The following is a 144,179-nucleotide window of genomic DNA, read 5'->3' on the forward strand; positions in this document are numbered from 1 at the left end:
TGGAGAGGCTACAATGTCGTGGGATGATTCCCTTGCTTCTGCCACTGTAGGTGATGTGTTGTAGATTGACCTTTTCAAATGGGTTAGAAGGTCGACGACTCTAGTTCTCAATTATCGGGAAGAAAAATAACAGCATTTATAAGGGTGAAATAGACATTTTGAAAAAAGTAAATACATTTGATTGGCATTTTTATTTATGAAGGGAGGTAGTTGCATATTTTCTAAAAAGTATAGGGAAAGTTTATGTTAAAGTGAAAATACGGAGAAGGTTTTTATGATTGTGAAAAAACTCGGGAGATTTTTATATTTTACCCCCAAAAAAAACTGTCATCTTCGTAATCATAGATGCCCAGTATAATTGGGTTTATTCGAGTTCGACCAGATTATCCCAATTAGTATTTAGTTCCATTTTGACCCTGTCCTGGCCCTGGCCCTGGCCCAACCCATTGGCTCAAATTGGAATGGAATTACAATTGGATATTGATATTTTCATGCAAACGATTGGATATTAATTAGCATTAATAAATTAAATTCAAAATGATAAAATATATTGTATACTATTAAAAAAATTAAAATAACTTTGATGTTGCATATCATAAATCAAACCAATTAAAATTAACTTGTTTCTGGAACTTAAAAAAAAAAAATAACTTGAACCAACTTCTAATAAAACAACGTTCACGTCATCTTATTTCACCAAGAGCAAAGAAAAAAACAAATGAAATCCATTGTTTGGCGAACACACAATTAATGCCGTTTAATATTATTTTGATATTATTTTTGTGCTAATGAGTTCATAATATTATTTTGATAAATTGAATTCACATCAATCTAAATTAAAAAAAAAATATGTATCAAGCTGTTGTGTGTGTTTTGTTGCATTTTTTCAATATTACTTAACGAGCTCGAATCTCCTGTACACAAACTCTTCCTGCATCCTTACCCACAGAACACTACCAGCGTGCATAGGGAACATCTCCCATAAGTGTGGGAAAGAAATCCCAAGTAATTACATAACGAGGTTTCAAGGAGACTATTGGAGTGGGGATATAGCAACTTAGCAAGGCTGTAGGGCCAAAGGGTGCATGTGATGTTCCTATTTGTGACTGCAATGTTTTGTGGGTAGACGTGAAGGATTCTTATGGACAAGAGATCTGAACTCTAGTATAAGATTTATTTACATATTTAACTTCAGCAAATTTAAAAGTAGAGAGATAATTTTGTCCACCAAAATCAAACATTGCCACGGAAGATTTGAGCAATCAGTAAATAATGTCGCCACCAACACAGAACTATCCAATGTAACCACAAATAAAAAGCCTCGAGCCTTCCAAATAGTCTACAATTCCACTTCCGGCCAACCTGTGTAAAACATTCTCCTGAAGCAGCCAAAATCTTACCATTAGAATCATAACAAACAAACCCAAAAGATCCCTTAGGCTATGTTTGGTTTGATGGAAAATGCAAGGAAGGGAAATATCTCCCAATTAGTATTTAGTTCCATCTAAGTCTGCCGAGATGAAGCCAAATTTGATTCAGTCTTAGCTTCTGCGACAGAATTATGGCTTTCTTCTTCTTCTTTGCTCCATCGCAACCTTCCCTAGAATTCTCCATGCCTTTGAAAACTGAAACCTAAAAGCGAATAGAAATAATATAAAACAAAACAGTCAAAATCGAGGGATCGAAAGATTCGATCGTATCAGATTTACCAAAGGATTAGAGAACGAGGAAGAAAACTACGAAGAGAATGAAAATAAGTTCGACAATTGTCGTATCACAAGGGTAAGTTGGATATTTTTAAAAATTATAACAGTCACGTGATGCATATTTGAATGGTTTATGATAGAATGTTAAAGGTAAGGGAAGTATTTCAAACAGTAAGGGTACACTTGGTCAATATGGACATAAATCCAAATATGGACAAACCTGATCTAAATATGAACCAAGTCCGGACCAGCTCAACTTGGTCTAAATATGAACAGATCACCTCAGTTCAATTCGTTTGATTTGGCAGCCTAGTCCAAACCCGATCCGACCCAGGCCAGAACGATCTAGGTTGACCCGAATTCAAAACAGATCTGGCGCGGGAGAGGTCCGACCCTAATTGTATATGCACAACTCGACCCGAATTCGGACAAGTCCGATTTACTTATCTTGACCCATTTTGAGACAGTCAGTTTGGTCCCAAATCCATGCACAAACATGATATGGACCGGTCCAAGTCGATCTACCATTGATTGAACCGGTCTAGTCTGGTCCAACTAGACTAATCCAAATCTAAACAGTTCAACCACCCTTGATGTGATTAGTTCGAAGACAATCCAATTAGATAGTTCAAGTTGGTCTGACCGGTTTGAACCTAAGTGGTTTGGTCAAACCCAAAACCCAAACATAGTCAAATGGCTTTGCTGCTTGTGTAAAAATAACATGCATATAATGTGATTTGAACCTTCACCACTTGTGTAAATAGCAACTACTATTACCACCAAGCTATAACCAACTTATTTATTAAGAAAGAGTGGTTTTTTTTTTTGTTTTAAGAACATAAATATAAGATTAATGGGTTTGGGCGGGTTGAATTGTCACGCACATACCCTTCTTTACGTCCTTAGCACCAGCCCCAAGCAAGGTGGTGACATTTGGGAAGAATGATCAGGAGGTCGAAGTTAAACAGGATGTGATTGAATATTTCTTTGTTGTTTGCTCGCCACTCCCATTCTCCATCGTGGGGTATCTTTTCGATAGGTATTTAGATCCTCTTCAAAAGCAAGAGAAGGCAAGGCGGTGAACCATCCTCTCTTACCAGAAAAACCGTGTGGATCTCGCTCCCGGTCTACAGGATGCCCTGAGTTGTGATAAAAGGGTATTTTAGGATTTTTCTTTTCAAATATATCAGTCACATTTTGTCACATGTGAACAATTTAATGACGGTAGGGGAGGTTTTAGACAATTGTCAAAAACAATAGAAGTACTTTTAAGACAATATGTAAACAATAAGGTTAGATTTAGTCAATCAATAAGGGTAGTTTAAGAAAATTGCTCTTTACTTTTAAGACAATATGTAAACAATAAGGTTAGATTTAGTCAATCAATAAGGGTAGTTTAAGAAAATTGCTCTTTTCTTTATGACATGTTTTGACCCATCACATTATTTTGAAGATACATATATAATGAAATAAGTGCCTTTTCATCTAGGGATAAGTAGACTATACTCCTCAGAAATCTGAAATTAAAGCCACCTCCTAGTCTACTAATAGCCCCCCCTATAAACCACATTCTGCCTGTGAATTTGGCTTCAATCCACGGTCAGGATTCATTCCACCCCTAGGGTGGAGCTAAGATTTCTAGGGGTGGACTAAACAGTTAAAACCCCTTTCATCTATCAAAAAATAATGACTTTTTGAGGCTCCTAGGCCATAGACCATCTTTGGTTCAATTCTCATTCCGTCTCATTCTTATCCAATATGAAATTCTAAAATGGACAATAATGGGTAAAAATGGGTAGAATGAGAAAATATTGCTATGAACCAAACACTTTTATCTTAAAAATGAATTATTTTCGAACCAGATAGTGCCCTATGTTGCCTATTTTTATTTTTAAACAAATCTGTGTTAGTGGTCATAGACCGCCAACCTAAGTCTCCAAAATCATCACATAGATGTTTACTAGTGGATGGTTGGTGATCAATGCCCCTTGGCATAAGTTTTCACAACAACCCACCAATAAACACAAATGGTGGTGGTTTGGTAGACCTAGGACAGTGATTAATGGTTGTTGGCATAGAGTTTCTTTAGGGGATGTTTGGAAGCGTGTCCATTTGTTGAAAAACGACACCACATCAGATCCATGTAGGCAATTCAACAAACACCCACATGCATCATTGTTTGGTTCAAGCGTTTTTTAGAAAAACGTGCATGCCTCATAAATTTGGCATTTCATGCTTCGGTGAACCATTGCCCCCAACGGTTGACTGATATGGCAAATACCTGTATCCTATGTGGTGCTTACGTGTAGATGAGTTGTCACTAGTGGGAATGTTCCAGTGCTTCTTGGCCCACTGGAACATTCTAACACGATGAGTGGTAGGGTTTTACCGCTACTCATTTTCTTCTTACCATCGAAAGTTCTCTCCTTTCACAGTTGATGCTCTGTAACCTCTACTCATTTCCTTTGTCATTGTCATCGCTGGAGAGGGTGGTCGCTTAAGCCACGTAACTTGCCATCTGTCTTAAATCTGGATGATCAGAAGCATTTAGGGGATGTTTGGAAGAAATTAAGCTTATTTGGTAGAAAGATTGAAATCATATTCAAAAGAAAAGAAATAAAAGGGAGGAACATATATTAGTTACCAAATAGAGAAATATCTTCGTCTTGAAAGGCTGGGACTTGTCTGAAGGGTTGTTATAGAGAAGAAGGTTCATAATGGAACTAAAATATATAGGGGATAAAAAATGTGTGCAGGTAAGAGCCTGAGAATTGGTATGGTCATATCATTTCATACTTGAAGCTTGAGAAAATCGGGTTTCTTGTGTTTGCCCTTAGACATATTAACATTGATGAGCTGAAACTCAACTTCTTTTTCGAGGAGACATGCTAAGACCCTTAAAATGACAGTGGACATGGGTGGTCCATATACTTTCATAGGCGTCGCCATTATAGGTTCTACAACGGCCATTGGTAGCTTCCTCTCTCTTTCCTGTGTATCAATGTATGTATTGCCAGCCTTCCAAGCTAAAAGAAAAGATGGGACTTTATCCTTAGGTCAGAGAGGGTGGTCACTTAAGCCACGTAACTTGCCATTAGTCTTAAATCTGGACGATCAGAAGCATTTAGGGGATGTTTGGTTACAAACTACTATAGACTTAGCCCACTGAGCAACGGAACATATTTTCTTCTTCGTTCTTCCCACTAGTCACCATTGTACTTTTCTTCTTTGGGTGGGAAGTGATTTACTAAGGGTGTTTACACCTAAAACATATAGCAAGAAGGTGAATTGAGAACCTTCGTATATCAGGTTGGATGATTAGAAGCATTTAGGTGAATTGGATCACGCACAACCGTTGGATATGATGCCATTATTCATGCTGGTGTTGTTGATCTATTCCAACAACATTTTCAACCATTGGATTTAAAATTTTAGGCCAAATATTATAAAACAATCATCCAATTAATCTAGACAATTTGGTAAGTATCGTTATATATTTTGGTATGATATTAGTGCACATCATCTTACGGGGTAATATGTGTACATACATGAAAAACGGCGATGAAAATCACCTTACCAAATAACATTGTGTTGCTCACTGCCCACGTGGCAAAATCACTCTCAAACAAAATCAGTGCATTTTTTTTGTGAAAAACGGGTCTTGGAAGCAAAGGCATTTTTTTATTGAAAATCGGTCCCAAAAAACACCCACGCTTCCAAACATGATCATAAAGAATGAGAATGAGCTAGATTGGGCATGATTATTTTTCATCGTGTAGGATGCCTCAATTTTTGTGCTATGAGCTGATTTTTTCATTTGAAAAGAATATTCCATGGTTAGTAGTTTGTAACCAAACACTCTATTATTATTCATTATTGTCTATTTTTATTCAAAATGATCAAGAATTAAAAAATAGGCGCAAAGCAACAATCAAATATGGCCTCAATAAGCATTTATTTCGCAACATTACAAATGAGAGAATCCGCATAATTGTGGGTTTGATCAGATTTGGTATGTATTTGTAACTGTGGACATTTATTGACTAAACATTTTGTATTTGATTTATTTGAAAAACCGAAAAAAACAATAATGAACCCATTTATTAACACTTAGGTACTATATTAACAAAACAATGAAAAAACAATGATGAACCCGTTTCTCTACTCCAGGAAGATATGCACATAAACCGAAATCTACTTTTGCAAGTCCCTATAAATTCACATAATGAGGAAATATTTAAATGGTGCCTATTTGGTGGCGTTTATCCACAGTTTCACAAACACGATTGATCGTCATAAAATATTAAAACAGTCCTCAGACTGTTTTTCACATCCTTTTGCAGCCGTGCATCAGGAACATCTCCTTACCCGTATGTTTGTATTCAGTGGGAGATATTCTCAATTCACGGCTGCAAGAAGCTGAAGTGCCTCCTATTTTGAAGAGACCCGGAATGACCGTTTGAGGCTCCCGGGCTATAGGTTTTTAGAGCTCTGGACAGCTCTTATATCCCGCCCCCTCTTAGCCTCTGCGGGCTTCCTCCTTGGTTCCCTTAAAATGGAGCTCTAGGGGAAGCAGTTTTATCCTCCCCTCATATTCTTACTCCTCGCTACGTAGTACAGCTTTTCATGGGGTCTATGCTCGGGGATTGGCCTTCGTATAATCCTTACAATTTCAGCCAACTTCGACCATCGGATCCTTCCAATCCTTCTGTAAGGATTTGTTTTATCCCCTTTTCTCACTTTTCCATTTTAATCAACCCGTAGTGCGATCCCATGTTCTTTGTACCTTAATTTGCAAGCTTTGAATTTGATTTAGTTCATCTCATCATCTGTCATTCTGTCTCCTATCACCTCTCTCATTTTCCCACAACTTTGTAAGATCGTAGTAGTTTATTTTTTTTCCAGTTGTTTTATTTTTAATCACTTGGACATTGTAATTGGTTTTCTTTTAGTGCAAAATTAGGGTTTGTAAGTGGACATTTTTAGCTTAAAATTTCTGAAATTACGTAATTGCCTCAGAATTGGAAATCAACTTGACATATTTATGCTAGAAAAACGATCTATGGGTTGGATGTGCAAGTGGAAGCGATCATGTACAATTATAGGAGACCTTTGTACCCTTTGAATGTTTATTTTATTTGGTTGAAAACTTTATCATTTATGGTAAAAGATGTTTGCTATCTTTCATGGAAGAAAGAGCAAGTTTGTATCCATAAAATTAACTGTTAGCTCTGAATTAATTAAGGCCTTTCCTACACAATAATGCCTAAGTATCCAGCCAAGTCCACCTGGCAATTCATAATAATAGTAGTTGAATGAAGAAATAATAAATGCCCATGTTTAATTTGGTACATTATTGTTCAGACACTTGTATTTTAATTCTAAATTACACATTGTCCAACATTACACTTGACATATTCGGATATCATAGGTTAATATGTTGCCAATGTACATTGCTGATCAAAAATGAAAAAAAAAAAGATGTTTCCCATGTATTTCCTCTGTTGGTTACCGAAGTATTGCTTCATAGTAAAAGGAAATGATAGTGGAATATTGAAGTTTGCTTGGTGTCAAAAAATCATTATTGGATTATGGTACTTAGATTTTTTTTAAGTAGGTTAACACAATTGTTTTAGTGAGAAATCCATGAACTAAGTTTAGAATTCACAAAAACCACGATGAGTAAGGATTTAACCATTAGCTTTTTCTGGTTCTAATGTTATTCTAGTGCAGGTATATGTTATCTTTTAATTTTTCAAAATAAAAAAATTCCTGATTATAGAAGTTTGATAGAAAGTGCTCTTTTGTGATGTCATGTAATGATGTAAATACAATATTGAAAAAAGGTTACTGCTATAATACCGGTTTCATTATCTTAATACCTTAACCCACCAATTAAGCACTTCATTTCAGGAGAATAATCTCCAATTGTAAGAGAAAACAAGAAATGGCAGAGCCATCACTAAAAAAACAAAGAAAAAAAGAACAGCTCTCCTCTTAATAGACCCTAGATATTTCCTCTCAAACAAATGAAGAAAAGAAGCCTACAGCACACAGAGGGCTACAGCAAAGGGGTACCATTCTATGAAAATTGGTTCTGTCTGCACTATGTTGAGGCCTGTAGAGAGAAAGGAAACAACAAAATTTTTGAACCCAAGAGACCAAACTTATCAAGAAGATGAATTCATGATGGCATACTGGTGTCGTGTACTGAAGGAGTTTCATGGATGCAGCTTGTCAGATCTTGAACATAGATGGATTGATATAATTTTTGGTTCTTGATTCGGTTTCTCTTGCCTTGGTTCTATCTCATTAACCATTAAGTCTTTTTTAAGTCTCTTTGAGCTGATTTAATCTTAGTATTTCAACAACCATTTATTAGAAAAAGAAAATAAACATATGGCATCCACAAGTAAACTATGAGAATCTACAATCAGAACAGCTTCCCCTTTCTAATCATAATTCCACATTTTCTTTTTCCTCTGTTATGGTATTGATCTCCTTTGTTTAAGTTATCTTGTTGTCTATTTTCAGAAGATTACACCTGCTACTTATCATCCTACTCATAACCGGACTGTTCCACCACCTAACCAAGGTTAGAAACATATTCGCTATATCATCCTATCATTTTATTTGTTATTAATTTTTACACCCTGCTCAAAAATGGTTTTGGACATTTAATGTGCAAAGTCATTCCTGCTGAATGGCTTTAGAATTTGCATATCCTTTGTTGGTATAGTATTGGGAGTTTCATACTAGAACTACATATTTCATGATATGGTGTAGATTTTCTTCTTTTGCATTTGGACTTGGTGTGTCAGTAATCCACAAGTTTTCTTGCTTTTATCAAACGGTGTTGCAAATGCTAATTGGATTTCCAATACATGGACACATACAGTTTAATTGTCATGTCAATATCATTAATAGCATGTTCAAATTATGAAAAGAATGAGAGATAATTGGTTAAATATTAAAATCACACAACTATTTTTTTATTGTTAACATATTGATGATAATTTTACTGATCAGATAATAAATATGAATACATCAGTAAAAGTATGATATAATTAATATTTGCATATGATATCTAATAACTAGAGCATATGAGGTTGTAATGCCACATGAAATGCCACACGCACACGCACACACACCCGAAAATTACAGTCTCTTGGTGTTGTATATAAAACAACTAATAAAAGCTCCAGCTGTCTAAGACCCAAGTATCATTGGTCTTCAGTCTATCCACTTCATGCTTGAGTGTTAGCTAACATGAAAACATTTACCAATGAAAATTTTATCATGTAAAAGGTTTCATAAAAATTTGGAACTTGAAGAATGTTAAGAGTGCTAGGGGATATGGAGAATTTCTCCATGAAAGTTTTCTCTGTGCTTCATTGTATATCCTCTTTGCATGATCTTCCCATTTTCTTGTGCATTGAAATAATCAAATGTGGCTTACATTTATAGATGTCAATTACTGAGGGCTAATCCATTAACCTGCACTCCCTGATATTCTGTGTTCTATTCTCTTAGTGCAAGAAGAAAGTTGCAGAGACAGGTCCTTCGCATTGCATTTGGAATATATTTGTAGCAGGATAGTTTTCTTTTTAGGTTTTGGTTATCCTCAGCATACTGCTGTCTTGCTTTGGAGGCAAGTGCTTGATGTTTTGAACTAGTTTGATGGGGTTAGACATCCTGCATTACTGTTTCGCTCCTGCTTTGAGGGATTTTTTTTTTGTTCTCTGTTTAAATCTGGATGATTGGAAAATGGAAGCTGAACTTAGAATTCTAGAATTTTTCTGCAGCCTATACTTGAATCTTGGATACATATTTCTTTTTGCTAAGTAGCTTTCTTATTGCTTTATTTGCTTTCATTTACTGCATGTTGTCCAAGGAGGAGTTGTATTTTATTATATGAAGATGGATGAGGTGATCAAGTAGCTAGCTTCTAATGGGATCTTATCCTCATTTCTCTGACACAATTATTGAATCTGGATTGGTTAAGCTGATCGAAGTGGAACCCTTAGAAGCTCAGTTGATGAGGGACCCAGGGACCCAAAATCCTCCAAGCAGGCATGATATGGGACTGATAGCTCGTTACTAGATGATGTAGGACTAATGATCCAAGGCTGGACTGGTTACCAATTTGGTGGGAAAATGAAAAGTAAATGGTGATTTTGATGATTGTGTTTGTGGGGCTATGGGCAGGTTTAGGGAAGGTGAGTGAGGGTTTGTCTAAGGCTGAGGTGCAACGAGTTCCTAGATCCTGAGGTGCAAGGTGAGGCGTATGCCCAAACAAAATGAAGTGCTACTTTTGGGGAAAAACAACATTAATTCCTTTATAGATGCACTTTTCAAACAACGGGTGGGGAAAGGTTCAATTGTTTTGGGCTTTATTGTAATCACATACTTTTTTTGTGGGGAGGGTTAAGAGAGCTTACCTCTCCCCTTGACATTCTGTACTTGTCTCGCCTTGTTCATTCAAGACCTACATAGGCTAACCAGTTTAAACCCTAATCATCATAGGTTCAATCTAAAATACAAGAAATTACATATTCACATCTTACTGGTGGTAACTTTACAACAAGGCAGGCGAAAACACCCGGGTTCAGGCAAGGCAAACATAAAGAGCCTCACTTACGTGCCTATCTATGCCCGAGGCATGCCTTTTAAAACACTTGTACATTCCACAATCATCATGAAAAAGAAGATCAAGATCTAAATGTATTTTTAAACAATACTGTTGAATGGTGGTAAGTCTCGCCATATTGGCATAGCAAGTCCCCTTTGTCAGTTAACCTCTAGGACTAGATCTGTGATAATACCAGGTTTTTGCACCTATTTTTTAGTTGAAGCATGTAATCATGTATCCACTTATTTCATCTTGTTTCTTCCATAAGTTTTTTCGTGGAAATCACTAACCTTGTTTACTCTAGCAGTTATATCAACTGAATCTACAAATATTCTTTTGAGACAGTTCTATCAACGTTCGGAGGAAAAGGTTTGACTTCTGCACTTCACATAACCATGTCCACACACACACACACATACATGTGAGAGGCACCCCTTTTACTTAGTTTCTCACTGGTGCATTATTTTCAGTTGAGACTAAAAAGAGCAGCCTCCGATCATCTGGTTCCAGAGCATGGATGCAAACAACCAAGGGGTTCTTTCGTGGATACTTCCAACTGAATCTTTCTCATTATAACGTCCTGAGCTTTCTCTATGTTTCTCTATCAATTCTTACTGGCCATGCCAAGGATGTCTTAGTCTTCCTTGGGTTGCTCATTTGTGTTGTATGCTTATCCAGCCATGTAGATTATGTGTTTATGGTTTATAATGGAATAAATTAAGGGGGAGGGGTGGAGCAAGGCAACACCCACCGGTACAAGCAATTAGATGTTTTTCCTGTCAAAAGTGCCAAAAAGCTTTACCATTGGCTTTGCTGTTGGACTGGATTTTATCACTGTGTATTATGTATCTTGGACATGGTTTTCAAAACCGGACCGGACCGGAAAAACCGGGAACCGGTCAGGTGACTGGTTTTGGTTTTCCCCAAAATCGGAAATTTGCCCAATACCATTGATTTTGGTCAGCAAACCGCTGACCTGGGCAGTTAACCATTCAGACGGTTTTGACCGTTTTTTTAATTTTTTTCAGAATGGGTCGACCATTTGGTTTGAACAGTCGGACCATTCAACCCGATAGCCGGACCCCTGGCCGGTTCAGTCTCCGGGTTGTTTTTAAAAACCATGATCTTGGATGCATTTTGCCCTTGCTGTTGTTGGATTCATCCTGGATTTTATTACCATTGGCTTTACCATAATGCATCTTCGTGCAGACGTGTGACCCAAAATGAACTCTCAATCTCGAGACCTTGGAAGCGTGATCGTGTTTGTATGGAAAGTATGACTATGAAATCTGAATTTGGCAATTCGTATCTCCTACCCACAAGAGACTACAGCTGTACATTGGGAATGGGGAATTCTCATCAGCGCCCCACAGCACATCCCAATAGCCTACCGGAAATATCTTCCAATGACAAGTACGGTAAATGTTTCCAATACACGCTGAGATGTGCATGTGGGGCGCCAATGTGAACTCGGGAATGGGTAGAACTGGATTGGGATTTTGGACAATGAGGAAAAATATATCCATGGTCAGGTCTTGGATCTGCGACCCACTACTTGTTCTCACATCTTTACCCATGGGACATACCAGTTGTGCATTGAGATTATCTCCCTTTTCATTAATAGAGATGTTCTCAATATACAATGGCGGTGTTCAGTGTATATAGATGTGGGAACAAGTAGGATAACAGATCCAGAGGCCCATATTCCATAGTCAGAGGTTGTCAGGTTGAGGATGACTTCCCCCCCTCCCCCCGCCCCAATGATCCGTGTAGTCGAACTATTGACTTGGACAATGGTTTTGGCCTTTTTTTGTTTTTTATTTTTTTAAATTTTTGTTAGAGCGGGCTCTCCATTTGGACTGAATGGTTGAACCGTTTGATCGAGGAACTGGAGCCCATGGGAATGTTCGGTCTGGTTTTAAAAACCTTGGTCAATGGGTTGGGTCTGGGTCAGTTCTAGGTAGTTTCAAAGAACCATTCAACCTAAAAGCTTAAACTGTTAAGTGAAGTCCTTGAATAGGTCGATATTCTCTAGCACACCCCTCACACGAAAGCCCATTGGGCTTAAAGTGGGAACAAGCTCAGGCCTATTCATACCTTGTGCTGAAACTTAATTAATTATAATGGGGGTAATGAGGATCGAATGCTAGACCATTTGGTCAAAGTGACTCTAATACCATCTCAAAGAACGATTCAACCTAAAAGCTTAAGCTATTAGGTGAGGTCCTTGAATAAGTTGATATTCTCTAACAGGTAGAACTGGTCCTAAACCAACAAGAAATATGTAAGACCTGGGACCAACCTAGACTTGATAGGGTCTATAATTTTAGACATAGAACCGAATAGATCGATTCTTGGGATAATCGGATCCAACCTGATGGACCTAATTATAATAAACCTGCTTAGGAAAAAAACATGTAATGGCAAGTTCTTTGATTGTCAATCTATTTTAAGTGATTCAAATGTAGAGATGGAATTTCACTAAATGAAGTAGTAAAATTTTCTTGAACAACATCCTCTGGTTTCCTAACTGTATTGAAATAAAAAACCTAGAAATTATGATTAGTTCATCATTTATTAAGAGCAAATCAGAGCAAAACCGAGTACAAAAAATCAGAAAAATAACTAACATGTTTGAAGTCTATTATCTACATCCTTCAAGAATCAAGTACAAAGGTAAAAGGCATAACCTTTCTGCAAATTTATCAGTTTGATCTGGGCTTCTTGTTACTGAAACCAAAACTGATCTAATCAATTTGGGTCCATCAGGTTGGACCCAACCCATTGACAGCCCTAGCAATCAAGGTTCAAAATATTGATATAGGGCAATATGCCGGTAGGGTGTATCTGTATTATTTTTTTTGTTTTTTTTTTTATATATATATATATTTTTTCAAATCTGATTCTGAGGGACTGGTCTACCTCTGAACCACTCGCCAACTCAAAACACCCGCTATAAAGACATATCAAGAAGGCTCCAATACAATACGTATCAACCGTTATATGATGAAATTTTGAAAACTTGCTAGCAACAGATTCAAGGTCTTTATCTAATACTATCCAGTTCCTACGTTAATGCTTTCCCAGTCACCCACATGGTTGATAGTTCCCACTTCGAATCTAAGGATAACAGTTCTGCCTACCTGACAAAATATGACAGAGCGGAAGGGAGATACTGGCATTTTTTGAATTGGAAAAACTTATGCCAGAAAGACATGATGACAAAAAAGCTTTGACCAATGTTAACGCGTTTATGATACCAGTTCATTGGACAAACTTTTCAGATATCATGTTCATGTCTTTGGGTATTATACTTGAACCCTTTTGAATTTTTCAAGGTACTGTTATTGTCAAAACCGCGTGAAGAGATCAAGTTGGGTAAGTTTGGTGAAACGCATTATAACTGGTTAAATGGACTAACGGATAAACCAACAATAATAACAATAACAACAATACTAATTAATACTAGTAATAGTAGTTCTTTTCTCCAAATAGTTGCGCAATTGCGTTGTTTTTTCCTTCCATCCCAAACTAAATGAGGATATTGCGCAATTCAATAGGAACAAAATAGATGGAATGTTCACCACAATTATATATACATGAAAAAATTTTATTAAATATAACTATACAATCTGCCGCATCATTTTCATCCTTAAGTTTGTTTATACGTAGACCAGGGAGATTTCCTAAGTTAAATGTTGGTCTGGGAAGTCCCACAGCTGGAAACTCTTCAATCAAGGGCAACTCATTTTCTTCCTGATCGTCTGGGGATAAAATTTCAACCTTTGAATCGGATTAAATCTACACATTCTCAAGACCTGCATTATGATTGCAGCATCTTTTCTTTTTCAGCTAGGTAAAGGATGAGATTTTGATGTGTTATCTTCGTGGAAGCTAATGAAGGACCACTTTCATGTAAAGACTAATACCAGTTATCCTTTGGCTCATATGAGATATGAGACCTGATCTTTCTGGCATATTTTGAGCTATCCAAGTCGATTTTGCTGTTAATATACACGAGTTCATACCTGAGCAATAGGTTGAGCTAATCAAGTCCCTCATTGCATGTTGGACCATATTCATGATTTCTATGCATCGAACTTGACATTGTTAGAAGTGCAATATATACTGACTGACCCTTGGATCCTGGTGAGATCACCAAATCAACCTGAAAGAAGGAAATAGTAATCGTCTCAGCGCTGGTGAGAAAGGGTCATCAAACTGACCAACCTTATATTCGTGGAGGAGATGTTGATATACTGCTGCCAAAAAGCAACTCTTCATCTCTTAATCCTTTGCTGCTTTGCTGCTTATTCATTTATCAGCTTATGATGAAATTTCCATTATAATAGTTTCTCAAGGTCAAACTAACGTTGAATTTGTGCTTGTTCAGCCTGGGAGGCAGTCCTTTCCACAGCCATCCACCACTCACTATCATCGTCATCAACTTTCTGCTTGAGTATCAGGTCAGGTATAGAAAACATAAGTGGGAAGAGAAAAAAAAGTAAAATTTCCTTTTATTTTCTGATTATTCAAGTGAAAACTTTTATATGGAATAGTAACTAGTTAAAAGCATTCTGTTATGCGTTCTGACGAAAATTCAAATGCATTAGTGCTAATAAACCAACAAAAAAAATAGACAGACCTGTTGAGATCATTAGCAGAACTATAACTTGACTGAAAGACAAAAACTGATAAATTTGATGGGGTAATCACATGGATTATGGGTCAATTGGATTATGCCACATAGAGTGTGGAATGTATACCTGTTTACCAACTATCTAAAGACTCCGGGTAACCAAGTATTCAGTTTAACCTAATTAACTATTACCTAGGAAGGGGAATTATTTCTTCAATAAGGAAAGTTTAGTCAATATCTAGAACAAACATGTGGCAGTGGGTTCAAGTTTAGAGAATAATAGACACAAGTAAACTTTTTCTAACCTTTTTTTAAGTTGCAAACAATTTCTAACCGGTTGCACAACTTTCCATTACACTCCCGCGTAAGGTAGAACAATATTAGTTTCCACACTTTCCATAGTCTCGTGAAATATCAAAGAGAGTTGGAAATATTGAATTAATAAATCTAATAATTACATCACTATTTATAGACTGACAAACCTAAATCAAATTGAACTCTAACTAATCTATCCCATTCCAACTCAAAAATCTTATCACAACAGTTTCATTTCATCCCTATCATATCTTGTAACATGCCCGCTCAAATACATGTGGATCAAAGATTTTCGTGGTAGATCAAGATTGTTGAAATGTGATGGTGTGTCTAAATCCTCCAATCCAGCTATTATGATGATGATGTGGCAAGTAATAAATGACTGGGCTGATGATGACATGGCATAATGACAAGAACCTGCTACTTCAAGAGAGAGTCTTCATGGGTTGATCAACAAAGCTGTCAATGAGCCAGTATAGGCCAAATAGAAGATAGGCTAAAACAGACCAACAATAGATCTCATGAGGTCATCCAAAATGCCTCTATGGGCTGGCTTCTTTAGCTGATCAGATAATGGGGCACATCAGTACAATACGAAAGTGGACCAATAAGAGGCAATAAAGACTACAATGGGTTAACAGAGATGCATTGAGCCATTGATAGACTAAACCAAAGATGGGCCACTATGGGCCAAAACAAAAAATGCCACAATGGGCTGTTAAGATAGGGGGCATCAATAGGCCAGATTATAGAAGAGCAACAGTCCTTTGAAGACGAACTGATTCAACCAGTTCAACTGATTCATTGATGTGCAATCATGTAAGATGCAATGAGCATGTTGCACCAAAGGTGTCACACAAGACAATTGTAAAAGGGGCACCAGTTGCATGGGAACTTGTTATCAATGCATATAATGGTGAAGAAAAATACTGCCATGTGTCCATGATCAGCATAGCGCGATGGATGGCTTGCATGCATCCATGGTCTCATGGAATTGGGGAACTTACTCAACAAAGCCTGAACCGTCCAAAAGATAGGAATCATCAAAGGTTGGTTGAGAAAACAAATGTTTGAAGCATCCAAACAGGTGTCATAATGAACATATAACAGAACAACTATTTGATTGTTCTATTTCCGACCAATGGTGGTGAACTGATGAAAGATAAACAAGGGAACCAGAGAAATGTCACAGTAGAATCAACAGAAGCCTGGGTATGTTAATAGAAATGGTGGATGGTGTGACTCGTAAATCTGATGGAGAAAAAGACAGAACTCTGTTTAGATGCTTCAGATGTGGATACCCATCTCATTCTGACTTGAGAATGTGCCCCGACAACAGAACCAGTTGTGGTCACAGTAGGGATGTGCCTTGGAAGCACTGGATCAGAGTTCGCCAGATGCTTTGGTCTTGGGAAAGCATAGAGTGAAAGCTCCTTCTCTGTTAGCGATGAAGTCTAGTAGTGAGAGGCTAGGTTAGTGATTGGAGAGATTTCAATGGTGAACTCAGTACAACAAGGGAGTTATACTTGGATGAGATAAGATCAAGGTGAAATTGGTTATTTTGTGGGAGAAGTGATAAAAGTGAAAAATGAGAACAAGAGAAAAGAATAGAATTCTAGAATGACTAAATATAAAACTAGGGAAAAGAAATGAAAGATAGGAAGCATGTTCAGAAATCAGTAAACCATACCTGCTCTGATATCATGTGAAATATCAAAGAAAGTTGGCAATATTGCATTAATAAATCTAAGAATTACATCACTATTTATGGACTGACAAATGCAAATCAAATTGAACTCCAACTAATCTTATCCTATTCCAAGTCAAACACTGTACTCTTATCACAATTTCATCTCGTCCCTATCTTTTCTTCTAACATCTCTGTCCATCATTCAATCTTATAGGTATTTTGTCATTCTCTCTTTTTACTCTATCCAACACTCCAACTGGTTAAGAGAATTTTTTGACAGTTAGGTGACCAGTTAGAAAAGATTTACATGACTCTACTACTTTCCAAAAATGAACTTGCAGCCACGTTTTTAGTTCATCATTTGGAGTTTTAATTTCATTAGGTATTTCACCATGCACAATAGGGAAATTTTGTAAATTTCAATAAGATATTTGAAAAATCTGAGGAAAAAGGAAAAATATTTAAAATATTAGGAAAATATGTAAATGTTAAAAATGGAATAGTTACAAACCTACATCTAAAATATTATGCCAACCATATTTCACAAATGATAAAAGATTAAAAATCTTAAATAAGCATAAATAAGAACAGTTATTAACATACAAGGCAAGCATCCTTAATAACCAAATATAACTACTGCTAACTCCTTCGCTTTGAGAATCTTTAGGATAACATCTATTTTGAATTGTGAGGCTATATTACTTAGTACTATGAATTTTATTATTGTAAAACTATTATAAAGAATAAGTTATTTTTAATAATTATTCAACTAAAATTTTTAAAAGAGCTTTATATTTTGCAGGTATCAATTCAAACGTTTAGAATCAATAAAACCAAATAACCATTTTTAGTTTTAAGCAAAAAAAAGTGGTTTGAGAAATTTCTATGCCTTGCACTCGTTTCCCAATGATTATTGCAAAACTAGTGAAGTTTCCCCATATTCTGCCAATAATTTGAATGTTTGCACTATAACAAATTAAAATTTTTGTTGTTATATCAAGATTTGAAATATCATGGAAATATCAAGAGATATTTGGAAATTTTCATTCCAAGATGTTTTTATTTTGCCTCTAGGGGAAAATGGGGCAATTTTGGTGAAACTTTGCTATGTTTTGGGGAAATTGTGAACCATAGTCGAAATAGAACGGATTGGCGAAATAGGATTCATGTAGTCGACCCATTTGAAATATCATGGAAATATCAAGAGATTTTTGGAAAATTTCATTCCAGGATGTTTTTATTTTGCCTCTAGGGGAAAATGGGACAATTTTGGTGAAACTTTGCTATGTTTTGGGGAAATTGTGAACCATAGTAGAAATAGAACGGATTGGCGAAATAAGATTCATGTAGCCGACCCCATATAGTTGGGACAAGGCATGGATGATGATGATGGTGGTGGTTTAAGCCTCAGGATGCACAGGATCACAGTTATGATGCAAATTTTTTTGTTTATTTTATAGAAATGTCTTAATAGAATTATTTTGTTCTAGCCTGAAGTAATTTTCTGCTACATGAGATGAAACCAAGGTGGTTATTGGCTACCATGCTTAGCACCTATTAGACAAGATGATAACAACAAGTCCTGCCTATCTCAGGAAATAATTAGTATCAGGATGTCCAAAAGGGCACCACTATAAACTCCCTAATTAAACAGTCCAAAAAATGCAAAGTTTAATTTTCAATGACAAGAAAACTTCCAATAACTTGGGGCACCTTCCTATTATTACTAGCTACTTACCCATTGATTGTTTTCTGGCTTTGTGTGTATTATCATAACTATGCATGAACCACCAACCATCAGAATGATTGGAGGAATGTCCTTTATAATAGTTAAGACTTAATAGAAGTTAAAATGACATATTAAGAAATGACACTAGACATTCAAAATAAGAATAAATGAGTTGAGGTTTAAAATAACTTGCAACTCTGGTGCCATAAGACTAACTTGTTACTTTGTTAGGTCTGTAGCAACTGAATGTCTAATGTAGAAGACCTTGAACAGCATATTCAAAATTTTCAAAAGAAAATCAAGAATATGAGAACAGAATTAACATGTATGGATGAATGGAGTGAACTAACCGTGTCAACAAGCTCCTGTGTCCTTATACTTTCAATGTCATCTGCCATTCTTATTGCTTCAAGCCACCACCCATCTTTCATGCAGCTATCTGTAACGTTCTTATTGCTATAAGAACTAAGCTCCAAATTATTTTCATCATAACCTTGGTGAAGGTCATTATATATCATCTCTCCAGGATGCTCCATCTGTAGCGACTTGAGTACAGCCATGGTATCAGGAAAAACATCTCCAGGGATTGGACGCAAGGGAGATCGATATCCTGGCATCATAACTCAGTGAAAAATGACCATTTATGCATTTCAAATGGTCTCAGAATGAAGACAACAAAGGCAGGTAAGGTTGTTTCTTACCTTTGCAATCAGGATCATAACATTTCTGATAATATACAGCCCTTCTTAAGTCAACAATGTACATCACTGAACCAACAAGATGTCAGACAATCATTAGCTTGTTTTAAGATCAGCACATTGAAACAAGGTCTCTGAGAATTTTAACAAAAAAATGCAACCAAATTCATCAACAACAAACAATTTTGAGCAAAATATTTCAGATGAGGCAAAAAATATCATAGAAGTATTAATATTCTAAGAAATGAAAACTATCCAACCTTGGTGGCTAATTTTTTTTGGTGATCTGAAAGTTTTGTCCATTTTTATCCATTATATTCTTTATCCATTTGATCAATTCCAACTGGAGTACAGCTGCCAAGGAAAGTTGACCAGGTTTAGAACAGGCCCTGATTTCAAGCTTGAGCTCTGCATGCAAGTCAAACTCCAAGCTCAGGCTCAAGCCAGCAAGGCTATATACTGGCAGGGGGTAGCAATGGGAAACCAATTACCTATATACCAACATAATCACCATCTCTGGTTAGCATGGTCTGAGTCCTTGCCTGGTTACCTGGTCTTCACTGGTCCAACCCCTAACCCAGTCAGATAAACAGTACGAATCTTGAAATTTATGGGAGATAATAAAGCAAATACATTTTTCTATTTTTAATAAGAATTTGATAACTTCTGCATACCCAAGTAGTTATGATCATTTGGTAAGTCTGGGTCTTCAATAAAGATAACCTCTGACATATCCAGGCCTGAACCTGATAAGACATGGAAATGATGCATACTATAGGATCCAGGTATGGATATACATGGGCACAATCCGCTTACACCACTATAATTGGGAAAGGTTAGGACATATTAGGTCCAAGTTTCAACTACAAAGTACACACGGACAGAAAAATCTTGTTCACTGTAATTTGACTTGGCCCAATGAGACTTTATCCCAGAGGCTGCCCAAATGGACCAACAAGTATAGACAGCTCAGTTCAGGTCCACCTGAAGCAAGTTGGCTATTGGCCACATCATAGGTCAAAATTCAAATTCAAGGCACATAATTTATTGGGACAAGCCAACATTTCTATGCAGCCAATTGACAGTCCAATGCAATATCAAATTAAATCATGATACATGTTTCAATAGCTTCTATTGAAACATACCAAATGTTTTAGTATCATAAAATTCTGATCAACAAAACAAAATAGATGTTAATTATATTTTTTATTTCAAAACCATTTTCCTATCTTTCCCCATTTCGAGAAAGAAGGGTGTATCACTAAATGGGAAAAAATCAAGGCCACAAGAAAAGTAAGGAAGAGGCCCAACATGCTAAAAAAATCAGGAATATTTTTTATGCCCTCTCAAAGGCTTTATTGTGTTGATCACAGCATAAGAAAAAGAGATCCATTATTACTATTCATTGATCTTTGCAGAGGAATTAACTAGATTTATGCAGAAGGCAGTTTTCTGATGCACTATCTTCTTTTCTTATACACACCATGAGATGCTTAGATACTCAAGACATGTACAGGTTTCCATTGAGGCAATCTTAGGTCTTAGGATTAGCCGTGCTAAGAGTTAGGTGTTCAAGGTGATGTTCCAAGCATGGAGAGGCTGGTGGATACTCTAAGATGTTAGCATGGTTCAAAGTATTGATACTCTTGATATGCAAAAGTTGTGTATTGAAAGATCATTTTGATCAAAACACAATGTTTTTTTTTGAACTTTATTGATTTGATAAAGTGACAAAAGGCATGATGCGACAGCTATTAATGATCAAACTAATTTGAAACACCTAATTCCATTAATTCAGTGTATTGGTCACTCTGAAAATTGATATGTATTGGTCAATACTCACTGATAAGTTTTGATATTTTGGACCTTGGGTGTCAGAGAGGATCCCTTCCATGAAGATACTTAAGCCTTCCCTTTAGGGCCAATTACAAGAAGGTTAATATGAGATCCAGTCAGGATGGTTTGGCAAGAAGATGGACGTTAGGAAATGTCTTATCCATTTAAGGCAGGAAAGAATGTAATGCCCTAGCAAATAATCTATTTTACTACACTCTACTCTTTGCTATTCCTATAGTTGTAGCAGAAATGCGTGTGTGTGTGTGTGTTGGGGGGGGGGAGACTTTTTTTTGGAGGATGGTGTCTTGAGTGATTTTTGGAGTGAGGTTTTCATCCCTAAATGTAGAGGTGAAGTAAGACTCGATCCCCACAAATTGATGGAAAAAGTTCTACTAAGCAAATGACAAGTGGAGATTTTGATGCACAGAGGACAAATTACAGTGTTAAGCCATCACAAACAAATATGGCCATAAAGAGCATGGTTAGGAAGCTAGGGGTATCCTAACCAATTTTATATTGTTCAGGAAGTTCATACATTCAATGTTTATTGGGTATGGTTAGAGGGCCCTCACCTATCCCATTGAAAATTTCTTTCTTCATGTGGATCTTGATCTTGGACTAAGATTTTGACAATAGACTCACATAAATGAAACAAATGCTCACAAGAAGCGGTGGATCAATCCTCATTTTTGTTACCTTGTGAGTTCTCTTTACATTTATGGTCCCACTTCATATGTTATTCAGAAAATACCCAGTAACCCCCAACTAACTTACCAGATTCAATTTAATTGTGGCCTATGTGAGGTACAGTAGAGGGGAGTATTTTGCATAACGTGCTATCTTTTGTGGTTGTTAGAGAATAATAAAATCCTTTTGTGGTGGATATTATTAAAGGCTTAAGAAAATGGCCTTGGCACATCAGCCATTGGATCAAGAGGATTTTCTTGTTACTTTCTCAGATGCAGAACATTAAAATTACTCACAATTATTGAAAAGGTAACTAGATGGCCAATAGCTTAGCAAAGCTAGCTTGTATTAACGGTTTTGATTCTTATTTCAATAGTTTTGATGATTTATCTCCAGAAAATCAGAGGCTGGTTTGAGAGGATGGTTTTGGTTTTCCTTTCATATGCTGTAGATAGGTTTTATTTAATTTTCCTATCGAGACCATTAGACATAATTGTATTATATGAGCCTTTGGTCTCCTTGTATAGGTTTTTGCGAGGGGTAAGGTTTTTATGTCCCCCTCATAGGCTTTTTGTGGTTTTAATTAATAAAATTTAACAGTACCCCCCTCCAGGAGTAAAGTTTGGGGCTAAAAAAGGGACCTCTCCTAATAGCTTAAGCTTTTAGGTTGAACAGTTACTTGAGATGGTATTGGAGCCAAGTTTCGATCCTGGGACCTATGGGTTATGGTCCCACCACGCTTGCACCCCTTTGTGAAGCAAACTACCATAAAGGACCTAAAGGTTGCTCTCTCTCTGGTTGTGACTAAAGGCTGGCCTCTTTGTCAGCTTGATGTTGAGTGTGCGTTCTTACATGGTGACCATGAGGAGGTCTAATGGCTCAACCAACTGGGTACATTGATCCTTCTCAACCCAATTATGTTTGCAAGATGCATAAGTCCATCCATAGACTTTACCAAGCACCTAGGGTTTCGTATGAGAGTTTGGGTCAACTCTTGTTGCATTTGGATTTCACATTTCTGATTCGGATCCTTCTCTCTTTATCTATCATCATGGAGGCATCACTAGATTGCTCCTAATTTATGTGGACGATATCATGATTACAGGAACTAGCAGCTCCTTCATTTCGTCTCTAAATTTCTCGGTGGCTCCTTTGAAATGAAAGACACCAGGCCACTTTCCTAATTTCTTGGTGTTCACATGCATCATCATGAACATGTGAACATGGTATCTTCCTTAATCAATCCAAGTACATTATGGATCTTCTAGATCGTAGTGACATGGTTGGTTGCAAGCCCATATTTTCTCTTGGCTTAATCACTAAACTTGACATTGATGATAGTGCCCCACTATCTGATCCATCCATTTATTCTAGGCTTTGTAGCATCAATGGTGCTCTTCAATATGTAACACTTACAAGGCTTGATATCGCCTTGTCAACCAAGCTTGTCAATTCCTTTGGTCACCTATTGAGGTCCATCTCACAGTGGTGAAGCATATTCTCTGCTACTTGAAAGGATCTCTTCATCTTTTCCTTGGTCCTTCCTATTGAACTTACTGTTTATTGTGGTTCTGATTGGGCCTGTTGCCCTTTGGATTGTCACTCTAAAAATGGGTTTTGCATGTTTCTTGGGTCCAATCTTATATCTTGGTCTGCTAAGAAGCAACCCACTGTAGCTCCTTCTACTAAGGCTCAATATCGCTGCCTTGCTCATCCAGCAGTTGAGTTGTCATGGCTATGCACTCTATTCAAGGAGATTTACATTGCTATTACCTCACCACCAGTGATCTAGTAGGGTGATGTCTTTGCTATTGCTCTTACATAGAATCCACTCTTCCATGCATGCACCAAACACATTAAAGTAGACTACCGCTTTATTTGTGAGTAGGTGGTTCACAAACTGTTGGGTGTTCGGTATGTGTTGATTGCAACCAACTAATAGACTTATTCGCCAAGGGCCTCTTGCCTTCTCAACTAGCAATTCTTCTTCCCAAGCTGAATGTTGGTGCACCCCCATCCAGCTTGAAGGGGGCTGATAGAGATATGGCCCATTCACCACACACATTTAGGTTCTAGTAGAATTCCAACTCTTCATGTTACATGTTGTAGTCTGTTTTTTTTCTCCTTTCACTCATGGCAACTGTGAATATTACCTGTATATAAATACCATTTAGATCAACCCATAATACACATGTGATCATTATCTTTTCTTCAAAACTCAATTACTGTTTTATCTAACACTAGACCACTTGGTCAACAGACTCTGATACCATCTCAAGGAATCATTCAACCTAAAAGCTTAAGCTGTGAGGTGAGGTCCCTAAATAGGTTTTTATTCTCTAACAGTGGTTTTCAGAGTTAGAAGACAACGATCATATTTTGAAGACTAGGTAGCTGGGAAGAAGTTTTAGGGAAAGTAGACAGGATGCTCCTTTTGATCTTTGATTTCCAAGGAGTTCAACTGTTCAAGGGTCTTCAATTTGAACACCTTTATAGGGCTTTGAGGTCTTATTTTTTGTTACTTTTTTTTTTATTAATAACTGGAATTCATTAGATTAAAAGAATTTAGTTACAGTGCTCCAGAGAGATATAAACAGGCTTAACTCTCTCCAGGAAGATTACAAAAAAGAATAAGTTACAGAACAACCCAAAACATTTTATCCCTTCCCACCCCCTGCTTTGCCAAAGCATCAGCAAATGCATTTGCTGTTCTCTTGACACACTGAAACTTGATTTCCAGTCCTCAAGTTAGCCATTTAATCTCCCTCCTCTCATTAGCAAATTTCCAAAGTCCACTACCTTCTTGTAACCAACTTAAGACCAGCTTTGAGTCCCCTTCAATGACTGACTTTTGTATATTCAGTTCCTTAGACTTCCATATACCCTCCAGTACTGCATAGACCAAATCTTGTTAATTTATCTTGATATATGACTATGTAGTTTTTATGCGGAATATTTCTCTTTTGTATATTATTAAATATATTAAATGTGGCCTTTTTTACAAAGAAAATATAATAAAATGCAAGCCTTTTGATCAATAGTGATGAAACTACTATTCAAAGGAATAGTTTGGTCATATGAGAGAAGACCATCTACAACACCGGTGAGAAGTGTGGAGACTATAACTTGATGTACCTTATTAGTATAGTCCCTGTTGTATATTACTTTTACATCTTATTCTTCTTTTATCTTTCAGCCCTGTATGGGCATTCTTGTAATTGTACATATCTTTTAATATATAAGAGACTCTCTGATCTATTTTCTCGCTCTCTTGAACCTTACTAGAAGCAGTAAACCTGTCGTATTAGGGCTGTCTTGATCAACCCTTTTCTGCTCTTCTTTGTGCAATCAACAGGAGAGATTTCTTTAGATAGATGGGAGACATTGGTTTGAGGCCAAACTTCAGATCTGGTGTCGCCTAGACCTGATCTATTCTCCCTACAAACAGCATCTGATTTGGTGAAGTTTTCGAAGGAGTTCTGATCTTCTTTTTGGGTAGAAACACTATACAATTTCCTTTTTTGGACTGCAACAGCTTTGGACTTCAAATCTGGTGTAGCCTAGACCTGATTTATTCCACCTACAAACAGCATCTGATTTGGTGAAGTTTTCGAAGGAGTTCTGATCTTCTTCTTGGGGCGGCAGCACTTACAGTTTCCATTTTTCGACTGCAACCTTTTTTGGACTTCAGGCCTTCAACATCAGCCTGCGATTTAAGTTTTTCTCTCCAGATCGAAGGGTTCTCTCAAGCTCTCCTTAACCCTACACTCAGTTTCTGGTTTGGAGTTTTAAAGGACTGCCTCAATCAGCATAAGATACCTTCCTATTCATGAAGAAGACGTCTGATGTGTTGGTAAATCACAGATTTCTCTCAATCGGATAACTCAATCAACCTATAACCCTAGATCTGGTGTTGTCCTAAGGTTTTCTTGCCTCCCATTTATTTGATTCAGACTTCAGATACATATTTGAAAGGCATTAGACTCGACAGCCTTAAAAACTGCCTTTTTTGGATTGTCATCTTCTTGATTGCTGAATTTGGTTGTCTCTGATATCCTTGTGCCTAGACTGCTGTTTTCTTACTGAAATGGCCTCCGATAGTGGCGATTCTTTTGTTAAAGGTGATTCTCTGGCATCTATGGTTGAGCAAAACATTTGACAACTGGTAACGTCTGCTATTCCTTCTGCTCTTTCTGCTATTGGCTTACCTGGTGAGTTTTCCGGTTATTGTGCTTCTCCTTCTCATATTTGGATCATTGACTCTAGAGCTACCAACCACATGACAGGAGCCTACCCTAACCAACCAAGTAACCTTACTAAAACCCATCACAAACATATTGTTACTGCCAATGGTGAAAAGTTAAACATCATTGATAGTAGTGATCTGTCTCTTAAGCTTTCACCCACAGCATCTTTCCCTCTTACCAAGACCCTTCTTGTTTCTAATCTCACTACAAACTTGATTTCTGTTAGCCAATTAATTGATGAAGGTAACATTCTCATTTTCTCTCAGGACGGATGTTTGATTCAAGACTGGAGCACTGGGAAGGTGAAAGGGAAGAAGGGGTGCAGGCTAGGCCGTCTGTTTGCATTGGAGTTCGAGAAGCCTCAAACAGCAGCATCATCAGTTTATTTCAGTTCCTCCACTTCTAGTTCCTTGCTGAATCATAGAAATAATGTTTGGGACTTATGGAATAAGATCTGGGCCATTTACATTTTGAAAAATTAAAATTTTTATTTGATTCTGGCCTTATTAAGAATAAAGTTCCTTCCTTTCACACCTTTGATACATCTTGTGTTTCTTGTTGCTTAAGTAAGAGTTGTACCTTACTTTTTCCTCACACATCTAAACATGCTACCTCTCCCTTCGAGCTTATACATAGTGACGTTTGGACTGCTTCTGTCTCTTCTCGGCTTGGATACAAATATTTTGTGCTGTTCATTGATGATTGTACCAGGTACACATGGATATACTTTCTTCGCCACAAGTCTGAGGTGTTCCCAACATTTAAGTTGTTTCATGCTATGGTGTGGGTTCGGTTTCAATCACAAGTGCATATTCTCCATTTAGATTCAGGAGGAGAATACACTGATGGAGATTTTTTATCCTATTTGAAGGATCATGGAATACAAGTGCAACGAAGTTGTCCAGATACTCCTCAGCAAAATGGTGTAGCCGAGCGCAAGAATGGACATATCCTTAATGTTGTGAGGACATTATTGTAGGAGTCCCATACTCCACCTTCCTTTTGGGTAGAGACAGCCAACACAACTGTGTTTTTGATCAACTACATTCCTTCCTCAATTCTTGGTAATGTGTCTCCCTTTCAAAAGTTATTTGGTCGTTCTCCAGATTTATCTATGCTTCATGTCTTTGGATGTGTGTGCTTTGTTCATCTTCCCTCTCGTGAACATTCTAAATTGTCTGCACAGTTTGTCACGTGTACCTTTGTGGGTTACAGTCCTGACCACAAAGGATTTCTTTGTTATGCTCCCTCTATTCGCCACATTCGTATATCACGTAAAGTTGTTTTCCTTGAGCACATTTCATTTTTTGCTGGAATTGCTAAACTGTCTACACTGTCTGTTTCTATTTTGCCAAACTTTGATTCACAGGATGCTCCACTTCCTTCTGCTGAGGACTTTATCGTCTTCTCTCGCAAGTGGTTACGTGCTCCAGCCCCTATGCCTGCGACTCTCCTTCCTCCTGGTTCAAATCATCATCCTACCACTGCTCCTATAAGTGATATCTCTACTTCAGACACTCTTCATACTTCTGTTCCTCTTCGCCGTTCTATTCGTATATCTAGACCTCCTGATCGCTATGGTTTTCCTTCAAACCATAGCTCTTTGTTTGCTATCCTATCCTCCATAGATGTTCCTCGCTCCTACCAGGAAGCTAATAGTAGCCCTCATTGGAAGGAACCATGGATGCAAAGATTCATGCTTTACATGAGAATGACACTTGGGATCTTGTGCTTGCTCCTCCAGATGCATCCATTGTTGGGAGTCTTTGGGTTTACAACATTAAGCTGAAGTTTGATGGATCTCTTGATCGATACAAGGCACGTTTAGTTGCCCAAGGATATAGTCAAGAGTTTGGTATTGACTACGAAGAAACCTTTGCGCCTATTGCAAAGATCACCACAGTCCGTGTTCTTTTAGCAGTGTCTGCTACTCAGTCTTGGACCGTATGCTAGCTTGGCGTGAAGAATGCCTTTCTTCATGGTCAGTTGAAGGAGACGGTCATGAAGCCGCCTCTTGGATACTACAGTTATCCTTCTTTAGTATGTCGCCTCAAAAAATCTCTATATGGTCTAAAACAAGCTCCCCGGGCATGGTATGAACACTTTCGTGATGTTGTTGCTGCTGGATATAGCCAGAGTTCTTCTGATCACTCTTTATTTGTTAGGTGACGACCTCAGGGTATTACCATTCTCTTACTATATGTTAATGACATGTTGTTGACTAGGAATGATGCTGAAGGAATTCGTGAATTGAAACTATTACTTCATAATTCCTTTCACATGAAGGACTTGGGGCCTCTCACATATTTCCTGGGACTAGAAGTACATCGTAGTGATCGAGGGTATTTTGTTTGTCAGTAGAAGTATGCCTCTAACCTTGTTAAACTTGCTGATCTTAATGATGAAAAGCATGTTGATACACCTATGGAGCTAAATCTTAAGCTATCTAAATCTGAAGGTTCATTACTTCCTGATGCTGCCTTATATCGCCAGCTTGTGGGGTCCCTCATTTATCTCACTATGACTCATTAAAAGGAAAAGGCGCACAAAAAGCGACAGGTTCCAAATGTGCCTGAGGCGCAAGGCGAGGTGCACGCCTTTTTAAAAAAGGCACACAAAATTTAAAAAAAACTAAAAAAATAGAAAAAAATAGAGAAAAACATGTAGAAATTCTAAGAAATCAGGAAAATATCAAAAAACAAAGAAGAAGAAGAAGAAGAAGAAGAAGAAGAAGAAGAGGGCAGGCGGAACCCCTTTTTTCAGTGTAAGAAGGGGGCGGAGCCCCTATTTTACTATAAAAACATTTCAAAAGAAAGACAATGAAAAAAAAAACAAGTAACAAGAGTGGGTGGAGCCCCTGTTTTTCTGTGAACAAGAAGAACTGAAGGAGGAGAAGAAAGAGGAGAAGGAGAAGAAGAAGAAAGGGGCGGGCGGAACCCCTGTTTTCAGTGTAAAAAAAGAAGAAACAGATACTGAAATACCTGATGCTGATTGCTGAAAGCCTGTTGGTCGTCCGACTAAGAGATGGCCTTTGATAGAACGTCAGAGGTGGCTGTTCGATTGAGAGATGGCCTGAACTTGTTGATCCAAGAAGAACGTGGGGGCTGAGGGCTTGAAACTTTGATTGATATTGGGAGTCTGAGAAGCCTTGCATGGCAAGTTTTTTTCTCTCAAGAGGGTCGTGACTTTCTTCTGAATTATAATCTATCTATAAAAGGAAATAATCTATACACATAGCATTATAATCTATCTATAAAAGTCAATATAAAATTCAATTTAAAAACAAATTATAAAACAAAAGGCAACAAATATAGGCGAGCGCCTGGACCGCCTGACGCCTGGTTTGAGGTACACGCCTTAGACGCAGAGGCGAGCGCCTTGACTCATGCGAGGCGCCTACTCTCGAAAACACCTCACCTTGCGCCTCAGGCGTGCCTTTTAAAACACTACTATGACTCAGCCTGATATTTCTCATGCTGTCCAGGTTGTTAGTCAATTTGTTTATGCTCCTCGTCAGCCTCGTATGATTGATGTTCATCACATCATTTGATATGTTAGAAGCACAACTTCCCAGGGACTATTCTTCTCCTCCTCTCCTATTCAGTTGAGAGCATATGCTGATGTGGATTGGGTTGGTTGTCCAGGCACTCGTAGGTCCACGTCTGGGTGGTGTGTTTTTATGGGTGATTCACTCATTTCTTGGAAGTATAAGAAACAACAAACAGTCTCCAAGTCTTCCACTGAAGCAAAGTATAGGGCCATGTCTTCAATTTGCAGTGAGATTGTTTGGTTATAGTCTCTCTTTATGGATCTTGGCATTCAGGTTCCTACTACTATTCCTCTCTATGCAAACAATACAAGTGCTATCAAGATTGCATATAACCCTGTCTTCCATGAGAGGACCAAGCACATCGAGGTGGACTGCCATTTTATCCGAGATCTCTTCACTACTGGGTCTACATCACTTCCTCATGTAGCCTCAGGCATGCAGATTGCTGATATCTTCACCAAAGCTGACTAGAGTTCGACATCTCTTTCTTATTGACAAACTGATGCTTATGTTGAGGCATCGGTTTAAGGGGGATGTGGAGACTCTATAACTTGATGTACCTTATTAGTATAGTCCCTGTTGTATATTACTTTTACATCTTATTCTTCTTTTCTCTTTCAGCCCTGTATGGGCATTCTTGTAATTGTACATATCTTTTAATATATAAGAGACTCTTTGAGGTGGGGGTCATTCATTCTTGACACCTCTAAGATTATTCTTGTTCTTTTCTCTATTCGGCCAAGAGTGTTGACAAGAAGAAGTGATCTGTTACAAGTTGAAGGGTTTAGAAGAGCCAGGGGCAGATAAAAAAGGACATGAGTTAAAATAGTACAAATGATTTAAGGATTCATAATCTAACAATGGGTATGGAACTGAACAGAGTAGAACGGTAGAATAGAATTCAAGGATTAATTGAATTGAGTGATGAACCCACTATAAAATAAAGATAAAAAGGAGAGTACTAACAACAAATATGCATCATGGGCTTGGCTCTTGTGGAACCATTACATTACAAAGGGACAAGTCATAACCTATGATACCTAGATACCTGTACAAGCCTAGCTACTAGTGTTGGACACAATACATACCCAATATCACACTAGATACTACATTGGCACTTCTATATATACTATAGAATTTAAAACTTACCAAATATGTAAAATGATGTTTTAACAAGTGATATTGTAAAAATATCATAAATTTGACAAGACATTTGCCTAGAGAAATGACAGCTAGCTCCAAAAACTTGATACAAAAGCATGATATAGGCAACAATATCCATACCCATGTTTTTTTATAGATAATAGTAACTTTGTTAATTAAAAGCAAAGGATGCATATAACAAAATCCCCACAAAGAGGCATGAGGTGCAGCCTCTAAACTATATCATAAAGCTTACAAATGAGCCCAAAAAGATGATTTCTATGTACCCCTTGTTTGTGCCCAGGGTTTTAGGAAATGAGGAGTCATGTTTTCGCATTCCATATTATTGTCCATGTTGATAGTCATATATGGGCATTATGGGACATGGCACCATGTTACCCCCTCTATTTGCACAAAAATCCATGCTTGTGGTTTGTCTACTTGTGCTTTTAGTTCCCTGTGATGGACAATGCCCATGCTGCTAGCATTACATGTTTACATTTATAGAACCAAAAAGTCGAATATATACATGTTACAAAAAAAAAAAACAAAAAATCCACCAGAACCTCAAATTTCATTATGTGAGTCCAAAGAAAGAAAACCAAACAACCACCGAAGGACAGCAACTATATAGAATACAGAGGGGGGGGGATCAAACTCAATGAAATCAAAGAATCACCATAAATAAAGCTACTCTACTTTGTACAGCAAGAACAGGGGAGCTCATTTTTTCTTCATGAATGAAGGATCAGAAAGAATATCTTTGATGCTCCAAACTAGCAAACTGGTCTGTAGACACCAACCAGGTTTCTGTTCTGTAGCCATACCTTTTTATCAAGTCCCCCAACTCAGCAGTTTGTCAAGAGCACTACGGAATTATTAGACATAACCTAAGAGTCTCCAAATAAGGATAAAAAAAGATAAAACCAAATCTGGTGTTTATACTCAGATTTTAATAATAGATAATTGACCATTTCTCCATTCAGGTGTTGGATTCCAATTCAACAGGTCTGATCTATTTATAACGTTCTGCTTAGAATGATGGATGGAATGGTTTTTTTTTTAATATATGGTTTTAGTTTCTAATGATGCTTGTAGGCAAGGATCAAAGTATCGCTGTTGGGTATGCATTGGACAACTCAGATACGGATACACTTTGGAAACACATGGATACGGACGAAAAAAATGGAAATGTTGGATACACTAGGGAAATGCATACAAATTCCATAAATATATTAATAGCATTAAGTTTAACGTCAAAATAGCTACGAATAATGTATAAATACATAGGAAGTGCATATTTTAATGGTATATATGAAGAAATATATTACAATTAATATAGCGAAATGCATAGATATCCTACAAATTTATTGATAATAAATCAACCAAGAGTCCAAGACACATTATATAGATTTTTACAAAATAATACATGCACAAAGCCATTATTATTTTATTTTCTATTAAAGTCCAAGGCACGAAACATATGCAACTATTGTATTTGAATTATTATATCAAAATTTTCTATTTTACTATTTTTAATTTTTAACACTAACAAAAAAAAATCAACTAAAAAATTAATCTCAAATGTTTGGTAAACAATATTTTCATTTTAACAGTAAATATGTTATTATAAAATGTAAGTTAAAATATCAATTAATAATTTGTAAAAATATATAATCTTAAAATATATCAAATCTATTAAAAATTTAGAAGATATATATCAAATAAAAATTCATAAATTTTAATTAATAAAATAATTATTATTAATATTTGTATTTTATAAATTTTCTAAAATAAAAAAATTAGTTTTTTGATATAAATGTAAATTAGTGGATTTGATAGATTCAATTTATATTATATTCACAAATATTTTGTAAACAATATTTTCATTTTTTTAAATAATAAATGCATTGTTATTTAATGCAAATTAAAATATTAATTAGTAATTTATAAAAATTTTAAGATAGATATAATGTGCAAATTTATAAACGTTAAGTATTAAAATAATTTTAAGATAGATATAATGGTGGCATTTAGGACCGATACACATGACTGACAGGATACACCTCCAATCGTAGTGTATCCTGTGTCAATGTGATCCGATACTAATGTAATATGCCCCATATTGGGCGTATTATATCAATATTTTAATCCTTGCTTGCAAGTATGGTGTTGTTGGTGCTGTTCTATCAAAGACTAAGCTAAACTAGTTATACTTCTCTCCAACTCAACCCCATTTTCATCCATACATTAAGACAATCAGACAGCATACCCATACTTCATCCATTTGATTCTCTCAAGTCTTAACAGTTCAAAAATAACCCTCTCAAGTTCCATTACCTGCATTCTGTCATCATCTATAGCCCCTATTATCTTCATTCAGCTGCCTATTCACCCACCATTAGCTAAATGTAAACTCCCTAATTATTTTAGGCTTATCGGAATTTGATCTTGGAAAGGAATGAACGTATCTGTATTAACTGTTTTATGACTGCAGTTGCTATGTCATTCTCAACAATTAAAGCCCACAACTCTGCCAATGGGCATGGGATAAATAATCAATATAAAACATATAATATGTAGAGATTGGGTATCTATTCAAATTTTCCAGCCAAATCTCAATTTAACAATGCCAAATTAATAACATCCCTTATAAATCACTCAGTTGTCAAGGCATCACCTAGGCAACAAGTTCTCAATTAAATCACTCAATCAAAAGTAGTTATTTCATGGGGAAGTTACAACAGACGTACCCCTTGGACTTTCAGACATGTGATTAGGGAAGTGGAAAAGATTGCAAAGGATGTAGAAGCTGAATTCAAGTGGGTTAGGAGTGCAAATGGGCTAGCTGATTCCATTGCCAAACAAGGGGCCTTGAGGCAGCAACTATTTTGGGCGGCTGTGTAACTTGGGACTGAAAATTGTACTAATTCGAGGTTAAAAGTTGGGAATGACACTCCCATACCAAATTGTACTAATTTCCTGTGGTTCAAAATTTAATAATAAATAAAATATATATTTCTGATAAAAAAACAAGTTCTCAATTAAATATTTATCATATTGCACATGTGTTTTAAATATTGAAAATAATAGACTTAAAAATGCTATTATCCTTTTTTAACCATTAATAATTATTTATATTACAGAAAATAAGGATAATATAAAGATTATTCCTACCCTCCAAAGAGTTAGAGAGGTAGGTAATTCAGGACCACAACAGTCTTATACTGACAAATATCAAGTAATCAAACAACAATTAACTTACAGATGTGTTACCACTGGAACCGGCATTCCCCACTCAAATTCTTTCTTATTGACCTCTGATTTAGCTAAGCTGTCTGCTATCCTATTAGCAGACCTAGGGATCCAACTAAACAAGCAGTTCAGATTGGTAGGTAATGTCAATGGCTCAATGCTTCTCTTATTTGATGTCTACACACCATGGTATTTCAACCTTTGAGTCTTTGACAGCAATCGGCTGATTACAACTTGACAAGCTCCTTCAATTTCTTTTAGATATGATGATTTACCATGTTTTAATATAAAATTCATTAGTATTTTATATCGAACTATTTCAATTTCTGTGCTTGCTGATTGGTTATAAAACTAGGAAATCAACATAAATTTTTAGGTTTTTTCTTTGTCAAATTTCATTGCCTAGGCAGGCCCCTAGGCACTTCATTGTTACCTAAATGCTGACATAAAGTTTTTTTGATCACCATTGAAGCCTTGGTTTTTAAGAAGCATGCCAAGGAGAAACCTCCTACAGGATGCCAATTCAGGTAATACTAAGAATTCTTAGTGTAATTGAAAACCAATAGGCAAATTCCCATTAAAAATACAAAGACCTTCATATAATGTTATCATGAAGAAATATATTTCTCAGAACCCTCCCAAAGGTGGAGACCAAGCTACATTGATCCTGTTAATGGAAGAAACAAGATCTATGTAGCTTAGTCTCCACCTTTGGAAGGGTTTATAAAGTTGAATTTAGATGGAAGCAGATAGGGCAATCCAGGGCTGTCAGGTGTAGGTGGGGTTCTGAGAAATGAGGAAGGCAACATCTTATCTTTGTTCTCAGGTCCAGTGGGAATAGGAGATTCTACGAGAGCTGAATTGTTATCTGATGTACAAGGAATTCAGATTGCAAATCCACTTGGTGTGGACAGCGTAATTGTAGAGGGAGATTCTAAGGTGGTGGTGGGGTGGATGCTGGATCTGATTCTGTTACTTGGCACTATAGGGACCTACTAAAGAAAGTCAAGTGGCTAACAAGGAACATGACAACTAGAATACAATGGGTGAGCAGGTTGGCTAATGCAATGGCAGATTTCTTAGCCAAACAAGGGGATTCTAAGGAAATTCTTTACTGGGCTGTGATGTGATTTCTAGATTTGGAGATGTAATTTGTACAAGGGTGTGGCTGCACCTCGCGTCCCCCTCATGATGTCTGTAACAGTTTCTATCCTTTGATAATAAAATTTATTCAATTATCAAAAAATATATATTTTTTGAGAAAACATAACACATAATTTAAGATAAAGTTGCTTTGATCACCATTGGAACCTACACAACAACCAAAATACTCCTGAAATAAAGGCCCCTGTTATATACCTGTACTCTATTTGTAAATCCACTGTAACTTGAAAAAATCATGTGCAAAATATGTGTTGAAGTTCGACCTGCCCTAGAATTCTGTCTTGTTCGTTGACTGTAAAGTAAAGTAAAGTGAACAGCAAGAAGTAGAAGTAGGAGAGGAAAGAAGAAGAGAGAAAAGAGAGAAGGTCTGGTTCGAATTAGAGAAAAAGTCATACCTAGATTCGGCCAGACCTGTTATTATATTATTAACTTATTGGAAAAGACTTAAGTGCCCTTATTTAAATAAGAGGCACTCGAACTAACATAACAGTACACATCAACATTCTCAACAAGTGCAAGGACCAAAATACCCTTCACTAACACCACTAACACTCCCCCTCAAGCTGGTGAGTATATATCATATAATCCCAGCTTGTTACATATGTAGTCCACTCTCCCCCGACTCAAACCTTTTGTAAACAAGTCTGCCCACTGGTTTCCCGTACTAACATATGCAGTTTCTATCACTCCATTCAGCACCTTCTCTCTCACAAAATGATAGTCAACTTCGATGTGCTTGGTTCTTTCATGAAACACCGGATTGGAAGAGATATGAACCGCTGCCTGATTGTCACAATAGAGCTTCATTGGAGTACTGATGTCATATCCTATCTCCTGTAGAAGGTTCCTTAGCCACACTAATTCACAAGCAGTATGTGCCATGGCCCTATATTCTGCTTCTGCACTGCTTCTTGCCACAACTGTTTGCTTCTTACTTTTCCACGTTACCAGGTTACCCCCCAGAAAGGTGCAATAGCCTGTGGTAGATCGTCTATCGGACATAGAACCTGCCCAATCAGCATCAGTGTACACCCTTCTACTACCAGTTTTCCACCACTCCTGTACAGCAAACCATGACCAGGAGCTCCTTTTAGATACCTCACAATCCTTAGCATTGCATTCCAATGTGGGACCAAAGGTTTCTGCATGAACTGACTCACCACACTAACCGCAAATGAAATATCTGGCTGAATAATGGTTAGATAGTTTAGTTTGCCTACAAGTCGTCGGTATCTGCCAGGGTCTTCAAATTCACCTATATCACTGCTCAGCCTCGTATTTGTTTCCATAGGTGTCTCAGTCGGTTTAGTACCCAGCAACCCTGTTTCTTCCAGTAAATCAAACACATATTTCCTCTGACACAAATTAATGCCATGCTTAGATCTTGCTACCTCTATGCCCAAAAAGTATTTCAACTTGCCAAGGTCCTTTGTCTGAAAGTGTTCCTGTAGGAATGCCTTCAACCTGTCAATGCCCATTTTATCATTCCCAGTCACAACGATATCATCTACATACACCACCAATATTATTTTGCCTACCGAAGAGTCAAGACTGAAGACAGAATGATCAACTTGGCACTGTTTCATACCAAACTTCTTGACCACCTCACTGAACCTACCAAACCATGCTCGAGGGGACTGTTTAAGTCCATATATAGCCTTCTTAAGTCTGCATACCTTACCATCCTCCCCCTGAGCAACAAACCCCGGTGGTTGCTCCATGTAGACCTCCTCGAGCAAATCACCATGCAAAAAGGCATTTTTGACATCTAGCTGATGTAGAGGCCAATCATACATAGCTGCAAGGGAGATGACGACACGAACTGACCCTATCTTAGCAACCGGGGAGAATGTCTCTGTATAGTCAATGCCATAGGTTTGGAAGTACCCTTTGGCAACCAGCCGCGCCTTCAGGAGCTCAACACGACCATCTGGCAAGTACTTAACACTATACACCCACTTACAACCAACAGCCTGCTTCCCAGGAGGGAGCGCGGTGAAGGGTGCAGGTACGTTTACCTTTCCGGAAGGCAATAGGAAGATCTAGGTCGGAAGCTGGTGTCGGAGCTGGAGCTGGATCTGTCGACGGTGATGAAGCCGGAGGAGCTGCAGCCGGTACACGCGAGCGATGTGTATACACGTGACGGATGGGTGGACGGTCAACAGACGGTGGCACCGGAGGCAAGAACGTAGGAATGACTAGAACCAGAGTAGACTCGAAGAATGTAACATCAGCACATACCAAGGAACGACGAGAACTGGGATGATAACACTTGTACCCTTTCTGAGTTCGGGAATAGCCAAGGAAGATACACTTCAGGGAATGTGCATCTAACTTGTCAGTCCCGAGACCCAGATTATGAATGAAGCAGACACACCCAAATACCCAAGGAGGAAGCGGAAACGGAGACATGTTGGGGAATAAGACACTAAAAGGAGAACGACCATCAAGAATAGACGTGGGCATCCGATTAATTAAGAAACAAGAGGTGAGCATTGCATCGCTCCAAAAGGTTTTGGGAACATTCATGTGGTGCATGAGGGAGCGTGCCGTTTCTACAAGATGTCGGTTCTTTCTCTCAGCAACCCCATTTTGTTGCGGAGTGTAGGCACAAGAAGTTTGGTGTATAATGCCATGTTGGTCCAAGTATTCTTGAAAAGATGAAGACAAGTATTCACGACCATTATCAGAACGGAAAATTTTGATGTGAACGCCAAATTGATTGCGGATCTCAACATAAAATTTCTGGAAGATGGCAAATAATTCACTTCTTTCTTTCATTAAATAGAGCCACGTCATTCTTGCATAGTCATCAACAAAAATAACAAAATATCTGTATCCATTATATGACATCACTTTATAAGGACCCCAAACATCTGAATGAATTAAAGAAAAAAAACTCGACACACGGTTATCAACCCTAGAACGAAAGGGAACACGATGGTGTTTCCCAAATTGACATGACTCACAATCTAAAACAGAAAGTTGACTCAATGAAGGGACTAAGGACTGCAACACTTTCAGCGAAGGATGACCAAATCTACAATGCCATTGGAGAGGAGAAATGGATGACTGAAGGGCCGTTGACGTTCTTCCACCACCATCAAGATAATACAGTCCACCGGCTTCATGCCCTCCACCAATCTTCATCCCCGTCTTGAGATCCTGAAAAACACACATAGAGGGGTAAAATGTGATGGAGCACTTAAGGGACTTGGTCAGCTTGCTAACAGACATAAGATTAAATGGAAGCTTAGGTACAAATAAAACAGAGGATAGGGATACAGGGTCTAGGTCAACATTACCAACACCACAGATAGATGATGTGGAGCCATTAGCAAGGGTAACAAATTGTGATGTTGAGCAATGGGTGAGAGATGAAAACACACCTGGAGTTCCCGTCATGTGATCGGAGGCTCTAGAGTCAATAATCCAGGGGTTGGGTGTAGATGCCAAACAAGCCATACCTGAGTGTGCAAAGGTAGTTGTGTTCTGCTGCGACTTGGATTGAACAAACCTTTCATACTCATCCCGAGGAACACTCACCATCTCCTTGCCTGGACCATCTGAGGGAGTAGAAGGCATCGGGTCAACTGACCGGTTCTCCTGTCTAGAGCTGAAACTGGTGTCACTAGTCATGGCATGGTTGGCCCACGTTGAGGGAGGACCATGTAAGTCATAGCAGTAGTTAATAGTATGTCCATCCAAACCACAATGAGTACACTTCCGTGGACCCGAGCCACGTCCTCTACCACGAGCTCCCCCTGAATCTCTGCCTCCAGTACGACCACCACCACGGGTATGTGTAGGTCCACCACTACCACTCCTACCAGGCTGGGCTCCTCGAGCCCCACTTCTGCCACCTCGACCTCTCTATACTGCAAATGCTGATTTATCTAAGACATTAGAATCCATAGATCCAATGGAAGCCCTTCGAAGACGAGCAAACACCTCCTCTAAAGATGGAAGAGCAGATCCCCCTAGTATCTGGGCTCGTACTAGTTCATACTCAGACTTCAGCCCCACCAGAAACCGTGTCACATCAAGCTGCTCTCGCTGTTGCTGTTGAACTTTGACATCAGAAGTGAGAGGATGATAGACGTTTAACTCATTACGGATATTTCTCACACTGGCATAGTACTCCTCAAGGCTCTGATTTCCCTGTTGCAGATTGAAGTATTCCTGATACAGTTGATATACCCTAGTGGTATTATCCTGACCTGAATACAGTTTCTTAGCATGATCCCACACCTCTTTGGCTGTGTCAAGAAACATGAAGTTCACACTGATTTTGGGTTCAATACTGTTCCACAACCATGTGATGATCTGTGCATCTTCCTGTTCCCAGTCTTCATACTCCTGAGAATTAGCGGGGGGTTTCTCCTCTCTTATGTGCTTCACTTTCTTCTTCGCCTTCAGAAAAACCTCTACAGACTTGGCCCAAGGGACATAGTTCTCTCCATTCAGTTTAATGGAGGTCATTTGGACATTCAGGTAGTCAGTAGATATCATGACACTAGGTTTACTATCACTGTTATCTGCCATTGCCGAACTCCCTTATCACTAAATTCTGAGCACTACACACAAACACTTCACCGAAATCTGCACACTGATTTCAACAGTAATAAATGCTGAGAACTGCAACACCACAAACCCTACTCACCGAAATCTGCACACTAATTTCAGCAATATTAAATGCTGAAAAACCACACTTGTAACACCACAAACCCTAATCCACAGCGACCGGAAGTTTCACCATTAAGTAGACACGATTGCCCTCATCGCCTGAAGGCCAACCACATGAAGAACTGAGACACCACTGCACCACACGTACCAGCCCTAATTAGGGCTTAGAAACCACAGCAACCAATCACCAACGACACAATCGGAGGCAATAGGAACCTCCAAGGGAAGAGGGCGATCACTCCTTTTCAGCCCTTTTCCCAGTCTCCAACTCATAGCTGAGAAACCCAAGAGAAACCCTAGTTCGAATGCGCAGAAGACAGAATTCTAGCAAGTCTGATTTGTTCAATGTGACTCTGATACCATGTTGAAGTTTGACCTGCCCTAGAATTCTGTCTTGTTCGTTGACTGTAAAGTAAAGTAAAGAGAACAGCAAGAAGTAGAAGTAGGAGAGGAAAGAAGAAGAGAGAAAAGAGAGAAGGTCTGGTTCGAATTAGAGAAAAAGTCATACCTAGATTCGGCCAGACCTGTTATTATATTATTAACTTATTGGAAAAGACTTAAGTGCCCTTATTTAAATAAGAGGCACTCAAACTAACATAACAGTACACATCAACATTCTCAACAAGTGCAAGGACCAAAATACCCTTCACTAACACCACCAACAATATGCAATGATTGACTTCTAGTGTAGGTAATAGAATAATATTTTTTCAGCAGTAAAATCAAGACATTGAGAAATATTTCGACACAAACAAGAGAATAAAGTAAAGTGATGGGATTGCCACTCATAAAGTTCAATCTAGAACACGCCATGTGTTCTGTTGTTGCTTTCTTTTGCATTTTGACAGTTTTCATCCCCATAATGATCATGATTGATCAGCAACATAAAGAAGTAATACAATTCGTTAGTGTCATAGATAGCATGGAATTCACATTTAATTCCATAAAACCACATCTAAATATATGCCTGACTTTTGAAAGCACTAACAATGTTGCATAGAGATATGTTTGGTAAGTATTTCCCAATGTCAAATATGTGTTACAAAACTTCTTTGGACACAAAAAGGTAAAATGGGCATAAAGCTTCATTGAAAAGATAATAACCAGAAATACCTACCATGGTTGCTTTTATGTTGTCTGCCAATCCGTTCACAATATCTGTTCTTTGACATACTATAAACCATCAAACCATATTCTGAGAACCAATACCAACTTCGGATTCTTCCTGCAATGATAGGAAATAACCAAGAAGACAATAAACATGAATATATGGAAAAATTAGCATGTGAACATCTTAACAGGATCCCTGCGCACAACAAAGGATGAGAAATCAAGTGACAATATTTAATATGGGCATGTACAGTGCCAATGCTGTACTAGATTATGGCAATATTGATTATTCCCTGGTTATCAAAATAGAGTAACCCTCAGCTCTTCTAATATGGGCATGTACAACCCCTCAGCACTGAAACAAGCAACTACTGACTGCTGCTTATTTTTCCAAGAAACTAAATTCCCTCCTACAAAGACACAGAAACCTGAAGTAGACCACCTGTCATCAAGGGAACTTGCCCATATGCAACAGTATACACCTTTATTCTTAAGTGGTTATGCTTAGAGAACAAAATTCCTTTCCCTGGACAACCCTTCAAGTAGGCAAGAACCCTGTACACTGCAGCAAGGTGGGCGATCCGAAATTCTCCTCAACAAAGGTTTATATTGAGTATTTGACAAGTTATGTTGGTATGGACCTACATTCTTTTAGTTTATTGAATCCCTGGAGTTCTATTTAATTGTTTCTAGATTTTATTGTTACACGGAGCAAGCATCATGCTTGCTAGATCCACTGCAGAAACCTGTGTTGTCTACTAGATATGCACTTGGACTAGGCTTTTCCCAAAATATTTGAGGTGGATGCATCATTCCTCTACCACCATTGCTTTTAATCCAATAATGATGTTTGATCAAACCATAATTGTTCATGTGCTTTCCACTGCATCAATCTACATCCTTGCACTTTTAGGGCTCAATTTTCATAGAATCATTTCTTGTTGATACAGTTATTATTCAGGCCTTGGTTGAGCATTTATAAAATTTTCAGAGGGGCCTAGCCTGAAACCAAGGCCCAACACTGTTGAAATTCTTCAATTTGAATACCTTAATTTGCACCCTTTGTTAAAGATCTTAGTCAACTTTACAGCAATTTGCCATCTATTGTTGCTGCACTTAGATTTCCACGAAAGTTCTTATTTCTAATTCTATCCTTCAAAGATTCATACCCATCCATCCCAATATCCTTAATTCCACATCTTACCTACTATTGTTATATGTATGTATTTTTTTACTAAGAGCAAAAATATTTATTGCAAGATGTGTGAAAAACTCCCTACCATTTAAAAGGTAGAAGTAGAAATACAAAGAAAACAGTAAAAAGGATGGTTTATCAGATCACACTCTTTACAATTGACTCCTAGGGTCTGGAGTTGCCATAAAATGATCTCATTATATGTATATATTCCTACTTGTTTCTTTATTGCCAACATTTTGTTCTGTAAAGCACAGTCAACAGTTTTACTAGCACCATCTAATCTGCTCTAAAACCAAACTAAAAACATAAATTCAATCTCTAAAGAAGGAAAACCATTGTATATTATCCTTTGAAAATAAGATATTAATAAATTTGGAAAAAGACAAGCTTGAACAAGGAATTTTATGCAAGACAAAAATATATGGAACCACCTGCTACATTTCCAATGGAAGCAATAGATTCCACAAATGCATCTAGAGTTGGGAATGGTGATTTTCCCATGAAGTAGGTTGTTGGAACATCCTTTGTGCAAGCATGCCATGCAAGTTCATTGGAGGATCCAGAATGTTGTCCAAAGTTACCATTGACCTATAAGGAACAATTCAATGTGTTGTAAAGATCAGAGCGCACAGATTTAGTAGGGTATTCCAAAGAGGGGAAGTAAACTTATTCAAATAGTGAAAGGCTACCTCAGAATCAAAGCACAGGGTCTTCACACAATCAAATTCCATCTTGCAAATAAGGAGCTTCTTGCAATCAGTATCCATGTTGCAAATTAGAGATGCCATGAACATTTCTTCCTCACTCTACAATTCATCAGCACATTTCATTGGAGCATGGAATTTGAAATTGGACATAGTTATTAAATTCAAGTTAGAGAAAACACAATTTAGTCTAGATTTTTCACCTATTGCTGTATGAAGTACTCGAGAAATTACAATTGAACAATGGAATTTTTACTTTCATAGATGCACCAATGCATCCAATAAAAAAAATAAAATAAAGAATCAAAGATATCATGATTGCCATCATTGTTGTTGTCTGCCTTATCCCACTTTGGTGAAGCTGGCAATAGAATCCTTGTCTCTCTATTCTGCTCTATCCATGGAAGGGTCATTGTTTTGGTGCAATGGCAATTGACTGACAAGCATGAGAACATGGGCTCAAATCTGAGAGCAGCCATGTTATGTGCCAAAGGTTAAATCCATATCCAGCCACATTATGGGGTTTGAGTGCCAGTTTTATTGCCTTGGTCCCAAACAAGGTTGGCACTGCTCATCCTAAAGACCTCAGACCAATTAGCCTAGTTAATAGTTTGTATAAAATAATATCCAAGGTTTTGTCTTTGAGGATTAAAAGAGTTCTTCCCTCCATCATATTTTCAAATCGGGATGCCTTTATGCAAGATAGACAAATTATAGATCAAATTTTGGTTGCTAATGAGTGTGTGGAGATGAGAAGAACTGGAAGAAAAGGTTTGGTTTGCAACTTAAACCTAGCAAAAGTCTACAATTTGGTGGATTGGTCCTTGTTGGAAGTAAAAAGAGGCTGTGGATTTGGGGAGATATGGTGCAAGTGGATTCCAAAGACTTGTTTGAGAAGGTTTCCAAAGACTTTATCAAATGAGCCACCCTAATCATAATGCTTTCAATTATAGCTTCTTTGTTTCTTTCTTTTACTGCAGCCCTTGTACGTCTCTACATGAGCCTTCCCCTTTTCTTTGGCCAAGCAGTTGTTGGACCAAAGAGGCTTTGCACATCAACTGGGGGATTCCACCTACATTCAAACAAAGAGAAAAACCATTCCAAATACAAACAACAAAAGCACAGGAGGTTAATAAGTGATGGCAAATCTCATCATTGGCTTTACATAGGACACACTAATTAGGAAATAAGCACCACTTAGGTCTCTTTCTTTGGATCAAGTCACAAGTATTAGTTCTTTCATGAAAAGCTTCCCAACAAAAAGCTCCGGCCATGGGGGGAAAGGGGGATAGGCCTATACCAAACCTCCTTAACAAGAAAAAGGTTGCAAAGTACTAGGAGAGGATTAAGAGTATAAAAAAGGAAGCACAAGAAAAAGGAGCCAAAAGGAAAGAGAGTCCAAATTTGACCATTAGACTTAGATGGATCAAGGAAGACCTCTTCAAGGATTTGAAGTAGAGCAAGACCTCTTCTAAACCCCAAGTCCCAATCAGACCCAGATGTTGAATTAAAGGGAACAAGGCAAGTGGAAATAGGCTTGTTTTTAAGGTAATAAAACACAAATAATGAGGAAAAAATAGAGGAAATCCCCACCCACTCATGTTCCTAGAATTTAATTTGGTCCCCCGCATAAAGGTCGTATTTGACAAAATGAAGGAAGTAGAAATCACTAATTGCAGGTTTAGTCGAGTTTCTTGTGAAAGGAAAGAGGGGAAAGATGAAGATTTCAGCAGTAGAGAAGAAAGGAGAAGAAGAAAAGAGTAAGAAGTCAACCGGGATTATAAAATTAACCATAGCCGCCTACCTCTCATTATATTTATACTTAACTTAAAGGATGAGATATTACAAGGATGCCCTTAGTAGGGTGGCTACTAATATAGCTGAATAGTCACAACTTGAAAAAACATAAACTAATGGGCCTAAAGCCCAACAACTTCCTAGCTAAATAAAAAACAACTTGGACCAACTCAACACTCCCCCTCAAGTTGGGAGTAAATGTCACACATTCCCAACTTGCGTAGATCATGCTCCAGCTTGTTCTTTGCAACACCTTTTGTGAGAACATCAGCGAGCTGCAAATCAGAAGCAGTGTATGGAAGACAAACTTCTCAAGAAGTTACCCTTTCTCTGATAAAATGTCTATCCACTTCAATGTGCTTAGTTCAGTCATGCTGGACTGGGTTATGGGCAATGTTAATTGCTGCCTAGTTATCACAATATAGCATCATAGGTTCTTTTGCCTGTACACCAATTTCTTCTAACAGGGAACGGATCAAAGAAGTTCTAAAACTCCTTGTGCCATGGCCCTGTATTCGGCTTCAGCACTTGATCTTGCCACCACTGTTTGTTTCTTACTCTTCCATGAGACAAGGTTACCCCCAACAAGGGTACACACTCCTGAAGTTGATCTCCGGTCATCAAGGCATCCTGCCCAATCTGCATCTGTATAAAACTCTAGTTTCAACTGTCCATGATCAATAAACAATATGCCTCTGCCCGGGTGTCCCTTCAGATAAGCAAGAATCCTGTCAACTGCCTCCCAATGCTAGATTCGTGGAGCATGCATGTATTGACTTACTACACTTACTGCATAGGAAATGTCTGGTCTTGTCATACACAAGTATAGCAGCCGACCCACAAGTCTCTGATATCTCCCAATGTCCTTTACTAGTTCACCTTCTGATGCATTGATTTTATGGTTCTGATCAATAGGGGTGTTGATTGCCTTTGTTCCAAGCTTCCCTGTCTCTTGAAGAAAATCGAAGACATACTTCCTTTGAGAGATAAAGATTCCATGTTTTGATCTTGCAACTTCAATGCCTAAGAAGTATCTCAGTTCTCCAAGATCCTTAATTTCAAATTCTTTATGTAGGTTCCTTTTCAGACCATCAATCTCACTCAGATCATTCCCGGTGACAACAATATCATCCACATAAACAATTAGGACTGACACCAAAGATCCCCTTCGCTTCACAAATAAGGTGTGATCGGATTGAGTCTGAGTGTAGGATAAGTACTGTGAAATACAATGAGCAGAGTACACTTTCTCTTCCCTTTTCTGAGAGCAATAGGGAGATCAAGGTTATCTGTAACAGTGTTAGTAGGATTAATGGGAACTGAAACAGTAGCCGGACCAAGAGGAATACCTGAATCCATGTCAGCCAAATCTGGAGTCTCCAAGGAATCGACAGGAAGTGATGTGAGTTCTGCTGTAGTGGAATCAACCTCCTTGTGAAGTCTCTGTCGTAAGTAATGCTGAGAGGCAAAACGCAAAGGAGGTGGCAAGGTAGGTGACACAGGGTGGTGGTTAAGCACAATAGTAGACACAGGGACTGGAACTGGGAGAGGAATAGACTGCTGACTCACTTCCCCAAAACACTCCCCCTGAGAAGGATTCTTTGAGAAGAAGTACGTGGATTCAAAAAAGGTGACATCCATGGTAACATACTGGCTCCCAGAGACTGGATCATAGCAGCAGTACCCTTACCGATTCTCTACATATCCAAGGAAGACGCACTTCTTTGCCTTGGTATCAAGCTTCGAGCGGTGAAGACCAAGGATATGTGCAAAGCAGACACACCCAAACACCCTGGGAGGAATATGAAACATCTCCCCCTAAGGAAAAAGGAGACTGAATGGGGTGTTGAATCCAAGTATACAAGAGGGCACCTTGTTAATCAGATATACTGTTGTGAGAACTGCATCACCCCAAAACCGAACTGGATCTGTAGATGTGATCATCATGCTTCTTGCAATCTCAACAATGTGTTTGTTCTTCCTTTCTGCAACCTTCACACTCCAGACTTAACAAACTAACAGACTCAAAAAGTTTTGGAAACAAAAAACTCAGAAGAAAAAGGTAAATGGCTCAAATGGTTATGCCAAAGCATAATTTGACCCACAGACCCTGACTCACTATCCCTGCTGTAACATGATGACTCTGATGAGGAGGAAGTACATCCAAGAGGTAGATTCCATTCACTTCACGACCACTCCCAATCATCCTTTTTGAGTCCAGATCCTGCAAAATACAATGACCAGGAGAAAAAATTACTGAACAGTTCAGGTTCTTAGTCAAACTACTAACAGATAACAAATTAGTGCTCAATCTGGGAACATGAAGGACAGAGGGTAGAGAAATAGAATCACTAATCTTGACAGATCCCTTCCCAGTAATAGGAACATGGGATCCATCAGCTGTGGAGACCCTATCTCTGCCAGAACAGAGCTGGTAAGTTAAAAAAATAGTAGAGCTCTGGGTCATGTGCTCTGAGGCTCCAGAATCTATATTCCAAGGAGGTCCCTCCTTACTTGAAGTAGAAACATAATTTGCCGTGATGTGTGAACTACCTGTGTGAGCAAAGGAAGTAGAGTGGACTCCACCAATGCCACCTGTACCCTGCTGTCCGCTTGCGGCTGAACTGGAATTGGTTGTATCCTGCTGGTTCAGAAATAGCCCATACCTCTCAAGTTCGGCCCTTACTGCAGCAGCTGCAACAGACTCCAGAGTAGCTGTAGTAGGAGGGACCGGAATGTCACCACTAACTGCCATGTGTGCATTTCCCTTCTTATTTTTCAATCTAGTCGGCACAAGATGTAGGTGAAGCTTCCAACAAGTATCTCTTGTGTGTTTAGGCTTCTTACAGTAGTCATAGATCAAATCTCTTTTATCTTCCTTCTTGATTTCACTGCCACCCCAATCTCCACTTTGTTTAGGTTTCACAGCACTTACCATGGCAGACTAATCAGAAATAAGGTTTTTCATCATAACATCTCTCCTGCACTCCTTCCCTGACACAAAGGCATATGCCTGGGAGAGTAACACAGTCCCTAGAAAGAAGGTGTTTTCGTGCAATATCATACTCAGGATTAAGGCCAGCAAGAAATTCAAACACCCTATACTTCTCTAGAAGTTTCTGATAGGTAGTTGCATCCTTAGTGGTTTCCCAAGCAAATGTCTCTAAATGGTCAATCTCCTACCACAGGGTTTTAAAGGCTGAAAAATAGGCTGCAACAGATCTATCTCCCTGCCTTGTAGAAATAATCTGATTTCTCAATTGATAAGCCCTAGCAAAATTCTCCCTCTGTGAATAGGTTTCTGCAACCCCATCCCATATTTCCTTAGTTGTATTTGCCCATAAAAAATTTTTACTTATATGGGGCAACATGGAAATACACAACCAAGTCATCACCATATAATTCTCCTGTACCCACCGGGAGTTGCTAGTTTCGGGTTTCACCTCTTCACCAGTGATATACCCTAATTTCCCACGAGCACCAATGGCCATCTTTGCAGATTGTGACCATTCTAAGTAATTTGCACCATCCAACCTAACTGTAGTAATGGTCCCAACCCTGAAAGGGTCTCCAGCACCTCCTCCCACTGGTCTCATTTCACTCCTGGGCTTATTTTCAACTCCGTGGCCCTCCATGCTTCTCAAAAAATGTAAAGAAAATAACTAAAATTTGCAACAAGATCTAACAAAACACTTTTTGGAACCAACAACACCTTTCTGGTGTCCTAGACTTTCTTCCCACAAAAGATTCCTTTTCTGTGGGACAGAAGAAGAGAGAGAAGAGGCAGCCGCTCTCTCTACAAGCCTCCAAATCAGGCAGGACTTGAATCGCCCCTTACAAAAAACTCCAAGGAACCCTAAAACATTAGGGCGCCACTTCTTAGGTCAAAATTGAAGAGTCCAACAGAAACAGGACTTCCCCTTTCTCCAGTTGTTCCTGATTTTGATGAGAAACCCTAGACCAGCTACAAGGCACACAGATCCACCAAAAAAAATCCAAAAACTGGGCTTACCTAAGAGCTTCGATCAGCCTCTTAAATCACCATGCAGTCAGCCAATCTAGGGCTGCATGAGAGAACAACTTCAAGGAACCTTCGGCCCGCTCTGATACCAAGTAGAAATAACTAATTGCAGATTTAGACGAGTTTCTTGTGAAAGGAAAGAGGGGGAAGATGAAGATTTCAGCAGTAGAGAAGAAAGGAGAAGAAGAAGAAGAAGAGTAGGAAGTCAACCAGGATTCAGAATTAACCCTAGCCGCCTACCTCTCATTATATTTATACTTAACTTAAAGGATGAGATATTACAAGGATGCCCTTAGTAAGGCGGCTACTAATACAGCTGAACAGCCACAACTTAAAAAAAAAAAACATAAACAAATAGGCCTAAAGCCCAACAACTTCCTAACTAAATAAAAAACAACTCGAACCAACTCAACACCCACCAACCGCTTGTACCTTCCAAGATCTTCAAATTCCTCACCCATGCTCAACTTGGTATTTGGTTCCATAGGTGTTTCAGTCGGTTTGGCACCTAACGATCTTGTCTCCTCCAACAAATCAATACCGTGCTTAGGCCTTGTTACTTCTATCCCCAAGAAATATTTTAATTTACCAAGGTCCTTTTTTTGAAAGTGCACCTGCAGAAAGGTCTTCAGCCTATCAATCCCCAATATATCACTACCGATAATGACAATATCATCTGCATGTACCACCAGTAAGATCTTTTCAACATGTGAATCATAGCTGAATACTAAGTGATCAACCTGACACTATTTCATACCAAACTTATTTATTTCTTCATTATATCTACCAAACCACGCACTGGGGGACTGTTTAAGTCCATAAATGGCCTTCTTTAGTCTACACACCTTACCATCCTTCCCCTGAGCAAAAAACCCCAGTGGCTGCTCCATATAGACCTCCTCAAGGAGATCACCATGTAAAAAGGCATTGTTGATGTCAAGTTGAAACAAGGGCCAATCATACATAGCAGCTAGAGATATCAAAACACAAATGGAACCAATTTTAGCAATAGGAGAGAAGGTCTCCGTGTAGTCAATACCATATGTTTGGGAATAGCCTTTGGCAACCAGTCGAGCTTTTAATTGCTCTACACTACCATCAGGTAAATACTTTACAGTGTATACCCACTTACAGCCTACAACATGCTTACCAGGAGGGAGTGTGATGATATCCCATGCGTGATTATGAGCCAAAGCTGAGAGTTCTTCCATTGTATGGTGCCACCCTGGAGAGGCAAGGGCTTCCTAAACATCTGTAGGAACTAAAATAGAAGACAACAAAGAAACAAACTGACGATGGGAAGCAGAAAGGTGAAATACAGAAACATAATTGGAAATGAGATGAAGTGTGCAACTACGCTTACCTTTCTGCAAGGCAATAACAGGAAGATCAAGGTCAGAAATAAGAGGTGGAGCTGGTGGGGGGACAACTACCAAATCTGTCAACAGTGAAAAAGCTGGAGGAGGAGCTGGTACATGTTGTCGACGCGTATACATTTGGCAGATGGGTGGCCGTTCAATAGGAAGTTGCACTGGAGGTGAAGACTTAGTCACAACCAAAACAAGTGGGATGGTGTCCTCAATAGGAACTAGAAGAGGAGGAGGAGAGGAGGAAGAAGAAGAGACATCACCAGACCTAGAAAAAAATGAAACAAACTCAAAGAAAGTAACATCAGGGCAAACAAAGGAACGTCAAGAACAAGGGTTATAAGACATACCCTTTCTAGGTCTGGGAATAGCCAAGGAATATACACTTGGTGGATCATGCATTTAATTTATCTATTCCAAGTCCAAGATTATGAACAAAACATACACACCCAAAAACCTTGGGAGTAAAGGGAAAAGGAGATAAGGTAGGAAACAAAGTGGTGAAAGGAGAATGACCTTCAAGGATGGGTGTGGGAATCCGGTTAATGAGGAAACAAGATGTAAGTACAACATCACTCAAAAAACGTTTGGATACATTCATATGATGCAAAAAGGACCGAGCAATTTCCAAAAGATGGCGGTTCTTTCTCTTAGCCACCCCATTTTGTTGTGGTATGTAGGTACATGAAGTTTGATGGATAATGCCATGTTGTTCCAAATACTCCCGAAACAGTGTATAAAAGTATCTACGGCCATTATCAGAACGAAGAATCTTAATGTGTACACTAAATTGATTGTAAATTTCAGCATAAACTTTTTGGAAAATGGAAAACAATTCACTCCTTTCTTTCATTAGGTAAAGCCATGTCATCCTTGAATAATCATCAAAGGAAAAGGACTCTAGCTTCTATAGACCCCAAATATCTGAATGAATAAAAGAAAAAGGACTCGGCATATGATTATCAACCCTAGGACTGAAGGGAACACGATGTTTCCCCAACTGGCACGACTCACAATCCAAAACAAAAAGACGACCCAACGATAGAATAAGCAACTCCAATGCTTTAAGTGATGGATGACCAAATCTACAGTGCCACTGAAGAGGAGAAAGAGACTTCTAAAGAGCTGTTGGCGAACCACCACCACCATCAAGATAATACAGTCCACTAGCTTCATGCCCTCTACCAATCTTCATCCCCGTCTTGAGATCCTAAAAAACACAAGAAGAGGGGTAAAAGGTGATAGAACAATTAAGAGACTTGGTTAGTTTACTAACAGAGACATAAGATTAAAAGAGAATTTGGGAACATACAAAACTAAGGATAGGGCTAAGGGTCTATGTCAACATTACCAACACCACAAATGGAAGATGTGGAACCATTAGCAAGGGTAACAGAGTGTGGTGTGGAGCACTGTGAAAGCGAGGAAAACACACCTGGAGTCCCAGTCATATGATCGAAAAGCTCTACAGTCGATAATCCAGGAGGTGGGTTTGGATGCCAGACAAGCCATACTTGAATGTGGGAGAGTAGTTGTATTCTGTTGAGAGGTGGCTTGGATAAACCGCTCATACTCATCACATGAGAGACTCATCATCTCCTTCCTGGAGACATCCGTAGATGTAGAGGGCATCTGATCAGCTTGTTAGATATCATGTCTTGAACTACCATCACTGGCCACTACATGATTTGCCCAAGTTGAAGGTAGGCCGTGCAAATCATAGCAAAAATTAATGGTGTGCCCTTCCATACCACAATGTGTACACCTCCTCGGACCATTACTATGTTCTCTGCCACGAGCTCCCCCTGAATCTCGACCTCCAACACATCCACCACCATGACTATACATGGGTCCACCACCACCACTACGACCATACATGGATCCACTGCTACCACAACGACCAAGCTTAACTCCTTGAGCTCCACCTCTAACACCACGGCGTCCCCCTCTCGTCACTACGAAGGCAGACCTGTCAGAGATAGTAGAATTCTTTGTGGGCCCAACAGAAATTCTCCAAAGACGAGCAAATACCTATTCTAGAGATGGAAGAGTTGACCCTCCTAGTACCTGTGCTCTCACTAGTTCATATTCAGATTTCAACCTTACTAAAAATCTAGTCACATCTAGTTGTTCTCTCTGTTGTTGCTGAATCTTAACATCAAAAGTGAGGGGATGGTATACATTCAACTCATTACAAAGGTTCCTCATGCTAACATAGTACTCCTTAAGACTTTGATTACCCTGTTGCAGATTAAAGTATTCTTAATAAAGCTAATACACTCTAATAGTATTGTTTTGTCCCGAGTACAACTTCTTGGCATGGTCCCAAATCTCCTTGGTTGTATCTAGGAACATAAAATTCAGACTGATCTTGGGTTCCATACCATTCCATAACCATGTCATAATCTATGCATCTTCTTGTTCCCAGTCACTAACTCTTGAGAGTCAACAGGAGGTTTTTCTTCTCTTACATCCTTCACTTTCTTCTTAGCTCTAAGAAAGACCTCTACAGATTTCGCCCAATGCACATAATTCCCCCCATTCAATTTGATAGAAGTCATCTAAACATTTAGGTAGTCGATGGGAACCATAACACTAGATTTGTGTTCACTACTGTCTTCCATATCTGAATTCCCTTTTTTTCTTTCGTATATCAAACTTCTAAATCACTTTTCACCACACTGCACACTAGTGAAACCACCTATAGTCACAATTTTCAATAATACCCATCACTGATTTCTTCACTTTCAGCACCACAAAACTATCCCACAACTACCTGAATACACACCATAACACTAGCAACTCACCAACCACTCAATTCACACTAAAACAAAAATATAGCCCACCTATTTGATCACCAAAAACCAACCTGACACTCGACTGTCCACTGCACCACCTGAAACAGCCCTCTTCGTACCATCGATTAGAGGGCTTCCTACAAACCACCACAAACACCCACTAAACCACTGCTTGGAGGCATGAAAACCTCCAAAGGGAAAGGGTGACCACTCTCCTTTTCAGCCCTTTTCCCCTATCTCCAACAGATGATGAAGAAAACTGTAAAACCCTATGCTGAATGGCGATAGAACAGAATTCTGGGCAGATCTGATTTTGTCACAGTGGCTCTGATTAGAGGTGTAAAGTGGGACGGCACGGCCCACGCAAAATTTTGGGGGTCGTGCCACCCTCCCCAATGAAAATTTTGGGGGTCGGCCTGGCACGGCCCATGGCCCGAGCCCGTGCCGTGCCACAGGCCGGGCTGGCCCATGGGCCGAGCCTTGGGCCAGGTCGGGCCAAAGCTATTTATTTAAAAACTTGACAAAAAACTTAAAATTTTAATTTTATATGAATTTTGTGTATAGAATTGCTTATATATGCAATAATTAAATAAATTAGTATAATAAAATTAAAAAATATATTTATTTATTTTATTAATATATTATATACTATATTGTGTTAAACTGATAGGGTTTAGCTATCAGATTCGATTGTCTTCTTCTTCTTCTTCTTCTTCTTCTTCAAACTGTTGAAGCCACTGAGCAAACAATTATTATATAATTATAATTTATATAATATTATATAACTATATACAAAATATCCCGCGGGTGGCACGGCCCGCTCAGTCATGTCGTGTCGTGCTGGCCCGTGGACCTAAAACCCCAAGCCCAGCACGGCCTGCATGGTCGTGCCGAGCTTGGCATGACCCGCGGACCGTCGTGCTGGGCCGGTCCAAGTTCGTGTTGGGTCGCAGGCGGCACGGCCCGATTTACACCTCTAGCTCTGATACCATGATAAAGTTCAAACCTGCACTAGAACTCTATTAGAAATAGTATTAGAGGAAGATTAGAAGAGATAGAAGAGAGAAGAAGAGAAGAGAAGAGAGAAGGAGAACATTGGTTCGAACTAGAGAGAAAAGTATATTTCTCTAGTCAGCCAGGTTATATTTATAGGTTTCTATTAAATAAAACAAATGATTGTTATATTCCTACTTAAGTATGGGACACATCACTTAACATAAACATTACACATCAGCTTAAACATAAATAGAAAGACTAAACTACCCCTATACAGTCGACACTAACATAGTACATATCTCACATTGAGAAATCAGATGGTCTATTTTCAGAATGTGTCAAGAATGTTATCCACATGAAAATAGAGCCTTTCTCAAAAATATGCAGAGACATTCAAGGTAACTTTAGCTTGATCCCTATGTGTTTGAAATAGAGCCATTGCTTGGTGTAATAGTAAAATCTCAGGCTGACAAGCGTGAACATGGGTTTGAGTGTGAGAACTGCCATTTTGTCCAAAAAGAATACCCAAGGTTAGGCCCATATCCAGTTCATATCTCTCAAGACCCCAGATTGCCGGGACCAACATTGAGTAATGGCCTCTGCTCTTGAAATAAAATCGAAGTACAGGAGGAAAATTATTTAAAATTCAAGTCATGCAATGTGCAACTTGAAAGAACGGAGGAAGGAACAGAGTATAGCCCTGCTAAGAAGATACAGAGGAAGGAACAGAGTATAACCAACTCGCTCCTACTAAATTCTTACCTATGTTTTGTGCCCATGTAGCAGAGCCTGCTAAATGTGAACAAGGCAATACAAAATGAAATGCATGACAAAATTATTAAAAAAGAAAATGAAATGAATGGCAAATGCTGAAGGACCCTTCTTTTGTTTTGTGCTATGCTGTTTGGGCTTAGGACACAGATCAGGCATCAGGCAAGTGAATGGAACCATGAAAAGGCTTTTGCACTGTAGAAAGAAGGAATCTACACAATTGGTCTACAGCAGTAGCCCATAGTTGTAGTACTGTGTCACGTATTTCTTTAATTCTTAGCCCAGAAGGGCAACTGTAATTGAACATATTAAGCCCCTCTTCAATAAAGATATGGCTATATAGGGTGGTGGTTGATCATTCTTGACACCCCTTCAGCTTCTCTTGCTTTGGTTTTAGTTTTCTGATTACTTGTTTTCTTGGTTCAGCCTTGAACCCTTGTAGATTTTCAATTTTCCTTGTTCACATGCACAGATTGAAATTAGTGCCAACCGCATTTTAGGTGTGTTGTAGTCAAAGAAAATAATCAAAACAAAAAATGAAGATAGCATATACTGACTTAAATATAAGAGTATGGAACTAGTGATATTTAAACAGGAGTAAGTGTCATACCATGCTTTTACATTTGAAGCGCCCAGTGGGTAGAAGCACTGAATTCTTCCCTGCCTTAGAGGACAGAAATAGACGAAAACAGCGGTTTCGAGAATATACAGCAGTATCAACAAAAAGTTGACAAGGGATTTCATCAGAGCTTGGATCTTTTGAGATAAAAAGTTTATCAAGTCTTCGATCACTCTCCCTTGCACTACAAATCCGTGAGCATATCTGATATCATGGCATCAAACAGTGGCAAACCAACACTGCTTAATCTATCCACAGAGAGGTGAAGAAAAAATATATCTGAGACGGCAGAAATTCCCATCTAGCAAGTTCATGGTTATAAACTGTAGAAGATCCCATCTTACATAGAATGATTTATGGCTGTACAACAAATTGGGTTCAACTAATTTAAGGAATTTGTGCGCTAGGAAGCTTTGCTAGCTAGATTAGTGCAACTTGGGTCAGATTGAATTGCGCATTTTTTAAATTTTGAAGGGGCCTGATCCTGTATCCAGACCCAAGCCCAAAATAGTACAAATTCTTCAAACAAGGCAACCCTATATGCATCCTAGATAAGTAGGTTACATATCTATGTTCGATATTTAACAGGCTCCATATCCACGTTGTATACATGATGCTCCTTTGCCATAACTGAGTATTATAGCTAAGAAGTAATTGGACATCAAGTAAAATTTATCATAGAGAAAATTCTGAGAATCTGTTGGCCACAACATTTAACAGTGGATATGGCATTCAACAGAGTGGAATGAACAACAGGATTCATGTAGTTGACCCTATGTTGGGACAAGGATTTTTTGAGTTAAGTTTAAATACTAAGAATACATCAAGAACTTCAGTAGGATACCAGCATGCATATAGGACTTAATCAGTAAGGAAATAAACAATTAATGCACAAAAATGCTTCCCTAAGGCATACCTCAGCAACAAATGCACCGGCATGTAAGTTGTCCTTGAAGGCAGTTTTTGGTATGCGAATGATCAAATGACGCGAAAATTTTTCTGCCAAAAAAAAATATTATAAATGTGGAGAATTTAATTAGACACGTGAAACCTATGAAATTTCACTCAGCATACTACTTAATTTTGTAGCCATTGTAGAGAAGATAGTTATGTAATTTTATCTTTCTTGTATTTTAGTGTGTGTGTACATTATTGTACAGCTTCTTTAATTCTTTTGTAAGGACAAACTTGTCCATTATATAAATACTCACTTTTTGGGTTGGTTCAATCAAATTGATCAACCCTAACAGATCTGGACTATTGGTTTTCCTCTTGTCTCTTCACTTTCTCACAAACTAACATGGTATTAGAGCAGGCTGTTCTCTGATCCATTACTCCTTTTCTAATCTGTTTGATAGCTGCCCTCATCATCGATTGGTTCTGGACTGTTCTGATCATTCCAGGAACCAGTTTTTTGTGTTTTGCACATCCAGCAAGAGAGATTTCATTGGATCTCTCTCGGAAGACATCCGTTTGCGGTGAAAATTGAAAGGAAGTGTCACCTGGTCCTATATATCATCCTCTGAAAGTTTCATCAAGATCAGAGAAGAAATGAGAGAGATCTATACACCTCTTCTAGGCAGCAGCAACCAGTCTTTCCTTTTTTGGACTGTGTTCTCAGATTTCAACTATTGCTGTATCTTGGATACTCTCTTTCGACTAAAAGAGGTCTCTTCTCTTAGTTTTTTACTCTCTTGAATTTGTTCTCTGCTTATATTGCTTGCTTCAACTAGTTTTTGCCTTGTGTTCTTACTCGACATGGATCTGGAAAAGAATGAAATTATTTCTGCTAAGTTCAATGGAAACAACTATGCTCTCTGGAAGTTTCGCTTTCAGTATTTTGTTGAAGGGAGGGGTATGTGGGGTTATATTGATGGTTCCACACCCATACCCGAAGCTAATGATGTCAAAGGGCTGAAATAGTGGAAAACTGAGAATGCACGGGTTGTTTCGTGGATTCTTGGTTCTAACACTATGGATGTCAATATTCCAATGAGAGGACTCAAATCTAACCATGACATGTTCAACTACCTTGAAAAGGAGTATCAACAATCAAATATGTCTACGCAATATCATATTGAAGTTGATATTTTCTCTTATGTTCAAGGGGAGAAGCAGATTCAGGAATACTATGTTGGGTTTGTGAACCTTTTGACTGAATATGAATTAAATCACTTTGGGGGACCTCTCTATGGACTGTTGTGTGAAAACTATGAAGAAACATCTCAGTAAGAGAAAGACTATTTTTTAATGCATCTCATATCTGATTATGAGACTCTACGCTCTAGTATACTTAACAGAAAGCCTATACCCGATCTTGATGTAATACTTGGTGAGTTATTAAGAGAGGAAACTCATCTCTTCACTCAGTCTGCACTTGATTAAAAGAAGGAACATGGAATAGATATTGTATTCTTAGCTACCAAACAGAAGGGGAAGGATTTCTCAAAGATGCAATGTTATGAATGCAAGGAATACAGACACGTGGCATCCCACTACAAGAAGAAAATTTTCTGCACCTACTGCAAACAGCAGGGACACATTATTGTGGAATGCCTAGTCGAGCCCCCCAAGAAAGGACAAAATAATGCTTATCAAGCCTCAGCTGAACAGACTCCAAATAATATTGCCTCCTCATCAGCTCACAAACCTAATGCACAGGGAAATTTGACTGAAGATAAGATTTGTGAGCTCATGTCCTTGGCTATTTCCTCTGCTTTTTTTGCTATTGGACTGGTTGGTAAGTCTGCTTATTTGTGTTCTCCTTCACACATGTGGATCATTGACTCCAGGGCCTTAAACCATATGCCTAGCGCCTCCTTGGTCAGTCTTCTAAACCTTATACCTTTGTTAACCACATTATTACTGCTAATGGTGATTCACTTCCTGTATGTGGGTGTAATGATTTATTTCTATCCACTTCTGAGTCTACACCCTTACATCTTCCCAAAACCTTCTTTGTGCCTATGTTGACTACTAGCCTTATTTTTGTTGGACAATTTGATAATGGTAATAATGCTTTGTTTACTGGTGATGGTTGTTTTATCCAAGACCAGCACACTGGGGAACTGAAGAGGAAAGAGCGTAGGCTTGGAAAACTGTTTGCTTTGGAATTTGAGAATAAGAAAGCTTCACCATACTCTTGTTTGTTATGTACTACTTCTAGTTTTTCTCCTACCTCTTGTAATAATGTGTGGCATTTATGGCATAGACGTTTGGGTCACACTCATGCTAAAAACTTGGATTATTTATTTTCTTCTGGTTGTTTGTCTATGACTATTACTTCAATTAAGAATGTTGACAAATCTTGTTTAACTTGCTGCTATAGTAAAAGCCATGTTTTGCCTTTTCCATCTTTTACTAAACATGCTTCTACACCTTTTTACCTTATTAACAGTGATGTACGGTCGTTTCCAGTTATTTCACGTTTGGGTTGTAAATATTTTGTATTGTTTATTGATGATTGTACGAAATATACATGGGTTTGCTTCCTTCGAAAGAAATCAGAGGTCTTTCCCATTTTTAAGAACTTCTGTGCTATGATTATGACCCTGTTTAAAAGCACTATAAACATTTTGAGGTCAGATTCAGGGGGAGAACTTTGATGGTGAGAATGGTGAGTTTCAAACCTACCTCAAACGACATAGCGTTCAGTCCCAAAGATCTTGCCCAGGTACACCTCAACAGAATGGGGTATCTGAGCGCAAGAATTGTCACATTGCTAGTATGGTGAGATCGCTGTTACAAGACTCCCATGTTCCCATTACCTTCTAGGTGGAGGCGACCCGCATTGTTGTTCATCTCATCAACATTCTTCCTACTGCTATCTGTAGAGAACATTGATGTGGGCCCCACAGCTGTGGTCCCACTCTGTCCGTAGGGTAGAATGTATCTAGTCATAGCTGTGGTTATTTTGCTGTTCTGTTATTTCTAGTTTCAGTTTTATATTGGTTGTTATTTGTTAGCAGTTATGATGTAAACACCAAGGGCAGATATGTCCTTTCATGTAACTAGCATAACCTATATATATTAACTTAAAGTGGCGGCGGCAGAATATTGACATTCTGTTCTTCTCCTCAAAATCTGTGTTCTATTGCTCTTCCATCACTCTTCCTTCTACATCTTCTTCACCTTCTCTTCTATTCGAACCTGAAATCTCTTAGTGATCAAGACTGAATATCAGTCTTGAAAACCTACATGGTATCAGAGCCAAGTTAGGGTTTTTCATGTGAGTCTAATACCAACCGACCACATGAGAATCTCCTAGGACTGAAAGCTGAAAAGGAGGAGTTCGCAGACTGATTCTTGGAGATCGCCAGAGGTACTAGCAGCTGTTGGAAACTTGCTAGGGTTGCAGAGTGTTGGTGGTCAGGAAGGATCAGAGAAGACTAGGGTTCAGGTAACCCTAGAAGGCAGCGAACTATTTTTACCTTGTAAGTTGTTACTTTTAATAGAAGTTCTTTCAGAGAAGATAGGTTGGACCTATCTGGAGGGGAAGGCCGAACCATTCTAGCTCTTTCTCTCTTCGATTTCCTAGGGTTTTACATCAAACCCTGGACTGAACTGTGTTTCTCTCTACTCTAGGGTTTGAAAGTGATCTGCGGCAAGCCCTAGTGGTTGACTGAACCCTGTGATCTACCTAGAGCTACTCTTAAGTTGATTGGTAGGTCCGATCAGATTCTAGGGTTTCTTATTAACCCTACTGCAAGCTCATCTATACAGTTTGGACTGTGCGACTGAATTGCTTCCTTTCAGGACTGATTAAAACCCTATTGAAAGCTCATCTATATAGTTTGGACTGTGCGACTGAATTGCTTCCTTTCAGGACTGATTAAAACCCTAACTTTCCCTAGCATATCAGTTTTGTTTTAAAGTTGTTCTCAGAGTTCTAAGGGGGTTAGAGATCTACGGACAGCTACTGCTGTGTTGGCTAGTTGGTTTCAGATCAGAATTACTTCGGTTTTGTGCACATACACTGAGAATACAGATCAGGCCTATACTGTTTTGATTGTGATTGGTGATTCAAGTACTGTTTTGAGACTTAACAGAAATGGAGTCTAAAATTCAGGCAGAAGGCAGTCTTGGGAACATCAGTTATGGTGGTATTTCTGAGATGGGTGGTCAGATTACGACGGTAAAGTTTGATGGATCAAACTATTCGGAATGGGCCCAATCAGCCATGATGGCTATTGGTGGAAGAGGTAAATTAGGGTACCTCCTGGGAGATATGAAAGAACCTTCCAAGGGAGACCCGACATATACCAAGTGGATGCAAGAAAACTACTTGGTTATGACATGGCTGTGTAATTCTATGCAGCCTCATATTAGCCGGAATTATTTGTGGGCAAAGACAGCTAAAGAGATATGGGATGTTATGAAAGAAACTTACTCCCAACCCCTTAATGTTGCCAGAGCATATGAATTGAAATGTGAAGTGAACACCCTTAAACAAGGAGAGAAACCGGTATCGGTCTACTTCTCTACCTTGAAGTCCCTGTGGCATGAGATTGATCACTTAGAGACTCTTGATTGGGAGAGTCCCAAAGATGCTCAGACCCATAGAAAGCACATTGAGACAAACAGAGTGTTTGAGTTCCTGGCGGGACTGAACTCAGAATATGATATTGTGAGGCAGCAGATTTTGACTAGAGACAGTGTGACTCTCTCTCAGGCTTACTCATTTGTACACAGTGAAGACACCAGAAGGAAGGCTATGATGCAACCCATATCAGCCTTTGTAGCGGCTACACCCAAATCAGGGGGTGATTCAGAGAAGGACAGGAGGAAGAAAGACAAGAAGGATGTAGTATGTGAACATTGTAAGAAACCCAAACATACAAAAGAGACATGTTGGAAACTGCATCCCCACTTGGTTCCTGCGAAGTTAAGAAACAAGAAGGGCACTGCTCATGTAGCCATGAACACTGATTTAGCATCCTCATCTGGCACAAAAGGAACATCTTTGAAGACTTTAGCTACAGTTCGGGCTGCCCTAATACAGCTAGAAAAGGAGGTTGGAAATTCAGCTCAGCCACCGCAGCCTCCATCAGCCCCTGTCACATCTGCCTTTGCCCATTCAGGTACTCGAGCTTCAGCCTATCATGCCTCAGCTCCAAGTACTACTAAACCTTGTTGGGTAATAGACTCAGGTGCATCTGATCACATGACTAACTTGCCTTCACTGTTTACTACTTACCATTTGTCTTCTAGTAGGGATAAGGTATCTATTGCTGATGGCTCCCTGGTTCCTATTTCTGGGAAGGGTGACATCAAGCTTTCAGATACTATCTCCCTATCATCTGTTTTGCATGTGCCTAAGCTTGATACTAACCTTCTTTCAGTCAGTAGTATTACCAAGCATATGAACTGCTCAGTAACCTTCTTCCTTGACCGATATGTTTTTCAGGACGTGGAGACGCAGAAGGTGATTGGGACTGGCCGTGAGACGAATGGGATCTATCTGCTCGGGGAGCGGTTCCGTCAAGGAGAGTCAGTAGAGAAGTTGTCTTTTGTTTCTAAGAGTGTGAGTCCGGTTATGCTTTGGCATAACCGATTAGGTCATTTGTCTTTTCGATCTTTACAGAGTCTGTTTCCTACTTTATTTGAGTCTATTGAGTTGTCTCAGCTACAGTGTGAAAGTTGTGAGTTTGCTAAGCATTGTAAAAAGCCTTATTTATTGAGTAATAAAATGAGTGATAATTCTTTTGATATTGTGCATACGTTTAGGGGCCTTATCATATCCCTTCCATGGGTGGGTACAGATATTTTTTGTTATTTGTTGATGACCATACCCGCTTTTCTTGGGTTTATCTCATGCGTTCACGAGATGAGGTACCTTCCCTGACCCAAAATCTTCACCAAATGATCCTAACCCAGTTTGATGCCAAGATCAAAGTTCTCCGATCTGATAACGCAAAGGAATACTTTGCTAAATCATTGACATCTTATCTTCTTCATCATGGGGTTATCCACCAGAGCTCTTGCCCTCATACACCTCAGCAGAATGGAGTTGCCGAGAGGAAGAATAGGCACATTTTGGAAGTGGCTAGAAGCCTCATGTTTACTTCCAATGTCCCTATTCACTTCTGGGGGGACGCTATCCTCACGGCGGTATACCTTATCAATCGGGTCCCTTCCAGGGTCCTTGATATGCGATCTCCTTTTTCGCTTCTACACCCACATGAGGACTTGTTTTCTATTCCCCTTAAGACATTCGGTTGCACTTGCTTTGTTCAGCTTCTCGGACCCCATCCCTCCAAGTTCGAACCCAAAGCCTCCAAATGCATCTTCCTTGGTTATGCACAAACTCAAAAGAGTTATTGCTGTTATGATCCTGTCTCCGGGAGGAAGTTTGTCTCCATGGATGTCACTTTCTTTGAGGGGACACCCTATTATCCTCGGGTTGCCCCTCAGGGGGAGAGTAGTGAGAGTGAGGGTTTGAGTTCTTATCTTCAGGGGGAGAGCAGTGAGAGTGGGGCAGTTCCTTTACCTATTCCATTGGGTGATGAGAACTGCAATGGTGAGGGTGGTCAAAGGGATCAGGAGTTGAGGGTTTATCACAGGCGGTGCAGGCAGGTTGATCCTGATCATCAGCAGTCCAGACCAACTCCAATCTCATCTGCAGCTCCAGGTCCAGATACTTCAGTTCCAGAGCCCACAGAGACTTCCCCTACAGATGATCTTCACCTTCCAATTGCAGTCTGTAAAGGGAAACGACATTGTACCACATCCACAGCCCACTGTATTTCCCATTTTTTATCCTATAATCGCCCATCTCCTACCTACAGGTCCTACCTTAGCTCCATTTCCAATGTCCCTATTCCAAGAACAGTGCAAGAAGCCCTATCCGTCCCTGAATGGAAAGATGCAATGCAAGTTGAGATGGATGCTCTGTTGAAGAACAACACCTGGGAGGTAGTTGATTTGCCAAAAGGAAAGAAACCAGTTGGATGCAGATGGGTATTTACGGTGAAGCATAATGGAGATGGATCTATTGAGAGGTATAAAGCTCGGTTAGTTGCAAGAGGGTTTACACAGACTTATGGCATAGATTACTTGGAGACATTTGCACCAGTAGCCAAGATGACTACTATTCGAGTTCTCTTGTCCCTTGCTGCAAATCACACTTGGCCTTTATACCAAATGGACGTGAAAAATGCCTTTCTGAATGGAGATCTGCAGGAAGAAGTTTACATGCGTTTGCCTCCTGGATTGTATGATGCAGAAGTAGGTAAGAAGGTCTGCCGGCTCAACAAGGCTTTGTATGGTTTGAAACAGTCACCTAGGGCTTGGTTCGATAGATTCAGACTAGCACTTGTGAAGTTTGGATATGTACAGGCCCAGTCAGATCATACCCTATTCATCAAGAGGGTGAAGTCCTCTTTGACACTGTTGGCAGTATATGTTGATGATATTGTGGTCACAGGGAATGATAGCCATGAGATTGAGTCTCTTAAACAGCTTCTTCACCAAGAATTTGAGGTGAAGGACCTTGGTGTACTCCGGTATTTTTTGGGTATTGAGGTTGCTAGATCCAAACAGGGGATCTTTATATCTCAGAGGAAATATGTCCTAGACCTGTTGGCAGAAACTAGAAAGTTAGGTGTCAAGCCTGCAGATACACCAATTGAACAGAATCAATGGATTAGTGTCGAGAGTGGGGAGCTTCTTGAAGACAAAGTTATGTTCCAGCAACTGGTAGGAAAGCTCCTATATCTCTGCCTCACTCGGCCAGATATTACTTATGTTGTTAGTGTTGTCAGCCAGTACATGCATTCTCCTAGAACCACACATCTTCTTACGGCAGAAAGAATCTTAGCCTACTTGAAGAGATGCCCAGGTAGGGGTATACTTTTCAAGAACAACAATCACATGAAGGTGGAGGTTTATACTGATGCAGATTGGGCTGGGAGTGTTGACGACAGAAGGTCTACCTCGGGATATTGTGCCCTTGTGGGAGGAAACCTTGTCTCCTGGAGAAGTAAGAAACAAAGCGTGGTCTCCTGGTCAAGTGCTGAAGCAGAATACAGGTCCATGGCCAATGGAGTGGCTGAAATCCTATGGCTAAGATCTCTACTTGAGGAGTTGGGTATTGAGTATGAGAAGCCCTTGATGTTGTACTGTGATGATCAAGCCGCCATTAATATAGCACATAATCCAGTACAGCATGACAGAACCAAATACATTGAAGTTGACCGCCATTTTGTGCGAGAGAGGGTCTCATCTCAAGAAGTATGCCTCCCTTACATCACATCCAGTATGCAACTAGCCGACATTCTTACTAAAGCCGTATCAAGAAAGAAGCTAGAGGCGGATCTATCCAAGTTGGGAATGATGAACATATACTCCCAACTTGAGGGGGAGTGTAGAGAACATTGATGTGGGCCCCACAGCTGTGGTCCCACTCTGTCCGTAGGGTAGAATGTATCTAGTCACAGCTATGGTTATTTTGATGTTTTGTTATTTCTAGTTTCAGTTTTATATTGGTTGTTATTTGTTAGCAGTTATGATGTAAACACCAAGGGCAGATATGTCCTTTCATGTAACTAGCATAACCTATATATATTAACTTAAAGTGGCGGCGGCAGAATATTGACATTTTGTTCTCCTCAAAATCTGTGTTCTATTGCTCTTCCATCACTCTTCCTTCTACATCTTCTTCACCTTCTCTTCTCATCGAACCTGAAATCTCTTAGTGATCAAGACTGAATAGCAGTCTTGAAAACCTACACTATCCTTGAAAATTCTTCTCCCCACCAATCCTTGTTTCACCGTCCACCTAATCTATCCATGCTTCATCTCTTTGGTTGTGTCTATTTTGTCCATCTTCCTCCTCATGAACACACTAAGCTAACAACTTAATCAGCGATGTGTGCATTCATGGGATATAATATGAAACACAAGGGACTTCTTTGTTATGATCCCAAATTCCGAAGACTATGCATTTCTCATAATGTCATTTTTCTTGAGAACTTTTCATTCTTTGAACATATTAGTAAATTGCCTACACCATCCTTTTCTGTTCTACAACATTTTGGCTCTGCAGGTGATTCTCCTCCCACATCTTGGCCACTTCAAGTTTATTCCAAGAAGCATCCAGCTCGCCCATTGCCTATGCCTTCACCTCCAGCACTAGTGACTGGTGATTCCTCTCCATCCATCACTACTGTAAGTTCCTCTTCCCATCCTGTTGATTTGCCTCCATCCGTTCCTTTGCGTCAGTCATCTCGTGTTTCTCGTCCACCTGACCACTATGGCTTCTTTTCTAGTCATAGCTCCTTCTCAGTTGTTCTGTCATCCACAGATATTCCTAAGTCTTACAATTAGGCTATAGAAATTATGCATTGGAAAGATGCAATGGATTCAGAGGTTCAGGCTTTATTGAAGAATGATACTTGGGAGCTTGTTACTCCTCCCCCAAATGCCTCCATCATTGGTACCGATGGGTTTACACAGTGAAACTTAAATCAGACGGCACTCTAGACAGATATAAGGCCCAGCTGATTGCTCAAGGCTACAAGCAAGAATATGGAATTGACTATGATGAGACCTTTGCTCCAATGGCTAAAATGACAACAGTCCATTTACCCTTGGCCATTACTACTCTTAGACAATGGACAATTCACCAGATGGATGTCACGAATGCCTTTCTCCATGGGCATTTACAAGAAACAATTTACATGAAACCACCTCCCAGCTACTGTGATGATCCTCTTATGGTGTGTAAACTGAGGAAATCTTTATATGGTCTTAAACAAGCTCCACAAGCTTGGTTTGACCTCTTCTATACAATGGTGTTGGAGGCTGGTTTTCAACAAAATGTTTCAAATTACTCTCTTTCCACTCTCAAGCGAGCATAAGGGTTGACTCTTGTCTTGGTATATGTTGATGATATACACATCACCAGAGATGATGTAGATGGCATTAACAACTTGAAGCTCCTTCTCAACAACTCCTTCAAAATGAAGAATCTTGGGCCTGTCACCTATTTTCTTGGGCTTGAAATTCAGCAATGTCCTCAAGGTTATTTTGTCAATCAACAGAAATATGCCTCTGATTTGGTGACACTTGCTCGCTTGACTAATTCTAAACAAGTGGATACACCTTTGGAGCTTAATCGTAAACTAAGCAAGGACAAGGGGAGCTTCTCCCCGATGCTATTTTGTATCGACAGCTTGTAGGTAGCCTTATCTACCTAGCCATGACTACATCGAACATTTCCTATGCGGTCCAGTTTGTGAGTCAGTTTGTATCTGCTCAACGTTAGCCCTACTTCTCTGTAGTTCTTTGAATCATCTATTATGTCAAGGGCACTCTATCTCATGGCTTGTTTTTCTCATCTTCATCCTCCACCCAACATCAAGCTTATGCAGATGCAAATTGGGCGGGTTGTCCTGACACTCGTCATTCCACTACTGGTTGGTGTATATTTCTTGGTGATTTTTTGATTTCTTGGAAATGCAAGAAACAACAAACCGTTTCCAAGTCATCTATAGAAGCAGAGTATAGAACAATGTCCTCAGTATGCAATGAAATAGTTTGGCTCAAGGCTCTACTTCATGACTTGGACATTGATTACTCATCTGCCATCCCCATGTTTGTTGATAACATGAGTGCAATCAAGATTGCCTTCAAACCCAGTATTTCATGAGTGCACTAAACATATTGAGGTGGATTGCCACTTCATTCGTGATCTTCTCCTTGCAGGTCACATCTCTCTCCCGCATGTCTCCTCAAGCCTACAGCTTGTAGACCTCTTCACCAAAGCTATGACCAAAGCCTGACATGTATATCTATATAATAAAGAGGAAAGAGAGGAGGCAAGGGTCCTCTCACCATATTGCTCACAGGTAAGCATTGCTTTTCTCAGTTCTTACACGAGTGAGTTTTCTATTTTGAAATTACCAAAATGATCCTTTTGTCAATAAATTACCTCTTCCATCCTTTTGGGGCCCCTCTACGGTTCTAATATAAATTTTTAGCATTTTCTACTATAAATGTTTAATTGGCTTTGATTCACTCTCTCTCTCTCCCACCCCACTCAACCTCTTTAAATATCTTAAGATCTTTCCCAAATACACGTTCTCTTTCTTACACACACACTCCCTAAAAAGTAAACGTATGTTCAATTGCTCTAATTAACAAAAGATTTAATCTATTCAGACATTTCTTTCCTAAACACACTTTCTCTTATACACTCCCTAAAAATTAACGTTCAATTGCTATAATTAACCCAAGATTTAATCTATTCAAACATTTCTTCCATAAACACACTTTCTCTCTCTTGCGCACACTCTCCCTAAAAAGTAATGTATGTTCAATTGCTCTAATTAACCCAAGATTTAATATTTTCAGACCTTATTTCCCTTTGACCTCTTTCATCATCCATGTTATTTTTGAGCTCTCTCTAATCACCATTAAACAATGGAGATTGCACGAAGTGACGATGATAAGTCCATTTCCTTAGCTATCATTTTGTATTTAAAATGATGTTGTAGGCATTATTTGAAATGATTTATTCATGCTATATTATTATTTCATCCTTGATGGCCTTTCTAGAAAAAAAAAGGGAAACTAAATCTTGGTTTCAGAACTTCCAAAACATATAAACGTAAATTCAAAAAGCATTGTTCCAACTATGTAGTTTCGGAATCATGTTCCTATACAATATTCCTAAGATGTCTTCAAATGTTTAGGGAGATTGACCTTAATGTTTAATCTATAGGTAGAGAGCCATAATTTCTATAGTTTTGGCTGATGTATATTGTGTTTTTTGTTGAATCTATAGTTTCTCCCATGTAATTTGAGTTTTTTTTGTCTTCATTCCTCCATTTATATTTACATATCAAAATAAACTGTAATATTCCCATGGATCACTTATTGCTGTCATACCGTTTTTTTTTTTTTTTTTTTTGCACTTGCCTTTTAAAGGTCTCAGACTCTCAATGAAACTACTCAGATTGGATAGAGGTTGAGGCAAACGTAGGTGAAACACCAATCCTAGCATGAGACTTCTGAGTTAAAACTATGTGAGTGAAGGTGGTATTATTGTTTTACTTTTCTTTTAAAGATGTCAGTATACCCTGCATTCAATTTGTAAAGTTGCTTAGCATTTCCCATTTTCACTGTGTGTCTATTAACCTTGTATTTCTAATTAATCTTCATTAGGGAACTTCTTTTCAGAAGCTCAACCAGATGGTTTTATTAAGGTTCTCTTCTTTATTGTAGGAGAAATGAAAAGTTAGGACAAAAAAAAGGTCCCACTACTTTGTATTAGCGCAGAGGTGGAGGAAAAGCATAATTTAGCTTTTATTTCTAGTAAGCATGTAAGCAAGTTAAGCAAGTTTTATTGAAGAAATAGCCACAACATTAATTGAAGTTTTTTGTTAATAGTGGCTTATTACGACTCCATTGATAAGTGACCGCTTGCTCTGGCTGGGATATGCTCACTATCATCCACACCTTGTTGGGAGAGAATTCCTCTCCTCCTTGTCAAGTCCAAACCTTGGTAGCCAATTGTAAGGTGTTAATTGATTTTATTTGCCCCTGCTTTCTTAAGTTTGTACAATGTTCTTGCAATAGAGCTGCGCATATCTTAGCTAGGCATGCTCTTTCTCTGTCTCACCACTACACCTGTTCTTGTGCACCTCTTTTCATTGTACAAGCTTTACAAGTTGATCTTGCTTTGAGTGGTTAATGAATTTTGTTTTTTGGTTTAAAAAATAAAGTTTTATATCTTTTCCATTTTTTAAAAAGACAAGCATTATATTTAAGGTTATTCATATTAGCAAACCTGTAATATATGTTATAATAGAATATATATTAGAAAATGAGGATAGAAGTGAGAATCAGATATTTACGTATGTCACTTTTACACATGGTTTCAAATGTCGCTAATGTCACCCGACATATGTCGATGTCGAGGTTCACCGACATGGAAATGGATGGTAGTATAAAAATTACATTATTTCGGTCAACATTTCCTATATTTCAGAAATGTCGACCAAATCGGTCCAAATAACCAAAGAAGACAGTTTTTCCTATTATGTCGACAGGATGTCAATAATATTGATAGGATGTCGACTAATGTACATTAAAAATATAATATATTAGTATATTATATTATTATAATACAGTATATTAATATAAATTAATCCCATTAATAATTTCTATTTAATATTTCAAATAAAATATTTATAAAAAAGAATTAACAAAATATAAAAACAAAAGAATAAATTAATTACTTTATAATATAAAACATAAAATATTTTTTAAGTAACAAAATATTAATCGGTTAGTACTTTTTAAAATATTTATTAAAATCAGAAAATGTTTATCAAATTTTATAATAAATCATATTCTACATTTAATATAAAAATCAGAATAAATTTATTAAACTTTATACTAAATCATAATTTATTATAAGTTTAGTATTAAAAATCATAATAAATTCATTAAATTTTATAAGAAATCAGAATTTGTCATAACCTTAATACTACAAAAAGGAGAATCAGTTTATTAAATTTATAATAAAACATAATGTATTATAACTTTAATATTTAAAAAATCAGAATAAATGTATTTCTATTTACTGGCATGAAATAAAGATATTAGAATTTATAATAAATCAGAGTTAAAAATAAGAAAAGAAAATATCAGATAACCTTGTAAAAACATCAAAATGTATAATAGATTAGTAAACCATCATTTACTAATTTGTTATTGATCTTAGTTTCTTAGCTTTATATAATGTTGGGAATAAGATAATAGTCTAGAAATATGTATTAATGCTTCTTTTATCATTTTACTAAATATCATTGCATATTTCCACGTCTCTAATTTTTACAATATTTCCCCTCAACATTTCCGACATATGTCCTATATTTTGGTAAGCGACATTTCCATCGACATCGACATTTTAAACCTTGCTTTTACATACATGGAAAACACTCATTTTAATTGCTTAAACCAGCTCTTAACCCTGCAATTTCATTTACATTAATTGCAAACATAAGATGCATCTTCCCCGCATGAACTGACAGGGTTGTTAGGTTGAGATAGAATAAAATTATCATTTTAGCATTATTTGATTGTATTTAAAGAAGGTTTAAAATTTGCTTCTATTAAGGAAATGTTAATTTAATGAAGAGTTTTAGCTTTGAGTGATTGTCTATATGTAGATGTTTGTGCATAATACTATGACTTTTTCCTCTTTCTTTCATTTAGTCTTCTTTATCTTCCTGTGCACCACACGGGTCTGTTGCTAGTAATTTTCTTATAGACAAACTGATGCTTATCCCCCAACATTAGTTTGAGGGGGAGTGTAGAGAAGATGGAAGGTAGTTATGTAATTTTATCTTTCTGTCTTGTATTTTAGTAGGTGCGTGCATTAATGTACAGCTGCTTTAATTCTTTTGTAATGACAAACTTGTCCGTTCATATTTCTTTAATATAAATACTCTCTTTTTGGGTTGGTTCGATCAGATTGATCAACCCTAACAGATCTGGACTATTGGCTTTCCTCTTGTCTCTTCACTTTCTCATGAACTAACACCCATAAGATAGAACAAGAAGGATGCATATTCCAGGACAAAGCTTCGTATATGCCATACAAATTCTACTATAGTATTTTTTTCTGCAGAAAAATGTTGTCATTTCATGATTCACATACCATAATAATAGCAAAGTTATGTTGAGTGAGATCTAGGTCATTTTTTAATGAATTAAAATAGATGCATAGAAATTTTTTTAGAGAAATATTCACTTTACCCCACCTCACATATTTTTATTTGTTTTCTGATTTTATTTTCCAAAACCCCCACCTATGATACAGTACCACCCCCTTGTATTGTGTCAGATTTCCCCACCTGTCACTATCCCCAACTGTACAAACAGGAAAAAAAGGAGAAATTGTGGGGTGGGGGCGAATAATAGATGCATAGAAATTACAGACCACTGGTATTTAAATCATGCAAGTTTCTCCTTTTTGTTCTTTTTTCTTCATTCATTCCTTTCCTCTTTCCATTTTCATAAACAAAATACATATTCTCTTTTTACTCTTACTAAGCTGAGAGAAAATAATTTACGAATCCCATCCCAAGGAAGTTATTCATGTAACTAAAGTCTTCTCTAAACTGAAACTTGGATTGGTGGGGCAGGACCAACAAAAAATTTCAAGAAGGTGTATAAGAGAAATGCGCGAAGAAAGTTGGACCAACCGTTGACGGTGGAGGTGGGTTTGGGCCTCAGGTGGGGAAGGGTTTGCTAGGAAAGCCTTTGAGGAGTTTGAGAGGAAAAGGAGAGAAGAGAGCTTGAAGAAAGTGGTTACTAGGGGAGGGGAAGAGACTTGGAACAAAGAAGACGAAGGTCAAGACAAAGGTCTTGAAGAGGAGGATTGAGGAGAGGGCCAGTGTTTGCTAGTGTTTGCCAGTGTTCGGTTCCAGAATGTCAGGACAAAGGTCTTGAGCAGGTGTGCAGCAGTCTTTTGATTTAGGGGTAAAAGGGTGTTTTTAATGTCCTTTGTTTCAGTCTATTGGATTTTTGGATGTTTGAGGTCTAGTGCATTGTCTGTTTTGATTTCAGTGAGTGTTTTGAGTGTTCAGTGTCTCTCTCGGGTGATTTCTTATTACCTTCGTCTTGTAATCTTTCTTTTTTATGAAATTTATTATTACTTCTCAAAAAAAAAAAAAAAAAAACAAATAGGATGCCATTTGAAATAGAAGCTTCTGTCAGACCGCTCTTCCTTGTCACTTTTGCAATAGCATCTCATGGCTCAAAAATGATATCACTTAAGAAGATCTGAAGGATGAAAACAAATCTATGCAAAGTTATATTTGCCAAGCATGTAATCACAGAAATGGACAAAAACTGAAGAAATTGATTAGCCAAATTTTCAGTTCTCCAGATGGGAGACAACAATAGGAAAGAAAGATAAAACATGTCCATTGTCCAGGTTTCACCCTATCTGTGCTATTTGATCTTAGTTTCTCATTTGATGGATGGCCCTGGACTTAGAAAAAGAAAAAGAAAATAATCCGAGTCTCTAATGTGAGTACATACTCTAACTTGAATTTCTAAATCTACAAAGCCATTCCGCATGGAAAATCCAGTCTCTTACAAGTAGAAGTATCAAAATATAAATCAAAGATTAACCAAGCATTCTTGTCTTTGAACAGAGGAAAATTATAAATTTATACTAGCACTTTCTGTTTCTTTAAAAAACAGCTTAACAGAAATAGGTGGTTGAGCCAACATCTTAGTTGAAATGATACTGTTGGCCCTTTAATGATACTATTTGTCAAGAGGGTGAAGTATGGGAGCTTAACCTATGATACCCAGATACCTCTACAAGGTGCCGGATCATGTTGGGTACTTAAATTTTTAGAGTAAAGTCCATATCCAACAACTTGTCCACCCATGCCCTTGCTGTATTTGGGTAACATCGACAACCCCTACTTCACCCTGATAGCACATGTCCAGAAGATGGGAATGGGAGTAGATAAGGAACTAGCACAAAAATAAACTTGGAACCCAATGGTTCACAAAGTTATGCAGTCAGTAACATATTTAAAGAATTTTCTGCTAAATAACATGAAATTATCAAGCCACCTAGAACAATGAAATACCTTCAGTAGATGAATCAAGTTCTATAATCCACTCTTGGTTCCCTTGTATAGAATATTTGTCAAATAAGGCATCTAAAATGATTGAAATCAAGAGATCAACCATTTCATCTCCATTTTTTCCATCATTTGCTCTCTTATTAAACTCCAAGTCAAAATACAAATGACATGGTAGACCCTGGAAGTAGCAGTTAGTTTGTCAGGATTTACTGAAAGAGAAAACCTTGAAAATGGCTCAAAACAGTGTCAAGATGTCTCCAAATAATGAATTCCAGTGTCAAAATATATTAACTAGTGTTGCTAAGTGACTCAAAGCAATCGATTCCAGTGTCAGAATGTTCCATAAACATCAACTCTTTGGATATGCCAAAAGATTATATCATCTTTGCTGAGGACAGAGGACCCATCCCAACTTACTACTCTACTAGTTAAGGCTATCTCTGAAATGGAATTTTTGAATTTACATGAATAAGATCTCGTGTGGATGATATCCGAGCATACTTTTATTGGTTCATCCCATCATATACAAAATTTATTAAGAGTGAATTAATGCCTCTAAATCTAAAAGCTGCTTCATGAACAAACGTTCAGTTAGTTACATGTTTTGATGCACCATATTTGTATCTAGATGAATGGTCATCCTTCTATCAAGCACAATGATTTAAAAGGCAAACCTAGGTGCACAAGCGAGGTGCATTTTAGGGTAGGCGCCTCGCTCGTGCGCCTAGGCATGCGCCTTTTGAAAACTTGATGCTTTTTCCTTTTTTCAGGTCTAGCGACTGGTCCGGGAGCCCCGGACCCCTGTGCCACACCCCTCTCCAAACAAGCCCATGTTAGGGTCTTAAATTCTTAGTTTTCACACAAAAAATAATAATTTTAAGACCCTAACATGGACTTGTTTGGGCTAGCCTCAAGGGCGTGGCACAAAGGCAGCTCGTAGAATTGGGAATGTAATATGTCACATTAGCTACTTGATGTAATTGCGAAAAAAAGAGATTGTGGGTTTTATATGCTTGAAAATGTTTTATATGTTTGATTTCATTTTTAAATTCTCATTTGAATATGCTTTACACATATTATGTTTATGTTTTATAATTTTTTTGCTTTTTTTGTATTTTTTTTATTTTTTAGATTTTTTTTAATTGTGCGCCTCGCCTTGCGCCTCAGGCGCAAAATAGCCCTTGCGCCTTTTTTGCGTCGTTCGCTTTTAAAACACTGATCAAGCATTATGAACAAAACAAGGAAAAAAAACAAAAATTCCATTAATCATCTTTGATGTCTAACAACCGGTTACTAACCTAATATGCTAATCAAAACAGAAAAGAAAGAAAAGATAACATATGGATATAGGAAAAAGTTCAAAACCACTCCACTTAATGAATTCTTTTCATTAAATGTATTTGTATAAATGCCCTATCAAGAAAAAAAACAACAGATGTCATCACCTCTTGAATCACTTCATAATGATGGCGAAATTTGGGATCCATATTTTTGTACCTGAAACAACTCACTTTCAGTAAGAGACAATAGTTGAAAAGAAAAGAAGACAAAGTATGACTGTTAATGGCTGGGTAAATTGCTGAAACCTCCGCTGAAGTCTCTGACCAATGCTGAAACCTCCCCTGAACTTTCTGACACAGTTACAAGTAAACCCCCTCTGCTAGAATCCTCTAACAAGAGGCACAAAATGTCCAAAATACCCATGCAGTTACTATTGAGACTAGTTTTTACAGAAAAAAAAAATACAAACTTTATAAACAACAAAAAAAAGAGAATTTAAAGATGAAGCTTTACCTTTGGGTGATTGATATGAAGGCAAATTTGGAAAATAAATCAATTTCAGAAAAGAGAACGGAAGGGTTTTGGGCTAGCGATTCACTTGAAGAGAAAAATTGGAAAATAAACAGTTTGGTCAAAAGTATCTGCATGAGTATTTTGGACATTTTCATGCCTCTTTTTGGAGGATTCTAATAAAGGGGGTCTACTTGCGACTATGTCAAAAAGTTCAAGGAAGGTGATTGCAATTACCAAACTTCAGGGGAGGTTTCAGCAATTTATCCCTTAATGGTTAACAATACATAATTATAAAAGAAGAATAATAAAGATAACCTTCTCCAAAACTCAGCATATGTTGAGACAAGAAACCTTCTTTGTCCATTCAGATGATCTTGATAGCTGAAAACATGAGCATAGGCATGGCCCTTTGCAAATTTTATGGCCTCATCTTGCCTGGGGAATGTAGCCCAAACATCCTCCCTATAAAAACAATTGGCATGAGTAAACTCCTAAGAAGAAAAAATCATTTAAATGTGTGTTTACCTTGATTGCAAGCTATTTTGAGTTGTGAGATCTTCACGGATTTCATTTAACAATTTCAACAAACGGTATGGTCTTTTTGCTGGCACACCATACGGAGATCCATAAAAGATGACTGGAGATAGCTGCTTTCCACTGCTAAATGCAATTGCTTTAGCCATTGTTGTACCAGGCTGAAGGGATAATTATTCACATTAATGGGATTATGAGAAATTATAGATATAGTTCATTTGAGATGGACAGTAAACTAAAAGTCTAGATCTAGAACATGAAATGCCAATGGAACAAAGGAAGAAATTCTATCAGATAAATATAGAGATAATAGCAACTTCCAAACATTGATGTCCATCAGAAAGAGGACCATGTGACATGGAAGAAAAACAGAATGCAGTTTTGGCTTCTAAAGTTGAAACAGAGCCATGGTCTGTATCATTGCAGCTGATGTGTTGCCCATGTGTTCACTAGGCGACCAACTAAGCATTTTGGAGGCCTACCACCAAGGCAATGGACCAGATGAGCAATATAAAAATTTTGGTGGGGTAAATAAGCTATTATCCCCTTTTGTATATGGATATAATATAAGTTTGTCCTAGGGGTGAGCACAATTTGGTTAAAACCGAAAAACCAAACCGAAATTTTGGTTTTGGTTTAATTGGTTCAATTTAATCGGTGTTTTGGTCGGTTTCAGTTTTGGAATTCGGTTAATACACAATTCGGTTTTCGGTTTCGGTTCTCATGATTGACAGATCGGTTAACCGAAAAAACCTATTTAGTTTTGAAACTCTACATCATTGGGTCATTCGATGGGACACAATACAATTGTGGTCCCTGTTGCATCTAATGTTTTCCGAAAGCCCAAATTTATTAAACAATTAAATAAATCCAATAAAAGAGGGAATACGAATAGGCAGCCACCGCAGCCCGCAGCCCGCCTCCCTTTTCGTAGAAACCGATCAACAAAATAGTAGTTCTTCTTCACTTCTTCCTTCTAGTTTTACTGTTCTGAACTTTGTGACTTTTGATTTCTGAGTTTACCTTTGGCCTTTGAAACTTAGGATTTCAGAGACCCCAGAGAGACAGAGAGAGAGGCAGCAAGCCAGTGACGAGCTGACGACTTCAGTCCAGAGTTCAAATCCAGACTTTAGTCCTATTGTCCAAGACTCCAAGTGCACAGTGCCCAGCGTGGTAGTGCTAGACTGTTACGTCCAATTGCTTTGGTACATAAGTACTTCATGCTCATGCCCATTATTTCGGTTTTAACCAAAATATCCGAAATAACTGTAAAAAAAATCGGTTCGGTTTAATCGGTTTTAGTACATTTCGGTTTCGGTTTCGGTTTCAGTTTTTCATTTCACTAGATCGGTTCCTAAAATTTCGGTTTTGAACCGAAAAAACCAAATGCTCACCCCTAGTTTGTTCAATCCATTTTGGTCAATTTAAGTGTATGTAACCATAAAAGTTAGAGCTTTTTCCTTCACTTCAAACAAGGGAGACCATTCCAACTTCTGGAAAATTTGTCCTTTATTTCCTAAAAACCATGGGTCCATGCAATTTCTAGCTTTATAGCAGCAACAGCAAGTCTTTAATTATCCCGCTACATAGTTACCTTGTTTGGCCATTCCACTCTATCTAGGGCCACATCCATGGTTAAATTGTAAGCCCTATAATCATTTCTCACTGCTTCAGCTCATGTTCTTTTTAGTCTGCATTTAGCTCTTCTAGACCCTTCAACTTGTGTCAACTCAATTTTTCTTACTAATGTAGTATATAGCATTGCATGAAAAGGCCCACGCATATTAGTCTACTTTCTCTTATTTTATCATACTAGTAAATGTGCACATGCATTGCACGTAACAATTTTAGATGATAATAGTTGTAATAACAATAACACAAAAAACAGATTTATTTTTATGTAAATTTTAAACTTTTTGCTCTGTTTTCATTATCAATAATAACAACTCTTTTTTATATAATGTGATGACTGTATAAGACCTAGGTTATTGAATTTCTGAACCATTCCTTGAATGGAAAACATTTTCCTTTTAAAGACAATTATACATTTTGTATACCATTTCCAACATCAATAAAAATATTCTTATTTGTCAAACTTATTTTCTTTAATATGATGGCTATATAATAGTAGAGATGTGCCAAATTTCTACTATTTTTTGTATTTTTATATTTTTAAATTTTATTATTCAATTATAATTGTTCTCTTACAAGAAAAGAGGAAGAAGAAAGGAGAAGAGAAGAGGAAGAAAAATTATGTGAGAGTCAAAAGAACTATGCTGGTGGCGCCCAGCTTCTACTTTATCTTAATGTGATATAACAAATAAAATATAAAGAAATTACAAGAAGGTCCCTAGCGGCACACCCTAAAATAAAGAAAAGAACATGCTGACAGCAGCCTAGGCTGACAGCATTCTAACAGCAGAAGTAAAAAACTTAAATCTAACAACACTCCCCCTCAAGTTGGGTTGAATATATCTATCATGCCCAACTTGTCACACAACTCATTGTGCCACAGGTGTGGAAGTCCTTTTGTGAGAATATCAGCAAGTTGCTCCTTGGATTTGACATAAGGAGTACAAATTTCTCCATTTTCCAATTTTTCTCTTATGAAGTGCTTGTCCACCTCAATGTGCTTGATCCTATCATATAGAACTGGATTACTAGCAATGTTAATGGCTGCCTTATTGTCATAGTAGAGGGACATAGGATTGTGGACAATAACCCCGAGTTCCCCTAAAAGGTTCTTCAACCAAAGAACTTCAGCCAACCCATGTGCCATAACTCTATACTCTGCTTCAGCACTTGACCTTGCCACTACACCTTGTTTCTTACTTCTCCATGTCACTAGATTTCCTCCTACAAATGTATACCCACTTGTGGACTTTCTATCATCCACAACACCTGCCCAGTCAGCATCTGTTTAGACTTCCACTTTTAGATGATTATGTTTGCTGAATAGCAACCTTATTCCTGGATACTTCTTCAAATACCTAAGAATCCTCTCTGCTACCTCCATGTGTGGTCTCTTAGGATAAGCATGAATTGGCTTAGGACCTCAACTGAGTAAGCAATGTTAGGGCATGTAATGGACAAATAAAACAACCTTCCCACTAATCTTTGAAACTGTTTCACATCTTTTAGTGGCTCACCATCACAATTTCCTAGTTTATGGTCAACATCCATAGGAGTATCTATTGGTTTTGCACCTAACTTGCCTGTATCCTGTAACATATCTAGGATATACTTCCTTTGAGAGATGAAGATGCCCCTTTTTGAGCAAGCAACCTCAATTCCAAGAAAGTACTTTAGGAGACCTAGATCTTTCATTCAAATTGAGAGGCTAGGAATTCCTTCAACTTTTGTATTTCTATGCTCTAGTTTCCTGTAATGGTTATATAATCTACGTACACTATCAGCACAGCCATTTGTTCTTGACATCTCTTCATAAAGAGTGTGATCAGACTGACATTGCTTGAACCCTACTTGTTGAACCACCATATGAAATTTATTGAACCACCTCTAGGAGATTGTTTTAGACCATAGAGGGACTTTCTTAGTTTGCACACCTTACTTTCACTTCCTTTGGCACAAAAACCTAGGGGTTAAACCATGTACACTTCCTATAGATCACCATTTAAAAAGGCATTCTTTATATCCAATTGATGCAATTTCCGATCAAAGTTTGCAGCCAATGATAGAAGAACCCGTATTGAATTCATCTTAGCTACTAGAGCAAATGTCTCATCATAGTCAACACCATAAACTTGGGTGTACCCTTTAGCTACCAGCCTTGCTTTGTATCTTTCAACTGTCCCATCTACCCTGTGTTTCACTGTAAACACCCACTTACACCCCACTAGGTCTTTCCTATTGGAAGATCCACCAACTCCCATGTTTGATTCTTATGGAGGGTAGTGATCTCCTCCTTCATAGCATTTGTCCATTCAGGATATTTTAAAGCCTTTGCCACATTTCTGGGAATGGGAATACTTTCAATTGCAGAAGGGGAAATGTGGTCACAGGACATACTGGGTAATGGGGTGTTTGGTAGTGCATGACCTGACCCCCTTTCTATGAGCAATAGGAATGTCAAGGTCATCCACAACCGAAACGGGAGCTAGGGGATCAACAAGTGTTGGACTTACCTCCTGGGAATCAAACAGTGTTGGTTGCTTAGTGTTTGGTGGCTCCACATCTTTGTCACATTGCTAATCTCTACAGTGTTGACGTTGGAAGACATGAAAACGAGCTAGATCCAGAATAGAAGGAAGGGAGACCTGGACCTGCTTCTCCTCTTCCACATTACTCTCCCCCTGAGGGGAAGCAAGGAAGAACGATTCAAACTCAAAAAAAAAGAGACATCCATGGAGACAAAGAGCTTATGGCCAACGGGATCAAAGCATCGATACCCCTTTTGTGAGGAAGGATACCCCAGAAAGACACATGGAATAGACCGATGACCCAACTTACCATGAGACAGGGATAAGTCACAGACAAAAGCACGACAACCAAACACCCTTATGGGAATGAAAAATAAAGGAAACTGATTGATCAAAAAATAAATAAATAAAGGAAACTGAGGAAACAATAACTAATGAGGGGCCTTGTAGTTTAACACTCTGGAGGGCATGCAGTTTATGACATAAGTAGCAACAAGTACAACATCAGCCCAAAAACATTTGGGAACATTCATATGTAACATCATACCTCGGGCTACCTCAAGGAGGTGTCTATTCTTTCTTTCTGCAACACCGTTTTGTTGTGGTGCTCTTGCACATGAGCTCTTATGAATAGATCCATGGGAAGCAAAGAACTCATTTAGCTCACCATGGAAATATTCCTTCACATTATCGGATTGAAAAATCTTAATTTCAACATGAAACTATGTAAACACCATCCTTTGGAAATCTTTGCTACACATGGGAAATACCCATGTATAGCGGGAGAAATCATCAATCAATGTGATAAGGTACTTATACCCGCCCTCTAAAGTTATGTTAGTAGGTCCCCACACATCAGAATACATAATATGGAAAGGGAAACTTGATCTTTTATTACTTAAAGGAAATACTGTTCTACATTGCTTGCTCAACTGACACGTTTGACAATGGAAATCTGACACTGAACAGGACTTAAATAAAAAAGAAAACAAAGACTTTATTATTTCAAAAGACACAAGACTTAACCAATTATGCCACAAAAAAATTTGACTCTTATTTGACTGACTATGCGACTCTGAGGATGACACCGAGAAACCAGCCTTGTTGTTTAGAGTGTAGAGACCATCCACTAAGCTTCCTCTACCAATCGTCCTCCCAGAAGTTAGATCCTAAAAAATACATGAATCAGGAAAAAAGGTTACACTGAAGTTTAATGAATTTGTGATACTACTAATAGAAAGAAGATTAATGGGAAGTTAAGGGACATGCAAAACATTATTCAGGTTAAGTCCTTGAGCAAGGGATATTGATCCTTGGCCTACAATGGAGGAAAATGATCCATCTGCAATTCTCACCTTATCCCTTCCTGACAAAAGGTTATAACACTTGAATATGTTTGGCATACCAATCATGTGATTAGAAGCCACAGAGTCAATGATCCAGGGGGAATCAGTGGCAATGGAGACACAAGGAAGGAAGAAGTTGCATTACCTGATGTAGAAGCAAATGAAGTAGAAAGGTTACCAGTAGCTGATTTGTCCATCTGGTGCAAGGCCCTAACATAAGATTCCAAGTGACTACGAAAGGAGTTCATAATGTCTTCCTTGGGATCAGAACCAATGAAGTACTCTAGAGTAGTATCAATTGGCACCCAGCAAACTAAGTTTCTTGGGTTACCACATTTGTTGTATTGTGTGTTGTATTAGGCTTCTTCTGACCCTGTACCTTACCCTATTCTTGGTTCTTTACAGCCCACTTTGGTCTTCCATGGAGCTCTCAACATGTGTCACACGTATGTCTTGAACGACGGCAATGGGCGCAGAAGAACTTATCCTTATCATCAGCTTTCCTGGAGTCACTTTTCTTTCCCATATTATTTCCACCCGTTGCAGCTAATGCTACCTATTGCTCCCCCTCAATTGTAACCATCACACTCCGCCTACTTTCCTCAGACTGAACAAGGGCATACACTTCTTGAACTGAAGGCAACTCTTTGCTTCCTAAAATCTGAACTCTAAGGGGTTCATATATGGGGTTTAGTCCCAACAAGAAGGCAAAAACCCGCTGCTGAGAAACTAGCTTCTTATAGGCTCTAGCATTATCATCACATTTCCATTCTATAGCCTGATAGTGGTCCAATTCCTTCCATACTGAGGTAAGGGCTGAATAATAGGCTGATAAGCTACGATTTCCCTGTTTATAAATTGAGGAATCAGCTTGTAACAAGTAAATCTTAGCATAGTGCCTTTGCTCAGAATAGGTGGTTTTGACTTGTTCCCATATCTCATTTGCAATGTTTGCCCACATAAAGTTCTTTTTCACATCAGATCCCATGGCTACAAGAAGTCAGGACATCATCATACTGTTTTCTTGGTCCTATCAATCATGTTCAGCAGTCCCACTCTTGGGTTCTTTCACCCATCCATTTATGTAACCAGTTTTTCCCCTTGCTGTTGCATAAAATTTTACACCGTTGGCCCACTCCAGGTAGTTCAGACCATTTAAAGGAGTAATTGGCATAGGGAACATCATACTTTCAGTCCCCATACCTGCTGTACTATGGGTTGATATAACCCCAGATGAGGCAGAATCATCATTTGCCATTTTCAAAGGCAGCTCTACAAGTCAAAAACAAAACTGCAGGTGCACAAGACCAGTCCTCACACCAGTACTACTTCTAACAATCACAATTAGGGCACAAAACTCCACACTCTGCTTCTGGAAACAGGTACACAATACTGAAGGGCTACTGGCAGCAACTAAACAGTCCAGAAATAAGGAGTATACTGCTCTAATCTCCACACCAGTACTACTTCTAACAATCACAATTAGGGCACAAAACTCCACACTCTGCTTCTGGAAACAGGTACACAATACTGAAGGGCTACTGGCAGCAACTAAACAGTCCAGAAATAAGGAGTATACTGCTCTAATCTCCACACCAGTACTACTTCTAACAATCACAATTAGGGCACAAAACTCCACACTCTGCTTCTGGAAACAGGTACACAATACTGAAGGGCTACTGGCAGCAACTAAACAGTCCAGAAATAAGGAGTATACTGCTATAATCTCCACACTTCACACACCAATTTAAACACAGTACATACTTGTGACAAAGAGGACCACACACCCCTGTACAACACCTGTACGAAGGTGCAAAAATCATGGCTAAGCCTTCATAGCATCCATCTAACGAATTGCTCTACCATAGAGTTCTAAATGGTCACAGAAGAAATTAATAATATCCTCCCTAGGGTCAAAACCAGATGTGTGTGTCTGAGTTACAATAGTAGTAGGGGGCTGATTCTCCTGAGTAGCCATGTTTGCTATAGTGAGTTTTCTTGGACCTTGCTGTCCAGACTTCTTATTCAGATCTGAACCTTGCTTCTTACTCAATTCTTGAGCCCATTTTGGCTTCCCATGAAGTTCACAACATGTATCACGAGTGTGTTAGGAATTCTGGCAATGGGTGCACCATAGTTTGTCTTTGTCATCCACCCTTTTCTGAAAGTCCCCCTTCTTAAAGAGATTTCCCCCATGGCCCCACCTGTAGCAACATTCCCTTTCGCTGCCAACACAACAGCATCCCCCTCATAATTATTCATCAAATTTCTTCTACTTTCCGCTGATTGTACTAATGCATATACCTCTTAGACAAATGAAAGATCCTTGCTTCCTAGGATCTAGACCCTGATGGATTCATACACAAAGTTCAAGCCATGGAAAAATGCAAATACATGTTGTTGAGAAACAAGGGACTTGTACGCTTTTGCATCTTCATCACACTTCCAGTCCACACTTTGATAGTGATCTAACTCCTTCCAGATGGAAGTCAAGTCTGAATAGTACACAAAAATACTCCTCTCCCACTGTTTACAAGTAGATGATTCTGCTTGTAATTGATAGATTTGTACATAATGGCGTAGTTCAGAATAGGTTGACTTTGCATGTTTGCAAATCTCATAAGTCATTTCAGCCCACATAAAGTTCCTTCTCACCTGAGGTTGCATAGACACTAAAAGCCAGGACATAACCGTGTTGTTTCCCTGGTTCCATCTATTATACTTAGCACTCCCAGAATTAGGTTCTTTAATTCTCCCAATTATATGTCCTATCTTTCCCCTTGCAGTAATGTATAACCTAATCCCTTTCGACCATTCTAAATAATTTAAGCCATCCATGGGTATGACAGCCATAGGAAAGGATAAATCCATACCCCATACCGCCACTCGTTCCATTCTGCATTGAGGAAACACCAGATGTGGCAGAATCTTCACCACTCAAGGTAACAACTTTAGGTAACACTCAAAGTAGGCACAAAAAACCTTAAAATAGTGCAGTCTAACACCCAAAAAGATAAATTTTGTCTCCAGTCCACACAATTTCCCCAGACTAGAGACAACCACTTTTTTTTAAACTCAACTCTTCAATCACCAAAGAAATAAATCAATTGTTGTTACGGCACTAACAGGTCATCACTAGCTTATAATAAATCAGAAGGTTGTTGTCACAGCACATACAGGTCATCTCCTGACCTACAAACCCATCATAAGGTTGTTGTCGCAACATATAAAGGTCATCACTGACCTACAATACATCACAAGGATCAGCCAATCCCACAAAAAAGGAAAGAAAGAGGTGATGATCACCTCACATCAAACAAGTGAACCTACTACAGGTTTTGTCCTAGTACACAACTAGGAAAAAAAAAGGAAGGGAGAGAAGATACTTCGGTCCGATGTTGTATTCTGGATCTTCAGTAAAGCAAACTATAGCTGGTGAAGAGAGAAGATAGAAGAAAGGCTAGCTTGATCTCTCCTTTCAGATCTGATAGTCCCGCTCTGATACCGTATTATTCAAAAGAGAGGAAGAAAGGAAGAGAGAGGAGAGAGGAGAGAAAAGAGATTGAGAGCCAAAAGTCAAGCTAGTGACACCAGCTTTTTGTATTTATACTAGGGCAACATAAAACAAAACAAAAGAGGGAGAAAGTACAATAGTACCCTGTGGTACTAAACTTAAAATATTAACATTTTAACAAAATCCTTAAACAAGTCAATTGATTTCAACCAATGTATGACGATAGATATTCTTTAAATAGTTTCCTCCTTAGATTTCTCCACTCCATGTTGCTCTCCACATGACTGTACCACGCCTCTTTTGTTGCCTGAAAATACTTAGGTTATATAGGCTTACCACGTCCAAGGGAGGTATCCACCTGTTTCCAAAGAGAGAGTAGAGAACCAAGTCCAAATAAAGAGTACAAAAGGAAAAGAGATTAAAAGGGGTGTGATGGTCTCACCAGCACTCAAGCAAAGACTAAAAACATGGGGAGAGAGGCAGAAAATTGGCCTCTTTTTTTGCAACACATCTAGAGTATTGATTTTTTTGAAGTATTGCCCCCCAACAAAAAGGCCTAATTTTTGGGAGCACAAGACTACACCACACCTCCTATGATGGAAAAATCCCTGCAATGTTAGAAGGCTGAAGGGCCTAAAAGAAAGAGGCGCAAGTAAAGACTCCGGACGGGGAAGGTTTCCAAATTCTACTATCCAGGCAAGATTGATCCAAATAGGGTGACCCTAAAAGAGTAACAAGTTCATCCAACATTGCCATTTCTAACTCCCTTAGCCCTCTCCTCAGTCCCAAGTCCCATGAATTATTAATATAGACCGAAGAGATTACTTTTCTTTTACTCTTTGAGAGTAGACCTATTCATGGGCCGGGTAGCCCAATGGCTCGGCCCAGCCTATTATTTTTCGGGCTTGGACAAAACTTTAGGCCCACAAGCTCGGACTCGGGTTTTAAATACTAGGCCCGATCATTTTCAAGCCAAGCTCAAGATTTCTCAAATAAGCCTGGCCCGATACTATTACATATAATAAAAAAACATTTATGTTATATATAATAAATATATATAATATATTTATTTCTTAAATTATTAATAAATATTATTTTACTATTAGGAAATACAAATTAGTTTATTAATTTATTAAATTACTAATAAATTAATATAATATTAGTTTATAAAAGTACACTAAAAATAAGACATTTTGTGTACAGGTCGGGCTTTGGGTTCAGGCTCGAACTTTGGGCTTTATATAAGTGTCAAGCTCGAGCTCAAGATCTAGGCCCGATGGTCGGGCCGAGCTCGCGCTCGAACCTGCACATTTTCTATTGATAAAGAGGCAAAGCCTAGCCTGAGCCCAGCCCGGCCCGGCCCATGAACAGGTCTATTTGAAAGTGAATAAATATAGGGGAATCTATCACTAAAGGAACTCTCCCCTACCCAGACATCTTCCCAAAACAACACTTTGTTTCATGCACAGGCATCAAATTTGACGGAACCATAGAAGGCAAGGTACCATGAATTGCTTTCCAAGTAGAGCAACGAGAAGCCCTAGGATTGAGACCCGCATCCCAACCATTGTTTGCCAATCCATGAATGCTCACTATAACTCTATACCACAATCTATCATGTTCCAACGGTAATCTCCATAACCATTTCCCCAACAAGGTTGTATTTCTTAACCTGATATTTCCTATTCCTAAGCCTCCATTATCTTTACACCTAGAGACCATCTCTCACTTCACTAGGTGGTAATGTCCCCTGGTTCCCACAAGAAGTCCCTCATGATCTTCTCTAATTGGTTTTCCACTTTCGCTAGAATTCTGAAGGCGGAAAGGAAGTATATTGGTAAATTGGCTAGTGTTGACTTTATAAGGGCTATCCTACCCCCCAATGAAAAGTAGTTCCGCTTCCAATTTGCCAGTTGTTTTGTGAATCTCTCAATCACTCACTGAGTATCAAAAGCTATTTGAGTTTGGATTCCCTCCCAAAGGTAGCCCCAAATACTGTAACGGCCAATCTCCCACTTCACACCCCAAAAGCCTAGCTAAAATATTCACCTCTTCACTCGTTAGGTTCACTCCCACCACACAACTCTTACCCCAATTCACTTTAGGGTTGGAGATACTCTCAAATTTATTCACAAGCCTCTTTAGGTTCACAAGCTCCTCTGCTTTTCCTTCACAAAATAAAATGATGTCATAACTATAGGTGTGTGACCACCACTTCCTCCCTCCCTACTCTCCAACCTCTAAGCAAATTATCAGCATCTGCCTTTGTAATCAAATCGCTCAAGACACCAGCAACTAGGGTAAATAGAAAGGGGGACACAGGATCTCCTTGTCTAAGGCCCCTCATAGCAAGAAAAAAAAATCCCTAGTTATTCCATTCACCAAAATTGAAAAATGGCCCCTTGCACCATCTTGCTCCAAAACCCCTTAGGTTTTTAATTATCATGTAGCAAGCTTATCTATTTGCTTTGACTTACCGTTAACACTTCACTTTTTGAATATTAACAATGGAGCACATGTAAATCAAAAATAGTTTATTTACATAATTGGAATTTTAATGTTTATCATTCATTGTATGGTGTGTGGATAAATTAGTACCTATTGGTGGGTCAATTTTAGTTGAATCCCTGTATCCCGAGATTCCAAGGTCAGATGGATCCAATTCATAAGCATATAACCACACCCACACCAAATCCAGTGCAACATAGATAACAGGAAATGCCAATTCAACACAAAAACTGCACATATGACCCATGCAACAGGCAATAATCAATCTTAACTTTTTACTGAAATTATCACAGAGGACCTACGTTCTCCATGCAGAGCAGATCTGCTGTTTTCTGCGGTTTTTGTCTAGCTGAACTGGGAGATGCAAAGCTAGAAAGTGCAGAGACATCTTGTCTTGAACTTGCCTTCTTTAGTTTGTCTTGGTGAGCCCTTCTTTCTCTCACTGCTGACTCTGGCATACAACCAAATGATAAAAGATTAATTGCAAACGCAAGAACTATGAAAACTAAATATTTCATCAGAAGCAACAGGAGGAAAGTAACTTATCGAGTATGGTATGTCGTAAAACAGCAAGGCATAATGTATTATTTTACTTATGATATTTTTCACTCCTTGCTTTCTGCCTATTTTTTAATAGCTTTCCAGTATGCTAACTGGGAAGTCCAACGCTGGTTAAAATTTCACTAAGGTAAAGTATGCATTTTGGAAGGAATAAACAAACTGATCTTAGTGAAACATGGAGACAGGAAGAAGAAAATAGAAAATTCAGATGGTTAACTCGGGGTATAATCTAAGAATACAACATTTCATTACCTATCAACAAGAGAAATTTTAATTCACCTCGATATATTTACGAAGCAATAACCACACCTGCTCGATATGTTTAATCATTGATGGGCTATAAATTACAACCTTTGAATCAATCTTACGATTAGTGTGACTGTAGTGGATATAATCATGCAACTACTTATATTTCCACTTAAAATCCCCATCTCCAGAGTGGATAACCTGAATGGTCGCGAGGACGAATAAAATGTAGTACTAACTTTGATTTATGATAGGACAAGATTGAGATTGAAGAGCTTACGAGGAGGTGAGACGCCACATTTGAAGCACTCGAACAGGCGATCAACATCGTCCATGGGATCTGAAGACATTTCACTGCGTCTCTCTCTCTCTCTGAACAAACAAAACGGATACACACAGATGAGCGGGAATTTTTATTCTCGAATCTCGAACCAGAAACTGTGGACCCAAGTCGCTGGCAGTGCTGGGTCGACGCTCGAGTACTTTTTTTTTTAGGAAAATTTACCGCAACTGAAAATTTAGAACGTTGTTTATAAAATTTGCACGGTTGTGATGAAACGGATCCAATCAAATCGGGTGTGGGTAGATCTAAATCTGATTCGTCTATATTCGAATTCAATTCGAATGTCCTTCGGATTTACATCGGATTTCAACCAAACTCGAATTACAATTGGGTATTGAGTATTATAAATGAATTAAATAAAGGGTAAACTATAAAGACCCCCTTTACTTTGTTTTGCAACAAATACCCTCCCTCAACGACCGTGAGACAAAGACCCCCCTTCCATTATCCTTTTGTTCAAAAAGGCTGTTACAATATTTTTTAATCCTCATACTACCCTTATAAATATTATTCATCTTCCCTGACCTTCTTTCACATTTCTCTCTCTCTCTCTTTCCATCTTTATTGCCAATCAAATTGGATTGGCTGTGAAATGAAATGAAATATTCTTTTGATTGGACATTATACAAGGTTAAAAAAAATAAATAACAGAGAATAGTATTTTGGATGTATACGATTATGAGGGAACCCTACAACCACCAAAAAGATATAAAAAATAATGAACAAAGACAATTTACGTGATTTCTTATGATTTCGCAATCGCAATGCAGCCTATTTTAATTATAGGGATTTGAAGAGAAAGTTTGAAGCATATAAGCAAGCAACCAAACCGCAAAAAGATCATATCATTATAAGTTGTCATATCGTATGTAAGAAAAATCTTGTATTCTTAATTACAGATAGATCATCGGATAGTTGGTCGTGGTCTTGGTCTTGTTCTTGGTTTCCATGTGGCTCACTGTGATACAGAAAGAAAAAAACAAGTTAGTGTTTGTTGAGGTTTTATTAATAGAAAATGAGATGAAAAGGGTGCATTGTAGATGGTGACAAACTGTTGATACTGATCATTATATTATGATGTATGTTGCAGCTCGAGGGCCTGATACCCCCATTGATTGGCAGACAAGGATGAAAAGAGAAAGGTCGGGGAAGATGAACAATATTTATAAGGGTAGTATAGGGATTAAAAAAATATTATAACGACCTTTTTTGACGGAAGGCTAATGGAAGGGGGTCTTTGTCTCATGGTCATAATACTGGGGGGTCTTTGTCACAGACCCCATAGTACAGGGGGGTCTTTGTAATTTTCCCTTAAATAATTTATATCTATCTATACTATATATAAAAGTACGAATGTAATGCAGTGGCTTCAGGAATTTTCACTAGACAGTTTTTACCCTCATATATCTATGTTTATTGAGGGTATATATGTACTTTTATTTTAATAAAACCTACTTCCACACTAAATGACATGAGATACGCCCAACTTCCACTCCTACCTTGTTCCATTGGTTACAAAATTGTGGCATGGCAAAAGCCATTTTGAATAGAAGTCAGAAGGTCAAACAATTCTTCCTACGTTTGCCTATATCAAATGAACTTTCATTTTTTTTTCTATGATCTATTTTGTTCATAAATAGCATTAGTTGCACCACTTTAAGGTTTTTTTCCTGTTGAGTTTATATTCTCTGTCTTTTTCTTTCTTTTCAATGGCATTTAGAGGGTGTCGTAGTCGCAGTGATGTCCGCTGTTGTTATTTTCAATTACCTGTTGATATTGTTTATAAGATCCTTCAACAAGAGAGTTTGGTCATGAGAAAAGTATTTTGAGCATATGAACAATTGAAATCTGCGTTTGCTCCGTACTGTTTTGACTGGATCATCTCGAGAAAATATTGGGCTTCTCCCAATGCTGGGTTTCTAGGCACTCCTACATTGTCCAGATTAAGTAGTTCATTCCTTTCCTCCTCGCTAACAAGGAGACGCACGCCTGAGATACTATCCAATCCGATAATGCCTCCATTTTCCACAGTAGCCGATGAACAGATACAACAATAGAGGCAGATCTCTCATTCTCTCCTCCCCCTTCAATTCCCACCAAGAAACCTTCCTTAAAGAAGCTAACCGCTGATCAAAACCCCCCACAAAGTGTCCCATGAACTCCCGATTGCTTGCCCCAGCTCTTACAGACAAACAGTGTTTAACAGTAAGTCTCCTATGTCCTCTCCCTATCCAAATTCCAATTACACATACAAACTGTTGTGCTGTCGGTGAAATTTTGAATTTTGAGAAAAAAAATCCTGTTCTTTTCGATTATGACATGTCAATAATCTGATCATAAATTCCTTGCAAGTTCCAGCGTACTAGAGAGGCTAGAGGAGGGTATATTAGTTTCTTATTTTCTTTTCCTTCGCCTTTCTTTCTTTTTCTGTTTGGGACACCTGAGAGCGTCAAATGTATGATGATCCTAGAGCTTCTCTAATCGTGTATTTCTCTCTCCATTATTCATTCATGAATGATATTTCTCTTGGCTTTTTTACCTCCTTCCTGCAACTATTAATTAAATCGTAATTGAAAACCAATATGTCCCTTTCTCTTCCTCCCTCCTTCCCTCTCTATCTGTCTCAATTAAATTTGAGTTGAAAAATTAGGATGCATTTCATTTGTGCAAAGAGCCCAGTGATCAGACCACTGACTATGAATATCTTCCCTTCTCTGCATGTAGAGCCATTTACTGCAAAGGTATGGGATTCAAAGCTAGGAAGATTCTTATTTTTTTAATTAATTTCTTATGATCTTCGTTTACTGATAATTTCAAACGAGTTTCATCTATTTTTCGCAGGGAAGTGTAGTTTTAATTTCTACAACAAGAAGTGGTACAAAGACATCATCAAGGCCGACCATGGAATTGGCTAATCCTCAGAAGGATTCGGCATCTGGTACTAAACCACCCCAAACTGTCAAGGTAGGATTCGAGATAAGATTATTAGAAGAAAAAAATAATTATCTCGAGATTATTGATCTCCAAATATTATTGTTTTCTGTTTCAATTCAGTACTTGATCCTCGTTAAAGTTCAATTTTTAGTATAGAACTTATGTGATGGCATAAATATAGTACAATTTCAGGAATTTCCTTATACTTAAAAAAAAGAAAGAAATACAAAAGGAGTATGAACAAATTTAAATATTCATGCCTCATATGCTTTACACTAAATCCTATATTTCCTGATATGGCTATAAATTAAGTCTTATTGTGAATGGATTCTTGTGCTACTATTTTCAAAAGTTTATCTTACATTTACAATTTTTTTTGAAATACATCCATAATGGTGCCCTGTAAGCTTTCATTAGGCCTACATCAATTAATTTCTCATTCAAATTTACCCAAATTTTCATTCAAAATGATGTTTGAAGCTTCTTATTTGCTACTAGAGATAGTACGAAATTTTTTATCCTTGCCTTTTCCATGTTTAGATTAAGTCTGAAAGCTCTGGTTTGATTGGTGTGTAGATCCAATCTTTGGTTCTTTGGAATCTTTCCATTCTTAAAAAAGTAACAGTTTAAAGTGAATTAAATTGCCTAGGTTTTGGTGAAACTATCCAGTCCAACAGTTGGGTTCATATTTTGAAACATTATCCACATATTGTTGATTGACCTTTAATCATTATTTCTCTTAGGATAAAGATTCAAAACACAACATTTGTTTTCATTATTCTAATTTGTTTTTGTGGTGAAATAGGTGTTTTTTCTTTTTCTTGCAAATGTTGAATGCTTATTTTGCTTTTGTTTTTAAATGAATTATGTTTATAAATTTGTTGTTAAGCGATAACAAATAATTTCCAATTGGGGCTACTTTAGTGCTTTTATTGTTTGATATCACAGATAGATGATCCAACATAGGCCATACACACAAAATGTCGATGTGTACAACTTTGGAATTGTTCTATGGGAGATCATAATCGGCATGCTTCCCTTATAGAATATGACAACAATGTAGACAGCATTTGCAATTGTGAACAAAGGTGTCTGGTCTATTATCCATAATGATTGTCTTTCTATATTGAGAGAGATCATGATACGTTGTTGGGATGCCAACCCCAAGGTTTACCCACCATTCACTAAGGTTGTTGGGATGCTTGAGAATGTTGAGATGGAGATCATGACTACCGTCATCAAGTCTCATTTTAGGTGTTGCAAGACACAACCAATGATAGCTGACTGATCCATAATCAATATAAAGAAATAACAAAGAAAACAGGAAACAAATGGAAAGACAAAAATGCATGCAGAAGGTGATTTTATGTGAGCCATGCATGTCTACAAACCTTCTTTTTTCATATAGGAAACAAAAAGGAATTGTTACTACAAGGACTACTAGTCTCTGGCTTTTGGTATGTGATGAAGGGAAATTTGGCCCGACCTCGCAATCACCCAACACGTGGCAAAAGCAAGCAACTCGGGGCAGCCGAGCGCCCAAAACGAGCACCGAAAGTAACGAAGTCCGAGCTCACTACTGAGCCCGAACTCCACCAGCTCGGATTCTCTACTAGGGGCCCGAGCTCCCTATTGAGAACCCGAGCTCCCTGCAAGGAGCCCGAACTATCTCGGGTCCCAAGCCTCACAAAGCCATGACCCGAGCTGGCCCATGGCAGCTCGGAACACTCCCCAAACCGAACTCAAGACATCTCGCTCGCCACTCCAGCACTTCGCTTCCGAAACACCAGACTGACCAAACGTACCTGACACCAAGGACATCCGTATCCAAGGGCGGCGCACCTGACTGATTTGGGATCTGACGCCTGACAGCCGCACTTCAAATGGCCTCTTGCTACCGCCACTTGCCACCGTCGTTACCAGCCGCAGAGACGGCTCCAACAAAAAGAGCAGTGGCGGTTCTGCCCGACCAGAGGAAATGACATCCGAACTGGCAGGAGCTGAGATAATCATGCCCGATCTGACAGAAGCCTGGAAGTGAGTGTGCGAGGTGGTTATAAAAGGCTCCTACCCCCCAAGAACAAGGTATGCTAACTTTTGCGCTATCTGGCTTATCTTACCTTTAAAAGACTCTAACTTGAGCTTCGGAGCCCTTACGTCGGGTTCTCCCCGGAGCTTCTTCACCCCCTTCGTTTCAGGTCCCCTGCCACTCAGTTCAGAGGCAAGATCGTTGACAGATAAGACCGGCCGGATTGTGCATCATCAGTATGTATTGGGCTTACTTTTGGTATCTATTGGTTTCTAGATTTTGGTTTTATTTTATTGGACTGTTGTTGTTGAAGTAGTAGTAGAGCTAAGAGGAGTTTGATGTGCATCCTCCATTTAGTTTCTGAACATCTTTCGTATTTTGTTCATAGTCTCCTATGTCCAGGCTTGGGATAGATGATGAATCTAACAATATCTACAACAAAGAGTAAAGGTGCAGCAATATGAATAATACAATAAAATTCTGATGGACCATTATTGATGAACAAAATTATATGGTCTGATTTTCACATTATTGAATCTTTGGTGGCATCACAAATATTTGTTGCTTATTGATAGCTGTGATTGGACTATGAGTAGTGCTTCATAATCTTCATTAATGTAGTTATTTGTGTATTTAATTTATGTACAATGATTTACAAAGTAGACTTCTCTATACTGTACTCATACTATATACATTGATTGTAATTTGCACAGATAATGATTACCATGCTTCACCAATTGGCAACATACCTAATACTTCACTGTGTTTCTCTCCATCGGTGCTTCACCAATGCTAGACAGTCCAAGTTAGACAATGGATATCGATTTTGACCAAAAAGTTGGTATAGAAATAGGATTGCATATCAAAGTTCAATGTATTGAAAATGGCCCTAAGCCTATCTAACTACTAGATAGGAATATTGCACACATGTACATTTCTAAACAAATGAAATTACATCCAATTTGAACTTTTTTATTAAATTATTTTGCTCTGATATTTTATCAATGCATATATGTCAAGGTAGGTTTTAACTTTTAAAATTCAAAACAAATGATATTAAATTATTATTTGTATTTAGGGAATTGATATATTGGTGACCTTGAAAACGTACTATGTGTTTGATACATTGGGATGGGTTTGCTCAAGTTGCACCCTTAACAGGAATATATATGGGCCAATTAACATTCACAACTTGGAGATGATACCTTTCTACACCTCAAAGGATGCCAATTGCCAACCAACCACCAAGAATCATTGATGCTTTTTACTCAAATATCTTCTCAATGGTTCCTTTATAATTTGAAATTGAATATGCTATCCACACTATCAAGTATCAACCTAGGCAGCACATGCTTAAAGGACTTAACATTATAATTAATCAAAAATTTATTTTTCTATAATGTGTTGAAATTTTTTCCACAATTTTTTTTTTTAATTTTCCATACTTTAATCACTATCATGACAACCTCTCACATGCAATGCACATACCCACTTACTGGTTATTTTAAAAAGTTGGAATAGCCTCAAGAATATTTTTGAAATTTTGGAAGACGAAATTTATCCCTCTATATTTAAATTTATTGATAAAAAATGAGGGCAAATAAGGTAATTGGTTATTGATATTAAATGAGTTGAAAAGAGGTAATTTTAAGATATTTAATGCATTAAATTCTCTCACATTAAATCCAACATTTAAGGTATTAATTTTCACCTTCTTTGAATCATATATTTAAAGATTTTTTGTTTCTTCTCATCATTAAATTCTATAATTAAATTCATACATAATAAATTAATAACTTCAATAACATAAAAAATTATACTTTTAAAATCTATTTGAAAAAAAAAATCATATTTTCATCTAGGAGGTGGTAAGAAATTAAACCATTTGAGTCAAATAAGCCAATCTATGTTGCCATAATTAAATAATAAAATTCAAAAATATATAAAAATACAAAAAATATAAAATTTAAAAAGTTGAGAACATTTTTAACATCATATATTTGACATATTAAACAATAATAAATATGATAAACAATTTTTAAAAACCAACGCGGAGGTCGACCCATTTTTGCCTTCGGATCATAGGTCATCGGTTCGACTATCAAGGTCAAATGAGTCAAACTGCTTTGTGTCAACACTATATGTGTGTGTAAAAATATATATTTTATCGATAAATAATATAATTATGTTTTACATATATTAATTACATATAATATATGTATTATGTTTCATTTATGTTTTTAAAATTTGTATTTATAAAAAATATTTAAATATGCAATTTGGGGCCAAAAAATGGGTTTTTGCAAAAATATCAAGGCAAGGTGCCTAAGACCCTTGGGACGTATAGATCTTGAAAAGTTATTCAAAATATATAAAAAAAAGATTACCCCAATCAAACATCAAAGTGCAAAGTTATGGCTTTCAAAGGTTTGTACATATTGCTATGAAACTAAGACCCACCATAGAAGTGGGACCCACCTCATGAGATGTGCAATATCAGGTTATATTGGTAGTGTTGGAAAGTGTTTTGTTCTTAGGAGATTTACCCTCCCCCCACCAATGCCCCGCTTCCATCGCTTACAATGAATATGCATGCGCTTGATATAGCTTCTCATTATTAACTAAATATTTGTAATTGATTTGTCTTCAAAATTGATAAAAGTAGTTGACAAATCATTTATGGGCAACTGGGCACTACATCAGCGGAACAATGAATAAACCCTCAACTATTGGGAAAAGTATTAAAATAAAATTTCCTCAAACGGTTGGTGCACATATAAATCAAAACCCAATTTTATAAATATCAATACGTACGGATGAATATAATACTAAAAATGATGATTTAAAAATGCCATAACAGCGATTTAATAAATACCTATCACGAAACGCCCATAAAAACAAAACCCACGCTATATCTCTACCAAACACGAACTCCAGAATTCCAATGCCATATTTCATTCACTAGAATCTGTATCTAATCTCTGTCCATGCCTCCTCCACCTCTCTAACAATTTCTATACATCAAATATGCCCAAAACAAATCTATTTATGAATTATGAGCTTTCGGATGATGTGTAAACCTCCAATGGGCCCAGATATTACACATGCCACATTCAGAAAACCTGCCTCAATATCAATGGTTCTGATCTATCATAGGCTATGCATTTCAACATATTAGACAACAGGTGATTGAGTGATTCAACCACGGGTGACCCAATCATTGATCGGACAAAACTCTGGAGTGTGGTCTGTGGAGCTAGAGGAGAAGAACGTTCTATCTATACCATTCTTTGCGGATGAGGAAAACTAGCCATACAGGTTGGTCAAACCGTTCCTCTCTACGGTGGTGTGAACGCCGTGACGTGGTGCATTTTGTGGATCAAATATATTTTCGATGTAGCAAGAATGCAAGACATGGTGATCATCGAAGAGACCGTACCTAAACGGATCGACCAATCCGTTTTGCTAGCATTTATCCTGTTATAAAAAACAAATTCGTTTTATCTTCCTCACACCAAGTCACCAATACAAGGCGTTTCACAGTCACCACAGACTGCTGTAATTATACACTGCAAGCTATTTTCAACCCAGCCCTACCAACCTTAAAATATGGCGCGAATATAAGCCAGAAGTGACCTCTTTGTCACTTTGGAGCTGACAAGCATAACTGCATCAGGAGAGAGAATCCTCTGTGGTCCATATCTCCCTTATTTCTTCTCAAGCTTCCATGGCAATGGCTTCTCCCATCTTCGCCTCTGTAATTCCCGCCAAAACTACTGCAAAACCGACACTCTTTCTTCCCATCGCATCTTCATCTTTCCGTCCTTGTAACAACGGTAGCCACTTTTCTCCCGGTCGTGTCTCATCGTCTTCTCGACCTTCCCTTTCATCAATATCCCCCTTAACGGCAGCTTCGGCCACTTCTGTCGAAGTGGAGAAAGAACCAACGAGCAGAAATTCATCCAAGTCTTTGCCGTTCCGAGTTGGCCACGGCTTCGATCTTCATAGATTGGAACCCGGGTACCCGCTCATCATCGGAGGGATTAATATCCCTCACGACAGGGGCTGTGAAGCTCATTCAGATGGTAATTCTAGGGTTCTAATTGTATAATTTGGTATCGAATGTACTCCAAGTATAATTCTAAGGGGGAAGCCTCTGGTTCTTGTCGTTGTTGCAGGTGATGTGTTGCTTCACTGCGTGGTAGATGCGATTTTGGGTGCTCTGGGGCTTCCGGACATTGGACAAATCTTTCCTGATAACGATCCTAAGTGGAAAGGAGCGGCGTCATCTGTATTCATTAAAGAAGCGGTGTGTTTTCTAATTGCTAGCTTATTAGTTGACTCCATCATGGGCTTCTTTGAGCTCTCCGTCTTCTTTTTCAAGTTATCTTGATTATCATTAACTGCTTAGGATCTAGATATGTTCTTTAGATGGGCTCCACAGTTCACTTGTCAAGACAACAAACCTAGTAATTCTGTTTGATTCAGTTATGCACGGGGCGTGAATTTCTGCTCTTGTGTCTTTTATAAATCCATCCATTACAGGCTATTCTTATGAATAGTTCTGCCTCTTTTTTTGGATCCAAAAGCCATTAGGATGCTGTTTTCCTCTAAAAAATTAGGTAGCATCACTGCCTTTTCTTTAACAAAATCCTGCACCCTTTTGTTTGAACTTGGATATAGTCTACACAGATGCTGACATGTTGTACAATAATCCCAAGAAATTAACAATATTCAGATATATTCTTCATTTTCCCCTTTCATGTTGCCCCTGACAACATCTTTATCCTCAACAATTTTTTTTCCTTGCAAACATCTCACTCTTCTTTTCCATCCCTATGCTATTCATGCTGATGGTTTGTTGCTTCGGGTGGAATTTTATCATGTTAGATATGTGTTATCAACATGTTTCTGGTTGCCAACAAAGAAGTTTCTCGTGGATTAGGGATTACCTCCTTTCTTGCCGTATATTAGTTAGGGCAGGAATGATCTCATATACCATATATGTAGTGTACAAGCAGATGTGATGTACTAAAAAATTATGTTTTCCATTTTTTAATGTTTTAAACTGTTGTGGGTTGGCAATAATGAGGCTAGAACTTTGCTATTTACTGTGCTTTGCATCCTTCTGCATATGCCTTGCAGGTGCAAGGCTTTAGCCTCATGGTGCAAACCCGAGGCTATAACCCCTGGGCACTTTTGAGTTATGAGCCACCCCACTCTCAGGCATATGCCTTTTGCCTTGAGGCATAAGCCTTTTTAAATATTGATCTTTAGTATGCCTCTAGAAATTAGTGTGTCTAATCACGATTTCATCTCCCAAGAAAGTAAAGGATGTTCTTATAGATCTTAGAATAGAATATGGTAGTCAAAATTGTTCTTCTAGGATAAAATTGGTTATGGAATCCTTTGATCTTAAACATGGTAAATGATAGAGGGAAGGATAAAAAGTGGATGAGTTTTGATCTATAAGATTGATAGCTTAGATGGGGTTTGTTGTATATTTGTATCCTGAATCCTTATGGACTGCACTTCGGAAAAAAAGTTTCTGCTTTAACTAGTTCGCTAAATGAGGCTTGCATAGATAAAATATCCGGGATTCAGCCATAGCATGTAGAAGAGGACACAAAAGAGAGAAACAAGAAAAAAACAAATGACAATCTCCTTGAGCTCTGGCCTTAGGACCCCAAAGAGACTGTTTTAATGGAGATTCCAAGACAGCCCATGCTTACCCATTTACAAGACATTAGGCATCATTGAATCATTGAACCATACAAGATTGAAGATGAATAAGACCAAAGAGTAGAGGTCTATCCCTGATCCATTGGGTGGTCTTTACCAATATGAGTCGATTTCTAATTTGATTCTTCAGTGCACCAGTTCAAAGCTGAAGTGGTCACCTTGCTCACTGGCTTAAAGCATTCAATAGTTCTTGGTGCTTTGGTTAATTCCATTTGGTGGGCTAATGGATTGGGATCTGTCCCATGGATCTTGGCACTCTCATCTTAATGAGATAAGAGATATTTTGAACTCCTTACTGACCTTTATACCATAGATTCCTTGGGATCTTATTGTGGAGGCTGATAGCTTAGCTAGGAGGGGAGCAGGAAGGATTATTTTGTATGGTGATAACTCTATGCCTTCCTATGCTTTTTTTTTTCCTGATAAATTGAGAGATACAAGAGGGGCTACACAGCTCTGGGCGTAGCATGTCCCCAATAATCCATACAACTAATAAAGGATAAAGCTCTAGGAATCAAACCAGATTGTACAGAAGAAATATGGGCTTGATTTGCTAACCAATCTGCTTCTTTGTTGGCTTCCCTATAGACATGCTGATAGTCAATTTCTCCATTGAAGTTTTGGCATATCATCTTGCAGTTGTCAATGATGGTCTTCAGTATCCATGGCAGCTTGATCCTGTTCCTAAGGCAGTCAATGACAAGTTTGGAGCTCCCTTCGATTGATATACATCTATTGTTGGAATTTCTTGCTAAATTGTGGGCCTCCCAAGCAGCCCAAGCTCAATAGTTGAGTTTGTAAACCTGTATAAAAGGGAAAAGAACCCTTGCAAATGGGTCAAAGCAAAGTACCAATACATCATTCCCCAAATGAAAACTTTGTAGTTAGCCCCTTAAGGCTGTCTCTATTATTTATCAAAAAAACTGGGCATAAAATCTAAAATGGGCAAGAGCCCCAAGAATTGATGAGTCAACAAATTATGGAAAATGAGAAAGCTTAGAGACAAATATGTTTGAGTTGGTTAGTCAGTCCTGTATTATTTAGAGGACATCTAAACAATGTGGAAAATGGAAATCAAGAAAGGAAGTTTGTTAGAGTCGACCGTCAAAGGGTAGTTTGGTCCTTTTGTCTTTAATTGATTAGTGTTATGCCTTTTTATATATCACTTTAAGTGTTATGTCCCATAATTAGGCGCATAATTATCATTGTACTTCATATTAGAAACATACAAATACAACTTGGTCAACTAGAGAGAACTGATTTGAATCCTCTAGATCGAACTCGGGGTTTTCTCTTGTTTCGACTGGTGCTACAGTAGTCTGAACCAGAAAGAGAAGAAGAAGAAGAAGAGAGAAGAAGAAGAAGGGTCTGTCGAAATCTGATGGGTTACCCCTTCAGTCGACCCCCTTAATCTATATTAGATTCTAATAATCTTTACAAAGACAAAAATGCCCTTACTTAAGTGTGGGGCAGAGTAACTCTAATAACACTGCCACATAAGCAAGCTACTTAACAAACATAAGAAGACTAAACTACCCCTATTCGGCACACTTTAACACTCCCCCTCAAGCTGGAGAATATATGTCATATAATCCCAGCTTGTTACATAGATAGTTCACTTTCCCTGAGCTTAGAGCTTTTGTAAACAAATCTGCCCACTGGTCATTTGAGCCCACATGTTCTGTATTTATCTCTCCAGCAAGAACCTTCTCTCTCACAAAGTGGCAATCAATCTCTATGTGCTTTGTTCTCTCATGTAAGACAGGATTGGAAGAGATATGGAGTGCAGCTTGGTTGTTACAGTATAATCTCATAGGTTTATCCATGTGAAACCCAATTTCTTGTAAGAGATTCCTCAACCACACTAATTCACAGGTGGTGTGGGCCATGGCCCTATATTCGGCTTCAGCACTGCTTCTGGCCACAACTGTCTGCTTTTTACTCTTTCATGTCACAAGATTTCCTCTAAGAAATGTGCAATAGCCTGTAGTAGATCTTCTGTCATTCACTGAGCCTGCCCAGTCTGCATCTGTATACCTAACTACTTCAAGTTTTCCCCCTGGTTTATACAATAGCCCACGGCCTGGAGCTCCTTTCAGATACCTCACAATTCTAAGGATTGCATCCCAGTGAGGTATACGAGGGTTCTGCATGAATTGGCTCACCACACTGACTGCAAAGGAGATGTCGGGTCTCGTGATAGTCAGATAGTTCAGCTTTCCCACTAGTCGTCTATACCTTCCAGGATCTTCAAATACTTCTCTTGTATCACTGCTCAACTTAACATTTGGTTCCATAGGGGTCTCAACCGGTTTTGCACCTAACAGTTCTGTTTCTTCCAATAGATCAATGACATATTTCCTTTGGCACAGATTTACACCTTGTTTTGACCTGGCAACTTCTATTCCCAAGAAATACTTTAATGTTCCAAGGTCTTTTGTTTGAAAATGATTTTGCAGAAATACCTTTAGTTTGCCAATCCCCAATTTATCACTACCAGTGATGACAATATCATCCACATAGACCACTAATGTTCCAAGGTCTTTTGCTTCATTCCAAAATTCTTCACCACTTCGCTGAACTTCCCAAACCAACCACGTGGAGATTGCTTCAACCCATAAATTGCCTTCTTCAGTTTGCACACCTTACCAACCTCCCCCTAAGCAACAAACCCAGGTGGTTGCTCCATATAAACCTCCTCCACCAGATCACCATGGATGTAGGCATTCTTTATGTCAAGTTGAAAGAGAGGCCAATCATACATAACTGCCAAGGAAATGAGTACACGAACAGAACCAATTTTAGCCACCAGAGAGAATGTCTCCATGTAGTCCACTCCATACAACTGTGAGTAACCCTTAGCAACAAGTCTGGCCTTCAGACGCTCCACACTACCATCTGGCAAGTATTTCACAGTATACAACCATTTACAGTCCACAACATGCTTACCAGGTGGGAGAGTAGTAAGTTCCCACGTTTGAGTATGTTGAAGAGCAGAAAGTTCCTCCTCCATTGCCCGCCGCCATCCAGGTGAACTAAGAGCTTCTTGAACATTGTTAGGTATGGAAATACAGGACAAAAGTGAAACAAACTGGCAATGGGAGGTAGAAAGACGAGATAATGAAACAAAATTGGAAATGGGATGGAGGGTAGAATTGCGTTTACCTTTCCGTAAGGAAATGGGTAGGTCAAGGTCTGAAGATTCAGCAATAGGAGCCATGAGAGGATCCGCAGATGAGGTAGAAGCCGGAGGAGGGGCCGGTGTCGTTCGACGTGTATACACTTGGCGGATCGGTGGTCGTTCAGTGGTGACCTGCACTGGATGAGGTGATGAGTCTACTCCAACAACAGCCTCTGGAACTGGATCACTGATAGGAAGAGGAAGGGGAGGTAAGGGTGAAGACAAGGGTGCTTCATGACTGGAGAAGAAGGGTACTGACTCAAAAAAGGTGACATCAGGGCAGACATAGCACTTTCAGGTAATGGGATTATAACACTTGTACCCTTTTTGAGTCCGAGAGTAGCCAAGGAAGACACATTTAATTGAGCGTGCATCTAGCTTGTCTATTCCAGGACTCAAATTGTGGACAAAGCACACACAACCAAAGACACGAGGATTTAATGGAAACGGAGATAAAGTGGGAAACAAGATAGAGAAGGGGGACCGACCATGAAGAATAAAGGAGGCATTCGATTAATGAGAAAACATGCAGTGGGTACAGCATCACTCCAAAACCGTTTAGGAACATTCATGTGGTGAAGCATAGACCGAGCAGTTTCAAGGAGTTGACGATTCTTCCGTTCAACCACCCTGTTTTGTTGAGGGGTGAAAGCACATGAGGTCTGATGAATAATGCCATGTTGTTTTAAATACTGTTGAAATGAAGTAAGAAAGTATTCACGACCATTATCTGAACGAAGAACTTTGATTGGAACACCAAATTGTGTGCGTATTTCAGCATGGAATTTTTGAAAAATGGAAAATAATTCACTTCTTTCTTTCATTAAGTAAATCCATGTCATTCTTGAACAGTCATCAATAAAGGAGACAAAATACTTGTACCCATTATAAGACTCTATTTTGATTGGACCCCAAACATCTGAATGGACTAAAGAAAAATGACTCAACATACGACTCTCAACTCTTGGACTAAAGGACACACGACGGTGTTTACCAAACTGACATGACTCACATTGTAAAGCTGACAACTGACTCAATGACGGAACCAACATCTTGAGAACCTTGAGAGATGGATGTCCCAGTCGGCAATGCTATTGTAGAGGAGTAAGGGAAGTCTGAAGTGCAATTGAAGATCTACCACCGTCAAGGTAATACAATCCACCAGCTTCATGCCCCCCACCAGTCTTCTTCCCCGTCTTGAGATCCTGAAAAACACAAGTGGAAGGAAAGAATGTAACAGAACAATTAAGAGCCTTGGTTATTTTACTAACAGACATAAGATTGAATGGAAACTTAGGTACATATAAAACAGATGATAAGGGGACAGAAGCCATGTCAACATTACCAACACCACAGATGGGAGATGAGGACCCATTGGCAAGTGTAACAGTTTGTGATGTGGAGGTTTCAGAAAGAGAAGAGAACACACATGGAGTCCCGGTCATATGATCTGAGGCTCCAGAGTCAATAATCCAGGAAGGAGTTTTAGATGACATGCAAGCAATACCTGATTGGGCAAGTGTGGCAGTGGTATGCTGTGAAGTAGTTTGAGGGAACCGTTCATACTCATCACGCGGTACACTCACCATCTCCCTCCCAGAGGTAGATGTAGATGTGGGAGGAGTTCGGCCTGTCAGTTTACTGTCACTAATATCAACCTCGCCTGCTACAACATGATTAACCCATTTAGAGGGAGGGCCATGTAGGTCATAACAGAAATTCACTGTGTGTCATTCCCTACCACAATGAATACACTTCCTTGTAGAGTTATTTTTTCCTCTGCCACAGCCTCCCCCTGAGTCACGGCCAACCCGACCAATCATGGAATTGCCACGGCCTCCTCTGGGAGCATGACCACCCCCTCTTGTACTATGTCCACCTCCTGTAGATGTCACAAGTGCTGATCTATCAAACTGTGTGGGGTTCTCAATTTGTCCCAAAGAAATTCTACGAAGCCTTGAGAATACTTCCTCAAGTGTAGGAAGAGTAGAGCCCCCCAGTATTTGGGCTCTAACTGGTTCATATTCCGACTTCAGTCCCACTAAAAATCTTGTAACATCTAGTTGTTCCCTTTGCTGTTGCTGAACTTTAATATCTGGAGTGAGGGGATGATAGACATTGAGTTCATTCCTTATATTCTTCATGCAGGCATAGTACTCTTCTAGTGTTTTGGTTCCTTGTTGTAAATCAAAGTACTCCTGATAAAGCTGATATACTCTTGTTGTGTTATCTTGTCCAGAATATAGCTTCTTAGCATGCTCCCATATATCCTTAGCCGTATCAAGGAACATGAAGTTGGCACTAATTTTGGGCTCCATACTATTCCACAGCCAAGTCATGATTTGAGCATCTTCTTGTTCCCAATCATCAAACCCTGGAGAGTCAACCGGTGGCTTCTCATCTCTTACATGCTTTACTTTCTTCTTTGCCTTGAGAAACACTTCCACTGATTTAGCCCATGGAACATAGTTCTCCCCATTCAGCTTAATTGAGGTCATTTGTACCCCTAGGTAGTCGGGGGAAATAACCACACTAGGTTTCTGATCATTGTACCCATCTCCTATTGCTTCCATTGTACTCTTTCACAGTTGCCTCTAACCTTACTTCTCAGCTACAAGCTGATTGATGTTGTTCACAGTTTGATACTTCAGCACCTACTGCAGCCCCTAAACACAACAGTGGGAGCACACACTTGTTCTTATTCACACTACTGCTGACTTCACACACCTACGACCCACATAAGCATCAAATTACCACTCACTAATCACAAATAGGCCCTCTTACAACCACTCAATAAAAAAATGTGCATCACAAGCATCATAACACAGTCAAAACTGCTACACCCAGTTCAGACTTGTTTAACACACTTAAGAGGGCATTACACAACCACAAAGAGCTTGGCAAGGTCACTGCATTCCACCTTACACCACTCGGCCACTCACAGCAGCCCTACACCATTCAACAACTCACAACAGCCCTACACCATTCGGCTACTACACACACAACCCTTTCTAGGGCAACAATGAACCTAGTTCTCTAGGTTCCAATCAATACTAACAACTTCTTGTAGGGTTTCTACCCAGAAATATCAGTAACACTAGAAGAAGAGAAAACCGACCTTCCTTTTGAGAATATCAATCAACCATTCACTGCTGAAGTCACTTTCCTTGCTGAAGAAGGTTATGCGCAGCAGAGAGAGACGAGTTGTGGTGTTTCTGATCTAGGGCGAACCAGTTCTCTCCATTGATTGACCAGAAACGAAGGAGAAGAGTCACGAACACTGCTGAGGCGCTTTACCAACTGAAGTAGGTCAGAAGCATGGCTCTGATACCATGTTTCGACTGGTGCTACAGTAGTCCGAACCAGAAAGAGAAGAAGAAGAAGAAGAAGAGAGAAGAAGAAGAAGGGTCTGTCGAAATCTGATGGGTTACCCCTTCAGTTGACCCCCTTAATCTATATTAGACTCTAATAATTTTTACAAAGACAAAAATGCCCTTACTTAAGTGTGGGGCAGAGTAACTCTAATAACATTGCCACATAAGCAAGATACTTAACAAACATAAGAAGACTAAACTACCCCTATTCGGCACACTTTAACATCTCTCTTAGTTCTTCTTTCTCTTCTCTCTCATGCTTCTTCTATTCTTCTCTTTCACTCTAGGACTAAAACTAGTGTAGATCGAATCAATAAGGTAAAAGATTTTGGCATGAGATAGTGTCAGGTTGATCATTCAGTATTCAACTATGATTTGGATGCCAGGAAGATTTTATTGGTGGCATATGTAGATGGCATTGTTATAATTGGCAGTGGTAGGATGGGGATTGACAGACTGAAGGCCTTTTTGCAATGATAACTTCCAAACAAAAGATCTTGGTAAACTAAAGTATTTGTTGGAAATAGAGGTAGCAGAGTCAAAGCATGATATTAATTCGTGCCAAAGGAAGTGTGTTCTTGACTTGCTAGAGGGGACAACATTGTTGGCTGTCAAGCCAACTGAAACACCCATGGAGCCAAATGTCAAATTAAATGCTGAAGCGGGTGAGGAATTTGAGGATCCTGGGGCTGGGTGGGAGGTACATGAGGTTAGTGAGGAAGTTAAATTATTTGACTATTACTCGATTGGATATATTATTTGCAGTTAGTTTGGTAAGATAGTTTATGTGGAATCCTCAGGTTCCATATTGGAATGCAGTTTTAAGAATTGTGTGATACTTGAAAGGAGCTCTATGTCATGATTTGTTATACAACACTGGAGGAAGTCTTGAGATAGAAGGCTAGTAGGTGCTGATCGGACTGGCTCAATATTTGATAGAAGATCCACTACAGGATATTTGTATATTTCTTTGAGGGAATTTGTTAACATGGAAGAGCAAGAAGCTAACTCTAGTAGCATGGAGCAGTGCTGAAGCTGAATATAGAACCATGACATGCATTGCATGTGAATTAGTATGGTTAAAGAATCCCTTGCAGGAGATTGAGTACTCAGTTGACAGCCCTATGAAATTGTATTGCGACAACCAAGCTGCAGTCCACATCTCCTCTAATCCAGTTTTCCATGAAAGAACAGAATACAAAGGTTGATTGCCACTTTGTAAGAGAAAAGGTGCTTAGTGGAGTGATAAATACTGCACATGTGAACACAGGAAGTCGGTGGGCAGATTTGTTTACCAAAGGGTTGAGTCGGGGAAGAGTGGATTACATATGTAGCAAGCTGGGACTATATGACATATAGTCACCAATTTGAGGGGGGAGTGTTAGAGTTGACTGTCAAAGGATAGTTTGATCCTTTTGTTTTACTTTAATTGATTAGTGTTACGTGTTTTATATCTCACCTAAGTTTCATTTCCCATACTTAATTAGGGGCATAACTGTCATTGTACTTCATATTAGAAACATATTAATACAACCTGGTTGACTAGAGAGAACTGATTTGAATCCTCTAGATCGAACCGAGGGTTCTCTCTCTCTATCTCTCTCTCTCTCTCGCTCGCTCACACGCTTCTTCTATTCTTCTTCTCTTTCATTCTAGGACTGAAACCAGTGCAGATCAAATCAATAACAATCTTCTTCATGCAAAACTTTTATAGCTGGGAGGGAGGTGGACATGCAGAGAAGCACATTGAAATTCAAGCCACTGTCTCTTCCCTTCTAATATCTGAAGACTCAATTCTGCATGCAAAAAATGTCACATTAATCATCAGATCTAATGATTGTAGACAAATTGTGAAATCAAGAGTGAAAATTATTTATGAAACAAAACCCTAACTATGAATTTAACGGCAACATGAATAGGATTTAAGTACTTGCAAATTGGGGAAAACACGAAAGGAGAAAGAACAAATAGTGAGCGAAGAAAATCTGAAACAAAAAATCCCTATGGTGCCTCTATTTGCATGATTTTGTTTTTAGAGCAAGGCAGAGGGGCAGAAATGGTACAGAAAAAGTGAGAGGTGACAAAGAGACAGAGGATGTGAAGGACATTAGCCAAAGAAGGAGGGGAGAGAGAGAGGAACTTTGAAATTGAGAGAGGTGCCATTAGAAGGTTAGTTCTGCTTTCTGTAACTGAAAATAATAGGAGAGTCAAGCTGATCTGGTTATCCATCCTAGTGGCAATCATTTAGATAATTGGATATAGTGCAACCAACATGTGTTCCATAAGGTGTGCCAGAGTGATGAGTTGATAAGACAATTTTTTTGTCTGCTTTTCTTTTTTGGTTTTTCTTACAGCTTCTTCTCATTGTGTAGAAGCTTCCTATAGTTGTACATATTTTGGTCTCTGCTGTTGTAGTAATGAAATTCTTACATTAACTTTTCAAAAAAAAATAAAAAATCCTGAAATTGCAGATCTACTCCCTTTAGTTCCCTTGATGATTAATGACTTGTTATCTTCTTCCTTTAGTCTCTATTCCAGGTTCAAGGTAGTTTTATCCTATGCTGCATGTTCACTTGTTGCCAAGGTTCAAAGTATTGATATAATATGCTCTGTATCGTTCTTGAAGGTCTCCAATACACCTTTTTTAAGGATTTTCCAAAAAGCACAGCTTTGTTTTATTTATTAATTTATTTTGCCTCATAAGGCTACACAACAGGGGGTAGCCCATCTCCCATCCCCTTAATATTCCACCCCCCCCCAAAAAAAAAATAAAAAAAAATAAAAATCCAGGTCTCTGCTACAACGATTCAGAGATCCTACCAACTGAGTGGTGCATGGTTTTAAATGTTAAACAACATTAATATCGCCTCTGGTCAAAATGTGAAAAAAATTTTTGATACACCCAAAGCACCCAATACGTATGTTCGTGTTTATTGGGTGTATTGATACTTTGAACCCCGATTGTTGCAAACCTGAATGGTTGAAATAAACACATGGAACTTTACATAATTGCCACTAGGTGTGAGGCTTGGCTGAATCAAGGGAATGAGCTGAGTTGATATCATGAATTGACCATCTTATGGAAAGGAGTCAATACCATGACTCAGGTCCTCAGGCTTAGGAGTTGAATCAACTTTGCTGTAGTCTCTCCCAGTTGAGTCTTGAGTCCACAACCTATGGTCTATACAGACTCCACTTTGACCATTGACACAATTTTCAATATTAATGAAAATGAGAAAAAAAAGAATAAAAACTAGTCAGCAGCATACTAAAAAGAGTTCATGTCTGTTGTGACACAGTAAAAGCACTTCCTTGCAATCCCCAATTAAATATTTAAAAAGTAGGTCATTTGATGTTTTGAATTTTGACAAAGGGCTGGCATGCCCGTGTCTAATTTGGCGGGGGGGGGGGGGGGGTTGCAAGGAAGTGCTGCAACCATGGTCACAGCTGATGCAATCTCTACTGAAAGTTTAGTGGATGCTTGAAGGGCCACTATACAATATTGGTCCAGGCTCTTGGGAGGGGTAGGTTGGATTTGGATATGGACCTAACCTTCAGCCTTTTCTTGCATGAAATGGCTGCTCTCAAACTAGAACCTACTTTCTCATGGTTGTCTGTCTTTGAGGTTTTGTCATTGCACCAAACAGTGACCCATTTAGTGGATGCTTGAAGATCTGACAAAAGGTTATCTTCTAACAAGGTATCACTTTGAAATTATATAGAACTTTCAACTTGTGTGAATTTACTCGTATAACCTTTCTTGGGCTGGTAACTGCACTTTATTGAAGACAAGGAATTGAAAATGTCAAGCTTTGGCAATAAGGGTAAGGCAAGCAATACAGACCTCAATTAGGAGAAACAAACCTCGATAAAACAAGCAAAAATACAACAAAAACAAAATACAGAATGACTCGTGTCATCTTCTTCCATCTTCCTTAGCTTGGTAACTGAAATGAGATAAAAAACCTTTTGGAGCATTGCATGGCATCCCCTGGTTTCTTTGTATACATGCTATGCAAGAAAACCATAAGTGAAAATTTTAAGTGCCATTACGCCATCTGTTTGTGCTTTTTATAAGTCCAAATTAAAGGACAAAGTTATTGTTCTGGGTAAATTATATTTCGGCTGACACTTAGGTTTCCCTACCTTTTCTTTTAAACCAAACACAGCCTTATGTTACTTAGGAATCACGACACAACATCGCATGTAAAAGAAACTTCAAAATTAAAAGGTAAAAGAAGGGGTGGAAGTTATCCGAGGTAGCTCCTAATGTGCCATCCAATATTATATAGACAGGCATCAAGCTGAACATGCTTCTGCCTTCTGCATATGGTATCACAATTCTTCAGTTTTTAGCATTCAGTAAAATATATATTTGATGCAAAATCATTGTTTCATGCATTTTTACTTTGAGTTCAAACCGTATTATTTGTGATCATTCTCTAGAAGTTTCTCTAATTGTATACATTTGAATGAATTGCAGCTTGAAATAATGACATCATAAAGTATGATAAAGTTTCATCTTGTGCTCTTGAACGCTATCTTTCTGCTTCATCTTTATATTCTGCCTTTTGCTCTTTTAGAGATCATTTCTGGACATATTCCAATATAGCCTTTCTTAAGATCTTGCAAGAAGGTAGCTGATAGCATTATCCTGTGATGTTGAGGTGATATTAATTATTAAGTTTTGAAGCCAATTCAGGTCAGGCTCATGCATGAGGCAGGTTATGAACTTGGAAACTTGGATGCAACTCTCATTCTGCAGAGACCAAAGCTGAGCCCGCACAAAGAAGCTATTAAGGCCAACTTGTCTGAGCTGCTCGGAGCAGATCCTTCTGTCGTTAACCTCAAAGCAAAAACTCATGAAAAGGTTGACAGCCTTGGGGAAAACCGAAGTATTGCAGCACATACTGTGGTTCTTCTAATGAGAAAGTGAAGGAATCTAATCCTAAATTTTTCACACGGATGAGAATTTTAAGTTACTGTCATTATTATGCTGTTTACAAAGATCACATTGCTTTGTCCTCTGAATAGATGGTTGAGGATGTACCAACCACTGTAATGTGCTCAATTTTCAAGATGATGTAGGTCAGTTGGTATAGAATATGCATCAAAATGGGTTGCTTCTACCTGGATGAGAAACTTAAACCTGCTCTGCAATTGTCCTCTTTAACTTCGAACAGCTGTCTGTCTCCAAATTTCCTGTGAACTTCAACCACACGAATTTGTACTAGGGCTGCAAGGTTGGCTGTCTGAGGAATTTCAACTACATCGGGCTTAGGTTAGGGTTAAGTTCCATTGACAATTTAACAAATTCCCAGCCCAACCTGGCCCAAGTTGAACACCTAATTTTTAGAAGGTAATAATAACAATACTCTTTTGAATCCTTATTTTTCTTTGTGGGACAATTGAAACTTTTCGGGCTTTGATAAATAATCATGGTGAGAAGAAATTTCACACTTTAACTGTTTAACAAAGACGTTAGACAGAATCAGAAATGAGCACATTAGAGAGGATATAAGAATGTCTCTAATTGGTGACAATATGTGGTAAAGTTGATAGATTTGTTTTTTCATGCGCATCGACAATTAACGACTGCGCTGGTAAGGTGGGAATTGGTACAAGCAGAAAAACCTAAAATGAACATAAGGTAGACCAAAAAAATTGTGGATTGAAGTGGAGAAAAAATGATTTAAGGCTCATCATTTGACAGAGACCTTGATAGAACAAAATGGTGGGACAGGATTCGTGTTAACTGGCCCCCAAAATGGTGGGACAGGATTCGTGTTAACTGGCCCCCAAATTGTAATTAAGTTATAATTATCTAATAGAGATGTTTTCAGAGAGAGAGAGAGATGTAAATAGTTAAAAATCAATTAGGCTGACCAATAATAATGGGTTATCATGGACGTGAAAAGAAGTGTAGACTTGGAGTCTCCTATTGGACTCCAAATTGAGGGGTATCCCAGCTTGTGTGTTAAGATGAATTGTCCTGGCGGTGGTGGAATTCTGTTATTATTATCTTTATAAAAAAGATAATTGTGTGATTAATTGAAGTTGATGTGATGTTGTACTGTATACTTAAAATGAGTTACTACCCCTATGAATATTGAATTTTTAATTGCAAAAAGAAGATAAGTCCTTAAAATAATGTCAAATGCAGCCTAAATATCCTATCACATAATACACTTGTACTCCTTACTTCACCTAAAAATTCTTGATTTTTATTTTTAAATCTCATAGTAGAACCATTTTGGTTGCAATTGGTAAGTTTTTTGTTTCAAAATTTAGATGTTTTTTGATGGTCGACAGCAAAAATGCCCGTCATAGACCCATTAGTAATTACTCATAAACTTAATGTGAACTCTTTAATCACACCAATCAGGCAAAGGAACATGAACCTCACCCTAGAAAGGTGGAGGGTAGTAGATGAGGAGATCGGGAAGTTCATTGCAGTAAACTTCATTAGAGAGGTCCAGTACCCGAACTGGGTAGCCAATCCAGTGCTCGAGGAAAAAACCAATGGCAAGTGGCATATGTGCGTTGATTACACCGACCCCAACAGAGCTTGCCCAAAGGACAGTTTCCTGTTCCCCAGAATAGATTACTTGGTAGATGCAACATCGAGGCACGAGTTGCTGAGCTTCATGGACGCCTAATCCGGCAACAACCAAATTCGAATGGACCCAAAAGACGAGGAGAAAACTACTTTTGTATCTGAGCTCGGGTTATACTATTATAAAGTAATGCCCTTTGGACTGAAAAACGCTGAAACAACTTTCTAGTAACTTGTAAACATGATTTTTTTCTCCATTAATTGGAAATAAAATTAAGTATTTTGTTGATGACATGGTCATGAAGAAAATTTTCAAACTCTTTAGTTAATGATTTAAATGCCGTTTTCCAAATTCTAAGAAAATTTAACATGAAGCTCAACTTGAACAAGTGTGTCTTCAGGGTCACGTCGAGCAAATTCCATAGCTACATAGTGCACCAACGTGGCATCGAATTCAACCTGGATAAAATCCAGACAATCTTAGACGTGAGACCACCTAGGTCAATAAAAGAGGTGTAAAAATTAATAGGCCGGATTGCCATCCTGAATTGGTTTATGTTTAAGTTGGTTGGGCGGTTCCTATCATTTTTTAAAGCAATAAGAAAGAACGAAGACTTCTAGTGGACCGAGGAGTGTCAAATCGAGTTAGACGAGCTCAAAAGGTACCTCAATTCACCTTCACTCTTGACCCGATCAGAACCCGGAGACGAGTTGAAACTCTACCTCTCTACGAATGACGAGGTAGTGAGCTCGATACTAGTACGAGAAGTAGACAGGGTGCAACAAACCATCTACTATATAGTCAAAGCTCTACATGCAGCTGAAACCAGGTACCCCAATATAGAGAAGCTGGCCTTCGCCTTAGTTCTGGCAGCTTGGAAGTTATGCCCCTACTTCCAAGCCCATACTACCATAATCATAACCTACCGACCTCTGAGGGGTAATTTGGCCTGACCCATTGACTTGGTGACACTTCAGCAGTCCTAGTCACCTCGGGTCACTCAGCCAAGACCGGGCCCCAAGCAGTTTGCCACACTCACCGACTTGTCAAGGTGCCGCATAGTCTCCTTCTAGAAGCGAGCTAGCTATCTCCAATCTCCTTGAGATCACGCCGTGTGCCAATGGACCTTATCTACATCCTGTACGATATGGGTAGACCTGGATAAGCCTTATCAACTTACTCGGAGTCCATCTTCGGGGGTGGAACTGACTCCAGGTTAGACAAGTCGGTGATCTCGGGCATGCATCATGAGGCCTACAACAACTCGTCTATATAAAGGCTTTGCCTCCAATCTCATAAGGTACACGCGATTTAGCTCTCGCAATCTACTGTTCTTTAAGCTATCAACTCTTTCAAAAACCTCCTTCGCTAACTTAAGCATTAGAATGCCTACATCAGATAAAGTACCCCAGGAGCTCTGATCCTCTTGTCTTGCAGTTCGACCCAGCTACGTAGTAGTCCGACATTCGAGCTGCCTTCTAGAAGGGAGCGACCAGAACGCACATCATTAGTAGTGTAAATATGGGGTTATATATGTGTTCAAATTTTCTATAATTTTTTATTTCTATGTGTGTAAAAATAGTATTGTTATTTACACTTATTTTTTATTTAATATGTTAAATATATGATATTATACATGTGGCCAAATGTTTTTTTTGTAAAATTTATGTATTTTTTATTTTTGTGTTTTTATATTTTATTATTTAATTATGACATTAAATGTTGATAGATTTAACCCAAAAGTTGAAATTTTGATCTCTGCTAAATAGGAAAATAATTTCATTTTTTGTTAGTTTTAGATTATATATTTCATTTTCATCATCAATAAAAATAATTCTTGTTTATTACACTTGTTTTTTTTTAATTTAATTAATACAAAATATCATAAATGTGTCTACTTTTTCTACATTTTTGTAATTTTCTATATTTATTTCTATTCAAAAATTTTATTAACTAACTATTTGGCCAATTTGATTTGAATAGTTAAATTACTTAGTCATCACTTGGATAAATAATGATTTTGTTTTTGAGTAAGTTTTAAAATATATTGATTTATATTGTTTCTAATCAGTAGCATTTATTAGTGAAAAATTAACTTAAATATGGGATTAAATAAGAGAGAATGGGAGTTTACATGAATTAATGAGAAAGGATTAAATGAGGTGAAAAACATTAATTGAAATTACATTTTCAACCTTCATAATTAGAGATGGACTAAATAACAAATGTGGACATTTTAGTCAAGAAAAGTTCCACACCCTCATTCATACTTTTTATAATAATATAGATTTTGGTGTGATTTCTAATATGATTTTGACCATTCTATTGATATGTAATGTAAGAAAATCAAATCAAAACTGTAATTCAAAAGAGTCTCAAACCATACTAAACCATTTATATGTCCAGACCGAACCAAACCACAAATTTCATTTTGATTCTGTTTGATATGGTTTGGACTATATATATGAACTCCTAGTTTAAATATTCTCTCACTAGCTATTCATTCTTGAATTTCTCCTTACCAAAATAAAAAAAAAGATATATGCATAAATTGACCAACATCCTATTTTCTTGTACATCTAAATTTGTTGACTTTTTTTTTTTGTAAGGCATGAATTTCCTTTTACCAAAAAGAAATTCAATAATACGTAAGACATGATATCATCAGAGCAATCAGTTTATTCTTTTCATATTAACTCACAATTCTAAAACGCTATTAGAAACTTGCACAATAGTAGATGACACTGCAAAAAGATTTGTTAGATTTTTCTTTTTTTTTTGTCGTTTTTCCTGAAATTTTTTTGATCTTCCTCACCCACTTCATAGAATACAATGGGAATGCACTTCAGTCATGGTCTAACCCAAAGTGCTTCATACCCTACCTTGAATAATGAACTAAATTCTACCCAATGATTTCAACAAATATGATCAAAAGTATAAATTTAATTAGATTTAAAGGACAATTTGTACTTCAAAGAATTCCTATTCAAACTATTACACAAAACATTTAGCAAGAGACCACCAAAAGCCAACCATTGGACAATAATACTGTCAAAATATCACTCTTGTAGTGAACAAAATAAAAAACATGAGGACCATAAGGGGTACAGCTTGGGTCAGGTCCAGTCTTATTGTTAAATATAAAAGTTTAAGTTATTAGGTGAGGTCTTTGATTAAGTTTTTATTCTTGAAGATGCCCCCTCAAGTAAAAGTTCATCATACCTTGAATCGAAATTTTATTAATTATAACAGGGTGATGAGGATCAAACACTAGACCATTTGGTCAAATAGGTTCTAATACCATATCCAATGGTCTAGTATTTGATTAATAAATATGCTCTAATATCATATTAAATAACTGTTTCTAGCAAAAAGTTAAAGTTATTAGGTGATGTCCTTAAATAAGTTTTTATTATCTGAAATGGGCATTTGTTAAACTTCTAATGGACCCCATACTTAACTCGAACCAATGAAGTTCAAGTTATTTAATCAGGGCATCAAGATGAGCAACCCAACTTGCACCTTTGGAGCCCCAGTACCATACATGATACATCACCATTCACCACAGTAGAATTGGCCTGTTATCGCTCATCACCGTCCAGAAATTCTGTCTTGTTGATGACCCCAACCCTTTAATTCGACGATTTAGGTAGCGTTTGTAGAATGAATCTCATATGCTGATCTTCTTTGGTCATTTTTAGAAGTAATTAAATTTGGTGAGTCAAAGAGTCCCATTTATTTCTTCATTCTTTGTTCAGGATGTTGATCGAACCGTGAGAGAATTGTGGTTTAACGTTCGACACACATTCCAGTCAATTAAAAAAAAAAAACTTTTGAAATCCAATGAAAATGGAAAACCATCGTATAGAACCGGGTCCAATTTGACTCCTAAGGAAACATGCCTTGCAGACCAACCAAATAAAAAATTCTCTAAAGTCTTGTCGTTCTTCCTGCTACGAGTCTACGACAGGAAACAGCTACCCATAATACGGTTCGTAGTCAGCTGCTTTGAAGCTCTCTCACTGAGTTGATTTGGGCTCTCTGAATTTTCATCAAGCATAGCTTATATGGGACCCATCTTGGTCAATGTTTGTTTGTTCTTCAGTCTAAAGACTGACCTGATTTTGGACTCTCTGGATTTTCACCAAACATAACTTACTGGCTGTTTATATGAGACCATCTTGGTCAATGCTTGCTCTTAAGTCCTAAAGAGGCGCTTGGTGGCTTCTTTAAAAACAGTTCAGCTGAAGCCACTCAATTGAAGCTTAAATCCAACTTAGGGGTATAAATGGATTGAATTTTAATCGAATCAGGCAATATCCAAATTCGAATCCAATTAAATATTTAAATATTTGATTCGATTTGATTTCAACTGATTAATTATTTTAGGTAATTAATAAATATATAAAATAAATATTTTAGTTATATAAAGTATATAAATTATTTATATAATTTAATTATTATATATATAAATTATATAAAACATTTAAATATTATATATAAGAATTAAATAATCGATCAAATTTGGATATTTATCGAATCAAATCAGGTCATATCTGAATTCAAATCCGGTTAACTATTCGATATGAATAGGATATCTGAATTTGACCAATTAAATATTCGAATTATCTGAATTCAATTCGATCATGTCGAATCTCGAATTCGAAATCGGATTTTTGAATACCGTTGACACCCTAAACCCAACCCTTCCAAATAGGACAAAGTGTAATTACATGTGCCTGTTATGCTTTTTTTTTTCCCGAAAAAAATTTATGATTTGTTCCACTTCACATTTCTTTATTGTTTTTTTGAAATTATTTATCAAAATACCCATCTACGACCCTCATTGAATTTTGATAGATTTCCCCACTATTCCTAACTGTACTACACTTTTTAGGGGTGCAATTCGGATTATCCTGAATTGGTATTCTCATTCAAATTTTGACACAAAATACCAATCCGAGCCCACACAAATTGAATCCTTAAATATTTTTATAAATTTTAATGGAGCATTTATTACAGATGAGTTCGAGTCCACTCCCAACAAGACACTACAGCCCCACAAGGAGAAAAATCATAACAAACACATAATGCAATCATAAATAAATTTATTGAGATCGGATTAGTTGAACTTCATAATTGTCTCAGTGCTTGTGGGACCAATCATTTTGCTCTTTACCAATCATAAATGCTACTGGTTGTGTTCCACATATATACAACAGCTATAAAATTCAAATATTAAAAAAAACAGCTATAAAATTCAGTTAATCCTTTCTGTTTATTAGTGTTTAGTTAGTTGCCATAGAGTACTGCTCAAGACAAAGTATAAATAGCGTTAGTTATTATTGGATTAGAATTTAGTCAGACTGGAGGGTGAATGGCAACGGAGCAGGTTTGGGGTGGGGATTTTTTGTGATAGTCCGAATTTTTAAAAAAATTTATTTAATAATTATTTTTTAAATAAAAGAAAATTATATATACATATATATTCCTCTCTGACCTAAATCTTGATTGGGAATTCCTATTAATCTCCATCCTTATCTCTATCCCATTAAAATAATCTCCATCTCCAATCCTATTAAATCGAGGAAATTAGGTACCAAACGGAATGGAAAAAATTGCTATTCCTAAGTAAAAATTCTCTCACACTAAAGTTCTAACACCTAACAAAGAGGGCCTATATAGAATAAAAAGAGACTCCTTATAGGCTTATACGACTTGTCCAACTCATCGTGTGCCTTTCAAATGTAATAGCAACACGCAAGCAACGGCAGACCACATGCAATGAGAGTGATCCCAACAAGAGGCAAGTACAGTCGGCAAGGCGTTAAACCAATAAAGAAGCAATTGGGGGGAGTCCCTCCAAAATGAAAATCCCGCTTCTGTAGCCTCAAAATTTAGTCTATATGTGTTGATTTTTCAATCACTCCTCCATTTGGATATATATCCCAAAAAGATAGACTTCCCTTTAAGTTCATTTGTATAAGGCCACCGCCTTTTAGCTCTATATTGATGTTTAATTTGTTCTTTGTATAATTCAGCGTCATCATCAGCTCTTGTCTTGGAGCTTTGTGGACCATACAAGCAAGTAAAGAAAGTAAAGAAAGTGAGAGCATTATATATAATTCACGAATATTATATAGACTGCATTTGACATTTTTTATTTTAAGGATTTTTATCCTTTTCGTATTTAAAACTCAGTATTCATATAAACATTTTAACGGTAAAGCGGTGATAAGTTTTTAAAATAAGGAATGCCAAATGCAATCATAGAGTCGGTCAAATTCTACAACTTTTTATAACATTGATCAAAGGACTGTGCATATGGGCTAAAAAATGTTATTCGATTATGATATTGAAAATATATGATCTCTAAAAATTTATAAGATATCATAAAAGTGGTAATCAATTAATTGGTATTTATCAATTTAATTTAATTTTCAATAATTAATGAACTTTAACATAACAGAGGAAGAGTCTCTTGGCGATAAGAAACAATTATGTAATTGTAAATTAAACTGATCTTTGACATAGCTATTGTTTCAGTGAGGCCATTTAAAGTGAAAACAACTTTGGCTGTTGAGCCAACAGCCTATGCTGTTGAGAACATTTGTGCGAATGCCGCATTATCATAGAGGGTTAAAATAGTAATTGCCCATATTTCTTTTTAACCATAAATATAGACATGGTGCTAGAGGTGGATTCGAGCTGAGTCGAACCGAATAATATGAGGCTCGAGCTCGGCTCGCCAAGGTTGTATAAGGTTTGAGCTTGGTTCAAGCTAGAATATTGAGCTCGAGCTTGGCTCCAGTAAAAAACTCATAAGTTTGAGCTAGATTTGAGGAAAAATATTTTATAAAAATAAAAAATATTTTTTATTTAATATTTAAAAAATTAAGAATTATAATATTTTTATTATATATATTATTTTCTATATATATATATAAATAATAATATATATTATAATATTTTTATTATATATATTAGGCTTGAGCTCGGTTGAAACCGAGCCGAATCGAGCTCGAGCAGCTTGTGAAAAGCTTGGCTCGTTGCCACCCCTACATGGCAGTGTGAATTGGTGAACGTGTCTAGCCTTAAAACACTCTTGACAAGATAGGCTGTTGGCCCCCAACAGCCCAAGTTAACTTGAGTGCTGGATTCCAAATCTTCAAACATTGGGGGGCACTCATCTAGAGCATAAAATATTTGGTATCTGGCAATAGAAAGTTTCCTTATCAGGAACTGGAAAAAGCAGATAGAGAAGCATGTCTTATAGTACGGGCAAATTTATGATACTGGAAAGGTATAATATTGGAAGGTTTTGACCCCCATTAAGCGTATGATATTGTTGGAAAGCATATGAACTTATATGTGTTGAATGTAATAATATTTTGTATTTTATGTAAAGGATAATTGATAGTTTTTGTATTTTATATATGCCTTAATCGAATAATTAGAAATTTTGCTGTTTATTCATATTATTTTACTCATTTATTGCTTATATATAACAAAAAAAATAGGAAACTAAATATAAAAGGATAAGGTCAAAGAGGATTTTACATTTTTTATGTTCAAAGAAGAGTTTAATTCTCAAAATCCAACCTGCTATGGGTTTTAGGATGTATACATATTGAAAGATTTAGGATAATGGGTAAAATCTAGAATTTAGAAAACTCTCTCCAAACCCATCCCATTGTAATCCCTAGATTTCGAACCATGTTTGAGTGAAGATGCTTATTGCATGACTACAGTGCATAGCCAATGCCAAAGACAAGTGACACATTGGTAGTATTAGTTGCGAACCTTCCCAGCCAATTCAGATCTGATTCCAGACACTCATTGGAGATTTTGTGAAAGATGAAATCCGATCTCAATAGAGAAATCCGTGAGACTATCACAACCTCGGTCAGCCCATTTTCATTTGACCGATGTTTGACTAACGTGTCATCCAAAGAAAGCATAATAGTCAAGGAATCCAAATATGGATCTGACCAAACTCGGATGGCTGCAAGTTCAACCCAAAAGAAAAATTCAAATGGCTAGAGTTTCTCCTGAGTGAAATATTTGACATTTTCCATTTGCCATTCGTCAGTGCTGAGTAGGCGTTAACAGTCCAAATCCACCACGTCAACACTTTCACTCCTTCCACGAAGGTCATGTTTCTCTATTTTAATTAAGGGATTTTACTATCCACTCCGCCTCGAAATTCATAATTCGATTGTACAATTTCGATCAGTGTCAAGGGGGAAGATTCCCAATTCACGGGAATGCTATTTATAGGAGAATCTGGGAATAATTACATTTGGGAAAATAACTTTTCAATTCTGAGGTGGAGTGGATAGTAAAAAGGCCTTTTTATTAACATTCACCATGGATTCTTTGTTTGATTTGATTCACTATGAGACCTACTTCCTCCTCCTCAAAGGAGAAAAAGTAAATCTTCACAAAAAAAAAACAAAAATAAAGTGGGAGTGAACTACATAAAATACGTACGAAAAAAAAGGAAAATCAATAATTCTTGAAAGACATAATACCTGAAAGGATTTGACTAATCCTAATCCTCTGTGAATTTTGATGAAAACCCATCTCATTGTTTACCATCTTTATGATCCAGTTGATTGGTTGCAAGTTTTTCTCGTATCATATTCATAGTATTATATCTTTTTGGCATCATTTGTCAAACCACTGGAAGCCTTTGATCAATCACAACTCCCATGAATTTTGATGAAAATATTTGACTGCCCTTATAACACTTAGTAGCCATGCATTGAAAATATCTTCTGAATGAAAATATAAGAATCAAAAAATTCCCAATGCACAGTTGCAATTGTTGTAAGAATGGGTGTAAAGACCAATTCTGTGGGGACATAATCTAGTCTCAAACAAAACATAGACGGGACTGGTTCTACTAGGCACAACATAAGTAAACAAATTAAAAGAAAAACTTTAGCTGTTGGGGGTCGACAGCCTATGCTGTTGAGAGAATTTCTGTAAATGCCACATTATCTTAAGAATGGGTAAATTAGTAATTACATCTTAATTTATTTTAACTAAAAACCAAAGCATGGGCATGAATAGGTGAACTGCCAACGTGCCCAGCCCAGAAACTGTATTAACAGCCAATGATGTTGGGCCCCAACAATCAAAGTTAAAAAAAACCTTGCTGTTGGGGGTCAACAGCCAAAGTTAACCGCAAATTAAATGAGCACTTGATAAATATTTTGTCAACTGTCAAAAGTGGGCTTTAATTTTTTGAGGGGTAAGAGAATTTTAAAGGACAGGTGTCAAAAAAATTTTCAAATGCTCATTGAACGTGCTTATGAGTTCGGATCTCCTATCTATGAGAACCCTGCCCATGTCTACCCACAACACACTACCCCCCGTGAATTAGAAACATCTCCCCTTAAATAATACTATGCAGAAGATGAGATGTTCTCCATGTATGACTGCGATAAACATGGGTAGGAGATCCGGACTCGCTTACAACTTACTTTCGTCAAATGTGGTGTGGTGAGATGATAGTCCTTCCTGCGAAACTTCAGTTTGTTTATCAGAAAAAAAAAAAAAAAATCAGAGAGAAACTCAACTTTTTTTCGAGTTTCTTAATAAACAGAAACCAGTAGAAACTTTTTAAAAACAGCAGGAGACAAACTTAAGATAAGGAAACGAATACTAGCATGCGGATAATCTGACAGACAAGAATTAGGCATCAAATTGAAGGAACGATTTCAGGGTGCAGAAGTGAGGTTGAATACATTATACATTGCTTGTGTTGATTATTGGGAAGAGATACCACTGTCATCTCTAATTAACCCAAATTTCGTACTCACTTTCTCTACCAACACCCTACCACATTACACTGCAGCCGCATTACACAAGATGACAATGTATAGCTGCAATTGCAATTGAAGACGGATTGAGTGTGGGTAGAAAATTGTGGACAGGAAATCCTGTGGGCAGTTCTAATTTCTCTGTGACCAACCAAAAAGCAAAACTTGAGAAGTCAGCAAGAAAAAGAGGAAACCACATTAACAAAAAGTCAAAATTTCATTTAACAGCTTCGTTTCTCCACGTGTTTTGGGTGCGTGGACGTAGGAGTTGGTATTGGTTGAACGCAAGCGATGATCTATGAAAAAGCTGAAGAATTCGAAATGTTCCTAACTTTCTTTTCTCTTCAACCATCTATAAATTCACTCCTTTTGGGCTTCAATCCATCTCTCAGTGCATTCATTACTAGCAAATTAACAGTGTGATTATACAATCGATACACTCTGCATGTCGTCGATAATGGGGTGGAAACAGCAGCAGCACCATCTCTTGTCTAAGATTGCAAACAGCGACGGGCACAGCGAAGACTCTCTTTATTTTGATGGGTGGAAGGCTTACGACAAGGATCCTTATCACCCTACCCAGAATCCTAATGGAGTTATTCAGATGGGTCTAGCAGAAAATCAGGTCCATTATTCTTTTGCTCTTTTCGTTTTTCCCCGGTTAAGGTTTCTTTATTTGTGAAGAAATAATGGAGTTAATTAAACAGCTGGGAAATTAAAACTTACACAGATATCTCTTGTGGTTGTTGTTTTTTGGTTAACTACATTTACAGCTTTGTTTTGACTTGATTGAAGACTGGACTAAAAGGCACCCGGAAGCTTCGATCTGCACCGCGGAAGGAATTAAGGGATTCAAGGATATTGCTACCTTTCAGGATTATCATGGCTTGCTAACATTCAGAAAGGTATAAACCTAGTACAGGATATCAAAAGCTATTAAGGGTCTATTTGGTTCTCAGTTGGAATCGGAATTGGAATTGAAATCAGAATGATCTATTCTTATAATATGTTTGGTTCAAAGGGAATGGGAATTAGACTCAAAAGTAATGAGATTTCATTCTTAAGGGAAAGGCGGAGAATGGAAAAATGTCATTTTAACAGAAATGAGAATGAAATTCCTATTCCACCCAATCAAACAGTTGTAATCAGAATAATCCATTTTAATTCCATTCAGAACCCCTATTTCTGTGAACCAAACTTGGCCTAATTTAATACTGCTGTTTGCATGCATTAATGCAATATATAATAGATAGTAATAAGACGGATATCAATCTCCAGGCTGTCGCAAATTTTATGGGGAAAGTAAGAGGAGGTAGGGTCACATTCGACCCAGATCGCATAGTCATGAGTGGCGGGGCGACCGGAGCTCAAGAGCTGCTGGCATTTTGTTTGGCCGACCCTGGCGATGCTTTTCTGGTCCCATCACCTTATTATCCAGCGTATGCATCTCTCTCTCTGTGAATATTGTACATTTATGAGTTTTTTTTTTTTTTTATCGTACACTTATGAGCTAAATGGTTTGATCAATACAACTCTCTCTCTCTGTGAATATTGTCCACTTATGAGCTAAATGACTATTGACCATACTCCAAAATACAGCCAGTATAGTAGAATGCATTCCCAAATCTTCTGGGTTTATCCTAACCCCATCTCTGTCCCCGGGGGACCGGGGGATGGGATCCCTGAATCAGTCCCGTCCCGCCTTGATGATTCATACTTGTATGCTTTTCACGTCAAAATTCCGAAGACTCAAATATTCCAAAGTCCAAAATCCAAATAGCCCAATTCATATTCAGATCTGCGCTCCATGGGGCGCCCCACAGTGTCCTACAATATTATCATCGGGAGATGTTACTAATGCAATGCATGGCAGGATGTGAGGTGGGACGTTGTGGGGCACATATGTGAACTCGCACCGGGTCACTGTACTTGCCCAAATGGAACCACGTGCTCAAATGATTTAAAAAAAAAAAAAAACTCATCTGCTCCTCTTTGCTGTATATGTCGTCACTCGTCAAGCAGTTTTACTAAAAGATATTTTCATCGTAGTTTTGATCGAGATTTGAGATGGCGAACAGGAGTACAACTTTTTCCAGTTATCTGCGAGAGCTCAAACAACTTCAAGATCACCATGGCTGCACTGGAAGATGCATACAGGAAAGCCCAAGAGGCCAACGTCAGAGTAAAGGGCTTACTAATTACCAACCCATCGAACCCGCTAGGGACCGTCCTAGATCGAGACACATTAAAATCCCTGGTGAGATTCATCAACCAGAAGAACATCCACTTAGTCTGCGATGAGATATACGCAGCCACCGTCTTCAACCATCCCAACTTCATAAGCATCTCTGAGATAATAAACGAGGAAGATATCAGCTGCAATCGCGATCTCATCCACCTTGTTTACAGTCTCTCGAAGGACATGGGTCTGCCTGGGTTCAGGGTCGGCATAGTGTACTCATACAACGACGCCGTGGTGAACTGTGGTCGCAAGATGTCCAGTTTCGGACTGGTGTCTTCACAGACACAGTACCTGCTTGCGTCTATGTTGTCGGATAACGAGTTCGTGGAGCGTTTGATCGAGGAGAGCGGAAAGAGGCTAGCAACAAGACATAAGGTCTTCACAGCGAAGCTTCTAGAGGTAGGGATTACTTGTTTGAAGAGCAACGCCGGTCTTTTCTGCTGGATGGACCTTCGGCCGCTGCTGAAAGAGTCGACGGTGGAAGCAGAGATGGCCCTGTGGCGTGTGATAATCGACGAAGTTAAGCTGAACGTGTCGCCTGGTTCCTCCTTTCATTGCACGGAGCCTGGTTGGTTCAGAGTTTGCTTTGCAAATATGGACAGCGAGACCATGGAAGTGGCGTTGCAGAGAATTCAGAGCTTTGTGCGTAAACCAAAGGAGGCAGCAGAGGTGCCTGTGGCTGTGAAGGCCAAACCTTTGCGAAACAATCTTCGGTTGAGCTTCACTCGGACTCGAAGTCGAAGATTCGAAGAGTTTGTCATGTCACCACACTTGATTTCACCTCACTCGCCTCTTGTTAGTGCCAGGACTTGAGGAGGAGCATGAATAGTCTCTTCTTCACGCCATGAATGACAAATAACTGTTCATTCTCATTCGATGTAGGATTAAGCTTAATTTATTTCATTGCCTGTGCTAGATCTCTATATATTCTTCTACCTAAGTTGATTTGTATGAGATAAATAAGAACATAACTGAGGTCCGCAAGGCAAATAAAACTGCCTAGTCGCTTAAGAAAAACAGTATCCCTAGTGCTTCAAATTCATTTTTTTTTATCTGGATGAAGCTATGGATACAATTGTAACGAATTATAATGTATTCTGTCCCTTATTAATGAATTATACAGTATGCACCACACATATTGTTCTATTTAGGGAAATTGTCTAAAAACTCGCCATGAGTTTTCAGCATTTCTCTTTAATTCATCACAACTTTTTAAAATGTCTAAAATTCACTATGTCAGTAACTTTTTATTTTCCAAAACTTAATTTATGTTAGTGCACCCTTAATGCTTCTTAACAGAGGTATCCACATCATCATAAACAACAATTTTCATGACCAAATTACCCTTGCATGGCGAGTTAGAGGAAAAGGGACTTTTTCATTTTTCAAATTTTAAGTTTTTTTTTTGCATTTTTATTGTTTTGTTATAATTTCCAATGTTATTTTTATAATTTCTGTTTTTTTTTTACATTTTCTATTTTCTACAATCTATAATTTTTCCTGTATTTTTGTTATTTATTTGCAATTTATGTGTTTTTCTATATTTTTGGTGTTTTTTCTACAATTTTTATTTTCTGATTTTGTTTTTAATTTCTATAGTTTCTATAATTTGAAAATATTTTTTATTTTGTTTGCAATTTCTATAATTTTTTATATTTTTTGAAATTTTGGTGTTTTAATGTATTTTATATTTGAAAATATTTTTTTTTGAACTTTTTCTTATTTTTATGTCTAATTATTAAAATGTATGTATATATTTTATATTTTTTCTATGAAGGTTAACATGATAATATATTTGATGAGGGGTAATTTGGCTCAACCTGTTAGCAAGCGGTCATGTGGATCGACTTGATGACATCCTGACAATGAAGCACTTTCAGCCACCTCAGTAGGCTAGGTCAACTTGGGTATCTCGGGCACCTCGGCAAGGACCGAGGTCCGAGTAGTTTGTGGAGTCCTGACCTGCTGAGGTGCAACATAGCCCACTTCTAGAAGCTGACCAATTGTCTTCGACCTTTCTGGGATCACATCGCACGTCTGCAAGATCTATCCTTATCCCACTCGGACTGGACAAACTTGATAAGCCTAGAGACTTACGACGGGATGACCGACCCGATTGATCACAACAATAGTTTCCAATCCCTCATGTAGCTTCATGGGGCCGATAATGCATGCCTCTGTATGGCATACTCAACGACATTTTGAGGAACGTCACGACTATGGTATCGGGGACTACCCACGGTTCGATCAAGAATCGGAAGCAGTTCGTAGAGCTATTTACTTTGCACTTCAACACAAGAAAGAGGTGACTGAAGTTCGCGACCGGCCTTTTGAATGTTGTCCAGCGGGCAGACAAGCCTTTTAGGGACTACATTAAGAGATTCAATCTTGAGAGGCTTCAAGTTCCAAACCTTGACCTGACTGTGCAACTCACCGTGGTGGTGAAGGGAGTCCACCACCCTGATTTGCATTGGCAACTTGAGTTGAACCCTTTGACTTCCATGAAGGCGTTCTTCATTGAAGCCGACAAGTTCACGAAGGCGGAGAAGGCTCTCGGATCTCAGTTAGAGCTGCAACAATCCGGGAAGAGGAAGAGTTTAGAAGAGGAGGTAGGCAGTAGCAAGCAGCAACGACGAAGAAGCAAGTCATCAAAGAGAAAGCAGTCCCCTCGCGGTAGGCGAAGCAGACCACCTAGAAAGAGTAGTTCACCTCATCGGGGTTCCATATCAGGTCAACGATCCAAAATCCCACCGCAACCTAAACCGATACTATCACTTCCACCGTGACATCAGTTATGACATAGAGTGTTTCCGAAACTTGAACGATGAGATCAAGGAGCTGATCCATCGCGGCTACCTCAGGCAATTCATCAAGCGCGACGATAGAGACGCCCGACCTGCTGAGCAGCACAGAGGAGCTCTAGAATAAAAAAGGTGGCAGGATTGCGACCAGCCAGCTCAAAATCCACCAATAGAGAGACCGATATGCGGGGTGATCAATATGATCACCAGAGGTTCGATAGTGGCGGGGTGCAACATAGCGACATGGAATAATGTTGTCCGGAAGATCGAGCACACAAACGTGAAACCGCCGAAGCGCCCTTGGGTGGAGGAAGTCATTTACTTCACTGAGGATTATGCTCACGGGATCTAGTATCTGCACGACGACGCCCTCATTGTCAAGTTGATCATAAACGACTTCGAGGTAAAGCGGATTCAAGTGGACTTAGGGAGTTCGGCGGACATACTTTTCTTGGAGGCCTTCGAGAAGATGGAATTGGACTGGAAAGATCTACAACCGGTAGACGTGCCTCTCATTAGCGTCAAAGGGGATATCTTAAAGCTACTCGACAGGATTAAGGTGTCAGTTACAGCAGGAACAAAGCCCAACACTGTCTAGTTTGAGCACACCTTCCTGGTGGTTGCTAGCCCGTCCCCCTATAACGCTATTCTAGGTTGGCCAATCTTGCTTGCATTTCGTGCGGTGGTGTCAACTTAGTACCTCTTGATGAAGTTCAAGACGAGGTATGGAGTGGGAGTCGTATGGGGTGACCAACTGGAATCCCAGAAGTGCTATGTCACGGCATTGAAGAGAAAAGCAAAGCTGGCAGACAACGCCAAGCTAGAGCCGCCCCCGAACACACCGATGAGCGGCTACACCGATGGAGGATACAACCTTGGTCCTAGTGTCCGACACCAAGCTTGCGAAGACTATCTAGATCGGAGTTCGCCTAAAAGAACCACTTCAGTTTACCTTGGTAAGTTTTTTACTTAATAATTTATATGTTTTTGCATGGTCGGCGACAGAAATGCCCGACATAGACCCAACTATGTTAACTCACAAGTTCAATGTGGACCCTTTAGTCAAGCCAGTCAGGCAGAGAAAGAAAAACCTCACCCCATAGAGGTGAAGGATAGTAGATGAGGAAATCGGGAAGCTCCTTGCAGCAAACTTTGTTAGAGATGTCCAGTACCCAAGCTGGGTAGCCAATCCTATGCTCATGAAAAAGGCCAATGGCAATTGGCGCATGTGCGTCGACTACACCAACCTCAATAGAGCCTGTCCAAAGGATAGTTTCCCAGTTCCCAGAACAGACAACCTGGTAGATGCGATCTTAGGGCATGATTTGCTGAGCTTCATGGACGCTTACTCCAGTTACAACCAAATCTAGATGGACTTAGCTGACCAGGAAAAGACTTTTTTTTTTATAATTGAACTTGGGCTATACTGTTATAAAGTTATGCCCTTTGGATTGAAAAACGCTGGAGCAACCTTCCAGCGCCTTGTAAACAAAATTTTTGAGCCTCTTATTGGCAATAAAATAGAATATTATGTTGATGACATGGTCATGAAGACCCAGTTTGCAAACTCTATTATTGATGATTTAAACTATTTTTTCAAATTCTAAGAAAATATAACAAGATAAACCCAAATAAGTGTGTCTTCGGGGTCACGTTGGGCAAATTCCTTGGCTATATCATGCATCGATGTGGCATCGAAGCCAATTCGGACAAAATCCAGGCTATTTTAGATATGAGACCACCTAGGTCAATAAAAGAAGTACAAATGTTAACTGGACGGATTGCCACCCTGAAAAGATTTTTGTCAAAGTCGGTTGGGCGGTGCTTACCCTTATTTAAGAACATTAAAAAGAATGAGGACTTTAAGTGGTCTAAGGAGTTCTAACTCACGTTTGAGGAGCTCAGAAAATACCTAAGCTCACTGCCTATGTTAACCCGACCTGAACTCGGAGATGAGCTAAAACTCTACTTCTCAGTGAGTGACGAGGTAGTCAGCTCAGTACTAACAAGGAAAGTAGACCGGGTCCAGAGAACCGTCTATTATATGAGCAAGGATTTGTAGTTAGCTGAAACCAGGTACCCCGACATCGAGAAGTTGGCCTTCGCCTTAGTTTTAGCAGCTCGAAAGCTACGTCCCTACTTCCAAGCCCACATAGTTGTCTTAACTGATTGACCTCTGAGGCATGTCCTTCAAAAGCCCGAGGTCTCAGGTCGGTTGATAAAGTGGGCAATCGAGTTGGGCAAATACGATATCCGGTTCGAGTTGCGCCCAACGATTAAGGCATAGATCTTGGTTGACTTCATCGTTGGGTGTACGTTTAGCACGCCAACCCCTGAGGTGATTGAGCCAGTTAATGTGGCGGAAGCGTTAACTAGTGCAGCACCCATCCCAACCAGGGAAACCATGACCTAGGATGAGGAGCATTGGATCCTCCACATCAATGGCTTATCCAATTAGCGAGGAAGCATATCCGGACTCATACTCTACGGACCTAGCGAGGTGAAGCTGGAGTGCACTCTCTTATTCTCATTCAAGGCATCAAACAATGAAGCGGAGTATGCGACACTGATAGTCGGGCGAACATTGACGAAGGAGGTTGGCGCAAAGCATGTCGTGTTGTGCAGTTACTCTTAGCTTGTCATGAACCAGGTGAATGGTGAGTACGTGGCTCGGGAACCCGCCATGGTGGTTTATCTGGCCAATGTGAGGGAGCTCCTACCTGACTTCCACTCTTGGTTCATCCGACAAGTACCAAGGATAGAAAACACAAAGGCCAATGCGCTTTCGAAGTTGGCTAGCACAAGCGACGTCACAAAGAGGACAGTGTACGTTGAAGACCTATTGCGACCTAGCATTGTGAGGGTGGTAGAAGAGGTCGCTCCCGTGTTCATAGCAGAACCCGGGTGGATTGATTTGCTTGTCGATTATCTGCTCCACAGGTCCCTACTAGGAGATCGAAACACAGCTCGGAGGGTAAAGCATCAATCTGCTCATTGTTTCCTTATTGGTGAGTGGCTATATAGAAGATACTTTACTCTCCCCTACCTGCATTGCTTGCGAACATAAGAGGCAAGCCATATGCTATAGGAGATCCATGAATGTCTTTGTGGAAGACACCTAGGGGGTAGGGCGCTCGCCCAAAAGGCGCTAAGGCAAGAATTCTAGTGGCCTACGATGAAGGCGGACACACTCGAGCTCATCTAGAAATGTGATAACTGCTAGAGGCATGCCACAATACTTCACCAGCCCGTTGCTGACCTCAAGTACCTGACCAGCCCGTGGCCCTTCGCTCAATGAGGAATAGACATCCTCGGTCCATTCCCACCAGCGACCAGGCAAAGAAGGTTCTTGGTTGTGGCGGTTGAGTATTTCACGAAGTGGGTGGGGGCCGAGCCACTAGTGACCTTCACAACCCGGAATGTACAAAACTTCTTCTGGAAGAATATAGTATACAGATTTGGACCCTCGAAAGTACTGATATCTGACAATGGGAAGCAGTTCGAGGACATAAAATTGCAGAATTGGTGTGCTGAGATGGGAATCCAACAGAATTTCACTTTGGTGGCACATCCACAGGTGAATGGTCAGGCCTAGGTGACGAACAGGGTGATCCTCCGCGGACTCAAAGCTCGAATTTCTCGAGCTAATGTTTTGTGGGTAGACGAGCTACCCAACGTCCTTTGGGCCTACCAGACTTCTATCTAGACAATAACCAGAGAGACCCCATTCAATTTGGTGTTTGGTACGAAGGCCATCATCCCTGCTGAGATCAAAGTACCGACCTTGCGGTTAGAAGCGTACGACAAGGAGGACAATGACGACGAGTTGCGGACCATCTCCGAGAAGGAGGACTATCTCTAGACTGCTACTTACCAGTAGCGAGTAGCTTGGTACTATAATGCCCGAGTTAAGCGATGCCACTTCCGAGTTGGTGACCTTGTGCTTCGGACAGTTATGGTACCTGAGCCCAGAGTAGGTAAGCTTTGACCGAATTGGGAAGGTCCTTACAAAGTAAAACCCAGTCACCTTGGCATATGGGCTGTTCGAGTACATCTTTTATTATGCCTTGTTGATGCATAGGCAGTTCGGGTTATATCCCATACTGTGCCTAGTCGCCTCGGCATACAGTTACCTCGGGTTACTCCTATACTATGCCAAGCCATCCTTAGAGATCCAATGTACGTGATGTGAGCAAAAAGTTGCATTGTTATTCATTACTTAGAAATCTTTTGTACATCAGTGTTGCGAAAAAAAAAACCTCTAAGCCAAGCTTGGAGGACCGGTGAAAAACATTTGTACAGTGGAAGTCCAAGAAAGGAGGCAAAGAGATTTTTTCAGACATCTTGGGGCTCCTCGCCCCCATATTTCATAGAAGTGGTGTCCTTGGCAGCGGCTTCAACTTCCACAACGTCCTCTCCGGCAGAGTCCAGGTCGACTTCCTCCGTAGCACACTCGCCGACCTCATTATCTTCTTCCTCCTCAGAGTCTAGGTCCTCATCGACCCTGTCAATCATCTATAGTGGGGGTCCAAGAAAAGAGGCAAAGAGATTTTTTTAGACATACTAGGCTCCTCACCCCCATCTTTCTTAGCAGTGGCATCCTTGGCAGCAATGTCCTCAACAACGGCTTCAACTTCCACGGTGTCCTCTCCGACAACATGCAGGCCGGCTTGCTCCACAGCCCCCTCGCCGACCTCATCATCTTCTTCCTCCTCGGAGTCCGGGTCCTTGTCGACCCCGTCAATCATCTCCTGAGTGCAGGCCGAAGTGGTGATGGGTCCGAGGTCGAGCTCAGGAAATGCCGACCTCGTAACCATATGACAAAGCTTGAAACCCTTGCAGAAGGCTGTGGTACCGAGATCCTGCCTCTCTTTGTAATATTGCTTTGAATCCCTATACTCCTTGATAGCGAGGCATTTGGCGTTCTCAATTCTGTCGAGGAGGATAGATTCACGCTTACCAAAAGCGGTCTTCTGTTCCTCGACCTCCTTCTTCAGCCTCTCGATCTTGAGCTCCTGCTCCTCGATGTGCCTCCAGTTGGCTAGTATCTCATTCTTCAACTGATTGATGACTTCGACAGCCTTTTCCACCCTAGATCTGTATTCAGTTGCCGTTGCCTCGGCCTCATGTACCCTCACATGCTGATGTTCAGACTACTTCATGAAGGCATGAGCTATAGAGTTGGTCTGGAAAAAGAAGCAAATTTCATTAAGTACCACAAAAAGCACCTCGGATGCAAACCAATAATGAGCTCGAAAACATACCATGGCACAACACATTAACTTTGCGATCATCTCGGCATGCATCTCAACAAACTTGGAAATGTCCTCTAGAAAGGTTGCCTCCTTGCTCTTGGTGAGGCAGTTCTAGATGTCCATAATGCTCCAACTCTCCTCGGGGTCTTCACCAAAAGAGTTGTCCCTTGTATGTTTGTGCCGAACTTCAAGATATCGGGCCACCTCGGGATCGCGGGGTGGCGACTTCTTCTCTTAGTCCTCCTCGACAAAGTTGATGACAGGTACTTCATCAACCGAAGTATGGGCGGTGGGCTCAACTGTTAGTGCCCGAGAAGAGTCACCGTGCGACAACTTTCTCTTCTTCTTCCTTTACTTCATGTTGGAGAACATCCATCTTGTTGAAAGATCTTCCCTCCATAAGGCCTACAAAAGATAGATCGAGAGTTAGTCAAGACAACATAAGGCGAAGTAATATAAAAGCAAAGCATCCGCACCTGTAGTAACGACCTACCTAGAGGACTTAGCCAGGCCGGAATGTGTTTCTCCTTGGCCAAGTAATCCTACAAGGTCACGCATCCTGGTCTGCATTCTCTCATCGAAATGGTCCCCGGTGTCCTTGATGCCTTTCCTCTAGTGTGTTGGGAAAGGCCACCCCCATTTTGGGCGAGAAAAAATATATATTTTTCCAGATCGGGACCTTCAAAGGGAACTCGTGGAGTAGTTTATATCCAGTCCAGTAGGACAGATAATAGCTAAATTTGTCCTTGGCACTAGCAAGGTTTTGCTTGATTTGGCAGACCTAGATAAAGGTTTTCATGTCAGGAGGAAAGCCAAGGTGAAAGAAAAGGGAAATTGTATCGACTAAGGTATAAACCGAGTTCGGGTGCAATTGGTCTATGGTGACGTCATAAAACTCTAAGGCCTTGAGGATGAATGGGTGAAGTGGAAAGCGAAGCCCAACTTTCAAATGCTCCGCGGAGATAGTTATCTCCTCCTCTTCGTGGTCCCAAGTAAAACCCTCTAAAGGAAGATAATAACCATAATGCTAGGGGAACCTATACCGAGCAACCAAGGCTCTAATCTCCTCGACAGACATTCAGGAAGGACCAAAACAGTCCGACTCTCTAGGACGAGCTGCTCGACGGGAAGACAAAGCCCTTTTATGGGAACCTCGCCGGTCTTGAACTGATGTGCCCTCCTCGGCTTGACCGGACTCCACCCTCTCCTCATTAGACTCACCACTACTCGACATAATGGAAAGGAAAATAACGAATTAAACAAAGAAAGGTGGTTTACCTAAAGGAAGAAAACTGAGCTTGAAGATCGAAGAACTGAAGATTGACCTGGCGACACCGAAGACAACGCACAACCTTTAAGTGCAAGAGCTCAAACAAGACGAAGGGAAATGAGCCCCTAAGGTCCCTATTTATAACCAGTATAGCCGATCACGGCGGTTCAGATCGATCAGATCCAATGGTTACCAGGAGGGCAATCGCTCGATTTTCGAGGTCGAATTCAATTGAGTGCGTGTTTGAAGTCTGCGGAGTTTATAGTCCACGTGACACCTGTGAAGGAAGGTTTACAATCCATTATATGGATGGCCGAACCATGTTAGATTGTTGGGCGAAATTTGAAAAATTTCTAATCCTTCTGGGAATCGTATTCTCTAATGTTTAGAAAAACTGCATTTTTCTAGGATCAGTCTTGCACTGAACTGGACTAGATTTGAAACCAAACAAAGAGGGAGATGTATACCTGATACGGATACCACAAGTGTAAATCCCAATGTGGAAGTTAACGCCCAAATCAGTTCCTAAAACTAGCTTCCATTGAAGATGGCACAACTTGATCTTGAAGCCGGTTCAACAACGCAGTTTTCAACAAAACTGCAATCCAACTGCTTGGATCGAACTAGGGAGGTGAGCATGAAATTTTTTTGAATTTTTCTTGTAAAATTTAGAGAAATAACTGATATTTATCAGTCCCAAAAGATGTAGTCGAACTAGGGTTTCTTGGGAGACAAAAGAAGTAGAGAGAGCATAATTGACAAGTGTTCTAGTGCAATTCACCCTCTTCTTCTTTTATCTCTTTATGGATTACTTCTCTTAATCAAATTAGGAGATTATCCAATTCTTTATTTGGATTTGGACTTTATTAAAAGATAAGACTCATCCTCTTAAGAGGATGGGTGCTTTATATCCATTTCCAAACCCAGATTCACCCAATGTCACATGATAGGTTAAGTAGTCATGTGACATCTTAACTAATCATATTAATTATGGGCTTTAGGCCCATCAACTATAAGGCTCACGACCCAAGAGTGTTTCTTGGCCTAGCCGAATTCACTATTAAACACAGTGAACCCTTGAGCACATCACTATGGGCTCAAAATGAGTCCCATAATTATTGTTAAATGATCTTTGAATCTAGCCATCCTATGAAGACCCACGGATAATGGACTTAAGTAAGATAAAGCCCATCTGGTAATCAACCCTTAATGGTCTCTTACACTTAACCTCTCAGCCCATAATGATTAAACACTGCCCGATTGGGAAAGACCTCTCCCCTGGCTGCAAGGTGCAGTGTCACACTCTTTGCTCGGATGGATCTCGAAAATTAAAACCTTTTGCAGACATTTTTCATAAAACATAATATATATGTATTTTGCAAAACCAAATATCAAACACAGTTGATCATTCATTTTGTCCGACAAAGGGGCCGATCCTATCACTATGATCACCCACATAACTGAATTCTCAAACTATCCCAACATACCCAGGCTTAGACCCTAAATGGATCTCATTGATTGGTATATGAAAGACAGCCCAATCCGACTCCCAGTGCAGTACCATAATCAAGTCTACGGGTTATGTGTAACTTTTCAGTTTTGCCCATCAATCTCCAAGGTCCAGGGCATAACTGGAAAATGGTCCAGGTTCAGTGTTTCAACCAAACACACAATACATGTGCTTCGTGTCTAACCCTAGTAGCTGAGACAAGTTGCCTCAACTTCCTTGGTAGCACATTAGTGTCAGCCTTGGCAAGATAAACTCCCCAAGTCTATCCAATGGCTGAGAACATTCTAAACTAACATGAGTCTCATAAGTGTCCAGTTTAAGGGGTAAAATTCACAGAAATATACCAATATTAACATGAAACAATATTGTACTTTTATTCATTTACAATAAATGTATCTACATATCAATCTGATTGGAGCTAAGGGCATACACTATCTAATAGTTTGCGCGTTCCTAAGATGCAATCTAGCTCTAAGGTCGAGCCTGTTGGGTTGGTCCGGTTTGACCCGTAGACCGGACCTCAGCCAATCCGAAGGTCGGGCCAAATTCTTCCAGACTCGTCGAAAACTCCCACCCCGAGTTGAGCACCTCTAGCACAAGAGTTTAGGGCAATTAGAAGGGGTAATTTGGCCGGACCTATTACTCTGTTAACATGCGGTCACGTGGATCGACCTAATGACATCACGACAAGTCAGCATTTCCAACCACCTCAGTAAGCCAGGTCAACTCGGGTATTTCGGGCACCTTGGAAAGGACCGATGTTTGAGTAGCTCGTGGTGTCCCGACCTGCCGAGGTGCAACATAACCCGCTTATAAAAGCTAGCCAATTGTCTTTCACCTTTCTGGGATCACATCTAAGTTTGCAAGCCTTATCCTTGTCCCGCCCAGATCAGACGGTCTCAGTAAGCCTTATTAGCTCACACGAAGTCCATCTCCGGGTGTGAAACGGACACTAAGTAACGCGGGTCAAGGATCTCGGATGTGTTCCGTGAGGCCTATGACAGCTCACCTATATAAAGGGCTCACTTCCAACCTTACAAGGTATGTGCGATTTAGCTCTCTAGCTCTCTCACTTACAAAGCTTTCAAGCTCACAGTCACTCTTCGCTAACTTAAGCATCGGAGTGCCCGCACCGAGTAAAGTACCCCGGGTCCTCTGATTGAGTTCTCTTACAGTTCGACTGGCCACATAAGTAGACTGACGTCCAAGCTTCCATCTAGCTAGGAACAACCAAATCGTGCACCATCAATTTTAACACCTATTAATTTGTTTAACGTCAAATTAGTGACATCGTGAATTTTAGACTTCTTTAAAAATTATGATGAATTTAGGAAAAATGTTGAAGACTCCCTATTTGTATTACGTGCTGGCCATTGATAATATATGGACTGTCAGGAAAGTATCTGGTCAGGTCAGGAAACTGATATAATTAAATCTCATTGTAATAATACCAATTATAATATGCATAGATCATGATTGTAATTAATTGTTTAATATCTGTGTTACGTGCTGGCCACTCTGAAAATCTGATGCCCTACGTACACCATTACATGACCCGCTTAAAGGTTTCCCAAAGTAACATTATATTTTCTTTTTCTCTTTCTTTTTTCCTTGCTTTCTTTTGTTTTTATAACATAAGGCTGCACAACATGTGGAAGATCCTAAACATGATGAAGATGGGATTTCCAAACCCAAGTCTCCACTACAATCACTAAGAAACCTTACCAATTAAGCCAATTAACACCTTTAAAACATAAATATCTCTTTCTCTCTCTTGAAAATACTACATTGCCAAAAAGACATGGTGCTACAAGAGCCTTGGCCATTCAAAACACACGTGAATTTAACCAATTGATGGTGGCTCAGTTTCTGATATCTTCATCTCATTGTAGTGGAGACTGATGAAATCCTGCTGCCACCAGGGTTGGGGTTAAGGGTTTGGGGGATGGATGGATTACCCCTTTGTGTTATGTAGGCAGTATTTGGCATCAATACCGTTGTTCTAGAAAATGGTGACATATCAGCGCCATGTTGGAAAAATCGGTATCCAAAAAATGGTAAATGCATGTTTGGAACTTTTTTTCTATAAAAAACAGTGCTCTAAACCACACCTTAGAAATTGAGAAGGCGTGGTCTTGAAAAACACTGAATTTAACGTTTTTTCAATTTGGAGCACGTTACTACCAACGAGGATATGATGTGGCAGTGATTTAGAATTCCTATGATGGGTACCAGTGCTGAAAACAGATATAAAACACTGATACCAAACAGAAGATGTTTATGTTGCCCCAAGAAGAATATTACATGGCAGTAACGTTTCCAAACAAAGAAAAATTATTTTCTCAGAAAACGGTACTTTCAACCCACAGATATGCAGCATCGATACCAAACATAAACGTAATTTTTCAAAAAAAAAAATCACCCATAAATTTTGAATTTTGATAAATATATATACTACCTGAATGATTATTACTTTAATGATACCCCATTAATTAGTTGCAAGCTTTTCCGATATTATTTCTTTCTTTTGTCATAGCTTTTATAAGAAAGCATAAATATCTCCTACAATGTAACGACAATCAAGTCCACTCATTATTTTTGGATAAGGTTCCATTATCGGATAAATACAAATACATACGGTGGCACTTGAAAAGAAATAAGGCAAGAAGCTATGAGAACTCTGCCTTTCCAAGGTTTCCCATCTCTGTACATCACAGGGGCATCCCCATGGACGCAGAGAGGCCCATCCCTTCCTCCCACAACCCTCAACAACAACCATTCTTTCCTCGGAAGAACATGGAAACTGAATGCAGGGGCCAAGGGTTTCGGTAGTCAAGCGGCCGTTACGGTGTCGGAGAGGAGAAGAAGCCAGAATGGAAACGGCAGTGACAAAACCAGTGGCGGAGACAACGACGACGACGACGACGACGATAAGATCCCATCGGTAGTATTCGAGAGGATGATCGTTCGGATATTGTTCTACGTGGGCACTCCAATGGCTATAGGCGTGGCGTTGCTACCTGTATTCGAAACACTGAAGGATCGACATATATGGGATGTGCCACTTTGGCTGCCTTTCTTGACAACCTTGGTTGCGTTTGGAACATCGGCACTTGGGATTGCTTATGGGACTCTTTCTACGAGTTGGGATCCGGACAAGAAGGGCTCGCTTCTTGGGTGGGAGGAAGCTCAGAAGAATTGGCCTGAGCTGTGGAGAGAGGAAGAGTAGAACTATAAAGAGAAGAGATTAATTACTCACAAATAAAGATGTATTATCATGTGTTTTGTTAATTTTGCTTTTTTGCTTTGTTCTTAGAACTCAATGAAACGCTGTTTATGATACAACTTTCGGATACAGCTGCAATAATACCCCCTGTTAGAATTTGCTAACAAAAAATGTACAAAATGCTCATGCAATTACTATTAGGGATGTAAGCGGATCGAATTTGATTCGGATCAGGCGATATCTAAATTCGATTTAAAAATTCATATCCGATAGATATTGAAAATTAATATTCGAAGTCAAATTCGAATTCGATTAATTAATTATTTTAGATAATTAGTAAATATATAAAATAAATATTTTATTTATATAAAGTATATAAATTATTTATATAATTTAATTATATATATAAATTATATAAAACATTTAAAAATTTTATATATTATATATAAGAATTAAATAATCGATCGAATTTGGATATTTATTGTCAGGTCATATCCGAATTCGAATCCGATTAACTATTTGGTATGAATAGGATATCTTAATTTGACCGGTTAGATATTCGAATTATCCGAGTTCAATTCGATTATGTTGAATCTTGAATTCGGAATCGGATTTTCGAATACCGTTAACACCCCTAATTGCTATTGAGGCTGACTTCTACAGAAAAACAATACAAACTTTGTAAACAGTAAAAAAAAAAGAGAGAATTTAAAGATGTAGCTTTACCTTTGAGCAATTGATGCATGCGTTTAGTACCGTGGGCATTTACTAAATAAATGTGCCACATAGGCACCGCTTCAGCATTTTCCCATATTATGTGAATCCCATATGCATAGGGACTTGCAAAAGTAGACTTCGGTTTATGTGCATGCCTACCATTGGAGGAGGCTTCATTTTAACGCTTCCCCCAACGGGTATGCGTTTATTCACTGCTTTGCCGATGTGGTGTCTAATGGCGCGTAAGTGTCAATAAATGGGTTCATCATATTCTCTCTGTTTTCCAAACAAATCAAGTACAAAACATTTACTCAATAAACATCCACGATTCCAGACACATACGATATGAAGGCTCCGTTTGGTTGTGGTGCAATTTTATTTGCACTAGCACAAATGTATGGTTAAATGATTTGGTAGCAAATTTTATTTGCACTAGCACAAATGTACAAATGAAAAAAAAATCACAAATTTTGGTTTAATTTTGTTTTTCTACTTTGAGTCTTATTTTACTTTATTTGTAAGCCAAATAAAGTTGGGTAAATTTTGAAACAAAGATAAATCAAAATTTGCACCCAAATCATTTGCACTACCATAGTTGTGTATCAATACAAAAAAAATTTACGCTGCAACCAAACACATATGAAGGGAAAATTTAAGAAGTAAATCAATTTTGAAAAAGAGATTGAAAGTGTTTGGGGTAGCGGTTCATATGAAGAGAAAATTCAAAAAAAATAAACATTTTGATCAAAAGTACATGCATGGGTATTTTGGACATTTTTATGCCTCTTTTTAGAGGGTTCTATTAAAGGGGGTATGTTTGCAATTATGTTAAAAAGTTTAGGGGAGGTGATTGCAATTATCAAACTTCAGAAGAGATTTCAGCAACAAATAGAAACTTTAGGGGAGGTTTCAGCAATTTACCCCAAAAAATTGGTTAGATCAATTACTTGGTGACATAGGTCAGTACTCATTGGTTAGATTTTTTTTAACCATTTTCATAATTGATAAAAACTATTCTTATTCACATACTTATTTTTGTATAATATGATGAAATATCAAATATAACATTAAAGATATATCTGATTTTTCTATATTTTTATCTATTTTTTTATTTGACTTATCGTATCGCAAGTTGATATATCTGAATGGTTGAACCACTAACCTACAATCAGAAAGAAAAGTAATTCCATTTTAAGGTCATTTATTATTATTATTATTATTATTATTATTATTATTATTATTATTTGATAACATATATTTTTAAAGCATCCATTTAAATTAATAATTATGTTTTTTTTTGGTAAAAACTAGAGCTCAATTTGAAAGAAATACAAATATAAATATGTATAGTGCAAAACCTTATATTTTGCATATATACTATACAAATTTGTAATTGTACTCTTTTCAAACTGAGCCAAAAAGATGAAGATTGTATTAAACTCGCAATACAAGAGGACCAAGGGTCCTCTGAAAGTTCTACGAAACAAGCACAATCCAACTCCACCTGAACCGTAAAGCCTTATAAGGTTCAATGTTTCAATACGATACAACCAACACAGGTGTATCTTATGGTATCCTTGATTGAGTGTCGATACAGCTCTTTACATGCAGGTGTTTTTCTATAAAACCAGAGCTTTTCTGGTTTGTTCTTTTTTTATGTTTTATTCATTGAGAATTCAAGTATATATACACATGAATTCAACCACCGAACCTCCTAAGCTTATGGCAACTAGAACTCCTAAATTTACAGGGACTCAAACATATCTTTCCTATTCTATCTGAACTGTTCATGATAAGGAAAGGATAAGAAGATATATACAAACAAGATAATACTGAACGGATTCCTAATCCTAACACCCCCCTCAAGTTGGAGCATGCAAGTTGTGAATGCCCAACTTGCGGAGAAGGTACTCAAATTCTCTGCAACCCAGTGCCTTTGTAAAAATGTCAGCCAACTGAACGGTAGTTGACACATAAGCAGGACGAATGCAATCATTTTGAATCTCATCACGTACAAAATGGCAATCAAATTCAATAAGTTTTGTACGCTCATGAAACACTGGGTTTGCTGCAATATGCAAGGTTGCCTAACTATCACAATATAATCGCATTGAGTTTGAATGTGTAACTCCAAGAGCCAATAACAATCCCTTCAGCCATTTTAATTCACACGTCGCCGTGGCCATAGAACGATACTCTGCTTCCGCTGAGGAATGAGCCACAGTGTGTTGCTTCTTAGTTTTCTAGAAAATAGGCAATTTCCCAAGCAGAATAAACCATCCAGGTAGAGAACGTCGGGACAAAGGACAACTTGGCCAGTCTGAATCACACCATGCATATAATTGTAAGTCACAATCTGAACGTAAGAGAATTCCTTGACCAGAATTTCCTTTTAAGTAGCACACCACTCGCAATGCAGCCTCCCAATGTCTTTCTTGCAGTTGTTGCATAAATTGGGACAGAACATGCACACAAGACAACTCTGGACGAGTTGCTGAGAGATAAATAAACCTGCCCACTAAGCGCCTGTATCGCTCAGGATCAGATAAGAGAGGCCCATCTGTCAAGGCAAGATTGTGATTCTGCTCCAGAGGAAAAGGAGCAGGTTTTGCACCAAGTAATCCAACTTCAGAGATAATATCCAAAGCATACTTACGTTGAGGCAAAAAAATTCTTGTTGAGTTTCGGGCAACTTCAATGCCCAAAAAAATATTTCAATGGTCCCAAGTCTTTTATATGGAAGCAGTCACTCAAATATTTCTTGAAGACTTGAATTGCCATACGATGATTACCTGACACGATAATGTCGTCCACATACACGAGAGCAAGCACATGCACCCTGTCTCAACGAAAGGTGAAGAGGGAGTAATCTGAACATGATTGCTGAAACCCATATGTCTTCAAGGCTGCGGTCAATTTAGCAAACCAACATCTCGGTGCTTGTTTCAATCCATATGGAGATTTTTGCAACCAACACACCATACCTGGTTTATCCAACTGAAAACCAGGAGGCATTCGCATGTAGACTTCCTCATGAAGGTCACCATGCAAGAATGTGTTATGTACGCCCATTTGATGAAGCTCCCAATTTGTAGCTGCTGTGACTGCAAGGTAGGTACAGACAGTAACCATTTTTGCAACTAGGGCAAAAGTTTCATTATAATCAATTCCCTCAACCTGCTTGTTCCCAAAAATCACGAGACGGGCTTTGTTTCTTTCCACTGTCCCATCAGCGTTATATTTGATTCGATACACCCATTTGCACCCTATGGCTCGTTTTTCGGATGGCAAAGGCTCCACAGCCCATGTCTGATTATTTTCAAGTGCCTGTATTTCTTTCTGCATTGCATCCCTCCATTTTTCATCCTTTACGGCCTCATCGAAAGAAGTAGGTTCAACTCTTGCAGTAATAGCTGCCAAGAAAGCACGATGTCGACATGAAAATTTGTTACAATTCACATAGTTATCTATGGGATAAGGACTACCTGCAGAATGTGATTGGCCGAGTGAACTTGCAAAGGGACTCGGAGAGGGACTCAAGCGCTGTGTGGTGTGAAGCACATAATCTCTCAACCTTGTGGACTACTGTTTCTGTCGATGCCCACGCCCCAAATGAAATTTAGAGTGCTGTCGTTGCTCAACATTGCCACCCCCCTGAAATCAGGACCGTCTTCACTTGCATTTTCTGTGGTGGCGTCATAAGAATACATGAGTTCACCAGTATTTGCATTCGGGTCTGCGCGAGTTCCTTCTTCAGTGAGTTCACCTCGCTGGTTAGCCTCCATCTCGCCATTTGCTAGTCCAGATAAATAAGTGGATGGTACCAACACCTCATCTGTTCCACCTATTCCACAATTAAATTAGCCTTGTGCTTTGTTCGGCTGTGCATCTTCCTTGTGTGCATACGAGAATTCATGCTCTAAAAAAGTAACATCTCTTGATGCAAAGAACATGCCAGACTCTAAATTATACAAGCTCCATCATTTCTTTCCAAAAGGATACCCAACAAAAACATACCATTTGCTTCGACTGACAAATTTATCCCCTCCATGTCCATGATTGTGCGCATATGCTAAGCAACAAAAAACTCACACATAACCAAAAGCTGGTTTGAAAGTGCAAAGCTCGGGCAACATTGAATATGTGGCGGTGCTTGCATTCAACTCTCCCGTTTTGTTGAGAGGTTCCGACACAAGTGGTTTGATGAATAATACCACTTTCAGCAAAATAACTAGCCAAGCATATATACAAACCAGAGCTTTTCTGGTTTATTATTTTTCTGTGTTTTATTCATTGAGAGTTCAAGTATATATACACATGAATTCAACCACCGAACCTCCTAAGCTTATGGCAACTAGAACTCCTAAGTTTACAAGAGTTCAAACATATCTTTCCTATTCTATCTGAACTATTCATGATAAGGAAAGGATAAGAAGATATATACAAACAAGATAATACTGAACGGATTCCTAATCCTAACATTTTCGAAACTCTTCTTTTTTTATTAAATATAATATATATTAAATTCTAATTAAAACTGAAATTTGAAAAAAAAACAATTAAGAAAAAAAATGGCGCATCAGTTAAAATGCCAATACACCTCCATACTTTTAACCATGCTTGTAAAGATGCAAACCTAACGATACCTCTCGAGCTTCAGAAAAATAATGGAGATCTAGAAACCTCTCGAGCTTCAGAAAATAATAGAGGTCTGGGAACATCTCGAAGGGACGCTAGGCACCATACGAAACCAGCACCGAAGGCACCATCTGTTGAAGTGAGCAGCGATGAGTTAAATCAATCAAGATTGACAAAACTGAAATTAACTTCATTCGGGTCTTTAATGGGTTTTCGGATCTCCCAACTTTTTTTTCCTTTTCACTTCGAATTGTGATATGCTGTTATCATAGAATTCGGATTCAGTTCTCATAAGATCGTGTCTACATTATGTTCACAGCCAGTTGCAGTCGAATGAATGAAACCATATAAATATATTCTCAATACACAGTTACAAGTGGCTGCTGCAAGTACGGTGAAAACACGGTCCTATGAGATGTCGTTGTAATACAGGTATATAAAATTATAAATACCTACATCAGTTTTGATCTATACTGGATTCGGAACCCTTTATAGATGAAGTGATGAAACCAATTACAGCTGAATTGAACATATGTCTGTCCTAACTGCAGCACCTACATTAAGAAAACTTTTTAAGTGTTGATATATGAAACCTATCATCACCAATCAAAAACGTTAGACATTGATAAAATGAATTATACCAGGGAGGAGACGATATTGTACATAAGGCATTCTGTCACATGTGTATCAGTATTCAGTACTGATACTGATACTGATATTGATGATACTGATGACCAATGAGCCTCCGAAGTCCGAAGTCCGAACAATGGAACAACTGGACACACTCGCGGTCGACCATGGGCCCGCTTATGCACATGGGCCTCGCAACACGGGCTATAGCAGTAGGCTATTAGTTCAATTCAAACCCAAATAAGGTTGAGAATGTAA

At 38.6% G+C, this 144,179-nt stretch overlaps 5 protein-coding genes across 12 annotated transcripts; 4 read left to right on the forward strand and 1 right to left on the reverse strand.

Annotated features, from left to right (window-relative positions):
• The first annotated feature begins 6,164 nt into the window (after positions 1 to 6,164).
• On the forward strand, positions 6,165 to 11,101 carry LOC104600218 (DET1- and DDB1-associated protein 1-like). The gene is made up of 4 exons (XM_010263060.3): positions 6,165 to 6,416; positions 8,241 to 8,301; positions 10,646 to 10,707; positions 10,809 to 11,101. The coding sequence occupies exons 1-4, from the start codon at positions 6,333 to 6,335 to the stop codon at positions 10,896 to 10,898; spliced, it is 297 nt and encodes a 98-aa protein (XP_010261362.1). The 5' UTR covers positions 6,165 to 6,332; the 3' UTR covers positions 10,899 to 11,101.
• A 2,826-nt stretch (positions 11,102 to 13,927) lies between these two features.
• Positions 13,928 to 88,111, reverse strand: LOC104600217 (DNA primase). 8 transcript variants are annotated; one of them, XM_010263053.3, is made up of 15 exons: positions 87,923 to 88,110; positions 87,138 to 87,286; positions 75,299 to 75,468; positions 75,089 to 75,235; positions 74,425 to 74,476; positions 72,983 to 73,157; positions 56,275 to 56,357; positions 55,350 to 55,562; positions 42,975 to 43,091; positions 42,717 to 42,873; positions 41,095 to 41,202; positions 19,413 to 19,478; positions 19,062 to 19,321; positions 14,367 to 14,506; positions 13,928 to 14,156 (listed from the first exon to the last, which is right to left on the reverse strand). In XM_010263053.3, the coding sequence occupies exons 1-14, from the start codon at positions 87,990 to 87,992 to the stop codon at positions 14,384 to 14,386; spliced, it is 1,890 nt and encodes a 629-aa protein (XP_010261355.1). In that variant the 5' UTR covers positions 87,993 to 88,110; the 3' UTR covers positions 13,928 to 14,156; positions 14,367 to 14,383. The 8 variants fall into 8 exon arrangements, with proteins under 8 accessions (XP_010261355.1, XP_010261354.1, XP_010261356.1 ...); XM_010263055.3 differs by lacking the exon at positions 13,928 to 14,156 and adding an exon at positions 14,711 to 14,789 and having other exon boundaries at positions 14,392 to 14,506; XM_010263052.3 differs by having other exon boundaries at positions 13,928 to 14,506.
• An 8,338-nt stretch (positions 88,112 to 96,449) lies between these two features.
• ISPF (isoprenoid F) lies at positions 96,450 to 110,374 on the forward strand. The gene is made up of 3 exons (XM_010263051.3): positions 96,450 to 97,033; positions 97,127 to 97,257; positions 109,948 to 110,374. The coding sequence occupies exons 1-3, from the start codon at positions 96,676 to 96,678 to the stop codon at positions 110,179 to 110,181; spliced, it is 723 nt and encodes a 240-aa protein (XP_010261353.1). The 5' UTR covers positions 96,450 to 96,675; the 3' UTR covers positions 110,182 to 110,374.
• An 11,625-nt stretch (positions 110,375 to 121,999) lies between these two features.
• LOC104600214 (1-aminocyclopropane-1-carboxylate synthase-like) lies at positions 122,000 to 125,024 on the forward strand. Its single transcript, XM_010263050.3, has 4 exons — positions 122,000 to 122,257; positions 122,406 to 122,537; positions 122,911 to 123,071; positions 123,682 to 125,024. Exons 1-4 carry the CDS (start codon positions 122,078 to 122,080, stop codon positions 124,685 to 124,687), a joined length of 1,479 nt encoding a protein of 492 aa, XP_010261352.1. The 5' UTR covers positions 122,000 to 122,077; the 3' UTR covers positions 124,688 to 125,024.
• Positions 125,025 to 137,347: 12,323 nt separating this feature from the next.
• On the forward strand, positions 137,348 to 138,067 carry LOC104600213 (transmembrane protein, putative (DUF3464)). Its single transcript, XM_010263049.3, has one exon. It carries the CDS (start codon positions 137,382 to 137,384, stop codon positions 137,937 to 137,939), a length of 558 nt encoding a protein of 185 aa, XP_010261351.1. The 5' UTR covers positions 137,348 to 137,381; the 3' UTR covers positions 137,940 to 138,067.
• The last annotated feature ends 6,112 nt before the right edge of the window (positions 138,068 to 144,179 follow it).

Source organism: Nelumbo nucifera, chromosome 1, assembly GCF_055504915.1.
Source record: "Nelumbo nucifera cultivar China Antique chromosome 1, China Antique-T2T, whole genome shotgun sequence".
NCBI lineage: Eukaryota > Viridiplantae > Streptophyta > Magnoliopsida > Proteales > Nelumbonaceae > Nelumbo > Nelumbo nucifera.

Bases quoted from the DNA above. Each gene is read 5' to 3' on its own strand.
- LOC104600218 (XM_010263060.3), top strand. From the start codon at position 6,333: ATGGGGTCTATGCTCGGGGATTGGCCTTCGTATAATCCTTACAATTTC. The intron at 8,302-10,645 runs GTTAGAAACATA...TTACTCTAGCAG, and splicing joins TGTTCCACCACCTAACCAAG to TTATATCAACTGAATCTACA. The intron at 10,708-10,808 runs GTTTGACTTCTG...CATTATTTTCAG, and splicing joins ATCAACGTTCGGAGGAAAAG to TTGAGACTAAAAAGAGCAGC.
- LOC104600217 (XM_010263053.3), bottom strand. From the start codon at position 87,992: ATGTCTTCAGATCCCATGGACGATGTTGATCGCCTGTTCGAGTGCTTC. The intron at 75,469-87,137 runs GTAGGTCCTCTG...TTATCCCTTCAG, and splicing joins ATCTGCTCTGCATGGAGAAC to CCTGGTACAACAATGGCTAA. The intron at 41,203-42,716 runs GTGGTTCCATAT...CTATCATTGCAG, and splicing joins TTCCATTGGAAATGTAGCAG to GAAGAATCCGAAGTTGGTAT.
- ISPF (XM_010263051.3), top strand. From the start codon at position 96,676: ATGGCAATGGCTTCTCCCATCTTCGCCTCTGTAATTCCCGCCAAAACT. The intron at 97,034-97,126 runs GTAATTCTAGGG...TCGTTGTTGCAG, and splicing joins CTGTGAAGCTCATTCAGATG to GTGATGTGTTGCTTCACTGC. The intron at 97,258-109,947 runs GTGTGTTTTCTA...AAGCCAATTCAG, and splicing joins CTGTATTCATTAAAGAAGCG to GTCAGGCTCATGCATGAGGC.
- LOC104600214 (XM_010263050.3), top strand. From the start codon at position 122,078: ATGTCGTCGATAATGGGGTGGAAACAGCAGCAGCACCATCTCTTGTCT. The intron at 122,538-122,910 runs GTATAAACCTAG...ATCAATCTCCAG, and splicing joins GCTTGCTAACATTCAGAAAG to GCTGTCGCAAATTTTATGGG. The intron at 123,072-123,681 runs GTATGCATCTCT...TTTTCATCGTAG, and splicing joins CCATCACCTTATTATCCAGC to TTTTGATCGAGATTTGAGAT.
- LOC104600213 (XM_010263049.3), top strand. From the start codon at position 137,382: ATGAGAACTCTGCCTTTCCAAGGTTTCCCATCTCTGTACATCACAGGG.